Below are 144,179 nucleotides of genomic sequence, written 5' to 3'. Positions count from 1 at the left end.
GCAGAGGCACAAGTATATATGGTATATTTCAAGCCATACTGGAGAGATGAACTCCCTCGATCCTAATTCCTAATCCTCAAGCATATGACTCGGTCCCAGAGTGGGGTGTCCAGTCATTTCTCAATTAATTCTGGCCAGAGACTGAAGATGCCATTGTATAAACATGACTGCTACAGGCTAACAGTATGAGTATGTGGAAGTCTGAAGTAGGTGAGAGTAATTAAACACTTCATTACGAGTTGGGCAATACCCAAAGGCGTCTACTATATTACATGAAGAGAAGTTTTCTCTAAGAGTCTCCTTCTCAGGTACTTTACTCATTATAATTTTTAGGGCAACACCATTTCACCACTCAAAATCTGGTTTCCAAACATTTCTTAGGTCCTCCTGTTAATGGAGAAATGGTCACGCAACAAAGCCATCCTAGAAAGAACTGGATAAACTGGAAAAATTACAAACCTAAGTACCTGAGGTTCTGGAGACTGAAGCATGACAGGCAGATTCTGAAGCAGAGCCACAATGGGGAAAGCCATCAGACAGTTTGAGCCCCTTAGGTTTTTTGCAGTTTTGTTCTAAGGGAAGCCTCAGTCCCAGTGGCAATGGTGTGGTGTAGGGATGGTTCAAATACAAACAGAACCCCCGTGGCTTACCAGCTAAGGGATATAAGGCAAGAGGCACAGGACAACTGGAGTTTCCAGAGAGAAAGATGAGAATAGAAAGGAGCGAGCCAGAGAAAGAGGATCCCATTAACCTCAACCCAAGCCTCTGGCTGACCACTAAACCACATACTGAATGGGACAAATATGGTTTAAGGAACTGATCTGAGATCAAAGCTGCCATCCACCACAGACATGCCTGTTTGCACTTTGAGTCTTACCGCACTAATTGTCTGCTAAAACAAAGGCATCAACACTTCTTGGAGCAATATAACAAAATCCAAATTCTCCACAACATAATATTCTGAATGTTTGGGATACAGTCCAATATTATTCACACATAAATAGCCAGGAAAATGTGATCCAGTGTCAAGGGAAAAGACTTTAAACAGAAGCCAACACTGAGGTTAGCAGATGTTAGAATTATTAAAACAAGTTCTTTAAAGAAACAGTTATAATTATGCTCAATGACCTAAAGAGAATTACACCTGTAATGAATGAAAACATAAGGTATCTCTGCAAATACCGAAAATTAGAAATTCTAGAACTGAAAATGTTAATACTTGAAACAGAAAATCCACTGGATAGGGTTAAGAGAAACCGAGATAAAAGGGTCAGTAATTTTGAAAACGTATTATTAGAATGCATCCAATTTGAAGAAATAATATCCTGTACAACATACTTAATTTAAAAGAAAAAAAAAAGTAACTTTATGGTGGAGAAATTGGCAGACATCCCTTCCACCAAGTGGTAGAGTGAATATCACCATTAATAAGACCCAGTGACAACCTCTACCTCTTAACACGATACACTAGGGAGAGTGCAGCATCGCTTCTATGGTTTTCTTTCCGGAAATGAATAACCTAAATTTAATCATGAGGAAACATCAAACAAACAAAAGTTGGGAGGTAGCCTACTAAAAGTACTCTTCAAATGTGTCAAGGCATGAATGACAAAGACTGAGGTTTCTCCCAGAATAAGAGAGACTAAGGAGACATGGTAACTAACTGAAATGTGGGCCCCTGGATTGCATCGTGGTCCAGAAAGAGTACATCAGTAGAACGGTTGATCAAATTTGAATAAGCTCTGTAAATTAGCTGATAGTATCTTACCAATGTTAATATTGTGATTTTGCTAATTATATGTGGTTATGTATGTATTGTTAAGAAATCTGTTTTCACCAAATTTATAATTTCAATGCAATCCCAATCAGAATCCCAGCATGTTTTCGCAGAAGTTGACAAGCTGATTCTAAAATTTTTATGGAAATGCAAATGAACAAGAATAGCCAAAGCAATTTTTGAAGCGACAGAAAAAATTGGAGAACTTAAATGTTCTGATTTCATGACTTACTATAAATATACAGTAATTGAGAGAATGTAATAGTGCAGGAAAAAATAGACATATAGATAAATGGAAGAGAGTAGAGTCTAGAAATAGATCCAAACATAATGGGCAAAATGATTTTTTTTTAAGTATAAAGGGCCTTTCAGTGAGGAAGAGAAATGCCTTTTCCAAAATAATGTTGCAACAACTGGATATTTATATGGGAAAACAAGTAAACATTGATCTTTACCTAAAACCATACACAACACTTAACCCGAAAGCATCTCCAGACCTAAGTATCAAAACTAGAAAACTTCTAAAAGAAATAGTGGAAGAAAGTCTTTGTGTCTTTGAGATAGGGAAACCTATCATCGATAGAATGCAAAATGCTTGAACCATTTTTTCATATGGTAAGTTAAACTTAATCAAAATGAAAACAGGAAGCCCCAGAATGGGCATAACCAGTGAGCCACCCCACGTCAGACTTTTTCTTTTTTAAATTCTTTCCATCTTGAGATCTACTTTTCCAAAAACCCAATTTGATAGATGCTGCCAAAGTGTTTTGCTTATTAGTGACAAGAAGTAATGTTTCTGGAGCTAGGTTTACCTGCACATTATGATACTGTACACTGACAACTTCTTTTTAAGATTAATGTTTACAAAGTGTTCTTTACACTCAATACACAGAACATTCTCACTTAGGTGAAACCATATGGGAGTCATCTGCACTGAACATACAGAGACTGTTTGACTACTTAGCATGACCAACGAGCCTGCCTTGTGGTACAGATGAAAGTTCAAAAGCGAGGGCCAGAAAACATTCTCGAAAAAGGGAAGAAGGATGTCCTCCTCCCTGGAAAACCTAGGAATGCATCACTAAGTGATCTCAGCATGGTCTAAGTTAATGTTAGGAGACTGACAGTGTGAGTTAGGTCTTTATGCAGCTAGCACGTACTCTGAGGAGACTTCTGGCAAATGGCAACATATTAAACAGAATCTCCCATTACATCTCTGACACTCTCGAGACATTTTTTCAATTGTTTGGCTCAACAGCAACTCACAAAGTCTTTTGCACAAGCAATTTTTCAAAGCCTCGTAATGCTTGTAAACGTGTATTTAATTCCCATTTTTGATTCTCTTTATGTTAAGATACCGGAACACAGGAGTTTCTGTTTTTAAATAAACATAATTTGAATGTCACAGAATCTACTGAGTATTTCTTAAGGATTTTTCCCCCTTGCTTAAAAGCTTTACACTGTTTTCCTAAGAGCAAACCTATTCCTACATTAAAAGGTTCCAATTAGATATGAAACTCCAAACCCATGAATTTTGAGAGGGTTCTGAACTTGCCAAAACAATTTCTCGTTAGACTTGATACTTGGATTACACACTCCCACTGCATATTTTAAAAGCCTTTACTATAAAGGTTTCCTATAACAAAAGAGAGATGAAAAGATACTGTAATTATTCACGGAACATATTCAAGCCATCACTGCCGATGAAATATGATATCTATGACATTCTTCCACTGTAAATAAGGCAGTGATTCAGAGAAGTGTTATTAGCTACAGAAAACCCATTCTTATCCTTATTAACACATAAAACAATAGCTTTCATCTCCGGGTGCTCAGCCTCTCAGTCTAAAACATACTAAATCTCAACTCTTTGGGAATAAAATTTAAATTGCAGACCAGTTTCAGCTTTTCCTACTTTCAACTCAAGTGGGAACTTTGGGTGCCTTTCCTCTAACGACACAGCCAAGGCACTATCCCTCGCACCTGGACACAAGCCCATATTTTAAGCAGCCCGATGATGTTGGGCAGGTGGCCCGGGGCTGGGGAGCTGGGTTTGAGGAAGGTTGCCAATCCTGAGTGAGGGCCGACCTCGTCCACCTGGAAACTGTCCTAGAAGTTTCTTGTGAGGACTATGAGGCAGGGATGACTCTCATCTTTCAGTGTCGCGGAAAGCCACCTCAATTCTGAACTGGACACTGAACGCAGAAATTAGATCGAAGCATTCTCGGTACCTAAACACAGCTTGCAGTTTGCAGCCTGCAGAGCGAGGGCTCCCCTCAAATGCGTTGTGATAAGCCATCATCAAGACCGCATGTAAACCCACTCTGGGAATGACAGAAATGCTGGTACACGGACAAACACTTATTAGAGGAGTTCCCCCACTCTCTGCATGATGCATTCCAGAGGTGTCTGTCTTTGCCACGGGCAATGCTTTAGAAAAAGAGTTCTGCACGCATTGTATCTCTTGGTTTAATAAGGCCTCGAAGCTACCAGTGCAATGATTAAGGCTTTCAAAAGTGGCATGAGTAGCTTCAGTGCCCTGCGATCTCCTCCCTGATTTGATTACAATGAAACTCATATTAAAAAAAAAGGGGGGGGGGGCGGGAAGATGGCAAGCTGACCCAGCGGCCATTTCTTCTAAGCCAACAGAACCTGCGGCCATGCGTGAGTTTTCTTGCAACCGATGGTGTTATGCGTCATGGCCTCGTCGGACTTAGAAAACTTGCATCCATTTTAGCCTCTCGCTGAAAGCACACAGAACTGCTGAAGATAAAATTTCCAGGAATATATTAAAACAAAACTGCAAACTCAGCCAAATTTCCAGCACACTTGGAAAGCCTGTAAAACAGCAGGCCAATGTTAATACGCAGAGAGAGGAGAAGATAGTATAACTAAGTAGAAGCTGCTGTTTTAATGTCAAAGTTTTGAAAATTAGGGGAATGTTTCCATGAGTGCCAATTATCTTTTAGTGGCCACAATGAGTTCTTTCAACTTACCTTCGGGTTATTTTTAACACTGAAAATTAAGATCGCAATTTGCTGAGTGTATCAATTTTACTTTTTTACTAAAGCAAAGAACTAATTTGGTAAATAAGATTAGGGTTTCTGAGAAACTGCCATGTGTTCCAGTTTTAGAAAAAAAAAAAAAAAAATCCCCTAAATTGAGAAATACTGTAATAGTAGGTAACATGCAACATTTGACTACTGATATCAACAAGTAATTTGTGACTTGTCTGATAACTTTATGTCTTAATCTGGGCACTGAATTTATGTTAACTCATTTCTATCTACTCATCAACTCATTTCCAAATATTCTCATAACTCAAAAATACCTTCCTCAATTATCCCCACACCAGGTAAGTGGCCCAGCTCTTAGTTTCTCACCCTGTCACAGCTAAAACTGTAGGCTGTAGGTTCTTTGCATAAACTCACTGCTTTATTCAACTGATAGTGTTCTTGGCAAACAGTGGTTCTAGAAAAAATTTTTATTTAACAGATCCAGAAGCTTCATTCCTCACACAACTTATTTTGATATTAAGACTGAAAAAAAAAATTCTAAAGCAAAATATATTGAGTTATTCACGATAAGGATATATTATCAGTTTAATACGTATGACAACAGGCACAGCACATTTAACCCCTTTTATTTCTGTCTTGTGCCTTTCTTGAATGTTGTGGCAGGTTTTGTGTATATACATAAATTGCTCAACTAATCTGAGATGAGGAACTCTATCATTTTTTTTTTTTTCTCTAAAAGCCCAGACTAGAGCTAGATACTAATTCTTTTGAGCTGAACTAAAATCACATTGAGGAATTTGGGGTTTCCTTCATGAGCAATGGCCTTTGCCACTTAAATTAGGATCAATAGAACATATTGATCACTTGATTTGATATCCCATTTTTTAAAAGAAGAATTATTTTCATGAGATATTGAGCCTGAACCAAAGGAAAATTATCTATTAATTACCTATTTTTTGTGTTTAGGATTTAGTATCTTCACCTACCTAAGTAGTATTTCTGTATGATTAATAAGCTTTCAAAAAATGTTCCCAATACTAGAAAGAAAATTTTGGAGAAAAAGAAAAGGATCTTTCTTTATGAAACAAACAACATAGATTAAGAAAAAGGATTACTGTTTAATTCAAATTTTAAAGAATATTTGCACCACTCTATCGATGTTCTTTATGTTTAAGGGGTTAATGAAATTTAGGATATTTTAGGAAGCAGACATGGGAAATTTGGTTTTTCTGCACATAAGTAAATAAGTAAAATAATAAAATCTGTCCCAATCATGGGTGGATCTACTCATCTAGATGTCAGATTGTGTCAAATTGAAAACATTTCAACCAGGAATATTGAAATTACAAACAATGTCACATAGAATCAGTATTCATCTGGGAGTCTGAAGATCTGTGTTACAACCCTGGTCCCATCACTAACCAGTGGTTGAGTTTACAGTCTTTAATCTCTGGCCCATAATCTGTTGCTGTTACTGAGTTAGTTATCAGATCAGTTGATCTATCCTTAAAATTCTCTGATCTTTCAGAAGATGTCAACTGGGCTTGGTTACGGCCAAAGGTTATGTTTAAGATAGTGTCTTCCTTTCTTTATAACTATTATATTAGCTGATATAGCAAAGACATTTTGAGAGAATTTTGTCTGAAAGTAGATGTCACCCATCACCGACACCTATGTACACAAGTATGTGTGTTATGTGTTTGCATTTCATGTGTTATTTGTTTGTTTACTTTGTTTCTTCCTTTTTCTGCTTTTTAATATTTCTTGCTTTCAGAAACTTTCATGTTCCAGAAGAACCACATTTATATAAAAAGATTTTTTGGAGCATTATTGCCAACCTTGATTTGAAGCTGGAGTTTACAAAATCTTCACAGAGCCTATTTTAATGAGGTTTCCAGCTTTAATAAAAAGAGTGTGGTTGCTTAACTGAAATGACCTGCCAAAACTTTCCTAGGTTCATCCATGGTTACACTGAATATTAAAAATATTGAATAAAAGATTGAAGCAAGAGCATAAGCTTTCATCTAAAAGGCAGAGCGGCTGCTCCAATCCTTTATATTAAGAACAAATCGTCTCAGGGCATATGTAGAAACAACTAATAATTCTTATTAAGTAACATTATTTACTACAGGTACAATTTGTGGTGCTTAGCATTTTGCAAAATTGAACTTGCTTCAGTTTTGATTAAAAGTATTTATTCAGGCTCTGTAAATAAAAGAGCTCCAGTAAAAATGAGGAAGATTTTGTAAGCTGCTAAAACAAACTAGCTTTTGTTCTTGATTCTTATAAAATATGAAAACATATTTGTTTCCAGATGGAAGATAATTAACACAAAAATTTGCTTTATCCATAAATATGTTTCCTTCTTAAGTTTCAGTTAAGTTCATCAAAATATATAAATTCCCTTGAAGCAAATTAAAGTAATACTGGTATTGGAGAAAAATTAAATAAATAAGAACCAGTTATTTCCCTTCCTTTTATTCAAATCATGAGAAAGATGGGTATTATAAGTTGAGAAATTGTGTCTTTGTCATTCTCATTATTTCTTTGTGCAAGATGTTTGTTCCAATGAGGATCAGGCTGTCTATTGACAAAATTATGTGACAATCTGCATAATTATGTTGCATATATGTGAGACTAGTTATGAATGACTAGATTGTGGTTCAAAGTTAGAATGTCTTTATTTTAGAAAAGCCAACAGCTACAAAATGAATGGGACTGTTTGTGGCGGCAAAAATATGTCCCAACTGCAGCATTAGGCGGCCTGTTTCGAAAGGACTTAGGCCGAGTGGCGTTGTTTACCTCAGTCCATTAATGACAGGAGCTACATAAAAGAATCTGCATAAACACAACAGTATAAGTCACCACTAAGTATGGTGTAACTTAAATTATTTCTGTTCCAGTGCGTTTAAAGTGTCAATTAATTGCCTCCATTTCAAATGCACACCTTTTCCCCAATTATCAAATTAAAATTTGAGCTGAATCAATGAGCACAATGATAGTTTAATTATATTAAACCACATGAAATAAACAGTGAGGAAGTGTTTGTGCAGACGGGCACCTGAGTCTGTCACCTCCAGGCATAGCCAATGACAAGTGTCATTCTCTCGGTAAATAAAATTGCTTTATTTTACTGTCACTGTAGCATCCCTCCTTATAAAGACAGGAGAATGGGTTGAGATAGAGATTTGAGGAGAATTACAGAAGGAGAAATTGCAGACGCAGATGTATTTTTTTTTTCTAAGGGCACCAGGTGTTTTAAATGCCACCAGAAGGGTGCTCCAGGCAATTCCGTGCTGTCCAAGATAGCTTGGCATAGATTATCTGAAAGCTTTTGTGTCTTTCAGCTTTTGATTAAAGGCCAGTGTCAGGACTCCTCTGGGCTTTTGCTTGGTACAGTAAAGCCGAGGGATTTTTTTTTTAAGCTGCTGCCAAAAAGATGCCAGTTAGGATAATTACATTTCAATTTAAATTGGTAATTTTATGAAAATTTAAACCAGAATATGTGTCACCCAAATCTCCTCACTTTCATTCCTCCCAAACATGCATACACACACCCCTCTTGTTTTGGGGGAGACAATGACAGCAGTCCACCAGAACCTTCCCATGACCCAGAGATATGTGCCAGGAATTAAACAGATGAGAGAAAATTGAACAGAGCCTGTTTTCTCTGTCCAGATTTCTTTTCTAGCTTGGATTTATCGCTAGTGTACACTGGAACCATCCCAGGGCATCCCAGCTTCCAGTATCTTTTTCCCGTGGACCCCAGCAAAAGAAGCTTTAGACCATAACTGTAGTATTTAAGACATTGTTTTCCATTCACAGTCAAGCTTTGTATTTGTTAACAGGATGTAGAAAAGGGATCCAACCTACTTAGAGTCTCTCACCCTCTTGGTGAAAGGAGTGGGGACACAAGTGGCTAGATGAACCCTGAATTTTCTGTCTGCCACTTTCTTTTTCCAGGACACATACGCAAGCTTGGCAGCACCAACAAAGTGGAAGTAATGTTCCTTTGTTTAGAATGCAGTGTGTACGAACATTTACATAATAAAATACACACACAAATAACAGATGGTGAAGAGCCACTCATTTCGCCACATGTTGTAAGCACGATACCGTTCCTTGATGATCTCATTTCTCTTACTTCTGCCTACAGATGTCTACCAGCTATTTAACCTCGGGGGTTATTCAGATGGTTGAAAGGTTTGAAGAGAGGCACAAATCTGTCTACAGAATTTTCTTCTTCCGTCAGGTGTAAATGCCCTTTTCGGGTCGAATTATCAATCCACAAAAATGCTGTCCTCTGTCTAAAGAGCTGAATAATAAACTCCTTTCTCATGACACTTGTTGGGCAGATACTGCCTCCAAAACAGAACAATAAAGACTGCCAACATGTTGACTCGGAAGGAGGTCTTTCCCTCTAACCTTTTGTTCAGAGCAGAAAGTGGCTTATTAATAATTTTGGTTACTAAATCAATAGGCTTCTTTTATGGAAGTAAAGAAGGACCTTCTGAAATGAGTGGAAGTCTCCCAGATGCTGTTTGCTCACATGTCCTATCTGTAATTAGAGTTAAGCCTCAAATGTGTGGTAATAGAGATGTTGTATAGATTTAACTGCCACTTCCCTCCCTAATTTACACTTCGATAACACTTTTCTTCCCAAAAGCACAAATTACATTCCTTTTAATTAGCTCCCAATGTACTTTATTAAAGTACATTGAGAATGCACATTATTAACCTAATAATATATGAATGCACATCATGCAAAAGCACATAATCATTAATTAAATATTGCAACATGGAAGGAGACAGCATTAGCATACCCATTTTACAGAAATGAAAACGTGAAATTATTTGCACAATGACAGGTCTAGAATAACAATCCATGTTGATCTGTCTAGAATTCATTACTTCTAAGAGAATATGTCTTTGACTAAATTCTCTTATTATTTCTTACATAAAGTGAATTACAATGTTTAAGCTACAATTGTTAAAAAAAAAAAGAGGGTGATGCTTTTAATTCTTTAGTTTAAAGAAATATCATGTTTTGACAAGTCTATAGATATCTCACAATTTACCTGTGGGGTTCTGTAATAAGGACTTAATGTCAGCACCAATCTAAGCCAACAAATATGGATATTAAAAGCAGTCTGCCTAACATTCATCTCTTAAGGAAAGAACAATCAATTTTATTCAACATGGTTGAAAACAAACACTGTTATCCCTTGGAGAATATTAGAAAGTAATATTCAGAAAGCTGGGGTGCCTGGGTGGCTCAGTAAGTTAAGTGTCTGCGTTCAGCTTGGGTTATGATTCCCAGGGGCCTGGAGCTCCCCTATGAGGGTGCTGCTCAGCAGGGAGTCTGCTTCTCCCTCCCCCTCTGCACCACCCCCTCCTTGTGCTCTCTCATGCACTCTCTCTCTCTGTCCAATAAGTAAACAAAATCTTTAAGAAAATAATATTCGGAAATAAGCTTAGGAACTGGCTGGAATGTGAATGAAAACAATTAAAAAGATAAGAATAATTTTTGGAAAGGGAGGACAAAGAAGCAAAAGGAGAATTTATTTAGACATGTTCCTGAGCATTGACTAAAGGATATTTGATGACCAGTTAAATACAGGCATATTCCAGAATTAGCAAATGACTCATTAACAATTAGAAGAAAAAAGAATGGTTACAGAATAAGGAAGAAAAGACAGGAGAGTAGAGGAGAGCAGGAAAGAACAGACTGTAAGGTGGTCGGATGAGGAGACAAAAGGGCTTTCTACCAGACAAGGAATTTAGGCAAAGGAAGGAAAATGAGAGAGCAGTAAAATGAGAGCTTGTAAAAGCAGAAAAGGAAAAACAAAAGTTGATAATCTGACAGAAATTATTAGCCAGCAACAGATCTGAGAAGCACTGTAGTTCCCCCAAATCAACTGTGTACTCGTTTAATTGCGGCCCTTACAGAAAACACAAAACAAAAACAAAAACAAAACAAAAGAGAACAAAACTGTATTTCTGAGGATGGGTACTCTAGTTAAATGATTTCATTTGCTTATTTTGGGCACTTCCTTGCCGGCTGTCTTTTCCTGTATGGTAATGAGCAGGAGACACTCACACGGGAATCTGGGTCTTCTCCCATCTTCTTTCAATCCCTTGTTCTGTATAGTTCCATGTGCTTCTGTCACCAGTGCCTCTGTGTCCCATCCTTCCTTCTCTTACCTGGGTAGCCAACAATTGGGATAAAACAGTCATGGTGGACTGTTCCTTTGAGTTTACACCTAGGTCAAATCATCTTCAGCCTCTGACAAAAGAGATGAAAGAAATTCTGAGCTGTGACAGGGATATGCCAAATGTGAGATAAAATTCCAGTTCTCGGCTCTTGAATTTGTCTATGATACCCTCTTAGAAAATAAGTAAGGAGGGCCGCCTGGGTGGCTCAGTGGGTTAAAGCCTCTGCCTTTGGCTCCGGTCATGATCCCAGAGTCCTGGGATCGAGCCCCGCATCGGGCTCTCCGCTCAGCAGGGAGCCTGCTTTCCCCTCTCACTCTCTGCCTGCCTCTCTGCCTACTTGTGATCTCTGTCTGTCAAATAAATAAATAAAATCTTTAAAAAAGAAAAAGAAAAGAAAAGAAGTGAGGAAAGAGAGACTGCTGAGGCATGAACATAAAATGCAATAGGAATTAAGTAAATTCCAAATCACAGACTAGGCTCCCCCATTACGTTTGGAGCCATTCCAAATTACAGCTACAGCCAATCATTTTTTCCTTTCTGTGGGGTTCACAGAGATCCCCAGCAGGAGCAGAAATTGCCCACTAGTGTCTTCACAAAAACTTGACTGTCAGTATCCTTTGCCCAAGTCTGGGGCTTCTCTTTTCCACCTTCCTTTGTCATTGTCTGCTCCGTCCTCCTGATGTCACACTCAGAGAAAAGAAGTTCCATAGATGGTTGAGAGCCAACCATTATGCTAATTGCTTACATGTGTGTTAATTTATTTCCTCCTTTCAACAACGTCCCAGAATAGGCCTTCTTATTTCCAGTTAAGAGGGAATGGTAATAATACATGCAAGTCTGAGTTCAAGGAAAAGCCTGGGAAAAATCCTATAACCCTCCATCTTCCTCCTGCAAACCACCCTTCCTACACAAGTGCTTTTGGCATGGATATCCCCCACTGAAAATCCAAGGTAACTCATCAGTTTCCTTAAGATTGCTGTATTGAGAGCACTCTCCTGGACTGCCTTAAAATCCCAGGTCCCCACACCCACTGCACTCCAAACCTTCACTCAACTTAACATCTGGGTCATGATCTGCTGCCTCTCTAACTCCCTCCCCAGGCTCTTCTGTTGACTCGAATCTTCCCTGCTTCTTCTGAATTCCAAAAACATTTACTGTGTTTTCTGTACCATCCACTTTGGCTGTTTATTTTATAATAAAGAGCTTCAAGCTCTATTTCTAGCTTCAAGATAGAGATAGACTCTTCTTTTTTTTCTTAGGCGTTCCCAACACCTAAAACTAAAAAAATTTTGTTTCTTCACAGCTGTTATTTCTTGCCCATAAGATACAGTATTTGAATTACAAAATGAGGGTGTGGAATTTTCATAAGTGCGTGACTAAACTTAATATTTTCACATTGCATTGGTCTGTATGAAGATAAGAAGTTTTATTTAAATGACATAAACTAATGGCTAGTTATTGCCTGATGATAGGAACTATTCCATGTTCTAGATGATAGTTACACACATGAGTGTGCGTGCACATACACACACACACCAACACAAAGTTACACAACCCAAAATGTCAGGGGTTCCCTGAACAGAAATTTAAATAATAGCAATAGAATTGGATTGATTCTTTATACTGACACTTTATTTGTAGTTGATTTGAAACGAAGACTGCTTTGTTTTCACTCTTTCTTCCTGAAATACTTCTTAAAATATTTTCCTAATTTCTTTCCTTGATATCTTCTCCTGGTAGTATTCCTTTCCCATCATTTTTTTTCTTCTCTTTTTTTTTTAAGATTTTATTTTATTATTTATTTGAGAGAGATAGAGAGTACAAGTGAGGGGGGTGGGCAGAGGGAGAGGCAGACTGTCCGCTGAGCAGGGAGATGGACTCAGAGCTCCGTCCCAGGATCCTGAGATCATGACCTGAGCCATGCTTAACAGACTGAGCCACCCAGGCGCCCCTCCATCATTTTTCTCTCATTTAGCCTTCTCGAAACACTACTTAGTCTAAATTTCTGTAGCCCTGCTGGCAATTACACTGAAAAAGCAACATTGGAGATTGACTTAGAGCTCTGCTGTCCAGTCGCTTCTTAACAGAGCATTAATCCATGGTGATCACTACCCTTTATTTCTGATTCTATTTTTTTATGAAAATAGAATTATCTATGGGAAACTGTAGCTTTCTTCAATGTAGAGCCAAAGATAAAACTTTGAAATTCGGGCTGAACTGAATTTAAAAATGTATTTAGTACTTACTGCCTTGTCTTATTGCAAATATTGGTGGTCAGCCCCATTTTGAGACATATCCTCATGCAGAGACTTTAACTCTAAAGATATTATCAGAACCACGGAGTTCCTTTGTTTCCAAGCATGCATCTTGTGCTATGTATTTTTTTTTATTTCCTTTCCTAGATCAATTTTCTACACTTTTTCAGCTTTTCTTTTTTTTACCTTATTCTATGCCCAGATGATCCCTATAGATCACAGCATTCTGGCTCTTTTACTTTGTGCTTCCAGTTGGTTCAACTATGGGAGAAAAGGGAAATGAAAGGAGAGAGAAGTAGGAGTATTTATTCTCCTAGCTCCCTCCCTGTATGGCTGAGAGTAGCAGAGGCTGTGTTCCTCTAATTAAAAGGCATTTTTTAGCAGATGTACCTTGCCTAGAATTATCACTCTCATAGGCTTTCAATAACTGCTCCCTTTCCTCATCCTGTTCATCTCAGGAGTGGTGATAAAGTCTTCCCAATATTGCCTCATTTCTACTACCCCATTTTTAGTGTGTTATCTGCTTTCTTCTGGAACACTAATGGCTACTGTCTTTTTCTTAACATACTCAATTTTCTATTTCACAGCTCAAACTCAATAATTGAACCTTTATGGAGCAAATTAGTACTCAAAATAGAAAATTTTATAATAGGAAGAATAATTGTAATTAAAAAAAGAAAAACTCCTAACCTAAACTATAAGATCTATAACTATTATTCTCTCATTTCATCCTTCTGAGACTACGAAGAACCTTTCAGTGTTGTATTCTCTTATTTTAATCAAATAAACTGAGGTTTGCTTTAACAAAAAAAGGTAGAACGATCTTTAATGCTTGAAAATGTAAGCTGAAATTTTAATAGGTATATTTTATATTCACTTAAATAATCAAGTATTATAATTTTTCTTCTATTAAATAAACTTCTATTAAAAATGCTCCTCCCACACACCATAGCTATAAGTATGTGAAAGAAACAAAGCATCTCATAATTGCTATAAAGTTCCTGAAGCATTTCTTATACTAGCATCTTTAAAACTGAGAGTAAAATAATATTCAATATCTGAAATTTAACTTTCTCAAAAATACCTCACTATATTCCCACCTTTTTGTTCAAAACAACCAAACACAAAATAGTTGTCCTCGGGAAAGATGAATTACTTGCTCCCTTCATTATTAATGTCATATTAATGACCTACACAATTGCTCTTAAACTTTAAAGGGAGAATACCTAAAGAGAATCAGGTTTCCAAACAAATCTCTTGTGTGCCTCAGTTGTAAAACAGGTAGAATTCTTGGAACTAAATAGTCTGCATGGTTATTTTGTTGAGGACATACCTTTCAGCCCTTGAAATTTTTCTCATAGAATGAATACCAGTAGCATCACAGAAAAAACATTTTTCAAGGATTCACCTACATTTTTTCTTTTCATCAGAGAATAATGAAGAACAATGGAAATGTTTCATGACCACATAGACTTCTTTCAAGTCGTAGTGTTAACTGAAAATAAAATGTCCTTACCACATGGAGACAAGTATAAAATAGGAAAGAAAAATGAAGGAAACCCTTAAGCCTATGTTCCTCATGAGGTTTGTGTATTTGCCCATTATAACACAGCAGTGTAAGAAATATTTTAAAACACCATCACTTCCTTCTTCACTCTGTGGACTGGTTTTGTTTCCTGTAGGTTCACAGTTTGGCCTTCACAGTCCTATGTTTTGCCTTAAAGACTCACACCATACATGGTATAACCTTGCCCTCTTGTTTCTGAATAATCCCTGAGGTGGGGGTAGAGGGGACATCAACAGACAATACCCAGGGCATTTCTCTGCATGTTCCCTTCTCACATCACTTCCATGGTTTAGTCATAGTCTCTCTTATGACTACAATCTTGCTAGGCAAGGCTTTTTGTCTTTAATTCTTCCACCACTTCAGTAAGTTTCCTCTGAGCAGCAATGGCCTCCCACTGTGTGAGTCCCTGGGTACCTGAACATCTCCTTTTGGTTCCTTTTACCCTACTCTGTAAACAGCCTCCAGGATTTCATCAAAGTGAAACCCATTTTGATTCAGAATGCTGAATTTAACTTTGAATTCAGAATGTTGATACAGCCTCATTCTTTTAAATTGCAGTACTAGTACAACAGGAGATTTGCCCTCTTGACAAAAATTTTAAGTGCACAATACAGTTGTTAACTTTAAGTACACCATTGTATTGCAATCTCTAGAATTTACTCATCTTGCATAACTTAAACTTTTTATGCCCATCGAACAGCAGTTCCTCATTTCCCCCTACCCACAGACCCTGGCAACCACCATTCTACTCTGTTTTTAAGAGTTTGGCTATTTTAGATACTTCGTGTAATTGGAATCATATAGTATTTGTCCATCTGTATTTGGCTTATGCCACTTAGCACAATACCCTTTATTGTTATCAGTTATGGAAGGATTTCTTTGTTTTTTAAAGCTGAATGATATTCCACTGCAGGTATATACCACATTTTCTTTATCCATTCACTTGCTCATTCATGGGTATTTCGGTTGTTTCTATCTCTGAGCTATTACAAATAATGGTATAATGGACAATAGTTTACAGATACCTCTTCAATATCCTATTTGCAATTATTTTGACTATACACCCAGAAGTGGGATTGTTGGACTATATGGTAGTTCTATCTTTTTTGTTTTTTGAAGATTTTCTATAATGTTTTCTATAGTGACTATAATATTTTATATCCCTACCAACAGAGTACAAGGGTTCCAATTTCTCTACATCCTCACTAACATTTATTATCTTTTTTTTTACACTAGCCATCCTAACAGGTATGATATCTCATTGCAGTTTTGATTTGGATTTCTATGATGATTAACTTTAAAACAAAGTTACCTTCTTGTTATTAAGCTGTAAGTGTTCCCTATATATTTTGGATATTAATCCTTTATTAAATACATGGTTTTCAGATATTTTTTCATACTTCATAGGTTACCTTTTCCTTTTATTGATTGTTTATTTTTGCTATGCACAAGCTTTTTAGTTTGATGTAGTCCTACTTGTCTATTTTGGCTTTTGTGGCTTGTGCTTTTGGTGTAATATCTAAGACATTACTGCCAAGACCAATGTCATAAATCTTTTCCCCTATGCTTTCCTCTAGGAGTTTCACAGTTTTAATGATACATCTTCTTACGAACACTTTGCCTTATCTGTTCTAGATACTACTTAAGTTCATAGTCCCTGGCCACTATTCACAGAGGCTTAATGTGTTTTTTCTGCTGAGGAGTATTTCCAGGTGAAAGTGGAAATATGGTGGGTGATCAACTACTCTGGAAGTAGCAAGAAGTAGATTACTTTTTGGCAAAATGGATATCCCGATGTTCTTAAATTTCTCCTCTACGCCCATCAGATTCCCTTGCTCTTATTGCCTTGCTTTATTGCTGTGGTTAAAGTTTTAAAAGGATGCATTGTTTCATATAGCCAGCACAATATCTAACAGGTGCCAAAATGAATAGGGCAGCACTACAATAAAACCATAAAGGTTTTAGTGTCTGGAGAGTAGGTGTTCCGAGTAGAATTTCAAAAGTAGTGTTTGGTTTCTGCCTTCTTTTCTGTTCCTTTCTCATTGCCCTCACCCCCATTTCCAAGGAGTTCACACGTGAGATAGAAGAAGGTAAACAATCTGCATTTGGAAAGAAAATATATTAATGAGAAAATACAGCAAAGCCATGTTTGGGGAGCAGGAATAGAACAACATGGAGACAGAAAATGCATCCTAAGTCAGTCTGTACTAGTTGTCTTTAATTATGTCTTTTAATAGAAAAATGAAAGACTAGAGTCATTCAAATCTTTCTGGTCTCCTTTTTATCTCTAAATGGGTGAGATTAAGGGAGCCCACATAGCTGCATGTTACAGTTATGAGTCTACTGTAGACTTGTTACATACCCCATTAGACCTGTGCTGATGAGTAAACTCCCTTCCTCTGCCGCTGGGCTCAGAGCTCCCAGACAAGCTGACAAGACCTAAACTAAAGACACCTGGAATTAGCAGATCAGTGAACCAAGACACTGTTCAGTCCAGAGAATACTGAAGAAAAAAAAAAAAAAAAAAGGAAAAGGCAGGTCCCTAATATGACTTTTCTAGCAAATAAAATCGTTCTCCATGTTATCAACATACAATATCCTTCTTTCTGATTCGTAGCCTCTGCAATGTGCCAGAAGCCCCAAAGCTCTTTCTTTTAAATGATGTTTTAATTCACTCATCAATGCTTGCATTATCAATTACAGTTTGTTCTGTTTTCTGTACAGCATCTACAGCATTACCGACCCGTCAATTTTGAAAACACAGTAGTACAATTTTCATTCCATAGATTCGCGTAAGACTAATTAGGTCCTCCAAAGTATAAGAAGATCATACACTAAGAATATAGATATCCGTATCTAATACTAACGGAAGTAACATGTAATGTTTAAGAGTTCAGGTTCTGGTATCACTTTGCCTTTGTTTGAGTCCTGGCTCAACTACATATCAGGATTATGACCTTGAACAAATTCCTTAACTTTTCTGTGCATCAGTTTCATCACCTATAAAATTAAGATAATGGCAATACCTGCTTCAATGTGTCATTTTAAGTATCAAATTGGTTAGAACAGTGCCTGATAATATAAGTAGAGGAAAAAATCCTACAGAAGGCCTTAGACCAGTCTCCAAGGGACCTACTCCTATATGATAGTCTCCCTCCCAATAGGGACTAGAGTTTTAGCCTGATTTTGTCCAATGGTGTCCCCACTTTCATCTTTAGGGAAAATGTTAGGTATTTTGAACATGTTTGTCCTATCTGCACACACCTGCTAGGGCAACCCTAGATCATGGAACATAAGAATAAAGCTGGGGAGCTCATGGTCATGAAGGATATCCTGGCATCTTTCCTGATTTCCTATACCCATCCTCAAGGCCCTTATAAAAATATTTACAAATATACTTAAAAATAGCCATAAAATATATTACATACTAACATACCGCATGTATTTATAAATATATTTAAGTATTTATAGAATATTTATTCTCTAAAGGGACTTGTCCACTGAACAATCAGGGTTGCTATTTCCCAGTGTGGCATGCTTACTTCTGAGAGACTCAGGAAAAAACAGGCCCAAGGTAAGGACACGTTATGCAAATTGAGGTGATATTTCTCACTTTCCTCTTTCTTCTCCTCTAGCCCCATGAAGTTAGAAGAGGAAGAATTGAGGCTATTGTGCACTATTCATATTCTAACACTGCCTGATCTTGGGAAGGGATCAATTTGCAATGGACTGTATGAATTGAGAATGGAATAGTGAGGTGAGCTCAAAGAATTTGTCTTGGGAAGGATTCAATTTCATAGGTCCTATTGATTTGCTTAGGAGATATGAAACATGGTGAACCTGCAAATAGCTAGAAAATAGAGAGAAGCAGATCCAAATTGGGAGAAATAGTTTTTCCCAAGGGAAAATGTCTTAAAAATTGAGAAGCTGAAGATCATAAAGATTAAAAGTGAGTTCCATAACCTCAACAATGACATTTAAAGAGCAATACATAGAATACTCTGAGTATATTAGCTCAGAGAGTAATTTAGTTTCATTGTGTATTTCTAGAAGACTTTACACAAAATGTTTAATATTATGAGATTTGTAGACTATCCTGCATCACAGAAGACAAGGTAAATGAGAGAGAGAGAAATCAGATCTATGTTGGATGGAATTAAAATGCATGGGATGATACCCAAATTTAAATTGAGATAGAAACTGAAGGCTTTACGTTTGTGTGTGTGTGTGTGTGTGTGTGTGTCATATTGAGCATTGAACATACATTGCCTTTATGATAATAACTCTTTTTAAAATATCTAACAAAACATAAGATCATTTCCAAACCAAGTGGGAATAATTGCAGAAGTAAAATATAAAGCAAATATATGAATCTTGGAGTTGACTTAATTTCACTGGGTTCTTAGTAAACACTAAAATTTCTATCATGACCAGGGCTCAGTTTCACTGGTCCTTGCCGGACAGTATCAGCACTATTAGCTGGTATAAGCTGAGAGGAACACTTGATCTCTCAAAACAATGTCTTACCTAAATCACTGCAGATTATTCCAGAGCATCCAGCTGGAAATTGACCTAAATTAAATATAATTTGGACTCATTTACACTGGGATTTAATGTCAAACCAGGATAGCATATGAGCAAAATGCAATCACTTTTCTAAAATATAAGAAAGTATATTGAACCTTGAAAGTTGTGAAAAATGCTTTGTGGAGATATGGTTACATATCCCTCCAACCCATATAAAATAGCAAACCAAATGTCTGATCAAAATATAGGACTTTTGAAGTTCCATCATGCAAAGAAACAGCCTCTATTCCTTTGGTCTTCATATTTCCTTTCTCTTTGTACATAGCTACATAAATTGCTAGTGTGACCCTGACATCACTTCTCAAACTCCTATTGCAAGTTTGAATTCCCCTGTTGTGCCCTTTGTGTTACATTACTAATAGGCCTACCTACAAGAATGAAAGTGGGTTAGGTTTCTTTACAATTGGTACTCATCTACTAATTCCATCATTGCCCCAGCTGTAGAGCCAAGTGAAGGACTAGGCCAACCTTATCTAAAGGCATAGAAATTTTATCAAAGGCAGCATGACAGCCTGAGGTCAGTGAAGAATAAAGTTGTAGGGGAAACTGCATAGACTTTGAAGTACAACTACAAATTAAACAATGAAAAAAAAATGTTTTGTTGATTTCTTGGAAGCTGAAAGAAGGAATAAGGAAGAAAGGGGAGGGGAGAGATAGGAAGGGAAGTGTAGGGAAGGGAAGAGCAGAGAATGGAAATGAAGTGGAAGGGAGGGGAGAGAAGGGAAGATACCTCAGCTGTTACCATTGGGATATAAAAATACTACACTGGGATTTCTAGGTAAGATGATGATTTACTTGGAATTCAGAAACAGAAAAACCTAGACTCTAGGTTGTATCTGGCCACACTAGCTATGTGATATCTTTGATTATTTTCTTTTAGAGGATGATATATTTTATGGAGATTTTGTGTGACTTAAGTAAGTCAAATCTGAATAATGAGCTCTTCTTGTAATAGGTACTCCATGAGCACTAGTTCTCTTGCTTATTATAAAAGACTGGTTGGATGCATTCTGTGTATGTCCACTTCTTTAGATCATCGGATAATGAAAAGAAATTTATAATGTCTAGCTGGAAACCCATATAAATTTTAAACAGAAAATTGATTCAGGCAGTGTGATAAAAATCTTATGTTTAAAAATGGATAATTAAATGTGAGCAGAGAAAAAAATGAATAGACTACTAATGCACATATATTAAATTATGCCATTAAAACCTAAAATTCCCTCTAATTTTCTAACAACAATGTTTGTATCTGACATTATAAATTTTTAACATACATACAAAGAAATTGGGAGTTTTCATTTAAGTACAGACTTTTTTTCCAGTGTAAAATAAAAGTGAACATTAACAGGAGAGGAGGAAAAAGTTGCTATTTTTCTAAGAGAAACATGCCAGTCTAAGAAAAAAATATTATCAGGACCATCCTTAGAATATATAAAAGTAGAGAGATTACTGCTGGGTCCCTTTGTGAGGGATCCTTTGCTAGGGCTTGGCAGTGACACAGAGGATAAAAATGGAGAAGGGAAGAGTACATAGCTTCACCAAATGGTGCAAAAAGAATGAAGAAACTCTCAAAGACATCCAGATAGGCCAAAGTCTCCAATGCCCGTCACCACCAAAATTGCCACAGAGTAGAAATTTACACTTCTTCTTGGCCACACGTGTGTGGTTGGTTATTTCATTTTGTAATACAATATATTTTCAAGTATCTCTTTGATGTTCAAATACGAAAAAATAAGTTTTAATATGTTGAGCTCCTAAACACATTCTTGGCACTAAGCCATAATGCATTTAAAAAGAAAATAAGAAGATTCTCACTTTATAATCAATTACTCAGATATGCCCTAGCAGAGAGGACATGATCACCACCTGCCTAGATGCATATCATACCTCTATGAATTATCTCGTTATTAGAAGTAATAACATTGAGATATGTAACCAGATTACACGATATTGCCTTCATTTATACATAATTTTGCATATTTTATTTCTATGACAAAATAATATTTGTAACAAATTGCTTTTTAGATAGCTAAATGAATACCTTCTTGATGAAAATAATAAGTAGAATTGAAACCTTACATTCATCTTTCATGTTTGCTTTTTATACCAAATACTTGTTCAACAGATCAATTTAGTATGAAAGACCTAAGAAATGTTTTGCAACCATACAACACGATACTATAAGTATCAAGTTATAGAATAGGGTATAGTAAAGAATGGATTTCCAGGGTATCTATAATGATTGAATACTACACTCAAATGTTGACATTAGCCACCTGAGCTATTTGAAATACCTCAGGTGAGTAGAATTATTATCTCTCCAGTAAAGTATGAGAACACTTCTTCAATAAGGAAATGGAGAATATCCTAGAACATTTTTTTTTAATTTCTCAGGAAAACCCCAAAAAGAAACAACCGAGAACTAATAAGTGATGGTGTACAAGCAGGAAACAAGTTAGATAAAGAAATTGTGTTATTATAATTGAGACTTCTAAATTGTATAAAGAAGAATAAAATAATGGAAGGCTCATCCATGAATTATATATATTCAATGAGTCACTTAAGCCACTTGACATTCTTTTTTCATATGGACAGGAAGATACAGATATCTACTGTTTTTCTATGTGACAATCTTTGAGTTTCTTTAAAAAATATATTTATTTATTTACTTGACAGAGAGACAGTGAGAGAGGGAACACAAAGGGGATGGAGGGAAGGGGGGCGGGGGAGTGGGAGAGGGAGAAGCAGGCTCCCCACCGAGCAGGGAACCCCATGTAGGAGCTCAATCCCAGGACCCTGGGATCATGATTTGAGCTGAAGGCAGACACTTAATAACTGAGCCACCCAGGCACCCCCAAGTCTTTGAGTTTCAAAGGAGAAAATGTATGAAAGTACTTGACGAAACATGATTATCATTTGTTCTCACATTGTTTCTGTACCTTCACCTCTTCCTCTGTTATATAAAAAGTAGAACACTGAAATTCTCTAGTCTTACTTTCTTTTTCATACTTGATTTAGAAAAAAATCTTGTACTTATAAAGAAGCCAACCTTCCCTACTCACCTATTCCATGGAAAGAATTTTTCTGCTTACATGAAGCATTTAGTTTGAGACTTTCTAAAGGTCTTTAGGGAGGTCGTAAAGCTCAACATTTTAATGGCTCTAAGTCTGAGACTATTCACAAATGTCAACACCAGTTTGAGGGGCATTTTAGACAGGTCAGCTATGAGCATAATTTGACATTACGTAGCACTGTGAGATTGAGTGCAATTAGATCCTATAAGACTATAACTCTACCCACTGCTACATGCAGCCAGTGAGGGGCACCAGATATTCATAACAGATAACAGAATCTGGAGTAACCGTAAGTAGAGGAAATGGAATATGAAGCTCAAATTTCCTGAGAGCATTCTTTGGAACGACCTCTAAAAGCAGTCTTTAAGCTAAGGTACTTACCTCTTATAACCACTTCATGATGTAGGCATTCTAATCTCCATGTTACTAAAGATAAAAGCAAGATTCAAAAGGTAAAATAGTTTGCCCCAAGTTTGTAAAGAACAGTAAAGGGAGAATTTGAACCTATGTATAAATGTGTCTTAATTAAATTTATCTAGATTGAAAAATGTAGATGTATATAAATGAATTCTATAAATTGCATGATATTTCCCATTACAGATAGAGATTTAGATATAACTCAACTGAGAAAAGGTTTTTAAGATATCATACAATTTACACCTGGAAAAAATGGTAACTTTGAAAATCATATATGAAAGAGTTCTAATAGCCAATTAGCAATATTTAATTAAAATGTTATGAAGGAAATGCCTACTATAAATAAATACTAGAAATTATAATTATTTCTAATATCCAAGAAGAAAGAAGTTTTAAATCAAGACATTTTACCTGAGTTCCCTAAACTTTGTCACTTATTAAAATTTAAAATATTAAAAATTTCTACAAAACTTTGTGTTTCTAAAACTTTGGTTCTGAGAGTTTGCAGCTTTAGTCTTATACTGTCCATTATCCAAGAAAGGGCAATAATTATTTTTGCAAAGGCAAAAAATAGAATTGCTTTGAATAAAACATTTAAAAGTCACTTTTTTTCCTTTTCTGATTTCCTCCTAAATAACTTAAGGTAAGCAGTCAAGCTATAAAGAAAATGAGATTTTTATGCTTTTTAATGAAGTAATTAGGTATGTAGGCCACTGAGGATTAGACCTGACTTTCTCCCATGTGGTAGAAAGTTTACTTAACAGAAACCAATGGAAAACAATGCAAAAAGTTTCTTTTGATGGTTTCAAATATGGGCTTCATATGAAAATTCAGGCATGATTAAGTCTAAGAAGTAAAATAAAATTTGGATTTCCAGTCTGACATGTAAGGAACTTGGAAGTCGTCATTACATCCTAATAAAAAGTAAAAATGCTGAATAAAATGAAAAATGAACAACTCTTCTTAGATCCATCAGAGTGAGGTCACAGGGCTAATTGTTAACCATAAAACTGGAAGGATAGAGAGGCAGATACAGAGAATCACAACTTATCAAAGCAGAAACCCACCAGCAGAAACATCCATGGGAACCAGTGCAGCATAGGAAAACCTGAACTGTGATTGAATTGCTGGAGGCTCAGTATGGACAAATCTGAAAGTTAAAAACTCCAGGGGGACCCAGTCTTGGGCCAGGGGAAGGGAGGATCACACTTATGAGTTTTATCTCCAGAAGATATACTGGGTTCTCACAGTGAATACTAGAGAAAAATCTCCTCACATTTCAGGCTTAGCATCTCATATTTCAGGTGTATTTTCAGGAGAGGAAAAGTAATCATTTTTAAATACGCCAGAGCATTCTGGTTTTTATAACAAGGCCTGCTCTCAAGAGAAACTATTTTACCAGAGCTTAACCTACTAGAGTTTTATCAGAGCTTTACCAACCTGTGAGAGGGAAATACCCAACTCTAGCCCTTTCTGGCCATCCTGTCACAGTAAAGGCTGGAGGGTGGGGAGAAACCTAGAAGTACTTGTGAAGTTCACAGCTCATAAACAGATGCTCACCAAAAGACAGACCTGTTCACAGAACAATAGACTACTTCCCCTCCTCCACACCTTACCACATTATTAAAAGTTTTTTTTTTTTTAAATCAGAGTTCCTTTTACCAAATATACCATGTCTGACTTTCAACAAAAAAAAAACTACAAGGCATACCAAAAAGAAAAAAAAAAAAAATAGAAGAGATTGAATAAGAACCAGATTCAGATACAGCAGAGATGCTGGAATCATTGAGTGAGAATTTAAAATAATTATAATTAATATGTTAATGACTGTGACAGAGTAGACAACATACAAGAACAGATGGGTAATGTAAGAAAAGAGATGAAAATTCTAAAGCAGAATCAAAAAGAAGTGCTACAGATCAAAAACATTGTAAAAGAAATGAAGAATTCCTTCATTAATAGTCTGGACATAGCTTAAGAAAGGATTTCTGACCTTGAGAATATGTCAATAGAAAACTCAAACAAACAAACAAACAAAAAACAAAGAGAAAGAAGACTAAATAAATGGAACAGAATATAGAACTATGTAACAACTGCAAAAGGTATAACATATGGATAATGGGAATACGGGAGCAGAAGAAAGAAAAGAACAGAAGAAATATTTGAAGTAAGTGTGACTGAGAATTTCCTCCAAATTAATGTCACACACCAAACCATAGATCCAGAAAGCTCAGATAACACCAAGCAAAAAACTGCTCAAAAAGTCACATGTGGGTCTATCATAATCAAGTATCAGAAAATGAAAGGTAAAGAAAAAAATCTTGGAAGAAATAGGATCCAACAGTACATTAAAAGGATTATTCACCACGACCAAGTGGGATTTATTCCAGGGCTGCAAGGTTGGTTCAACATCCACAGATCAATCAATGTGATACAATACATTAATAAAAGAAAGAACAAGAACCATATGATACTCTCAATAGATGCTGGAAAAGCATTTGACAAAGTGCAGCATCGTTTCCTGATCAAAACCCTTCAAAGTGTAGGGATAGAAGGTACATACCTCAATATCATCAAAGCCATCTATGAAAAACCCACCAAGAATATCATTCTCAATGGGAAAAAACTGAGAGCTTTTCTGCTAAGGTCAGAAACACAGCAGGGATGTCCATTATCACCACTGCTATTCAACATAGTACTAGAAGTCCTAGCCTCAGCAATCAGACAACAAAAAGAAATCAAAGGCATCCAAATCAGCAAAGAAGAAGTCAAACTAGCACTCTTTGCAGATGATATGATATTATATGTGGAAAACCCAAAAGACTCCACTCCAAATCTGCTAGAACTTGTACAGGAATTCAGTAAAGTGTCAGGATATAAAATCAATGCACAGAAATCAGTTGCATTTCTCTACACCAACAACAAGACAGAAGAAAGAGAAATTAAGGAGTCAATCCCATTTACAGTTGCATCCAAAACCATAAGATACCTAGGAATAAACCTAACCAAAGAGGCAAAGGATCTATACTCAGAAAACTATAAAGTACTCATGAAAAAAATTGAGGAAAACACAAAGAAATGGAAAAATGTTCCATGCTCATGGACTGGAAGAACAAATATTGTGAAAATGTCTATGCTACCTAAATCAATCTACACATTTAATGCAGTCCTTATCAAAATACCACCCATTTTTTCCCAAGAAATGGAACAAATAATCCAAAAATTTATATGGAACCAGAAAAGACCTCGAATAGCCAAAGGAATATTGAAAAAGAAAGCCAAAGTCGGTGGCATCACAATTCCGGACTTCAAGCTCTATTACAAAGCTGTCATCATCAAGAGAGTATGGTACTGGCACAAAAACAGACACATAGATCAATGGAGCAGAGTAGAGAGCCCAGAAATAGACCCTCAACTCTACGGTCAACTAATCTTCGACAAAGCAAGAAAGAATGTCCAACGGAAAAAAGACAGCCTCTTCAACAAATGGTGTTGGGAAAACTGGACAGCCACATGCAGAAAAATGAAACTGGACTATTTCCTTATACCACACACAAAAATAGACTCAAAATGGATGAAGGACCTCAGTCTGAGAAAGGAATCCATCAAAATCCTTGAGGAAAACACAGGCAGCAACCTCTTCGACCTCAGCCGCAGCAACTTCTTCCTAGGAACATTGCCAAAGGCAAGGGAAGCAAGGGCAAAAATGAACTATTGGGACTTCATCAAGATCAAAAGCTTTTGCACAGCAAAGGAAACAGTCAACAAAACCAAAAGACAAACAGTCAACAAAACCGAAAGACAGAATGGGAGAAGATATTTGCAAATGACATATCAGATAAAGGGCTAGTATCCAAAATCTATACAGAACTGATCAAACTCAACACCCAAAGAACAAATAATCCAATCAAAAAATGGGCAGAGGACATGAACAGACATTTCTGCAAAGAAGACATCCAGATGGCCAACAGACATATGAAAAAGTGCTCCACATCACTCGGCATCAGGGAAATACAACCAAAATCACAGTGAGATATCACCTCACACCAGTCAGAATGGCTAAAACTAGCAAGTCAGGAAATGACAGATGCTGGTGAGGATGCGGAGAAAGGGGAACCCTCCTACACTATTGGTGGGAATGCAAGCTGGTGCAACCACTCTGGAAAACAGCATGGAGGTTCCTCAAAAAGTTGAAAATAGAGCTACCCTATGACCCAGCAATTGGACTACTGGGCATTTACCCTAAAGATACAAATGTAGTGATCCAAAGGGGCATGTGCACCCAAATGTTTATAGAAGCAATGTCCACAATAGCCAAACTATGGAAAGAACCTAGATGTCCATCAACAGATGAATGGATAAAGAAGATGTGGTATATATATATACAATGGAATACTATGCAGCCATCAAAAGAAATGAAATCTTGCCATTTGCCATGGTGTGGATGGAACTAGAGGGTATTATGCTTAGTGAAGTAAGTCAATCGGAGAAAGACAACTATCATATGATCTCCCTGATATGAGGAAGTGGAGATGCAATGTGGGGGCTTTGGGGGGTAGGAAAAGAATAAATGAAACAAGATGGGGTCGGAGGGGAGACAAACCAAAAGAGACTCTTAATCTCACAAAACAAACTGAGGGTTGCCAGGGATAGGGGGGTAGGGAGAGGGTGGTGGGGTTATGGACTTTGGGAAGGGTACGTGCTATGGTGAATGCTGTGAAGTGTGTAAACCTGGCGATTCACAGACTTGTACCCCTGGGGCTAATAATACATTATATGTTAATAAAAAATTTAAAAATTTTTAAAAAAGAAAAAAAATCTTGGAAGATATCAGAGGAAAAAATGAACCTTACCTAACAGAGAAGAGAGATAAGAGTTTTGTCTAATTTCTCCTCAAGAACATACAAGCAAGAGAGTGAAGTGAAATATTTAAAATGTTGACAGAAAAAAATGCACCAGCCTAGAAAATTGCATCCTATGAAATTAACCTTCAAAAGGGAAGGAAAAACTGATAACTCCCTTAGGCAAACAAAAATTGAGGGAATTTGTTGTTCATATACCCTCCTTCCAAGAATTGTTTTAAAAAAAAGTTATTTGGTAAGAAGGAAAATGATCCAAGTTAGAACTTCAGATCTACATAAAGAGGACCATTAGAGCAGGAATAAGTGAAGGTAAATAAAAACTTTTAATAATAGTAACAATGTATTTGAGGATTATAACTTATGTATAAGTAGAATGAATAACAACAATAATATAAGGAGGGAGGAAATTAGAAATACTTTTTCTAAGGCACTTGCCCTACCCATCAAGAGGTATGGTTTATTTGAAAGTGGACTTGGAATAGTTGTGTTTATTATAAACTCTAGGGCAATTCATAAAAAGTTTAAAAGAAAGTATAACTGGTATCCTAAGAAAGGAGGAAAATCAAGTATATTAAATGTTTAATTAAAATCACAAAAGAAAGAAAAAGTGAAAGACACAAATGGAAATAAAAAAAAAAACAAGAACGATGTAAAGAAACCAGTAACTAATATAATAAGTACTAATCCAACTATATCAATAATGACTTTAAATGTCAATGGTTCAGGGTGGATAAAAAATTAACCCCAACTATGTTATCTACAAAAGACTCACTTATAATATAAAGACACATAAATTAAAAGTAAAGAGATGGAGAAAGAAATACTATGAATGAATCTTTGCACACAAATTTGATAACCTAAATGAACCAGTTTCTTGAAAAACGCTTTCTGCCAACTCACGCAAGAAGAAATAGACAATTTGAATAGGAATATATCTATTAAAGAAATTGAACCAATAATTAATAACCTTCCCAAACAGAAAGCACCAGGCCCAGATGAGTTATTCTGGGTTTGGTGAATTCTACCAAACATCCAAGGAAGAAATTATAACAATTCCCTACAATATCTTTCAGAAGATAGAGGCAGAAGAAATACTCTCTAACTCATTTCTATGAAGACAGCATTATCCTAATAATAAAACCAGATAAAGACATTGCAAGGAAAAAGAAAAACAGAACAAAGAAGAAAAAAACTATGGGTCAATATCTGTCATAAACACAAATGCAAAAATCCTCAACAAACTATTAGTAAATCAAAACCAAAAAGTGTATAAAAAGAATTATACACCATGACTAAGCAGTATTTATACTGGGAATATAAGGTGGGTTCACCACATGAAAATCAATTAATATCATCCATCACAGTCACAGACTAAAGGGGAAAAATCACATATTCTTAGAAGATACACAAAAAACATTTAATAAAATCCAACACACATTCTGGATAAAAATTCTCAGCAAACTAGGAATGGAAGGAAATGTTCTCAACTTGACAAGGAACATCTTTTAAAAAGCTCACAGCTCACAGCATACTTACTAGTGAGAAACCAAAAGTTTTCCTACTAAGATCCGAAACAAGGCAAGGATATCCCATGTCACCACTTCTTTTTTCACCATCATACCAGAAGTCCTAGATCGTGCAATAAGACAAAAAAGTATACAGATTGGAAATGAAGAAATAAAATTGTCTTTGTTTTTAAATGACATAATTGTGTAGGTAAAAAAAAAAAAAATCAGACAAATGAAAACAAAACAAAAACCTCCTGGAACTAATAAGTAATTATAACAAAGTTGCCAGATACAAGGTTGATAAACAAGTAAACCACTTTCCTACATACCACCAATGAAAAAGTTAAATTTGAAATTAAAAACACAATACTATTTACATTAAAACCCCACAAAGGAAATACTCATGTATACATCTAACAAAATATATTCAAGATTCACATGAAGAAAACTACAAAACTCTGATAAAAGATATTAAAGAGGAACTAAATAAATAGAGAGATATTAAAAAGTCATGAAGAGGAAGGTTCAGTATTGCCAAGAAGATAGTTCTTCCCAACCTCGTCTTCAGATTTAGCAAAATCCCAATCAAAATCTCAGCAAGTTATTTTGTGGATATTGACAAACTGATTCTAAAATTTGTAAGTAGAGGCCAAAGACCCAGAAGAGTCAACACAACACTGAAGAAAAACAAAGTTGGAGGATTGACACTACCTGACTTCAAGACTTACTATTAAGCTATTATAATCAATACAGTGTGGTACTGATGAAAGAACAGAGATACAGATCAATATGAGAGAACAGAAATTCACACAAATATGGAAAACTGATCTTTGATAAAGGAACAAAGATAATACAATGGAGAAAAGACCGTTTTTTCCCACAAATAGTATTGGAACAACTAGACATCTGCATGCAGGAAAAAAAAAAAAAAGGCTCCAAGCCTTGTAACCTTCACAAAAATTAACTCAAAATGGATTATAGACATCACTATAAAATGTAAAACTCCTAGAAGATAAGAGAAAATCTAGATGACCTTGGGTTTTGTGATGACTCTTTAGATATAAGACCAAAGGCATGATTCATGAAAGAAATAACTGATAAGCTCCACTGCATTGAAATTAAAAACTTCTGCCCTGCGAAAGACACTTTCAAGAGAATTAGAAGACAAACCACGGTTTGGGAGAAAATATATGCAAAGATTTTCAAATATCTGATAAAGGACTAATCTAAAATACACAGAGAACTCGAAACACAACAAAAAGAAAATGAACAGCCTGCTTAAAACATGAGCAAAAGACTTAGGCAGAGACATCACCATAGAAGATATACAGATAACACATAAGCATATGAAAAATATGTTCAACATCGTATGTCATTAGGAATTGCAAATTAAACTAATCATGATATACCACTACACCTCTATTAGGCCAAGATCCAGAACATTGACAACACCAAATGTCCTTCAGTAGGTAAATGGATCAATAAACTGTGTAATTTCAGACATACAATGCTAAAAAGAAATTAATATACTGATCCATGAAAAGACATGAAGGCATCTTAAACACATATTACATATTAAGTGAAAGAAGCCAACCCAAAAAGGCTACATACTGTAAGGTTTAAACTATATGGCGTTCCAAAAAAGGCATAGCTATGGGGACAGTAAAAAGATAAGTGGTTTCCAGGGGCTAGTGGGGAGGGAGAAATGAATAGTCAGAGCACAGAAAATTTTTAGGGCAATGAAACTATTCTATATGGTATTATAATGATGGATCTTCAATCATCTGTCAAAACCCATAGAATATACAACATCAAGAGTGAACCATAATGTAAAATACGGATTTGGGGTAATAATGTGTCACTGTGATGGAGCGCCTGGGTGGCTCAGTGGGTTAAAGCCGCTGCCTTCGGCTCAGGTCATGATCCCAGCGTCCTAGGATCGATCGAGCATCGGGCTCTCTGCTCAGCAGGGAGCCTGCTTCCTCCCTTCTCTCTCTGCCTGCCTCCCTGCCTACTTGTGATCTGTCTGTCAAATAAATAAATAAAATCTTTAAAAAAAATAATAATGTGTCACTGTGGGTTAATCAATTATCATAAATGTACCACTGTGCAGAGTGGAGAGAGTGGTGGAGGCAATGCAGATATGGGGGCAGGATGTATATGGGAATTCTCTGTCCCTTTCACTGAGCCTTGTCACAAATCATCACAAATCATCACAAACATCTAAAAATGTTCTAAAATATAAAGTCTATTTTTAAAAGAATCTGTATAAAATGATTCTGCTAAATAAGGGAAAAATTCAGTCTAGGGACAGATATGAAGAGACAACTCAAGTAGAACCTCTACAGCAGGGTGAGCCTTAGAAAGCTGAGACGAGAGGAAACAGATTAAGCTTGACATGAAGCAAACACAGCATGTGGGGTTGTTCTCTTCAAAACATGTAAGTATGACGAGCCCACCAAACTCTGTACATAACTGTCGTAGTTACCAACTAGAAGACTGTCTTCCACAGTCTTAGTAAAGAAAATACAAATCAGCCTTTTAAATTAAAAACATGGAAGTAGAGCAAATTCATAAATGGCAGAATGACTATGAAGAAAAGCTCTCCAGATATCTCTGTATCACACAGATGTCTAAATGTGGATGAACATCCCCAATGTTTGACTCTTGTTCACCTTCCATAATTGTTTCTCTGGTCCTCTGAGGGCTCTGGTTTTGTTGTTCTTTCTATTCTTAAGGAAATTTTGAGTACAATTTCATATCATGGAGCTATTTTGAAAATAAGGAGCGATTCCATCAGATGATCCCTTTTAAAAATATTTTTTCTTTGGGGTGCCTGGGTGACTCAGGTCATGATCCTGGAGTCCTGGGATCCAGTCCCACGTCAGGCTCCCTGCTCCACTGGGAGTCTGCTTCTCCCTCTCCCTCTGCCCCTCTCCCTGCTTATTCTCTCTCTCAAATAAATAAAGAAATCCTTAAAAATATTTATTCTTAAACTTTATCATATCTTTATAAAAATTACTTGTTTTTCAAACAAGTTCTGATACTGCAATATCATGAAAAGCTATTCAAATATAGAAACTTTGAAGCATGGAAGTATTCTCATTATGTTACTTTTGCAATAAGATAACAGTATTTATTCATAAGGTGATATACTCCTAGATAGCCTATAAAGTAAACTCAGAAGACACATAAAAATTAGATTGCACAGGGGTGCCTAGGTGGCACAGTCAGCTAAGCGTCTGCCTCTTGGCTTCAACTCAGGTCATGATCTCAGGACCCTGGGATCAAGCCCCTTGCAGAGCCCATGGTAGGTCTCGGCACTCAGCAGGGAGCCTGCTTGAGATTCTCTCTCCCTCCCCCTCCACCCCTCCCCCTAAGCTCTTTCCTCTCTAAAATAAATACATAAGTCTTTAAAAAATTAGATTGTGCAGTAAAAGGCAAAAATTTAGTTTACATCAAGGAAAGGGAAAAATGTAAATAGGCTTTGTGAAGCTGTAATAAACCATATAGAAATATAATTGAAAATGATCTTTTTTACATGTCCTTCCCATTAATGACTCTGTCCTCCTCTTTTCTGTTATTGACCTTCATTTATCTTTTTCTATGTTATTCCGTCCTCAAAACATGGCTCAAAACTTAACACCTCAGAGAATTTTCTTCTTATTCTTTTCTGACATTTATCATTCTTTTACTTGGCATCTCACTCTGTAATTTACTCTTTGTATGGATGTTTAACAATAATTTTCTCTGCACACATGCATGTTTTCACCTGAGTGTTAGCCAGAGAACTTACCAGAGGACTATTTCTAACTTATTGCCATACCTCTGGTAACGGGGCTCCAACACAAAGGAAAACTTCAGTAAACATAGCTGAGCCACTGGTGGTCGTAACAACAACTTTAATTATTAGAATAAAAACATAGTTGGCACTAGTAGATGACATGAGGGTTTAACAAAAGCTTCCAGATACACTCACTCATATGCCTATTATTTTATAATATATAGTTTGCTGTAGTTTATCTATTGACAATTAAAGTGTATAATAATAATTTGTATTTAACCTTTCAAAGTGTGAGGCTTCTTGTCCATTTAGGTATGAACATATCCTGGGAATTCATAACATTTCAAACTGGCAATTTATCATTTGGAAGGTTGCTCAGCACTTCCATTACTCTTTTCTTGCTTAAAATATGCCTCGTATATATACCATCCTACTCCCATTCTGTTTTCTAGTCTCAGACTTTTCTGTCTTCTATTGTTGGGTAACTATAATGAAAGACTTCAATTTTTAAAAGTTCAAACTGGAAAAAGTAAAAAAATATATAAAAAAAAGAAGACAAAAAGGCTCAGACTGGAGCTATACTGTAAATCCACACATTCTATCTCTTTACTCCTACTGTGCTTCAGACAGTTAATAGAAGAGTGAGTGGAGAAAGCAGGAAAAGCACCACATTTGTCGAGGTCTCAACAGTGGTCATCTAAATGGAAGACGTAGGATAGGTTTACCTAAAGGCAAGAGCAGGCATTGGACGAGGAAAACAAAACCAGATTGGGTATAGTTGGAGAAAATATTTTCTAAAATTAACCTAAAGGTATCCTATAATTATTAATGTCATGGAATCCAGAACTAGAAGTAATATAACAGGAACATTTTTTTTTAATGGCCCTCAGTTAAATGGGATAGAAAATTCTTAAAATGTCCGTCTTTGGCTCACACTGAGAACTATAATTTTTAAAACTCTTCTTTTAAAAAAATTACTAAGGGAGATAAAGAGAGTAATGTTTATACATAGTTCAATACAGCATCTGAATAAATGTTTTATTGATGTTCAAAGTTAGATCCAGAGGCTAGTTTATAATGTTGATTTAGAGTTGAATTCCTTATTGTAAAAAAGTAAAAGAAACGTTGTGTGACACCATATTTTTTAACACCAGACCCCCTCAACCAGTAAAGGCTGTGTATTTGGAAGAGGAAGAAAGGACAGAGAAGGAATTTAGGTCTCAGAAGAAAAAAGTCTGAACTATTTTAAAGAATAGTAATGTCCAATATTCACATTATTCTCAAATTTTTATTATTTGAATAGTTAATATTTACATTTCAAAATTCAAAAGATACTACCTATTTTATTGTTGCTTTTTACATAAATGATAGAATACAATCTCTATTTACACTAAATTGATTATTTAATAACAAATGCTGGAGTTCTTCATCTATCAGTATAACAAAGAAAAAAATTTTCCCTTATTCTTTTAAATGGCTTTTTGAATATGTGTAATATTTTTACTCTACCCTCTGCGAATGGACTTTACATTGTGTTAAGTCTTTTGACCCTTGCAAAAAGTTATTTACTGAATAGCTTGGTACATATATAATTTCGCCTAGAAATACACTTAGGCACAGCATAAAGCCCTAGAAGTGGAATTGCTACATCAAAACTTATGCACATTTTAAATTTTGCTAGATATTGAAAAGCTATCCTTCTAAGGAATTATACCAATTTAAACCTTCACAAATAATATATGAAAATTCTTGTTTTTTACATTTTTGCCAGCATAGTGGATGATTAAGATTTTGGGTATTTGCCAAACTTCTAAATGCAAATAGCACAACAGAATAGTTCTAATTTGTAATTATCCTCTGACAAGTGTTATTGAGAATGTTTTCATGTTTAAAAATCATTTGCGATTTCTTTTCTGCTCACATCTTTTGCTCATTTTTTTTCTTGGTTATTGGAATTCTTCTTGATTTGCAACAGCATTATCAATGAGTTCAAATATCCTTCCTCAATTTTTAATGTCTTTTGACTTTCTTTTGGGTGGTCATTGCTAAGCAGAACTTTTTATGGGAACTGAAATCCATTTATTTATTTTTTTGCTTTGAAAACCATCTACATTTCATCATTTTTTAAAAACTCTTTTCCCCATGGACTGAGTGGGTGATGGATATTGATAGCACTTGATGTAATAAGCATTGGGTGTTATATGCAACTGACGAATCATTAAATTCTTTTTTAAAATTATTTTTATTAACATATAATGTATTATTTGCCCCTGGGGTACAGGTCTGTGAATCATCAGACTTACACATTTCACAGCACTCACCATAGCACATGCCCTCCCCAATGTCCATAACCCAAACACCCTTTCCCTACCTCCCCACCTCCCAGCAACCCTCAGTTTGTTTTGTGAGATAAGAGTCTCTTATGGTTTGTCTCCCTCCTGATCCCATTCTACCCCTGAAACTAACAACACACTATGTGTTAAACTAAATTGAATTTAAATAATTTTTTTTAAAAGGAAGGCACTTATGATGAGCACTGGGTGTTATATGTAAGGGATGAATTACTAATAATAAATAAGTAAATAAACAAAATCCCATTTTTTCCTAGAATTTTTATGGTTTCCTTTAATAAACCTAAATATTTCAGTCTGGAGTTAATTTGGAGCAAGATATAAGGCTTAACACCAACATAATTTTTTTTTCAGGATTGCTACCTTGTTATCCCAATACCGATTTTTGATTACCCAATTTCTACTAATTAGAAATGACAGTTTGTCATATATTAATTTCTCAAATGAATATAGGCCTATTTTTAAACTTTATATTCCTTTCCATTGTCATATATCTATTCCAAAGCCCTGCCTCCAATATCAGTGTGTGAAAGAAGTGTTTTTATCGCATTGGTCTTTTTATCTCCATTTTCCAATTCACTTTTTCTCTTTTTTTTTGCCATATAAACTTTATAATAAAAGTTTCAAATTTCTAATATTTTTATTGGGATTGTTTTAGATTTAGAGACTAATTTATTTTATGTATTTTTTTTATGGTCCTCCACTGCATTTGTTTAAGACACATCTTACATTCCAAAGTACCATCTTAAAGTTCTTTTTATATACATCATGCATATTTCTTGTTATTCCCGGGTATTATATTTTATTTAGTGGTTAACTTAAGCATGGAATTTTCTTCTGTTATAGCCTCTAACTAGTGTATTATATATATGATGGTTATTGATATCTGCATATTAGTTTTATATTCAGACACATTTCTGAATTCTTTAAATCTGTACTTGTTTAGTTGTTTTTTCAAGATTCTCCAAGTATAAATATTGAAGTCAACAAATAATATAATAATATAATAATTTTACATTCTCTTCAAAAATATTATATTTGTATTATTGTTACCTTTTCTATTTGCATTGGCTAGTACTTATGGGGTGTGGATGCCCTTTCAAAGCAAAAACAACACCCAGAAGTCATTAAAAATATAACTGATAAATTCCAATTCCTAAAAAAGGTTAGGATAGCAAAACTACCATAAAAAAGTCACAAGACAGATTTAAAAATAATAATAATTTTTTTGAGCTCATTAAAGAGCACTTACAAATCAAGAAGCCCAATAACCAGGTGGAGGACGTTGTGAGTATGTAGTCCACAGAAAAGAAAATTACTCTAAATATGAAAAATGCTCAACATCACTTTTCACTTGATAATAGCAAATTAAAACTCTCCTACAACTCCTAACCTAGCAGTTTGGCATTCTTTTAATAAGGATGTAGAAAAACAAGTACTTTCACATATCGCTAGTAAAGGTTAAGGAACAGCCATAATATCAAGTTTGTTTTTCCTTTAATTAATATGGGAACAATTCTATATTTTAGGTTGAAGTAGATATATTTTGCCACTTTATAACATTCATCTACTACATTTTATTGAGAGTTTCTATTTAAAATGGGTGTTGAATTTTATCACATACCTTGTCAGCACACTTGCTGATTATCTAGTATTAATAATACTAGATCATTCAAGGTTCAAGCTTATAGAGTTTATTTCCTGCTTGCTGAGACCTATAAAATTAGAAAATTCATTTTTCCCGGGGCACCTGGGTGGCTCAGTGGGTTAAAGCCTCTGCCTTCGGCTCAAGTCGTGATCCCAGGGTCCTGGGATCAAGTCCCACATCAGGCTCTCTGCTTCATCAGGAGCCTGCTTCCTCCTCTCTCTCCACCTGCCTCTCTGCCTACTTGTGATCTCTATCTGTCAAGTAAATAAATAAAATCTTAAAAAAAAAAAAAAGAAAAGAAAATTCATTTTTCCCCTGGCCTTCCTCACTGAAGTGGTCCTTTGCCTTTCTATACTTGCCATTCCTCACCCCCACTTTCACATAACTAGTACATTTTTAGCAAAAATGTGCCACTACAATCACTTCTGTCCTGATGAAGCCCAGAGTCCAAATAGTGAAACTCTTGACACAGAAGTTCCTGAATGTAAAGTACCTGGTGAGTAAGGTGCAGCTTCCCCACATACATCAATGTCAGTAAACCCATATAGTAAAATACATCCATGTGAAGCATCATAATCTGTGTTTGACTGTCTTCAAAGTTTCAGCGCCCCTATATTGAGAGGTTGATTTTCTTTGCTGACCTTTAGGTTTTGTTCATTTGTTTGTTTTTAGTATGAAAAGCTTCCCCATTCCTCTGATGTGGAAGGGAAAACATGAGAATATCAGCTAGAGAACTTTCTGTTATATAATAATCACTCTCATGATTTGTAGCAGAGCTTATTAGAGAAGAGTAAAAACATTTGCAGTGGCAGATTATGAGTAATAAAGAGCTAAATTTAAAATAGGCTTAATATTACTGTCTTCCAATGAATATACTATTTATGTGCAACATAACCCATCAAAGCTTCATTTATTCCTGAACAATTCCTAACTGGCATTACAAATAACCAAAGGGTTGGCTCTTTCTCTATTAACAAGATGCTACTGAACAACCTTTAGAAAAAGCTTTAGATAAACTTATCTATATTTTAGTTTATAGGTGATGCAACCAGTTCAAATGGTAGAAACAGTATATTCATATAAAAATCATTGTAATACATCATCTACTGATTTGTTAAGAGGTCTCAGCTTTCTTAAACTGAAAGAAAGTAATTCCTTGTGGTTTATCTTGCTTTTAGGGTCTCTATTTTCCGGATTTAAGTCATCCATCACCATGTCCATTTTAAAAGTAGAGGCTTTTAAAGGGTCTCATGATATATGTCTAATACTAATATTTAGAATAAAAGTAGGAATGTAATCTCATTTATCTAGTTTATTGTTTTATAACTGCACAGTGTATGAGATTCCAGTAAAACCTAATTATAACTTCTGTTCTAATTTTCAAAACCTTTCTAACATGAGGTATAACCTGACTTTATCCAAGCCAGGTGATAAAACACATTGGCTAGACCAGAATTCCCTTCAAGCGCTGCACACCCTGTTTTCACACTGCTTTCAAAGGTATATTGTTGTGTTTACAAAGACCTAGTATGTAAGAACAGAACTAATTACGGTGTCTGTGATTAAAGCTGCAGAATTATAAGCAAGAACCCTAAAAAAACCAGAACCCTAAAAAAAAACTCCTTCATAGGAATTTGCAGTACATATTTGTTAGATTTTATAAGTTACATGTTTGAGAATATTTTTACCTTGTAACAAAAAGAACCACTATTCTATATGAACTAGATTGATTAAATAATTTCCTAGTTACAACAGTAGAATTTTAAAAAGAGTTTTGTGGCTTTAAATGGTGATCCTTTTTTTTTTTTTTAAGATTTTATTTATTTAATTGACAGAGAAAGAGAGAGAGACTACAAGCGGCAGGCAGAGGGAAAGAGAATCAGACTCCCCAGTGAGTAGGGACTTTGATATAGGGCTCAATCCCAGGACCTCGGGATCACGACCTGAGCCGAAGGCAGACGTTTAACCAACTGAGCCACCCAAACACCCTAGATGGTGAGCCTTTAAAAAGAGACTCTAATTCACAAAATATGGCAAAGACACAACTAGGTTTAATGCTATCCCCATGCCTCCTGAGATTCACTAGTGAAGTAAGGAAAGGTATAGCATAAGAATAGAGCTAAGGGTTATAGTAATATCTCACCACCCCAGGCAGGGAAATGCAAACTTCAATGACAGAGAAGCCTGGTGGCCATCGTCTCCAAAGTCATAGCTTCAAAAAGCTAAATCATTTGATACACAGACCTAGAAGAGATCAGACTTCATCATATCCCATCAGGGATTTAGTTCTTTAGAACAAAGGTATAGAAATAAATACCTAACTAAAAATAACAGCCAAACCAAGAAAAAAAAATTATCTTCATCTTTATGTCAAGTATAAAATAAACAAAGCTGTACTTTTTGGTATCAACACTAATATGGATCATTTGATTTAACTGAGGAATCTGCCTCACTGGATGCTTAATTTTCAAGTTTAGAAGCAAAAATAAACCCTCACTGCCCAGATAAAGCACTCTGCAATATTCGAAGATGAGTTATGGCAAAGGTATTGCCAATGGAGTAAAGGGTAAAGAACAGAAAAAATATATGCTCCCCAAACCATTCTTTGATTTGTCTTATTTTTTTTGCTACAGTTTGCTACAAGTTTCAAATCTATATCTTAAATCCATAATTGTTTTTATAATGCAAACGAGTATATTAAGATCTCTTGAAATAAAAGTTACAAAATTCTCACTAGTTTATATAGTGCATGGACACATGTTTAGCTGCCTTTTATCCTAAAGATGACCATGTTGTGTGCAGATGTCATGTTTACTGTGCCTGTTCCAAACTAGCTGTCAAGTTATTCTGAAACGTCCAGTAAGTAAATTTGTAATAAGTGCATTTTTTCATGTTCACATGCTTAATTGTATACACCAAATAACTTGTAATAGTTGTCCTAATTTGACCTGGAAATATATAGCATCTTGATCCATGCTCTTTTCATTGAGCATTTATTTTTACTAGTGGCATGTCAAGGACACAAAAGTTCCTTCTCACAGAAACAAAAACCACATCCAGATGGTCAAAGTCTCTTCCAGGAGAGTATGGTTAACAGAAACACAGAACAACCAAAAAAAAAAAAAATAAGTCTATGCTTCATCAAAAGAAACCATCTAACAAATAATCAAAATATGTCTGGGGGAATCAACATATCCTACCTGATATGTCTTTCCCCTCTTCCTGGTGTTAGGCCAGCTTTTTGGCTGTTAGAAGTACCAGGTTCCTTGTTTCCAAAGAGCCGCCTGTGTTGGCCTGTCTTTCAGACTCTCATGTTGCAAAATCTGAAATTCTGTTGCAATAAACACCAGATTTCAAAGGAAAAGCAATGGAAATTGTGCAGAGATGAAACTTCATTTTTATAGCAACAGTCAGCAGTAGCATGATTATGTGTCTAAACAATGCCTCCTCTTCCAATATAATATATGAGACTGAGAAAGACAGACCTGTAGTTTATTAGTGGAGAGGCAGGCACTGATTTTGAGGGTGCATTTAGAAAAACATATTTAGTCTTGGGAGAAACAAAGGGTTGTCTTTTCCATAAACACAATAAATGTATCCTTTGAATTCCTCCTGAAGGAACCATATGCAAACAGATAACTTTAGAACTGCGTTCTTCTAGAGTAATGCTCAGCCAAATGCAGTTGAAAAGTAATTGGGCAAAATAAGGGCAAGCCTGACACAAACATAACAATATGCTGCACAAGATAACAATTTTAAAAATATAAGTCAAACAAGAGCACAGTATTTTGGGAATCATTGTTTTTCTCTTGATGCTCATTCAGTTCAAAATTAGGAATGATGACCTCAAATAATGGTACCTTGTGAATTAGTTTTCTTGGTCTTTATTCAAGGACATCTTCATTAACATTCTAATATCTGTAACTTTCAAGGCGTGGCACATAATGTTTAAAGAAGACTAAGGAATTAAAATACCAAAAATTCATAAAAATGCTCATAAACAGTTGATAAAACCAGTAAAAATAGGCCCAGGGCACCAAGGAAACGGACACAGTGCTTGAGATAGAACACACTTGACATCTCAACTCACTAACTTTTCTCTAGGTCTCTATTCATTCCTTCTCGACTTTACAAGGTCAGGGCTCCCAGGACCATAATTACCATAGAAGTGAAAGCTCTCAGATAACCATCATCACAGAAAGGTAGAGCTTAAAGAGTAATCATTTCAGTCCACCTATGTTTCAGATGAGGATGCTGAAGTTTCAACAGGTTAAGTGATTTGCTCCAAAGTGATGGCTGCCCTGTGTCAATACGGGAAATAAAATCCAGGTTAATAATGCTTAATTATCAGGTAAGTGTGCCTTTTCTAGCACACTACAATTAAACTTTCTAGACTAAAGATTTCTTTAAAAGTCTACAGTAAGATAGGCTAGAGTAGGCAATTTGGCAAAATTTAAAATAACTTTATGACAAATGATGCAGATAAATCAAACACCTAACTGAATCAAGGTTGAATTATATAAAAAAAGGTTTATCCGGGTGACTGGCTGATGCTGGCATTCAGCACAGGTGAATTGATTGTGGAATATGATTCCTATAAAAAATGATCTTGGGGCATCTCATAATAGTTGCTCTGGAGACAACCCATTCTCAAAAAGTGGTTGGTAAAGATACCATGTGGATTTGATCTATTTTCCCTCAGTTTTTCTTTTCTACACTACCTGCCATGAATTAACTATTAGTGACTTTTGGGGATGATAATGTTAGTTTTATTTTGTCTGTTTTCCTAATCCTCAAGAAATTGGCAAACGGGGACACTGGGTGGCTTAGATGGTTGAATAACTGCCTTCAGCCCCGCTCATTATCTCGGGCTCCCTCCTGGGAGTGGAGGTATGCTTTTCCCTCTACCTTAGCAGCTCCCCCTGCTTGTGCACACTCTCTCTCCCAAATAAATAAGTAAAATAAAGCCAAAAAAAAAAAAAGTGAAAATTGTTCTCTTCTACCTTTTTATCCAAATGAAGATCCTTTTTAAAAATTTCATAGTTGTTTGTCATGCTTGCTTTGGTTAATCTCATCACAGAATTACCATTAATGTGAGAAGGTAAAAAGGAGTGTTCTGGTGGGTCACTTAAAACCCTTCTATTGCAGAATGTTCATCCTGGAGCTTTCAGAGAGGCAGTGCAATCTGGGGGTTATTAAGGGCCTTGACCCTGGCTTTCATATGAAATAGCTACATATCCATTTTCATCCCTGATCCTTGATTACCTCATCACTAATGTGGGAATTATAATAGTACCTGTCACATTAGCCTGTTCTAAGTATTACATGTTGTAATACATGTACCACAACTGACAGAGTTAAGAGTAAGCCCTCGATGAATGTTAGATTTTATTTTGTTTTCAGTATATTATTACAAAAGTGAGTATGTTTAGTTAACATCCATCACAACATATAGAGAATAGAGAAGTTTTTTCTCATGATGATAAATTTTATTTCTTGCAACTTTCAAATATGCAATACAGTATTATTAACTGTAGTTGCCATGTTAGCCCCGTGACTTAATTATTTTATAACTGGAAGATTGTACCTTTTGACTCCACCTACTAGAAAAGACATATGCACCTCTATGCTTATTGTACCTTTATTTGCAACAGCCAAGATATGAAAGTAACCCAAATGTCCATAGATAGGTGAATGGATTAAGAAAACATACATAATGGAATATTATTCAGCCATTAAAAAGAATAAAATCTTGCCATCCATGTTGTTACATGGATGAACATAGAGGTTAATTATGCTAAGTGAAATAAGTCAGAGAAAGGGACCATATGATTTCACTAATATGTGAAATATATAAAAACAAACAAAAAACCACACACTCTTAAATACAGAGGACAAACTGGTGGTCACCAGTAGGGAAGTGGTTGTGGGGGGATGGGCAAAATAGATGAAAGAGATTAAGAGGTACAAACTTCCAGTTATGAAATAAGTAAGTCACAAAACTAAAAAGTACAGCATAGGGAATACGGTCAATAATATTGTAGTAACACTGTATGGTGACAGAAGGTGATTACGCTTATCATGGTGAGCACTGAAAAATATATAGAATTGTCAAATCATTATGCTATACACCTGAAATTTAAAAAATAAATAAATACATAAATATATTTAAGGGGCGCCTGGGTGGCTCATTTGGTTGAACAACTTCCTTCAGCTCAGGTCATGATGCTGGAGTCCTAGGATTGAGTCCCTCATCGGGTTCTGTGCTTGGCAGGGAATCTGCTTCTCCCTCTGACCTTTCCCCTCTCATGCTTGCTCCCTCTCATCCTCTCTCTCTCTCAAATAAATAAATAAAATCTTTAAAAACATATAGATAGAGAGATTGATATTTAAATTTGGTAGCATTAAAAAAAAAATGCAACCCATAAGTGAAGAGAACAGATTGGTAGTTGTCAGAGACTAGGAGCAGGGGGGTGGGCAAAAAAAGCTTTTTTGAGTCCAACATCACCATTCATTTTACTGATCTAGTAAGAGATAATGCGGTGTTACAGTGCCTGCTAACTTCCAAGGCTGCTGTCTAACAACCATGGTCCAGTGTAAACCTTAGGAGAGTATCACTCATTTTCCTTTTAGCCTTTTAGAACAGAGTTCCTCTGGATTTCATTTCCTTTTAGATAAATCACATTATTTTTTAACACTCTTGCATTGTTTCCACCAGAACGCCTCAGATCCATCAGTGATTTATTCCTATCATGTGCAAGAAGAAAGTAGATCACAAAGGTTAAGAAACTTTTACATATAAAATGAGTTACTGAAAATTCTTCTAACAAGAAGCAGAAATTTGCTACAAACATATTTTTAAAATTTAATATGCTCTATTAATGAAATTAAAATTTCCAAACAATTTAAATTCTATAGAAATGAATAGATTTAGTCCTGATTTCATTTGGGGGATAGACTTAACTTATTTATAATTGATGCGGTCTTTGACTTATGTAGGTTTCCTTTTTTTTTTTTTTTTTTTACTTTGTTTTCTTTCTTTTTTGGGAAACATAACTTTACAGAAAGGATTGTAACTTTTTTTCAGTTTCAAAGTATATTTAAAATTCTAAAAGCTTTAGAATATTAGCAATAGATTTCATTTCACAGTCAATGAACAAATGAGAATTTCACAGTTACTTTGATGTTTAGGGTTTATTTTCTGGCTAGGATATTAGCGGTAAGTTGAATGTTTGCCCTATATGGTTAGTTCTTTCCTAACTGTTTTATTTTCATTCTATTCACTCATATTAAAATAAAGCCACTTTTCAATAGTAGAAAGTGCTAATACTATAGTGCGAATTGTGATAATATTCTTGTGTTAATACCCTACCTTATTTTCAGGCCCCAAGAAAGAATTCATGCACATTTATTCAATACTGAAATGTAGCATACATCTCGAGGGGAAAGAGAGTTTTATTTTTCTTAACCTTCAATCTCTAAATGAGAAAGGGGGCGGGGGGAGAGGCATTTTTCCCTAGCAGAGTACACTCCAGAAACAAATATGCTACATCTGTTTTAGCTGGCATGGATGGGGCCCTACAGGGTAATGCATTGCTTTAGATTTCAAAACTGACAGTCTTTAGACTAGTAATCCTCCATGTTGCAACGCAGCGACCTCCACACACAGAGATTTTATTTTCCAGCAACGTTTACTTAGGATTTTTTACTGGATGAATTGAGCTTGCAAGTTTATGAACTCTATTGAAGCAATTATCTCCCCAACTCAGAAGGAGCTGTTGGAATTCTTCACGTCAGTACCATACAGCCAGCAGGTTCCCTCACCACAGACCGTCACAGAAGGCATTTCTTGGGGCTTATTTGGAAGGCAGTTTTACGCTAAATTCCATTTCTTCGATACTTTGCAACTTCTTCAAGAGCTTTCATTAGCCTTAATGTGGAGTTTAGAGCAATTTATCTATTCTTCGAGAGATTGATGTAAGAGAGGAAGTGTTCCTGGGATATTTGGTGATGGGATAATATCAAATTAGTCCATGATAAAATATGGTTAAAGCCCAGCATTTGAAATTGAAGAGCCCTATGAAAGCATTAAATTCAGATATTTAGATGCTGAACAATAATACACAGGGAATATTTTACATCTACAAAGGATCTCCTTCCTCAACCCCCTTTCTCTATATCATCCATTCCCCAAACACAAACATGCACACACTCTTTTGAAGTATGTGAAGGTGAAATCATAGCAGGCATGCCTCACAGTCTATGCCTGTGGGCATGATTTTAAACAGAAACCTTGAGGGGGTTTATTTCTGTTAAAATGCATAGACAGAACCATGGTTGGTATTTTTTTTTTTAATCTTCAGCACAAAAACTCAATAAAAACAGAATCAATACATATTTATACATACGTACAAATATATACAGGAGCTAAAAATATAAAGATATATTTATGCTACTGGCAGAGATGGGCAATTAAACAATGTGCAATTGGGTGTGTAAAACTCAGGTCCAGTCAACAGATGTGAGTGTATTTGAGGGTAAAGCTGCCAGCTCGTGCTATAAGATAATATGCTTATACTCAGAAAATTCATCTTACACGAAAGAAAGAAAAGTGTGCTTTCTTTGTTCTATTTCAAAGGAGATTGGTTTTTAGTATGGTTTTCACTGCAGAAGAAAAAGCAATAATGATCTAATTGCTGGAAAACATGCATACAACATGAGACTTGGGAATCTGAGTTCTTGAAAGCCATATCCAGAGATTTTCTCTAATACCTTTATTTTCTGAGAATCTTTCCCCAGGGGAACAAAATAGTTCCACAGCCTTTATCTCATTAATCCTCACATGATCATTGTTAGGGAGTCAGGCAGGCTAGGACTTCTGTAGATTCCACTGGTGAAACAGACAGACAATGGCTGCTAGAGTGACTTGATTGAAATTATAGAACAAGTCGGGGGCACAGCTGGTGAAAAGATCGGGGTCTGCTGTTTGCCAGAGCTTTCTTTTACCCGACAGAACATATTGCCTAAAGCTGAGAATCCCACAGTGTCCTTGATTACGTATTTTCAAATTATAGTTCACTTTAGAGAGTCCTATTAAAAATCAGATATGGCAGCCAGCCTGGAAATCATTTAGAAAACCCCAGGTTTCAAGCAAGTGGGAGATTTAAGAAGAGCTGGAGCGATGGGATGTCTAGAGCATAGATGGGGATGGGGTGTCTCACTGGCTAGCTACTGGTTCTTACACCATGGAGGGCATCACGCTTGGTGCTATGCTGGTTTGTCGAAAACTACAGAAGGTATTCACCATGCACGCATGCAAGTATGCATGTATGTATTTACTTTTAAAAGTGGCTTCTTGTGCAGGTTTCATTTCCACTTATAAGATGCTGGAGAAGACAGATTAAGAATAGTAAGATCTATAGCTATTACAGAAGCCCAAGGGCAGCTTGAAATGAACTCCCTCATAAAGTGGAGGGAAGGGCTTCTCTCCTGGGAGAGATTCAGGAGGCTCCCTCTTGTCTCACTAAGATTTTTTTTAAGACATAGTCTAGTAGGGATAGACTTTTCCCTCATGAATTATTGATACTCTAAAGCAATTTTAATTGTTTTTCCTTTCAGTGCTATATAGTGAAACCCAATAATGATTCTCACTGCAATATTAGCATATATTTTAAGCGTGCCATAATACCAAGGGAAAGCATCTAATTTTCCTGAAACAATATGCTTCTTTAACTTCGAGAAATATGATTTAAATTAGTAATAAAGATGAGAAGTAATCTAACTTAGGTTATGAAATTGCTTCCTGTGCTGAAATATTCTGTAGGAAAATAAGAAAAAAATGCACTTAATGTAAGATTTAATTTAATCATTGAAAAGCATGATTAAACATTGAAATGTGGGATTTGTAGATATAAATTTCACTACAATATGGCAGTCTTTTCTTGGTCACAAATATAAAAATATTAAAAAATTTTAGAATATATAGAAATTTGAAACATTAAATATTTATTTAACTATTAGTAAATGCATTAATATTTATTTAGTGTTGTTTATTAATTTTTATTAAACTGAGTGTTAAATATCTTAATATTTTTAAAACTAATACCATTTTTCTAATAGGAACAGAGCTTAAAAACACTGTAAGTAAATATTCTTTAATAAAGCAGTTTTCAAACTTATGACCTTAAGACCAATTTAAATTAATAAAAACTATTGAGGACCCCCAAAATACATACCTATTGATATTTACTATACTAGAAATTAAAACTGAGAAAATCTTGAGATGTTTACTAATCAAAATAAAAATAAACGTTGCATGTTGACATGAACACATTTTTAGGAAAAAGTGTGCTCTTTTACAAAAATACACATAATTGAGAAGGGTGATATTGTTTTACTTTTTTGAACCTATCTTTATTATCTACCTTAATTGTCTGGCTGTATTCACATATCTGGTTTTGGTTTCAATCTGTTATGAAGTCATACACAATGTAGCCTCTGGAACACTACCATAAATTCATAAGAGAATGAGAGTGAAAATGGCAAATAACATGTTGGTATTACTGTGGAATGAGTCTTGACCTCATGGATCCTGGGCAAAAGTCTCACGGGCCCCTAGATCACACTTTGAAGTCAGCTGAAGAAAAGAACTCCAGGATGGGGCGTTTCTATTTCAGATGTTATCATCAGCCAGATTTTTCTCTTTGGGCTGAATGTTCTGGTCTAAAATGATGCTGTTAGATCAGATTATCCCTGAGGTTACTTCTATCCTCTCATTGTCCTCAAAAAATTGTTTTCATCATGTTAGTCCATATCCACAAATATATTTTCATATCTGAGATTACAGTTACGATTTTTTAATTTAAATTCAATGAACCAACATATAGGACATCATTAGTTTTTGATGTACATTAGTTTTTGATTGACTCATTGGCTGCATATAACACCCAGTGCTACATGATTAAGGTAAAAAAAAAGAAGCCTATAGGTAAGTACTGATCTGTTAAATACTAGTCATCATTTCTTCATGAATGCTTACTTAGATTCTGCTGTAGACACAGCTTGTTTTTTTGGAGAAATGAGGTAATCCTCAGGAATTGGACGACTCTCACTCCCCCTGTACTTGTATCCTGAATAACAGAGCCCTCTCCGGAATTAAATATGTTTGCACACAAATCACAGCTTTCCTATTTAGTAGTTGTGTGGTATTGGTCAAGTAACATAACCTCTTTAAGTTCCATGCCTATCAACTGTTAAAAGCTGAGTAGCTGGTGGGAATGCAAAATGGTACCGCCACTTTGGAAGACAGTTTGGTGATAGCTTACAGAACTAAACATACCCTTACCACAAGACCCAGCAATTGTATTTCTTGGTAGCTGAAAACATGTCCACACAAAAACCTGCACATAGATGTTTATATCAGCTTTATTCATAATTGCCAAAACTTGGAAGCAACCGAAATGTCCTTCAGTAGGTGAACAGATAAACAAACTGTAGTACATCTAGACAGTAAAATGTTACCACCCAAGCCATGACAGGAACTATAAATGTATATCACTTAGTGATAGAGCAAAAGGATGCAAACTGTATTTCCAATTATATCACATTCTGGAAAAGGCAAAATTATGGAGACAGTGAAAAGATCGGAGGTTGCTGGAGGTTGGGAGCAGTGAAGGATAAATGGGCAAAGCACAGAGGATTTTTTGGGCAGTAGAAATATTCTTTTTGGTACTATACTGATGGATACAGGTCATTATACATTTATCCAAACCCACAGAATGTACAACAGGAAGAATGAACCATAGTGCAAACTATGGACCTTGCATGATTATGGTGTGTCAATGAGGCTCATCAATTGTAACAAAGGTACCACTCTAGTGGAGGGTGTTGATAAAGGAGAAGACTACAGGGGTTGGAGGCACGAGGAATATGGAAAATCTCTGGACCTTCCTCTCAATTTTACTGTGAGCATAAAAGTACTCTAAAGAATAAAATCTTGGGGCACCTGGGTGGCTCAGTGGGTTAAGCCTCTGCCTTCAGCTCAGGTCATGATCTCAGGGTCCTGGGATCGAGTCCCGCATTGGGCTTTCTGCTCGGCGGAGAGCCTGCTTCCTCCTCTCTCTCTCTCTGCCTGCCTCTGCCTGCTTGTGATCTCTCTCTGTCAAATAAAATCTTAAAAAAAAAAAAAAAAGAATAAAATCTTAACGAATTATTTTTTAAATTAAAAAAAGTAATAATAGTTCCATCTTACATGATTTTTGTAAGAATTACATGGATAATCCACATAAAACACTTAGCAGAGCGTAGCACCCACCAAAAACTAAGCACCTAACAATTATAATGCTATTTTTGCAAAAATTTCTGCCCATATACCCTCTACTACTATTGTTTAGCATATGATTATTTTCCATTTTAATGCTTCAGATAACTCTTTTTTCCAACCATGAAAAAAAAGCACAGAAATATATACATTCACACTGTCAAGGAATAACCATACAATATTTTGATGTGTACTTCTACTCTTTATTATTTTGTGTTTCTATTTATTTTAAACAGTATTTTATTATATTATTATATTATATTATATTATATTATATATTATATTATATATATTATATATATATATAATATATATAATATATATAATATATATAATATAATATATTATATAATATATTATATTATATTATATTATTATATATAATATATATTATTATATAATAATATAAATAATATTATTATTTTGTATTTCTATTTATTTTAAACAGTATTTTATTATACGTATTTCATAGTCTGCTTCTCCTTCTTAATATGTTATCAACAATTTTCCATGCTAAATAATTCTACTATAATGAGATTTTTACACTCTTAATTGAATGATATCATTAGGATATTCACAATTTACTCAACTTCTTTCCAGCTTAGGAAGGTAAATCATTCCTTTTTGTTTTTCACTATTGTGATAAACGTCATTGTAGACTGATCCTAGTACATATTTCTCATCTCCCATAGAATCTCTTTGAGTATGTCAGTGTCTTTTTTTTTTTTTAAGATTTTATTTATTTATTTGACAGAGATCACAGGTAGGCAGAGAGGCAGGCAGAGAGGGGGGGGAGGCAGGCTCCCCGCTAAGCAGAGAGCCCGATGTGGGGCTTGATCCCAGGACCCTGGGATCATGACCTGAGCCAAAGGCAGAGGCTTTAACCCACTGAGCCACCCAGGCGCCCCGAGTATGTCAGTGTCTTAAATGAAAATATAGGAGCTTCCAAATACTTGACCTTCTGAGGGTTTCTGTCAAACTATTTCCTAGGGCTCAGTTTTAAGTCTCATTGTGGTCTCTCCTTAAACTCTCTCTTTGAATGATCTCATCTATTCTGTTAGCTATTAACTCTTCCAAATTTATACATCCAGCTCTGAACTTTCTCCTGAGATCCAGACTCATATATCCATCTCCCTACTTGGTATCTCTATTTGGATGTATCACAAGCATTTAAAATGTAACTGAGTTTTCATCTCCTGTATCCCTTAAATCTTTTCCTTCTTCATTTTCCCTTCCCATGAATAACAGCAAAAATTTCCTGTTAATTTGCTAAAGTCAAGAATATGGGAACCATTTTCGGTTCCTACTTTTCTCCACCTTTCTATAAGCATCTATCCTTAAATCGCTAAATGCTATCACTTCTGTATGTTGTTTCTTATTACTAAGAAAAGCTTCTCTGTCATCGTTACAGAAGGAAGGGCTTTAGTTTCAAACCCAAGGTCCAAAATTGTACTTTGTTGACCAAATCTCATTTTATTTTGGAAGTTTTCTTAAAAGTTTATAGAATATAAAAACCTCATTTTTATGTAATATAGGAATATCTAATTAAAATGGTCTTATTGTTGGGGCGCCTGGTTGGCTCAGTCAAGAGCATGCAACTCTTGACCTCAGAATTGTGAGTTCAAGCCCCATGTTGGGTGTAGAGATTACTTAAAAATAAAATCTTAAAACACACTCACACATTTCTATTGTCAAAGAATGGAAACGTTTATAAATACTTAAAGAAATAGAAACAGATTTGGCATGGTTTAGAGAGCAAGGGGTCTTGCTTTGATTTCAACATTTATTTGAAGCAGCCTGAAAAGTGTGTTGACATAAGAAGGTAGATGGAATGGGGATGATCTGTTGGCTTATGTGAAGCTTCATGATCTTCTGTTAAGATACCTGTAAAAGTCTATACTTTTTTTTTTATATGGAAAAAAATAAGTAGAATTTAGCCATAAATTTCACCCCACAACTCGCTAGTTTACACAGTCTCATCCAGTCTCAATACCCAAGGTTTAATGTTAAGAAAAATGACACATTCTGGAGGGAACAAAAGTTCCCTAGCATGATCAAAAGTGTGATAAGATTCTTTCATCGTATGTTAAGTACTTCCTGAGAAAACAAATTGGTATACCTTTGCTTCCTCAGGAAGAGATTAATAAATTATATGATTTCTTAAATTTAAAGGAGATAAGTAAAAACCTGGATATTTATGCTTTAAATACGCTGTCCCTTAAAGAAAAAGAATCCTCTGTATGTTCAGGAAAAAACAAACTGTGATGCTAAAGGTTGATTTCTAGACAACTTTTTTTTCTTTTTTTTTTTTTAAATTAGAGATCACAAGTAGGCAGAGAGGCAGGCAGAGAGAGAGGGGGGAAACAGGCTCCCCACTGAGCAGAAAGCCCGATACAGGGCTCGATCCCCAGACCCTGGGATCATGACCTGAGCTGAAGGCAGAGGCTTTAATCCACTGAGCCACCCAGGCGCCCCTAGACAACTTTTAAATAACCATTAAGCTAAGGGCACCTGGGTGGCTCAGTTGTTAAGAGGCTGCCTTCAGCTCAGGTCATGGTCCCAGGGTTCTGGGACCGAGCCCCACATCGGGCTCCCCGGGGAGCCTGCTTATCCCTTTCCCACACCCCCTGCTTGTGTTCCCTCTCTTGCTATGTCTCTCTCTGTCAAATAAATAAATAAAATCTTTAAAAAATAAGTAAGTAAATAAATAACCATTAGGCTAATAACTAATAATCATTAAATAAATAATTTCAAAGTTTCTTTGAAATATTTAATATTTGCTAAATAAATATGGAGGGATTGTAAGTATCCTCAGTTTTGTAATATTCCTTTTAATATAGGTAACTCTTTCACCGAGTTCGATTAGCTTGTTAATTTTGGTTTTGTGCATCTTCTTTTAGATCTTTTCACAGTCAGTAATATAGTCTATTAGTTAGCTATTAATGGATTACAAACCACCTCAAAAATTAGTAGTTTCAAACAACAATAATTTTATTATTTAATTTGAAATAAGGGACTAGCTGAGCAGTTGTTTTGTTTGTTTGGTTTTGGGTTTTTTTGTTTTTGGGGGTCTTCTGGGAATTTGTTTTTTTGTTTTGTTTTGGTTTTGTTTTATATGGACTCTCAGTTAAAGCTGAATGGTCTCAGATGGCCTCAGCCAGTTGGCTCAACAATGTTACCTGGGGTGATGGAGATGATTTGGTTATCACCATCCAACAGAGTAACCTGGGCTTGGTCACATGGTGTTAATTGCAAAGGTTCAACCACAGCAGTAGGATCAAGTTCCAATATTCAAGTCCTTTAGAGCTTTGGCTTCTGTCCTATTTGTTAACATCTCATTGGCTAAAGCAAGTCACATTACCAAGCCCAGATTCAAGAGATGGATTCAAGAAATAAACTCTAGAGGCACCTGGGTGCCTCAATTGATTAAGCATCCAACTCTTGGTTTTGGTTCAGGTCATGATCTCAGGATTCTGGGATTGAGCCCCTTCCCCTACTCATGCTCTCTAATTCTAAAATTAAAAAGAATTGGGACGCCTGGGTGGCTCAGTGGGTTAAGCCGCTGCCTTCGGCTCAGGCCATGATCCCAGAGTCCTGGGATCGAGTCCCGCATCGGGCTCCTTGCTCAGTGGGGAGCCTGCTTCTCTCTCTGCCTCTGCCTGCCTCTCTGCCTGCTTGTGCTCTGACAAATAAATAAAAACAAAATCTTAAAAAAAAAAAAAAAAAATAAAATAAAATTAAAAAGAATTAAGAAAAAAAGAAATAAACTCAACCTCCTGATGGGAGGACAAATAAAATTAAATTGTAGAGATATGTTAAACAGATGAAACATTTGCAACAATTTTTATAATCTACCACAATTTTTATAATCAACAATTTTTATAATCTTTCTGACCACAAATTATTCTTCCTATGTGTAAAATATGTTCATCCTTCACAAATGCCAAAAGTCACTCCCATTTGGGGCATCTGGCTTGAAGTCCAGGTTCTCATGATCTGCCTCTAGCCTAGATACGGATGTGGCTTAATGGGTGCATGTGTTCTTCACCCAAACGACTGTGAACTAAAAACATAAATTGTCTGCTGCCAATTAACCTAATATGAAAGAGTGAGATGGGAGCAAAATAACCACAACAGTTGCCTCTAATAAAAAAATGAGAGGAATGGGAGGCACAGGGCAGTCATTCATTTGTACCAATTCTGAAATGCATACAGTCACACATTAAAAGGTTCCCCTAATCTGGGTCTGGGAATGTTCCTGTGATTAGAGTCCACCTCTGCTTGAGAGTAATTTTTCTTGTTCACTATTCTCCAAGTCTCTTGACTCCACCTCTGGATTTCTGTATCTTTACACAAGAAATGGTCATGATTCTCATTCTGATTTTTTTAAAAGATGTTATTTATTTATTTGTGAGGGAGAGAGAGAGAGCTCACACAAGCAGGGGGAGTGGCAAGCAGAGGGAGAAGCAGGCTCTCTGCTGAACAAGGACCCAGATGCGGGACTCCATCCCAGAACTCTGGGATCATGACCTGAGCTGATGGCAGATGCTTAATGGACTGTGCCACCCAGGCATCCTCTCATTATGATTTCTAGCCATAGAATGTTACGCTCCTAGAAATTGTACTTTTTGAATTATTGCAATCACTTTTAGCCCAAACTTGCAACTCTTTTTTTTTAGTATAATCATCTGAAAAACTTCATGGGTTACCCATGAACCTCATTCACAGCTCTGTGTCATTACCAAAATTCTCTACTCCTAAAATTTACATCTAATTCTTTTCAAGACAGATCTCTCTGCTTTTTCCCTGTCAGGCTGCTGTGGAAGAAAAATGCCCTCAGAAGTATTAAGAGTATATTGTATTTCCCTAAGGTCTCTTTTGTCTAACTTAAACCTTTTAGAAATTATTACAAAGAGTCTTCTACTCATACCTTTGATTTTATCTTTACATTTAAGGCTATTACCTACTTTGTGAATTTTTAGCAGCTTGAGAGACTGAAGACAGAACACAATTTTGTTTTTTAACTAGCAAATCCTGATTTGACTTTTCATTTCTTCTAAATTCTTATAAACAAAACTATTCATTTTTTAACTCATCTCGCTTTCCATATTTTACTAAGTTCAACTAAAAGAAGTCAATGACATTTTTAGCATTCTGTCCAAAAATGTCCTTAAATAGATCCACAAGTTCTTTGGGCACATTTTTTATCATCCAAGCTCCTGCAGATGAAAGTGTTGCCAAATGTCCCACTATGACCTAACCTTGTTCACCATTTTTCCAGCCTTTACAAAAAGTTGCCTCCATCCATGGTCTGAATTCAAAGACATTATCATTTATTTTAGGTTTTATTTCAGGTACCAGTTTTTGTATCAGTTAGCTTTTGCTATGTGAAATAAAAATTTGCTTTAAAAGATAAACATTTGGTATTTTTTTATGATTCTGTAGTTTGCCTGGCCTGTTCTTCTTCTCTGGGCTAGCTGTCTAGTGCTAGACGTTTTTACATAAACTAAGTCACATATCTGGCAGTTGGTTTGATATTATGCGCTAGGGTGATAGGGATAACTTAGGCACGTGTCTCCTATCATCCAGCACATCAACATGGACTCATTCAGTTGTGGCAGAATACCCAAAGACAGCCAGAGAAATTCCAGTGCAATGTTTTTACAGCCTCATCTTATGTCACCTTTGATCATATCCATTTGCTGAAAGCAAGTCAGATGACCAAGTCCATATTCAAGATTTGGAAAAATGGATACCAACTCTTAATGGAGAGAGCTCTAAAGTCACATTACTAAAGGCAGGGTTCATAAAGGAGTAAAAGAATTTCTGGGCATTTTCACATTCTATCACAGCCAGCCTATTTTGTGTAACACCTGAATATAGTTTTATATGACAAATATAGTCATTTAGAGCTTGCTAAATTTCCTTTGCTAGGTTTATGGGAAAGATTATTATTATTTTAATGTTATTTAAGGTTATAGGAATATAAACGTATGTATTAAACTAAGTTGAATTATAATATCGATGTCCTTTAAAAGGCCTCTTCTTGTGAATGGGAGACTGTGGCAAATTATGTGAATTAACTTACTACACTTACTCTATCTTAATAAAATTGTAAAATTGATCTCTTTGACACATATTTGATATCAATTTTGATTGTGTTGCTCTGAAGGATCAATTTAAATGTAATTTCTAAAAATAAATAAATAAATATAACTTCCACTATCCTTAATTGACTTTAAGACTTTGAGTTAAGGGGCACCTGCATGGTGGCATAGTGGGTTAAGTGTCAGACTCTTGGTTCGACTCAGGCCATGATCTCATGAATCGTAGGAACAAGCCCCATTTCAGGCTCTGGGCTCATCTGAGAGTCTGCTTGACATTCTCTCTCTCTGCCCCTCCCCTCACCCGTGTGGACATGTTCTCTCTCTGTCTTGCAAATAAATCAGTCTTTAAAAAAGAAAAAAGACTGGGTTAGTCTTAATGAATGAGTAATCCTTATAATTAAAGTAGAAAGTCCAACATATTATATGTACCCTCTTATGCTGATAAGTTAGTATTTTAAAACTAGTAGTGAAAGCCTTATATGGACTTTTATTCAAATCATTAAAGATTTGTTACAATAAAAAGTAGAAGACTGTTAATTCAAAATTAGTCTTGAAGGATTTAATCTTTAAAAAAAAAAAAGATAATAAATTATTCTCTGTAGTCTACCCAGGGAACAGAGTTTCCTTAACTCAACAGAATTCTCTCACCTGAGATCTTGTTAAGTCTTCTCATCAGTCTTGAAAAAAATTTGATAATAAACAATAAAAGTTTCTTACCTCTGAAAGAACCAAAGTTACTTTATTATGTTATCTGCAGCTATTATATTTTAGTATATTGTCACTCTGATTAACAAATTAACAGTAATAAAGACTATAATAATTTACCTATAACTTATGCTCATATCTTGATTATAATGACTAACGTCCTCTCATTAATCTTTTTGATATTGCCTTTCCCAAACTGAGAATTATAAAACTGTTTAGATGTCTTTTAAACCTTCACCCTCCTGTGGAACAGTGACTTTTTTTTTTTCACTTTCTAAGAGAGAAGTGGCTAGAAATAATTAGGTAGCTTTGGTATTCTCTATATGTTAATTAGATCGACACCATTGTGTGAGAGAGAGGCACTCTATTTGTCACACTAACAGTACAGGAAGAGCTGTCAAATCAAAAAGGAGCTGAGCCTCGTCTGGGTCAATTATGTACAAGTAAGATATTATTAATATGAACATGTTTCCACAATCACACATGCTTTCAGGATGAATTGAAGCATTCTCGTGTTCTTATGCAAAGCCTGGCATAGGTTACTAGAACAAATTGATTCTTTAAAGATTTTGTTTCTACATTTATAATACCCTTCTCAGCTGGTGGCACATATAACACACATTTTACTAGACGGCACAGAGGCTCTGCAGGTTTTTCAATGCCATCAGTGTTCATAATGTGTTTGCATACTCAGGGTAATCATTCTCCTGATTCTCTCTGAGGAATTTTGAATTTTGCCCAAATAGACAATTCTAGTCTCGTTAGTTCTCCTATTTTTGTGACTTTTATGAAATGAATCAAGTCCATCGTATCATCTTATCTTCATATTGAAGATAAGACATATTGATGTCTTATCATCATCAAGTGGTCCCTGCTACCTCCCTCCATATACACACTGACCTAAATGGCATGCTATATAAAGTGTAGAAAAGAAACTGTGGGTTGTGTTTTTTTTTTTTTTAATATTTATTTATTTCAGAGAGAGAGAGAGACCCTGAGCAGGAGGGGCAGAGGGAGAAGGAGAGAGGGAATCCCAAGCAGACTGTGCACTGAGCACGGAGCCTGCAGTGAGGCTCCCTCTCACAACCATGAGAGCATGACCTGAGCCTAAACCAGAAGTCACATGCTTAACCAACTGCACCATCTAGGCATCCCAAGAAACTGTTTTTTAGAGGAAGCATCAAAAGAATGATTGTCTCAGTAAAAGATTGTATTAGCTGTTGTTAACACCTCATACTGAAATAGATAGATTTATGTTTACAGTGCTTCCAGCATATAAGCCAACAGCTGCCAAAGAGCATCAGAGAACTCCACTGGGATTTCCAAAACACCTCTGGTCCAGGAGCTGATGACTTCCTGCAAGCAGATTGCTAGCTCAAGTTCTGATGTGACAAAAATTAATTAGGCAAGACTAAATAAAACTGGTAAGGGGAGTCTAATTAGTATTTTCTCATTGAAAACTTGATGGCATTGTTTATAATGGTCCACATTCTGGTGGTCATACAGAAAAAAAATACTTTTTTTCTTTTTCACCTATATCTAAGCTTCTTTTTAGTGAAATAAATTTGCATAAGCTGGAATGAAACACTTTTCTCGTTGTAACTTCTTCTAACTGGCCACTAAGAATTCAAAAGAAGGATAGGAGCACCTGGGTGGCTCAGTTGATTAAGCATCTGAGTCCTGATTTCGGCTCAGGTCATGATCTCAGGGTTGTGAGACTGTGAGCAGTGTCAGGCTCCGCACTGGCCTTAAGATTCTGTCTTGCCTCCTGCCCCTCCTCGGGAAGAAGAGGAAGGAGGAGGAGGAGGGGGAGGAGGAGGAGGAGTGGGAGAGAAGGAGGAGAAGAATTCAAGAAAGATAATCTATAAAAAATCCCAATATAGACTAAAACCTTATAAAGGATGATATGTGTAGAATAAATAATATGTATGGTATTGTATAATAATAATACATAGAGTTTTGTCTAGAAAACGTCAGAATGATGTTCAAGGCATTCAAAATGCCTTTACTGAATTTCTTTATCTTTTCATGGTATGATAAGGCTATTTGTATAACTGCATTTCTACATACCTACTTCTTACCAAGTTGGAATTGAATAAACAAAATACATAAGAAGGATCACGTTTAAAGGCAAATCTTACTTAATTAGTTGTAGCAAGTCCACAATTAAATAACAAGGACTGTTGCTGATCAGCTGACCTTGAGATGAGGAGATTTTCCTGTATTCTCTGAGTGGGCCCAATGCAATCACATGTGAGAGAAAGAAGAGTGCAAGTCAGAGAGATATCTGAAGATGCTATCCTACTGGCTTTGAAATGGAAGCAGCAGCCATAGGCAAGGAATACAGGGGGTCCCTAGAAACTGGAAAAGGCAAGGAAATAGATTTTCCTGAAGAGATTCCAGAAAGAATCACAGCCTTCCTGATAACTTGATTTTAGTCCAGTGAAACTCATTTCAGACTTCTGATTTCAAGAACTATTAAGATAATAAATGTGCATTGTTTTAAGAATTTGTGATAATTTTTTACAGCAGCTATAGAATACTAATACACTCCCATATTTCTAACAGCCATTACAATAAAAGCCAAACTCCTTTCCCATGTTCTCATGTCCTAAAAGGAATTGCATCAACAAGTTTCTCCTTCCTCGCTCATGTCTTCTTGACACTCTTCTCTTTGGTAGGTCTACTCAAGCAACACTGACACTCTCTCGTTTCTTTAGACTTGACAGGTTCTTCTACCGGAGGGCCTTTACACTTGCTACTCTGTGGTCCAGAGGGCTCATTTCCCTCCTCTTGGTCACACAGGTTCTTTCTCATTTTTCACGTTGAGTCGCCTTCACCATAAGACCTCTGTGACTACCCCATTAAGATAAATCTCTCACATACACACATACATACACACACACTTGCACAGTTCTCCCTGAACCTTGTCATCCCTTTACTGCGTTCACCATTATTTGATGCCATCTTCTTTGTTAGTTCACCTTTATCTCTCACCCTCACTTGAACATAAGCTCCGCAAAATTGAAGACAAACTTGTTCTCTGTTGAATCCCTAAGACCTAAAATAGAACCCTACACACGTGGAAACTCTGTAATTACCGAACGAGATAAGTAGAGTGTTTCACCAATCCTAAATGACTTGCAGTTCCCAAAATACTGTGTTTCCTCTTGTGTCTGTGCCTTTGGAACACGCTATTCACTTTTTCGGGTCTCATTGCTTGTCTAAACAATTCCAACACAGTCTTTACACTTAATTTAAATATGACCTTTGGGAAGCTTTTGCTGACCAGAGGTCTTCAGTCCTGTTTTGGTTACCTATTGCTGCGTAACAAACCCTAATTCATTACTTCTCAAGGGTCTTGGTTTTAATAGGCTCGGCTGGGTGGTTCTTTGCTGCATGTGCAGTCATTCGCTCAGCAGCATTCAGCTTGGAGGCCTGGGTGGTTGGCCCGGGACTAAAAGGACAAATGAAGCCTTACTCAAATGTCTAGTGATTTGGCCCATTTTTACGTGGCCACTCAATGTGACTAGCAAGGGCTTTCTAATAGCAGTGTGGTTTCAGGCTAAACTTTTTTATGTGGCTGCTGGTTTCAAGAGAGAACATGAATGATACTGGACCTCTTAAAGTCTAGACTCAGAATGGAATTGGTGAGGCGGATAGAGACCCCCAGGCTTCACCCCTTCCTGTCCGCTGCTCGCTGCTCTCCATTGCTCCTGCTGAGGGGGAAGAAAAGACCAAATGGCCGACCTGGTTGGTTAAGAAAAGGAAACAAGTGTCCGGGATGACTTGGCGCTCTCCTGAGATGCTTCCGTATAGATTATACTTCTACATAAAGGAGGCCAATCAGCCCTGAGAAACCCCGAGAAACGTCCTGTTACCATCCCCCATCACCTGTAACCATAAAACTCACTCCTAACCCTGCCAGGTGCTCAGTCTTTGGGAAATGATCCCACTGAGCCCGCGGGCGAAAATAAAGCTGTGTTCTCCCAGACTTCTGTGTGCCGCTTGGGTTTCCTCGGTCGCTTCAGATTTTCCCCAACATTGTCATCATGACGTTTCTGCCACATTCTGTTGGCCACGGCAAGTAACAAATCCAGCCCAAATTTATAAGGAGGTGTGATGGTTAATTTTATGTGACAACTTGGAAGAGGCCACAGGATGCCTAGAAATTTGATCAAATATTATTTTGGATGTTTTTGTAAGTGTATGCTTAGATGAGATTAACACCTAAATGAGTAAAGCAGATTACTCTTCCTAATAAGATGAGCCCCATCCAATCAGTTGAAAGTCTGAATAAAACAAAAAGGGTCACTCGCTTATGAGTAAGAACAGGTTCTCCCTACCTGACAGCCTTTGAAATGGAACATCAACCTTTTTTCCTGCTCTCAGACTCAAACTGAAACATCAGCTTTCCCTGGGTCTGGAGCTTACTAACCCTCACAACAGAACTAAACTATTAGCTCTCCAGCTCGCTGATTCACTGTGCTGATCTTGACTTGCCAGATACCATATTCACATGAGCCAATTCCTTATAATAAATTTCTTTAGTGAGACTGGTTACTCTACTCAAGCAACACTAACATTCTCTCTTTGTTTTGAATTTGCCAAGTGTTTCTACCTGAGGGCCTTTGCATTTGCCATTCCTTTGTCTAGAGTGCTCATTTCCCTACGGTTTTTCAGACAGGCTCTTTCTCATTCTTCAAATCGCCTCTAAGTGGGATTGTTCAAGTGGCCTTTAAAATAAACAAATATCTGGGGCGCCTGGGTGGCTCGGTCAGTTAAGCGTCTGCCTTAGGCTCAGGTCATGATCCCAGGGTCCAAGGCTCAAGTCCCACATTGGGCTCCCTACTCAGCAGGAAGCCTGCTTCTCCCTCTCTCTCTGCTGCTCCCCCTGCTTTGCTCTCTTGTTCTGTCAAATAAATAAAACTTAAAAAAAAATTCTTAGTGAGTAGATAGATAGGTAGATAGATAGAATAGGTAGATAGGTAGATAAGTAGATAGATAGAATGTATGTATATTTCTCTGTATATACAGGATGGGAAAAGATACTCTACCTCTTGAAAGATGAACACCAAGTATATGCAAGGAAGGAAGAAATTGGTAGTAGTCATCTTTGGAGATCATGTAAAATGATTTGCTCTTTCCTTTGAATTTGTTCTTCCATTCTGCCCTTCACTACATGCCCTTAGAATTTAATTGTCCATCTTTTCTACTGGGCTTTTAGCACATTAAAGTAGGAATTGTGTCTCATGTATCACTATGTTCTTAGCACCTTCCCTCAATATAGTATTTAATAATACTTAATGGGTAAGGGAATGATTGAATGAAAAATGTACCCTGTATTCATGAACTTTTTACTGAGTTTTAATAAGCTTTATTAATTCCTTCATCTTAACTTCTACTGAGTTACCTTATATTCTCCCTGACAAATACACTATTCTCTAAAACAGCATCACCTTCAAAATCTCCAAATAATCCAGAACAATATGGAACCAATGTTATACAATCATTGTTTGCAGTATCTGTCCTTTATTTAAGCAAAAAGATAACCCAGTTCTAACTAACACTATCCCATAGAATTAATGAGACAAATTTGAAATTACGAAATTATTTTTATACTTAGAAACTCCAAAAATCACATTCTCTAAGCAAATATAATTTAAAAATCTAACTTAATAACAAATTTCCTCATACAGATTTTGTTTTCAGTGTGATCTTTTTCATATCTGGAAATAATAAATATTCCAGAGCTCAGAACTCTTCTGTGGTATAAAGATCTGTATGCATACTTCTTTGAAAGATTTTGGCTGGTCTAACATCCCTGCTTCCTACTTCACTGTCTTGCCTTACCACTCTTCATGAGCTGCATTTCTAACAAAGAAAAGACAATTTCAGAGCTTTGGAAGGGCCTAAACTTGGCTTTATCAAGGACAATACTGGCAACTTTCCAGAAACCTGGAGGCCATGGCTCATCTGCAAATCATGTACATATATTTGCATGAATTTTATTTTGATTAGTAGCCTCAACCCATGATGGTACTCAGGATGAATGAAGCATTTTACATATATGAATAAATGAAGATGATTTAGTAGTCTGACTGCTCGTGGCTGTGTTTTCCCTATTCCTCTAACTCTAACTCTCCTCATCCATCCCCTTCTTGTTATTCCTTCTCTTTAAATCTAGAGTGGGTGTTGCTTTTCTATTTTTAACATACTGATTCTATACAGGTGATAAGAAAGAAGTTTTCCCTGCTTTTGTGTTTTATTGACCCATTTAACCTCAATCTACTCTGCTCCAGAATTTCTGCAAAGTTCTTTCTCTTAACTGGCATAAACTGTCATTTTGGGGGGGCTGAGTCAGTGGAGTGTACAAGGCTACTGTGCAATTTTGTTTTGACAGGCTTGTCCTTCAAATACTCCATAAACTGAAATACAACTTCAGGCACAAAGATATTAAAAGTAATATATAAAGGTGCTAAAAGTAGAGACAAAGGAGAATCACCACTCTATTAATAGCTTTATATTTTCCCTAAACTTCAAAATCCCCCTAAATGTAACTCTGTGTGTGTATGTGTATGTGTGTGTGTCTGTGTCTGTGTGTGTCTGTGTGTGTGTGTTTGACCTGTAGTAGGGTAAGTTGGTGGAGAATAACACAAAAGGTCATGAGTTGATCAAGATAAAGGATACTAAGGAGATGATGACATATGATGTCTGCTTTCAGAAAAAGGAGGGGAGGGGCACCTGGGTGGCTCCGTGGGTTAAGGCCTCTGCCTTCAGCTCAGGTCATGATCCCAGGGTCCTGGGATTGAGCCCCGCATCAGGCTCTCTGCTCAGCGGGGAGACTGCTTCCTTCTCTCTCTCTCTGCCTGCCTCTCTGCCTACTTGTGATCTCTGTCTGTCAAATAAATAAATTAAAAATCTTAGGAAAAAAAAAAAAAAAAAAAGGGAGGGAGAAAGACCAATGCAGAACTCTAATCTAGTTAGATCTAATTCTAGATTTAGGGACAATCTTTTTTCTTACCTTGCTGTTTCATTTTGTGTTCTTTTTTTTCCTATTCTTTTGTTTCTTGTTTTATTTTCCTACACTCTAACACACTCAATTCCTTTCTAGTGTTTCAGTGTAGGCAGGTCTCCTATGAGCAATAATATATGCATTTTTACATTAGTTATTACCGAGTAGGGTCTAGTTTACTTATGAGAAATAATAATTATTTACTCCTATGTTTGGAGCAACAGAAAACATATGAAATTATTTCAGAGTATAAGTAATATCTTCCATTTATAAGTTATCGGGGATGACAATATAGTCCTAACTATTTAAGGTTTAAAATCTATAAATTTTACAGAGAACTAAGTTAATGTTATAAGGTAACAGAAATATTATTAGAAGGAGTACTTGAATTCACCTTAAAATGAATTTGGGGGTTGAACCAGTTAGGGTTTGATCAAAGAAGAACCACACAGAATAAGGAATTTATTATAAGGATTAGGTATTACACAATTATGAGAGCTGGTGAGGAAGCCCATGAAAAATCCCATCCCCTGTATCAGATGTTGTACCTGAAGTCACTACTGGTTGTCAGGGCCTGCAGTCAGGAAGGAAAGCTGCACTGGAGAGAGTGGGATAGAGTCAGGATAAACTGGAACCCATTCAGATGAACAGGAATGCACACAGGTAAAGGAGACCTCACATCTAGTTTTCACAGCCTCCGACCTGGCGTAAGGAACCCACAGAACAACCTGGTGCTGTCTGCAGAGTCGCTCAAGTACTCGGCTCCAGACTTCGGAAATACTAAAGCAGAAGATCCAACAGGACCTGGGATGGGGTGGGGATGGGGGTGGACAGCAGTTGTCAGCCTGGGGCTGCTACACATCAACAAGATGAGCTAGCGGATTCACAGCAACATAGGAAAGCTGCAGTAGCGTCTGGGACCCCACACTGACTTTTAGAAAGTAGAGTCCGTGATTTGCTTCCACCTTCTAAATCTCTATGCAAATTTCTCTTGTGGCCCACAGGAACCTGGGACCATACCTGAAGGACATTTAGAGAAGTGTAGTTCCAGCTTCCATCTAAGAGGAAGCAGAAAAAAAGACACCACAACCTCTTAAACACTTCCGTAAGTATCAGTGATATTATGTGTAAATAATTTACAACGTGCCTGGCACTTAACAACAGCTCAATAAGTGTTAACTGTCATTATTATATCATCATTGCCATCAGTTTATCTTATCTAGATTTAGTTTTAAATTGTGGTTATCTAAATTTTTGTTCATGTATTTTTCACGTTTTTTTCCCTTGATTTTGAGTTCTTAATGATAAAGATCATGTTGTATTCTTTTGTGATATGTAGAGTACTAAGCACAGAATTCTGTAGTTACCGCATAACCTTAAATTGTCATATTTAATACATTTGGCTTGTGGTATTAGGAATATTAGGAGAATGTTTAGATAGGGACAGAAAAAATGATTTGTGTATTAGTGATCTTAAACTAAAATACATGATCCATATATGCTTCTATTCTGTTCATGGCCATATCCTTAGTGTCCAGGGCAGTACTTGGTCCAAAGCAAGGACTAAATAAACATCTGTTGAATAAATGAAGATGTATGGGGTTTTGGAAAGTTTGAGGCATAAACTGGAAACCCACACCTTGAATAACTGAATCGTTTTTAGGGGCACAAGAAATTCCTGCCCTATTCCTCCTCAATACCCAGGTCCTGATGTTACAGTATATATATATATATATATATATATATATATATATATATATATTTTTTAAATTTTATGTATTTATTTGACAGACAGAGATCACAAGTAGGCAGAGAGGCAGGCGGGGGGGGGGGGGAAGCAGGCTCCCTGCCGAGCAGAGAGCCTGATGCGGGGCTCTTGATCCCAGGACCCTGAGACCATGACCTAAGCCAAAGGCAGAGGCTTTAACCCCCTGAGCCACCCAGGCGGCCCTGACGTTACAGTATATTTACACATAGGTTGAAATTGTAGTTGCTTCCCTCTGAAGGCTTACAACCTTTATAGGTATATAGACACATATGCACATACATAGACACAAAAGCAAAATGTTTAATTACATACCATTATATGGATAAAATAGATATAAATTGTAATTTTAACATTACACCATGACAATTTATAACAAGTGAGTGGCATGTGGTATCTGATTTAGAGAGCAGAGATTCCCAAGCCTAGGGATTTAAGAGTAAGATTCAAGAAAGTATTTGAAGCCAAGAAGAAGCAGCAGAAAATTCCTTGGAGGTAGGGGGAAAAAAAAAAAAAGGAGGTGGAAATTGTCATAGTTCCAGAAGAACGGGTTAACTACTGAAGCAGAGTTTTGCACTAAAAAATAGTCAATATTCTTCACATTTAAATACGCTCAGTGTCATCATGTGAGCAAAGAGTGCCCAGAAATGACTACAGTCCTGTGTGTGGCATATCATGTGTTCTGCCTGCCGCTTCTTAGCTCTAAGTCTGCACTCAGGTGTCATGTGCACCCAAAGGGCCAAACACAGTCAGCAGAACATGCCGAAATGACACATATTGTGTCTAGCCCTGCAGCCAAATTTATTAGAATGCCAGACTGTAGATAACACAAAGGTCCAGCAAACCTCCTTCCCAGAATAAAAACAGTAAACTCTCAAGATTGGAACAAATTAAAGGACTGTGTTGTCAATCCATAGGAGGTTTGTGGAAAAATAGATGTGTATTTTACAAAACTTCTAAGCCTTTAGGTTAATTTATGTTATTTTGCTCTTACTCAACTTTAACTCATTTTAAAACAATGGAAAATAAGAAGGGAAAGGGATTGTTTATCCTTTCTTATCTTCTTTTTAGATATGTGTCACCAATTTGATTCTTATTTTGAACTCTTGTGATCATCATGAGCAGTGAGGAAAACTTACAATACAGTGTTCTGTACTGTGTCCTGATTATAACATAGAATGATTCATAATAGCGATCTATTATGATAGAAACCATTGTCTAAAAATTCAGTACCCAAAGCCTCAACCCGAGAAAATACAATTAGATTGCCTAAGGATAAAGCAAAATTAAATGAGACCTGGTTTGAACTTAGACATCTATTGGATGTCTTGAATCCCACTGTTGGCCAGTAGACAATCAATATGGGAATGAAATACGGGGATGTACATAAAACAGAATCAGACTGCACTATCAAAAATTTCCTGAGCCAGATCTGGATCCTCAAGTAGGTGGGTATTTGCTGTGTAATCTGCCTCCCTTGTATGGCTTTCCCTCAAGACAACTTTTTAAACCAAACTATGAAACATGAATAATGTCATTTATTTTGGATATTGGTTGATTTACATTTAATTAATGATCTTAAACTGAAGGGAAAATATGTGTAGAGATAATCATATTTTAGGATTTCTCTCCTATCTAGAATCCATGGGCATGCAGAAAACATAATCTCAAACTGTTCCAGTACAATGAAAATCTGCTCATACAGTGGATAAAATTACCTCCCTTAGGACTTACATCCTCTTGAAAGTAAATGAGAAGCCAGAATCAAGGAATGTCAAATCTAAAAGAAAATTTAGTGGTCATCTAGACTTCATTTTATTTTTTTAAGTTTTTATTCAAATTCCAGTCAGTTTACAGTGTAAGATTAGTTTCAGGTGTACAATGTAGTAATACAACACTTCCATACAACACCCAGTGAACATCACAAGTGCACCCTTTAATCTCCATCACCTATTTAACCCATTCCCCACCCCACCTCCCCTCTGGTAACCATCAGTTTGTTCTCTTTGGTTAAGAATCTGTTTCTTGGTTTGCCTCTCTCTCTCTTTTCTTTTCCCTTTGCTCATGTGTTTCTTAAATTCCACAAATGAGTGAAATCATACGGTATTTGTCTTTCTCTGACTGACTTATTTTGCTTAACTTAATAATCTCTAGTTCTATCCCTGTCATTGCAAATGGCAAAATTTCATTCTTTTGTATGGCTGAATAATATCCCATTGTGTGTGTGTGTGTGTGTGTGTGTGTGTGTATGTGTGTGTGTGTGTGTGTGTGTGTGTTTGCGCGCGCGCATGCGCACACACACACGCGCATACACATATCATATCCTCCTCATCCACCCATCAGTTTGGGTTGTTTTCATAATTTGACTGCTATAGATAATGCTGCTATAAACATGGGAGTGTATGTATTTCTTTGAATCAGTGTTTTTGTATTCTTTGGGTCAATACCTACTGGTGCAACTGCTGGACCATAAAAGTAGTTGTATTTTTACCTTTTTGAGGAAACTCCATACTGTTTTCTGGGAGGCTGCACCAGTTTGCATTCTCACCAGCAGTGCAAGAGGGTTCTCTTTTTTTCACATCCTTCCCAGAACCTGTTGTTTCTTGTGCTGTTGATTTTAGCCATTCTGACAGGTGTGAGGTGATATCCCATTGTAGTTTTGATTTGTATTTCCCCGATGATGAGTGATGTTGAGCATCTTTTCATATGTCTGCTGGTCATCAATATGTCTTCTTTGGAAAAGCGTCTATTCGCATCTTCTGCCCATTTTTTAATTGGATTATTTGGGTTTTGGGTGTTGAATTGTATAAATTCTTCATATATTTTGGATAGTAACTGCTTATTAGATATGTCATTTGCAAATATCTTCTTCCATTCCATAGGTTGCCTTTTAGTTTTGCTGATTGCTTCCATCACCCTGCAGAAGCTTTATATTTTGATGAAGTCCCAAGAGCCTATTTTTTATTTTGTTTTCCTCGACTCAAGAGACGAATCTGGAAAGAAGTTGCTAACACAGACTGCCTGTGTCTCACATTTAGGTCTTTAATCCATTTTGAATTAATTTCTGTGTATCATGTCAAAAGTGGTCCAGTTTCATTCTTTTGAATGTTGTTGTCCACTTTTCCCAACATCATTTGTTGAAGAGATTATCTTTTTTTTTTTTTCCCCATTAGATGCTCCTTCTTGTTTTGTTGAAGATTAACTGACCATACAGTTTCATTTTAGAAATGAATAAACTAAGGACCTACAAAGTTCAGAGAGCTGCCCTGGGTCACACAGGCCATGAGGAGCAAAGGAAGAGCAAGATTCCTTAGGAATCCCAGGAGAGTAATTTTTCCAGTAGACCTCAAATGCTGGAATAAGGAGCCGTTCAGTTTGAAATAGGCCCTTTTGGTGGGAGTTACTGGAAGTTGGGCAGTTTGTGAAGACTAGACCAATGACAAAAGTGAATTTCTTTTAAAAAGTAGCATTTCTTTCTTATTCTTTTTTCATGACTTTTCTCCCCCTACATATTGTGTTCAATATGACTACAAGTTATTCAATGGGAAGACTTTCCAGTTCCCTGGGTGGGAAGTAAAGTCAGATGCACATACCCCCCAAACTAGGTTGATATATATTTGGCAGCTAGAGGATTTTAGAAAGATAGGAAGGCATAGGGGCACCTAGGTGGCTCAGTGGGTTAAAGCCTCTGCCTTCGGCTCAGGTCATGGTCTCGGGGTCCTGGGATTGAGCCCTGCATTCAAGCTCCCTGCTCAGCAGGGACCCTGCTTCCTCCTCTCTCCCTGCCTGCCTCTCTGACTACTTGTAATTTCTGTCTATCAAATAAATAAATAAAATCTTTAAAGAAAAAAAAAAAGAAAGATAGGAAAGCATAAATCAATTTCTCCTGCAATCTAATCCATTTGTTTTTTTTTTTATACTGTTGAGTTTTTGCTCTGCTAAACCCTCATCATAAAAGCTTTCACTAAGCAAAAGTGAAAGTTGTGTTTTCTTTAGCTTTAGCTTCTCTTTCCCTTGTCCTATCACTTGGTCTATAAATATAGTCTAAAAACCACTGAAAATGATTTCACTCTTCAATCAGTTATGCTACACTGAGTAACCATTTATAAACCTCCTTGTGTAAGTTTTTCTCTAAACTGTGTGTTAAAAATAGAAGTGTTGGGTGAAAAGTTAAGATCAATTTAATTATGGTTAAAATATCTATAAAAGTTTAACCTATTTATACTTCCATCAACTGTGTATGAGAGTACTTGTCAACCCACCAGACATTCACAATTTCACATTAACGCTGTATAATTTCCACCATGAATCGTTGACCTATTTTCCTTTATTTCATGACATCTAATTCTTTCTCATATCTTTTGCCCATTTTTCTAAATGTCTATCATAAAGGATTAATTAAATATATTACTCTGTAGACATTTAATAAAATAATAGGCAGTCATTACTAAAAGTCAGACAATTCTACGTGACCTAGTATGAGAAAACCTCCAATATATATTGTTAAATTTTTAAAAAGATGTCAAATGGGCAAAATGGGTGAAGGGGAATGGTCATCTATATGTCAGGTTTCCAGGTTTCCAGTTATGGAATGAATAAGTAACAGGGATAAAAGGTATGGCATAGAGAATATAGTCAATGGTATTATAATTAATTACATTGAATGGTGGCTGATGGTAGATACATTTTTGGTGAGCATGGCATAGTACAGACTTGTCAAATCACTAGGTTGTATACCTGAAACTGACATAAAATTGTGTATCAACTATACTTCAATTTTTAAAAATGAAAAAATAGGGGGCCAATAGTGTATATAACATGCTAACATTAATTTTCTCAGAAAGATATATACATCCGTACTTGTACATGTAGAGAATAGCTCAGGAATGATACATAGAAAACAAGAAAACAAGGTTACTTCTGAGAAGGTGTATGATGGACTTACAGACAGGTTAAGGAGAACAACTTTCTTTTATACAATAGTCATTTGGTAACTTTTTTTTTTGTTTTTACTATACATATGTGTTAGCAATTTAAATCAAAAAATAGTAATGTCTGAAAACTGAAAAAAAAATAACATATTACATGGAAATAGTAAGAAGTAAGGCAGGGTGAAATCAAAAAGCTGTCAGTGAATCCTTCCCCAAACAGCCATGGGAAGCTGAACACACCATTGTTGGTTTTAACTGTCAATGAACAGCCAGAGGGCAACATGATCAAGACCTGCTGTGTTGGCATCTACCTCCTTGGGTGACTGGTAATTCCATTTTTTCCTGGTAGACTCTCCCTCTCCCTTGAAGGAACCCTGAGGCACAGAAGTAGCACAAAGAGTTTTTGGAAGGACAGTTAGTAGTGAGTCTTCCTCAGAGAGGCAAAATACAAAACAAAAACAAACAAAACCTAACTCACAGGTAATAATTTTTATCACTGAGTTCCTAGAAATCATGTAACACTCTGGATTATATTCTCCATAAGAAAACATCATAATTGGAATATGAATTATTTATTTTTATATTTTTATAACAACAGAAATAAATAAGACTTACAAAGAATTTCAAACCATGAATGAGAAATTAAATCTATAATCCCACTTTACAGATAAACCAAAATGTTAGTATTTTGATTTTTTAATAGAAATGCATATATTGCATATTTTATATGCTCTGTATATTTTTAAATTTTTAAAAAAATTTACACATACATAATTTATATTTATATAAATATGATATATGTTATATATATAAAATATATATATTTAATATATTTACTGCATTTATTTTTACATACTTGGGATAGTGCTTTTTAAAAACATTTCTATAAATAGATTAAATGAGTTATCTCAAGAATAATTTCGGAGGAAGCAAAATTTATATTGATGTCCAAAGTATTTAGGATTATTCTATTCTCTGTAAGTGTGATTATTGAGTTTTCTTGTCTTGGACATTGTTCGGCAAGTTTTGATATTAGGTTATACTAGCTTTGTAAAAACAATTACTGGTGTGTGTGTGTGTGTGTGTGTGTGTGTGTGTGTGTATAAAGCAATTTAAAGGGTACTGCAACTAAAGTTTGAATATAATTTTATACAACACTGTCTGGGCCCAGAACCTTTTGTGGAGGTAGTTGACAGATTTTAAAACTTCTCCCATCTCCCAAGGTTATTGTTATATTTAGTCATCTATTCCTCCTTGTCTTCATTTTAATTATACATATTTACCCACAAACTATCCAATTCAAGGAAATTGTCAAATGTGTATTTTTAATCTCCTCTTCAATTTTCATAAATGCCCTCTGATTTTCAAAATTTGTGGGGAGTGGTGTTGAATTGCTTTCATTATTTTTTTTACCTGATTGCAACTGTATATTTAACTGACTTTTTTTTAGAACCAACTCTTGAAGTTGCTTACTTACAATTAACAACTTACTTAGACTTAGAATTCTACTCTTTGATGTTTCTGATGATTCTGTTATCTTTATCACTCACTTCTTCCTAAGTATTAATTTTCCAAATTCATGAGTTGGACGCTTATTTATGTTCCTTCTTTTATTTTTAAATAATGAAGGCAGTTAGAAATAGATTGCATTTTTGATGCATACCAAATGTTATTTCATAAAACAAGGATATATTATATAATCTCTGAAGCCTTTAAAACATTTACAACTTAAAAATTATACTTGAAGGCACATAAAAATGTAGTAGCCATATTGATTACAGAAAAATGTCCTAAGTGCTATAAACATATGGAAAGTATAAATCCTAACACTAGTAAATTTGACCATATAAAATGAATATAGCAAAGATAAATAATAAGGTAATGAATTATCAGAAATTTTACCTTCTAAGACTTTAGAAGAACATTTGGAGATAAACTTTACCATAGCAAACAAAGTTCTTTACTATATCCATTAATAGTGGATATAGATAATTTCTTCAATAACAACAAAAAATATCACTGGAGGTGATTTTCTACCTCCCATCCCCACACTTCTTACTGCACAATGTTAATTCAGCTTTGAAAATAAAAATAATGATATAAAGGTGACTTGACAATTGTGATTGAATGAATAAATCACCAATGCTCCCCTTTGTTGAAATATAACTATGAAGATTTTAATAAAACTATTGGCTATAAACTGTCAACTCATCATGTAAAGCTGGAGCCAAGAGCAGCAGTATGAAGTTATGTTTATTTGTTGGAAGGCATTCAACATAATCCACTCAGGTTTTAATGAGCAAATAAATAAAGGTGGCAAAAATTTAACTACAGGATTTTATTTGGTAATATTAAATAATCAGATTAACCAAATGGGTCATTGCAAGAGCTAATTTGTACTGTTGCTATTTATATACATACATTTTGTATCTACTTTCTTAACTGGACTGAGAGCATATAAACTACTGAGTTTCTCCTCTATGAGCAGCCATTTTCAAAATACATTTTAAAGGAATACCTTTTCTTCTGGGTATGAAATGGACGGGAAGCAAAATTTAACATAAAATAAGAGAACTTCTGATAAAAATACATAGATTAAGTTGGATCCTCTTAATTTTTCATTCTTTTTTTTTTTTTTTAAGATTTTGTTTATTTATTCGACAGAGAGAAACACGGCGAGAGAGGTAACACAGCAGAGGGAGTGGGAGAGGGAGAACCAGTCTCCCCGTGAAGCAGGGAGCCTGATGCGGGGCTCGATCCCAGGGTTAATGACTGAGCCACCCAGGCACCTCAACTTTTCCTTCTTTTAAGCAAGCATTGATTCTTGTAAGTTGATAGAAAAATTTGAAGAACAACCTATTTTTAGTCAAAGAATCACAATTTTATCTTATAATATTCCTGAGATTAGGAAATGCGTACTGCCATAATATGTAATATTAGAGGAAATACAAACATTAATAGTCTTTTCTTAGCTTTTTCTGTTCCTACCCTCAGGATTAAAAGAAATTTATTAAAAGCTGTTTACACTAATCTCAAGACCTGGACAGTATTACAGAAATGCATATAATGGACAAGCAATCATTAAATGCCAAAGCAGTTGTTTGCTATTTTTACTCAGAATTTTTAAAACATCTAAATCATCAAATGTGAAACAAGAATGTTATTTAAATCAGGAGGGAGTGTCATTTCTTTCTAATGCCCTTGTCAAACAATTACTCTAAAATAGTACAACATGTAATTCTGAAATGCCATAGATTAATAAGAGACATTCAAATCCTGCAATGCAATTCGGTTTTTGCTTCCAGTCATGACTTCCTTTTCCATGGCCTTTGGTTTAGTTTCTTAACTCATATATGTGCAAATTGACAAATTTTCTTAGATACTAAAAATAAAAATAAATGCATAGGACAATAAAGGAAGTGGGAAAGAATTACACACAGTTACCCATGTACACTTAGTTTATATACAAACTGTTTGAATTATAATTTTTTTACTAAATTTCAGAGAAGTGTGGGATCTACAGACTAGAAACTAAACCCTACCAAGAATTTTTCTCATAACAGGTAGAAGATGTGGTAAGTAGGGTAGAGGACAAATGGTTGTTCGGCACAGCACAAAGTATAATGTTGACACACACACGCTAACTGCAGCTATCTGAGGTGTGATAACTAGTGAAGTAAATTCAAGAAAAAAGTTATCTTTAATCTTCTAACAAATCTTCAAAACCATTAGAAAGGAACTGAAATTCACACTGTAAGTCTACATGTTCATTTTGTTTAAAAACAATGTTTTGTAGGGATTTTAAAACAGAATTTTTTTTTCTAATTTTAGATTTTATTTTTTATTTATTTATTTGACAGACAGAGATCACAAGCAGGCAGAGAAGCAGGCAGAGAGACGGAGAGGAGGAAGTAGGCTCCCTGTCAAGCAGAGAGTCCCATGCGGGACTCGATCCCAAGACCCTGAGATCAGGACCTGAGCTGAAGGCAGAGGCTTAATCCACTGAGCCACCCAGGCATCCCTAAAACAGAAATTTTTACAGTAACATCTAAACCTTATTATTAGAATTTCTAGTATTGTCCAAAGAAGATCAAGTTTCTGATCTGACCACTACCATAAAAGAAACTCACTTTAATGGAATCTTTGATGTCTTCCTCTTCTTAATATCCTTTAGTGAATTCCTCTGCAAAAAATAAAATAAAATCTTTCTCCGAGGGTTTCAGAGGGGAGGGAGTTGGAGGGATGAGTTAGACCAGTAATGGGTATTGAGGAGGGTATGTATTGCAATGAGCACTGGGTGTTATATGCAAACAATGAATTATGGAACACTCATCAAAAACTAATGAAATACTGTGTGGTAACTAACATAACATAATTAAAAAAAAAAAAAGAAGAAGAAGAAAATCTAAATGGTTAATCTCAGTTTTAAAGTCCTCACCTCAACATTTCCAAACTTGTATCACTCCAAATGTGTCTGCCCAACACTAACCTTTGCTCCCAACCAAGGCCATCTGGTATTCCCAGCCTCCATGGCATTGCTTCCTCTCTGACACCAGCTGGTCACTAACTACCATGGAAATTGGATAAGAGCAATCGGAATGTTAGGAGCCGAAGCTGTCTGACTTTTAACTCTGGGTAACTAGTAGGTTAGCGGTACCTTTAACAGATACACAGTTCACAAAAAGTAAAAGCATGCTGGGGAACATAATATCATCAATTTTACAAGTACCATCTTGGGGTATTCCTGCAATATCCAGCAAGAGGTGCATGACAGACAAGTGTAAACACAGTACTCAAGTCAGGATGTACCTCTGGGTGTCATCCCCTTATAGATAATGGTTGAAGTCAATGAGCATATAAAAACAAAGAGTGAAGGAGAGAAATTTGGTAAAATGTGTATAAACTCTCCTGAGAGTGTGGGGGCACCTGGGTGGCTCAGTGGGTTAAAGCCTCTGCCTTCGGCTCAGGTCGTGATCCCAGGGTCCTGGGATCGAGCCCCACATCGGGCTCTCTGCTCTGCGGGGAGCCTGCTTCCTCCTCTCTCTCTCTCTGCCTGCCTCTCTGCCTGCTTGTGATCTCTGTCTGTCAAATAAATAAATAAAATCTTAAAAAAAAAAAAATCTCCTGAGAGTAAGAGTTGATAGGAAAAAAACAATTAAACAGAAGGAACAGAAGACTGAAGAAATGAAATTTTCTAGAATGCAGACGCAATCAAGGTACAGTTGAGGAGGTTAATTTTTTATTTATTTATTTATTTTTTTAGTATATGTGCTGCCGAAGCGAGCACGAGGAGGTAATGTTGAAGGAATATATCATTTGGAGTATTACCCTCAGATCCAGGCAGGCAGGGGCCCTCACACCACTGAGAGCCCTTTGAACTACAAGCACATTCACACAACACTGAGATAAAGAAGACACAGCAACTCCTTCTCTCAGGATTCTCTAAACATGAGATCAGTGCCCCCAAACATTGGCTTTAATAACCCCAGCTCATTTCTGATTATGGCTCTATGTACTCTAAAAAAAGGCAACTGAATTCCAGTGATGTCAAAGTCTATGGGTTGTGCTACCACCAAAAATGGGATGGGATGTTGGGAGGATCTGAGTGACAGAAGAGCTTAGGAAAGGAAAAATCAGACAAATCTATTGACTTTTCAAATCTTTCCACTCAGATCTCATGAAAACAATAAATTCTTACATTACAAAATGTGCTTTCAAAGTGATGCCAAATATCCATTTTCTTCTTCATTACACTTTGTATGAGATACTTATAAATTAGTGCTGTATTTGTAGAAGTTCTAATAGTAATTAAGCAACATCTGACAATATTTCACAATTTATACTTTTAAATTTACATATAAGTAGGTATAAAACTAATATGCTTGAACAGTAATATTAATTTTCACATTTACAGCTAGACAATGAATTCTAAAATGATTAAGTTGCATTTTTATAAAAAATTTTAGAATTTAAATTTTCCAAATATAAAAACAAAATTATTAGATTTAAATATTTTTTTCCTTAAAATGTTCAGACTTATTAACTTATAACCTTCTCTTCACAGTCAATAGACTTCACAGTCAAAAGAATAAAAATATATTTAACTTATATGAAAAATAATTTTAATTTTTTATTCTTTTATTGATTTTTAATACTTTTATTAAGATATATTCAAATTTTATAGATTTTGTACATAATTTCATTTAATTTTTTATCTCTTTGATATTGGGAATGAGTACAAGTTGATATCTTGATAGAAATATAAAACAGAAAAGCAGAACTTTAAAAAGATAAAAATACTAAAAGAAAAAAGAAACAGAAAATCTTCAGAAGAGGATTACTCAAATTCTTTTTTTTAATTTTTCTTATTTATTTATTAGACACAGAGAGAGAGATCACAAGTAGGCAGAGAGGCAGGCAGAGAGAGAGAGGAGGAAGCAGCTCCCCGCTAAGCAGAGAGCCCGATGCGGGGCTGGATCCCAGGATCCTGAGATCATGACTTGAGCCGAAGGCAGAGGCTTTAACCCACTAAGCCACCCAGGTGCCCTGGATTACTCAAATTCTTAAAAATAAGAAATTTAAAAAAAAAAAAAAAGCTGACTCCTGCAGAGCATGATTTACATAAAGCTTATAAAAAGAACATTACAAAATTTTTATTTTAAAAAGTTATCATTACTGATCCCAACAATGGGAACAAGCAATATCTTTATTCTTAATCAAATTCACTGGGACAGGTTAAGCAAAATTGCTGCAACTTCGAACCATTTAATAAAGATTTCATTACTGATCAAAACAACAAGATTGAGAAAAAGAATTTTCATATCAGATGTGCATCAAATGCAACTCTGGCCTGTTATTTAGAAGATAACAGAAATTAAATTCATAAAAACAAGAAACTGAGAAAGGAAAAATAAAACCTCTAGTTATTATGCTTATTAGATTATGATTCTGGAAAACACCTATCTCATCACTCTCATTGTATGAAAATGGTTCTGGTTAAACATGATCTGACTCAAATTAAAATCTGATGAACAGATTTTTGGAGGAACAAAGTAGAAAATTTATTATTTTATCAGACACCAACATTATTTCAAATGAAGAAAGGAAATACATAAGTTGAATGTTCTATTTCAGGTTGTTGTTACATGTTTTGCAAGCCATTTTTGAGATTCATTTTGGCTGAAATTGTTACTGGAAACACTTTAGTTTTCCATTAGAATACAAAACTTCACTTACATAGAAAAAAGCACATGCTCAATTACAAGAACTAATATAAAAGGGGCTAAAAAATAGCAAATGATCAATAGTGTTAGACAAATATAAATGTAAATTATACTATGATGTTCTTAAAGAACATGTTATTTGGCCAATAATTAACCAATCCTAATGATTCTTTTCAAAGCACAATGATTACAGAAAATAACAGAAATCTGGTTTAGTACAAATTATGTCAAAATTGGTGTTAAAATAGCCAAACATGTACAATATATTTCTTTAAATATTATTATCACTTAGAGGAATCAAAATCAGATGATTAACTTAGTGGATAATAAAGTGAGAGAAGAAATTTTACACAAAATTAAAAGTAAGTACTATTTACCAGTTCAACCAGATTGCTCGGGAAAATAAGAACCCAAGCTGAAAATGACATTTATTATGTGTATCACAAAATTATCAGGGAAGAAAACAAGGAGGTTGAAATTAACGAGTATTTTAATGTTTTTGCACTTGTTATTTTTAAAAGTACACATTTTTATTTAAATGAAGAACTGAAAAAACAGCTGGCTTTTTAAAGCCTTGAATAAAAAGATTATGGAGGACAACACTATGAAAATGTCACTAGAATGACTGATTAAGAAAGAGGCTTTACAACCTAGCATGTTTGGCTGATAATCCTGAAACATTCTTATGACATGTGTAGCACATAGTTTGAATTTGTTATCAGAACACCTCAAGTGGACTCAAAGAAATGAAATACTTTGGAAGAATTTGAAATTTAAATGGGCTATTTTCTTCATTTGGCTAGAAATGTAATGTCTTGAAGAAAGGTATCAATTTTACAAACATTCTTGGAGGCATTAAAAGAATGCTAAGTACTGTTAAAAATATCCAAAATTGGGGTACCTGGGTGGCTCAGTGGGTTAAAGCCTTTGCCTTCGGCTCAGGTAGTGATCCCAGGATCCTGAAATCAGCCCCGCATCGGGCTCTCAGTTCAGCAGGGAGCCTGCTTCCCTTCCTCTCTCTGCCTGCCTCTCTTGTCTACTTGTAATCTCTGTCAAATAAATAAATAAAATCTTTAAAAAAAATCCAAAATTAAAATTGCAATGAAAAAGTAAGCAAAACAGCCAAAGAACTTCAAGCTAAAGGAAAATTTGGTCTTTCATTAAAAGATGCAAGAATGTTGAACTTGCATAACTCAAAATTATTTGATATTAACTGTTGAAAGCTATTAATATTTTCTTAAAAATTACAAAAACAAATGTATATGTTTATTTCACTTTTAAAAGGATTAAAATTTACATTTTTAAAGGTTTATAGAGAATGTTCTTCCATACCAAAAGAAATTGCCTATGAAATATATAATAAAAGTGTTTTCCAATATAATGTAACTAGAATAAGGAAATTTTTTTTGCATGACTATATAGGAAATAAGATAGATAGATAATCCCAAAACCGATGTTAATAGAGACTAATTTCTAGCCATTACAGATCAAATTATAGTCCCAAATTTGCTGTCTTCTGAATTCTTCATAATATCCCAGCACAAAAGGTTTAAAAGAAAAAAAATTTAGTAAATATTCCATCAATCTAGTTATTACTTTAAGAGATGATGGAAAGCATTATATAAATGATACAGATTTATATGAGGAAATTAAAATACGGTAGTATCTGAAATAATAAGTTGTTTGTTGTGATCTCATAATGTTTTAAGACAGGGAAACTGAAGGGACCCCATGAAAGGAAGCCATTTCTTTCTCTTTGCTCCTTTCCTGCTTCTATTTTTTCTAGGATCTGCACCATCCCCCTCTTTACAAATGTCTTAAGGTATGTACTCCTTGTAAAGGTCAAGGAATTAATGATTTTGTTAGAGTCTTCCAGCATAATAAATGACATCTAAGGTATGACCGGGTGAGGTTGTCATGAACTCATGAATGCTCTCCAAGATCACTGACTCCAAACATCTTGATACCAAGATCCCCGGCTCCAGGGCATAAGTGATTTATAGATGACATCTGAGCACTTGTCCTTGTCCAACCAGTTCCTGAATGCCTGAAAAGACACATAACACTAGACCACCATCCTCAATAAAAACTCCAGACCCCCAAACGAAGACAAGACTCATGTTCCTTTTCCTTTCTGAGTCTCCCAGGTGCTCTGTCAGTATCTGCTCTTTATCTTCCATAAACTCTGCTCTTCCTTCCTCTCACATTTGATTTCCATCCTCCATAAAGCCAAGGACCCTCTTGGCTGGACCTGTGGGACACACTCTGGGTCCTCAGACATGGACTGCCTGTATCATCTCATCATAATATAAAAAATTTATAGTTTATTTCTCCATCTTAGTTTTAAGAATTTGTTGACCATTCTATTAGCTACTAACTCAACAAAATAAAGCTCCTCCAAATTAAAATAACATTAATCAGAAAAAATTATTTTGGCATTGATGTTAATACAACATAAGTTACTTGAAATAACTAGTGAATTTCCTAAAAAGGTGTGAAAATTAATTTTATGCATGAAATTTATGATTTATGAATTATCTTGATTTTATTCTCATCCAAACATCACTGCCCAACAACAAAACATGCAAATAAGTACAGTATTTAAATTCATTCATCTTTGGTATTTTGCCAACTTTCAGTCATAAAATACCACAGATATGCACATTTATTATTTTGTTATGAAGGTATATTTGTCAAGATAAAAGAATAAACTGTATTTTATTTAATTTTTAGCTCTATATATGTATGTGTGTATATGTATATAACTTTTATCTTTTTAATAATTAGACTCATGGCATGTGGGCCTCCATTTGTACTATTCCCCAGAGTTGAAAATGGGTCTTTTTAGGATTTATTTTGTTTTTTTCAGAGTCTCAAAATGTTAATAGAAGGCCAAATCACTGGTTTCCCTTAAAAAAAAAGTTATTTGCATTCTGAACTGAGAACTAAGTCAGATTGAAAAAATGAAAGAAGACATTTGTGCTCTAGGTAGAGTAAGACTAGAAGACTGACCTTGACCTTGCCCATAAAAGCCAGGTGGCTTCTTATATACACTTTTTTTGGAGGGAGGGGAGGTTTCTCCAAGTATGTTCATCTGGATCCCAATAGAAAATACATTTAAATTAGGGTTAATTCAAGGAAGGTTAACAGAAAACTACTTTCAAAAGTGAGGATTATATAACAAATGACAAGAACGCAGTACCTCAGGGAGGAGTTCTTAATATACCTAGGCTCAAAGGGCTACCTTGAAAGGAAAAAGTTTCACTAGGTAGAAACCACCCAAATGAACCCACAGGACTAAATCCAGGGGAATAAGTAGAACTCAATTCTCTTTCTTTCTTCCCTCATATTTTTGGTGAGACTCTCACCGGATGAAAACAATCATAAACCAGAGGGCAAGAGAGCCCCTTGATATAATCCATATAGATTATCTTCTCAGGACATAGATTAGGGTAAAGAAGGACAGAGAGCAGATCTAGTGGGTGAAAAAAGAAGTTACCTGGTATAGTATATCTTTTCTCCCCCTAGAGTCCATTCTTATTCTCCATCTATTTGAATTTATATTCTCCACATAGGAGACATACAAATACCACCAGGTACCATATTATCGTGGTGATATTAATTTGGCCATATGCCCAACTTAAAACCTAAAATATTAACTAAAACTCAAATTCTTCATTTAAAAAATGAAAGAAAATAAGTGGAGGGGTAATTTAACATTAAAATAGCTGCCACATTCTGCTTCTATAGCTGACTCTGACTTCTGTAGCTGAGTTAGTACACATAACTGTTTACCTCACAATCTATTCCATGTTCCCTTACACTGTCAGCAACTCAGCTCAGACCACTCTTGACACTTACTGTCACAGATTGAGTACTCCTAAAAAAAAAAAAAAAAAAGCTCTGAGATCATGATTTATGTGCAGAAAGTTTATTTGGACATGCTCAACATCAACCGTTATGAAGTGAAGAAGCAGAACTGGGTGGAGGAAGAGTCTGAACAGTGACACAGTCTCAACAAGGACCATAGCTGATTCCATAGTTGACTTCAGAGCAGGGATGGTTCTTTAGAGATGCTCTATATTGTGGCATTGGGGCAGACCTTAATGCCTCTGTATGACCAACTATTGAACTGAGCTGTCTCTAGGAAGAGGGCATGACTTTAGGTAGATAGAATCCCTTCAGCTAAAACAAAGTCTTGGACAAGAACTCAACTGAGAACAATCGGTTGCCAAGTCTCCCAGGAGCAGAAGCAATGAACATTTCAGTCTTAGAGGATATTCATTGGATCATGACCTCTATACAGCCATACTTTCAGGACCACCTTGGGAGCCACTGACTACTTAAAACTGATGTTGATATAACAATTAGATCTACCAGTAAACCAGGTTCATTCTTTTTCCTTCTGCATGGTAAAGAAAAAAGCAAGTACCATGTTCAATTGATTCATCCATTGTGCTGTTTACTATGTCTACCAAAGTAGCTTGGCTTGGGTTTAGTCTATTACATACTGCCTTCATTTTATAAAGTAATGCTGCTGTTCATATCCAAATTTTATAGTTGGGCTGATTCCGGATAACATACAGCTAACTCATCTTGGACAATCTGATTCACATAATCACAGGATTTTACAAGGCCAAGCATCTACTTTCTACCACAGTCCAGTGACAAACTAGAAACAGTTGATAGAAGAATATGGAGGGTATTGCATCACTCCTAAACTGTAGCTGCCTGAGCTGTGATTTCTCTTGAGTTTGGAAGAGTCTCATACGATATTGTGTCTGTCACAAACACTTGAAAAAAAATCATTGGGTACGTTAGGTTATTAGTGCCAAATTATAAAATGGCTTAACCCTAAACCAGCCTTATTTCAGAGCTCTTTATAACTCAAGACATGAATCAACACTAGTATCTTTACTGGTCTGGATAAGTAAACAGGTTAAAAGAAAGAAGATGATGTAGAATACATGGCCTCCCAAATCCAAAAAGATCCACCAAGCTGTTTCTTTTTCACTAGGTTGGGTGGAAAAATTTGTTTCATTGTTTAGAAGAGTTATCTTACCATGAACCCCTAAAAATTTCACTGATATGGCATACCACTGAACTTTTTCAGCATTTATCTCCGTTCTCTGGCACACATATAGCTTACTCAACATTTATGGTGCTTATTATTTTTTATTCACAATTTTCAATTAGCACAATGTGTTTAATGTAAAGAATTGAGATGATTTTCCACACCCAGCTCACACCCCAGACTGAATCTAAATCTGCATTTTAAGGATTCCCAGGTGATTCACATGTACATTAAAATTTGAGAAGCACTGCCCCAGACTATACCATGTAGATTTGACACAGCCTTGAGATAAAACAGGATAAGTAGCTTTTGTCCTACTACGGAAATACCCCATTTCCATCCTATCCTTCCCCACTATGGTCCTTATCTTGGTGTGAAATAATTAGGAAGGTCAAGTATTTCATTGATGTTTACAATCAAGCCCTGTTGGTCTCCAGAATTACATCCCCTATGAATTCAAGAGATGAAGGATTCCTTCAAAACCGCCAAAAGGCCTTCTGGATCTCCACAGGGTTCATAATCATCTGTTCATAGCTGACATTTTCACTTTTCCTATACATACATCCCTAAAGCTATAAATTGAATCCAAGAAATCAATTGTATAATCACTACCATTGCCATCACTACTAAGTGCCACAGCCACTTGATCTCCCTCTATCTATGCTTCATCTAATGATTTGATTTAATTATAATGCCGTGCTATGCCATGGACAACCCAGGCCTCATCTCATTTGGCAAAGAGCTATTACCCTGTGATTTTTACATATATGAATGATTCCATTTTAGAATTCCATTTGAGAATCTTTTTCCTGGAGCTCTTTGCTGAAACAATTACTCTATTAGTCAAGACCAAATATGGTTAATCTACCCTCAATATGGTTCCAGTAAGGAATACTCTAACTAGGATATTTTGAAAAAGGGAAACCACAAGGGGACACTGCATTACCCCAGGCCAAGTAACAGTGGACTGTGAACATGTCTGGGCAGGAAAAAGGAGGGTGGTAGAGTTATTATTAGAAGCCAGAAGTGGAGAGTGTTATAGAAAAGACCATCTTTTTTTTTTTTTTTTTTTTTAGATTTTTTTATTTATTTGAGAGACAGAAATCACAAGTAGGCAGAGAAGCAGGCAGAGAGAGAGGAGGAAGCAGGCTCCCTGCTGAGCAGAGAGCCAGATGCGGGGCTCGATCCCAGGACCCTGGGATCACAACCCAAGCCGAAGGCAGAGGCTTAATCCACTGAGCCACCCAGGTGCCCCAGAAAAGACCATCTTGAAAGAATTAGTAACTTTCAGTTAAGTGTCACAGAAAGCATATAAGCATTATAGGCACAGGATGGAATAATATTCTGACCCCTTAATTGTCCTGCCCTCTTATTTACTTTTAGGGCTTTTCTACTGGCCAGATACAAGGAGCCAATGGACAAAGGACCCATTAATGCATATTATTTAAATCAGTCATTTGGGGCGAATAATCAGGTGCAAAAAAATAGAAAATACATCTTGCGGGAAAACATAACTACGCAGCACATCACAAGTCAATATCTCGGATACAATGAGAGATGTAAGTGCCGAGAGTAGGAGAGGCATAAGTCCTCAGCAGAATATTTTCTGCTGGAAGGCAAATTACCACAGGAAGGGAAGGGAAATTATAATCAGAAATTCACTTGATGAAAAAAGAAGTAAGAACCAATATGTTCATTAGATTAATTTAAAGATTATTAACACCAAGTTATAATAAACTGATGTATTCATCTTCACTACAGTGACATTCTTCATTTCATTTTTTAAAATAAGATTTTGAATTTTGCACATGTCTTCAAGGATCTCATAGTGAAGTGAAAAAACAGTGAAGGATAATATAATTCACCATAAGTGCTATGTCAGACGTAAACACAAAGTATATCAGACCTCAAATAAAGGCACTTACATAGACTAATGAATCCAGGGAGTTTCCTGGTAAGGATTATCTGGGTAGGGTATTAAGGATTAGTAGCTGTTAACTAGGAAAGAAGAATGGGAAGTATTTTGAGCAGAAACAACACCGTGTGCAAAGGTAGTACGGACTACAAGGAAAATTTCAAATTGTAATCTATCATGTCTAGGATGTGTGTGTAATCAGTGTGACAAGGGATGTTCATGTAGCCAGGAACAAAATCAAGCCAAGGCTTTACATGCTAAGAAATTTATACTTTACCCTGGCATTAATTGGGGAGCTATAGAAAAAATGTAAAGCTTGGGAATAGTCTGAATCCTGAAAGAAATCCACCCACTAAATAGCTACTCTTTCTCCTAGGGAGTGTTAAAGACATTCGGGCAAATCCTTGTGCTGCTTCAGGCTCTACTTTTTTAGAATTAAAGCTAATGATTGCCCTTCTCTTTCTATGTTCTCCTTTCTGACAGTGGTTAACTAACTTGTTAAATTTAATTTTCTGTTATAATCAATTTCCAAATCTTCTGAAGTAACCTTAACTGAAAATGGATATCCAGGATCTCCTCAGTCATATATTTATGTATTTCTTCCCATGGAGTCAGTTACTTACATGGTAGCACACCTTTGTCAGTCAACCCAAGAACACATTTCACAGATTTTATTTTTAGGTAATATCTTTCGGGTTTAGGAATTAATTGCTCTTATTCTCAGGTATTGGTTAAAATTAAATGAAGAATTCAGAACATTAGATCAGCTCTTTAGGAAGCTTATCTCTGAATGGAAGAAAATATTTTTATATTCTTAGTAGATCATACATTAAAATATCAGAATTATGAATATATACATTATAGATAGACATTATTAGTTGGATGGATAGATATAAGGATATACAGAGATTGAGCCTGACTGCTTCCAAACGGGAAGGAATTTATAGAAGGCTGAGACTGATCACTATAAGCAAGAAAATGAATATATGAAGAAACAAGTTCCCAAAATAAAAAAATTAATTTTGTAAATAAATGAGAGAAAAGCCAGGGCAAGAAAAAAAAATCTCTATATATCTTTCTCTAAGAAATAAAAACCAGACATAGCAAGTGAAGATGAATAGCACTTCTAAGATATCATGCAGAACAGAGAAATTTCTCACAACAGCTTTTATTTTTTTTTTTAAGTTTTATTTATTTATTTTGGTGAGGCAGAGGGAAAGGGAGCAGGAGAGGATGTCAAACAAGGAGACTCCTGGGTGAGTGCTGAGCGGATCTCCGGATCTCCGGACCCTCAGATCACTGCCTGAACAGAAATTAAGAGTTGGGTGGTTAACCCACCGACCCACCCAGGTCGCAACAGCTTTGTCTGTTGCCTATCTCAATCAACAGCCTTATCTGAGCCTATCTCGATAAAATGGGAGAATAAGGTTATGCTACTAGATAATCTTATTATCTGAATAATGAAGGTAACAGCAAAATAGGAGTACTTAGGTATATAGAAACATGTTAGTTCAGAATATAAGAATCTAATAATAATTAAAGTATTATTGACCAAAAGTGAAAAGGCTGACTAAAATTAAATAGAAAACCTATTGAATGCAGCTACATTCAACCTGTAGCTAATTTTCTCTAGCAAGCTGTAATAGTACAAAGCTAAACTAGAAAAAGGAGATAAATTAATTAGCCTAGTGTGTAAGGTTAGAAAAGAAAATTTTAAAGACATTTTTAAAAACAAATTTTATTATCTTTTAATTATAAAACAACAACAAGCAACTAACTTTCAGTCTGAGGTCTTACACTGGGGAAATAAAATTTGTAATTTATAGGATAATACAGCAACAATTCAGTTAAGGAATGAAGTACTATATACATCATTGTCTTTTATGTTCAAAGATAGTTATTAATACAGTTGTTACCCAGGAAGAGTGGTAAAAATGAAAGCTACAACTGATAGGGTCACAGGCTTTTTCTCCCTCTTTAATAACAGAAGTGATATTCTGTGAGGGACAATGCTTTTACAGAATAATACCAGATTGTTTCCACAACTATGTTCTTCAAAATGGGTGTCTTCATTGAATATCAATATTCCTGTGTTATGAACGGAATCATTTTCTCATGAAATTCATATTGTGAAGCTCTAATGTCCAGTATTTCAGAATATGATTATATATATCATATATATGATTATATATATATATGAAATATATATATATATATATTTCAGATTATGATTATGTGGAGATGGGGCCTTGAAAGAGGTAATTAAGTTAAAATCAGGGCAGTAGGGTGGGCCTTCATCCAATCTGACCAGGGTCCTTATAAGAGGGAAAATTTGGACACACAAAGAGATACCAGTGATGATGCACACAGAAGAAAAATCATGTGAGGACACAGCAAAAAGATGGCCATCTGCAAGCTGAGAAGATAGGCCTCAGAAGAAACCAAACATTTGAAACCTTGATTTTGGACTTCTATTCATAACAGAAGAAAACAAATTTCTATTGTTTAAGCCACCTAGTTAGTGGTATTTGGTTATGGCAACCCAAGCAATTAATACAGATTTTGGTACTGAGAAGTGGGGTGCTACTGTAAGAAACATTGAAAAATGCAGAAGTGGCTTTAAAACAGAGTAAAGGGTCAAGGTTGGAAGAATTTTGAGGTGCACGTGAGAAAAGCCACAATTACTTTAAAATGAGATTGTTGGTAAAAATATAAAACATGCTTCTGGTCAAGTCCTTCAAATGGAAATAAGGAACATGTTATTGGACTGATGGAAGGGCAATTCCTATCAGAAAGAATTTGTCTGAATTGTGTTCTAGTTTTTGTGGAAGATAGAATTTGTGCACAATGACATCCAATGTTTAGCTGAGGTGATTTCTAAGCAAAATATTGAAGGTATGGGCTGATTTCTCCTCATGGTTTGTAGTAAAATACAAAAAAGAGATAAACTGAAGGAATTATTAAACAAAAAGTGTGCAGAATTTGAAGCTTTGAAAAATCCTCAACCTATCCATGCTGCAAAAAATGAAAAACTATATTCTGAAGAGAATACCAAGGGTGTGGCTGAACAATCACTTGATAAAGAGATTATGGGTATGACTTACATGTGTGAGTCATATGTATAAATCATATATAACTCATACATGGTTGTATCTAAGGACATCTCAGCAGAAGGGAATAGACATGGGGTTCTACCAGTAGAAACACCACCAGCTTGGACTAAAGAACAGAAAGGAAATGAAACAAAGGAAAACTGTCAGAACAGAAAAGACAGGAAAACAGAGTTATCTGGCTGTGAACATACATTATCCTTAAAGAAAAGGGAAGAATGAAGGTAATGCAGAGATCAGTAGGGTGCCACTACCACCACAGCTATAGAAGATACAGGCCCACAGGACAAGGTGGTCTCTGCCTTGGTTTCAGTAGGGCAGGACTGTTGCCCAGAGCTGACTACACAATACCACCACAACAGGGCACCCAGAAGATGAGAACACCATCTTGTGAGTCTGGAGGACAGAGCACTGAACCAAAGAGGATTATCTCAAGCCTTAAAAACTAAAGGAATTTCCCCTGCTAGTTGTTAGGCTTACTTGAGACCTGTGACTAGATTCTTCTTGCCAATTTCCCCATTTTGGAATGGGAATGTCTATCCTATGCCTGTCACATGTTTGTGTTTTGTAAGAACATAATACTATATGTGTACTATGGTTTTACTGGATACAAGTTCGCAGCTGGAGATGAATTTTACCTTGGGATAAGTTACCCATACCTGATTCAGTCACAGCTGAGAAATCAATTTTAGGAATTTCCAATTCTTTATAATGGGCTATGAGAAAGCTTGCACGACCTTTGCCCTTTGGAGAGATGCATTATCTTTATTACACTGGACAACAAAGAAAACTGTTCTCTGCTCTACAGAAATGATGCTTTCTCTATCTTGTAAGGCTGTTTCATTATCTAAACCACCTGAAAAAATCTTAAAAAACTGAAATGCCTCGGGGCGCCTGGGTGACTCAGTGGGTTGAAGCCTCTGCCTTCAGCTCAGGTCATGATCCCGGGGTCCTGGGATGGAGCCCCGCATCGGGCTCTCTTCTCAGCGGGGAGCCTGCTTCCTCTTCTCTCTCTGCCTGCCTCTCTGCCTACTTGTGGTCTCTGTCTGTCAAATAAATAGATAGAAATCCTTAAAAAAAAAAAAATTTCACAGGTCAATAATCCACCCACTGTTCAAAATTCTGAATATATCAGTTTAAAAAAAAAAAAAACTGAAATGCCTCTACTTGCAAGATGTGCATAAATGACACACCCATGGAGAATTCTCTCCTAACAACAATTAGTAGAAAAGTTTTCTGACTCTTGTTCTGCACACTTGAATTCGTGCTATCATGCTTGTTTCTTTAGGTCCTTCCTGGAGAATTCCTCTTCATCAAAGCTATTTGTGAAAGTACACAAAAATTAGCCCTCCTTTTCAAAGTCTTATGTCATGAAATCATACCTGGTTTTCCTCTGAAGCTTTAGCATTTGCCTCCCTGTAGCTGTATTTACTAAAGTAATTATAATCCAAAGCATAAGGTAAGTGCTGTACGAGTGGTACAAATTGTGACGAAAGAACCACAAAAGGAAAAAGTAATAATAATTTACGTGGAAAGGATCTGGAATGTCCTCTCAGAAAACAGGGTTTAAAGAAGGTCTGAAAGAACAGTTGAGGCATGACAATCAAAATTTCATTGCTTGGGAAAGAATTACATGAGCAAAGAAAGCAGGGTGTAGGTAGCAAGGTGGATACTTGGAACAGGAGAGAACACATCTGCAAGGTTAGGTCAAAGCAATAGGATATGAACATACTTTTTCATATTGTTTTGTGATTCAAATTCTGTTACTGCTAAAATGTCTGGGACATATTGTGTGTACATTATGCAGAACAAGAAGGAAAAGGCAGAGTCAGCAAAAAGAAGTCCACGATAGCCTGCTGTGACAAAGCAAATGAGAAGCTTGTTTGACAAAAATAGACTCTACAGTCCAGTGCCTGTTCCTGATGTTGACAGAGGCAGAGGAGATGCGCATAATATAGAGCATTTATCAAGGTGATGTCAAAGGATGGTGGTTCCCATCTGGGAACTTGGTCTCGGATTATGATTTACAAAGGGCAAAGAAAGACTTCTGAATGTGTAGGTCATTGCAAAAAAAAAAAAAAAAATCTATCATTTAAATTTATCATAATGGAATTTCTTAAATTTTTCACAAAATTTGAAAGCTATCCTAAAAAGTAGATGATTTGATATTATATATAAAAATTTTTGAAGGCAGTTGCGGTAAAAAATATCTTCCGGTTTCACCAGCCTATGACAAGTATGTAACGATTTCACTAATTTTGTAGTTTGTCATAGAAAATCTAGTCATATAATTTTTAACAGTATTGCAAGTTACATATTAATATTTAATTCCCTTCTTTTATATCTGCATGGTTATCTTAAATCATTTCCATATGCAGTAGCTATATGTCTCCATCCTAAACTTGAGTGCTCAAGAAATAGTACTTTCTTTTCTGCAAGTCAATGTTATTTCTGATTCCAAGTCCCTTTCCCTTCAGATACTCAGCCTTTCTCCCATCCTTCAGGCCATTCTATAGTTCTGGTATCTTGATTCGGCACCAAGGCATTCAGCAATCACTTCTCTTCATAGACAAGTCCTTATTCCTGACTACATGGCTGCTCTAGGACCATCGGTTCTCTTCAGCTCCCATGCCGTGATTGGGACCCAGTCACTTTGAAAGGTAGTCTTTGGTTCTTTTTACTAGAATCACCACATAGTTTTCTTTTTCTCACTTCATTAGTGCCATAATTGTATAACTCTGTGAGAAAACTGTGTCTTCAAAATGCTCTAGCTCACTCCCTCCCTTCTTTCCTGTGGTACCTCACCTGTGCTATGGCGTGAGTCCCTGGCTTCTGAGCTGGAGAGGAATATTTAGTTAGCATAACCGGCATGTTTCACAAAGCTGACACTAAGGAAACAGTCCAGAGCATTGCAAGACTAGTAAAACACAGGCAAATTGAAGAAAAAAGTAAATCTATTCAGAATAATAGGTGTTCAGGTTCTACTGTTAGATAAAGAAGGTACAAATATTAAAGGGGACAAAGCTGGAGCAAATCTGAGGTACTCACGTGAACATAACGGTTTTTACATAGAAATAGATACAGATACATGTATAAGTGCATTTGTGTGTCACCCTATAGGTAATGAACACACATTGGTTCCCAGACGGGGGTTTCTAAATCCATTCTCCAATTAAAAAACAACAACAAAATGTTTCCAGGGGTTTAGCTAGGAAAATGTAAGATTAACCTAAAACATTCTGTTATGACAGAATAAAAGGGAGCTTATTGAAGGGTTGGTAGGAACATTTTAAAAGAATGGAGAAGTTGAGGGTGCCTGGGTGGCTCAGTGCATTAAACCTCTGCCTTCACCTCAGGTCATCATCTCAGGGTCCTCTGATTGAGTCCCACGTTGGGCTCTCTGCTCAGCAGGGAGTCTGCTTCCCTCTCCCCCTCTGCCTGCCTCTCGTCCTACTTGTGATTTTTTCTCCCTCTCTGTCAAACAAATAAATAAAATCTTAAAAAAAAAAAAAAGGCATAGAGAAGTTGAACTTAAGATGGCCCCACTGACTAACCCTGGGAAAAAATTAATATCAAAATAAAGTGATAGTAATTTATTGTAGCCCATTGAAAATTTTAAAAAATGGAAGAGAAATATGTACCTAATAGTAGAATGGCAACTAACAATTATAGAAGGTATAGTGAAATTAGAAAATCACCATTCCATGATCATCATCATAAGAAGCAATTCAGGAAAGAATCATCAATGGATGCTAAAATCAGTAGATCAATGTTTGATGCAAAACAGGATATTTACATAGTCACAAAGTACCCTCCCACAAAATATTTTTTTATTTATCTATAAGTAAAAGATATTTATTAAGCTTAGAAAGGAAAAATTGGGCAGACACAATTTTAAACAAGTGGTAAAAACTAATCTTACTAACTGTAGGACAAACTGTATGCCCTCCAATAAGACAGACTAAGAAGAAGACTATATTACTTTTGTGGTACTCTCAAATTGCACAGCTGGAAACAAATTATAAGAAAACATCATTGAGAGGCGTCTGGGTGGCTCAGCCCTTAAGTGTCTGCCTTTGACTCAGGTTATGATCCCTGCTCAGCAGGAAGTCTGCTTCTTCCTCTCCCACTCCCCCTGCTTGTGTTCCCTTTCTCACTGTCTCTCTCTCTCTCTGTGTCAAATAAATAAATAAAATCTTTAAAAAAAAGAAAGAAAGAAGACATCATACATCTTAAGAAAAAAAAGTCAAGGCCATAAAAGATAAAGAAAGATTAAAAGAGTCTAAACACACATGGCCTCTAAATGCAATGTGTCATCTGAATTGGTTTATGGACCAGAAAATAAATGAACAGAAAGAAAAAAAATTATTTTGCTGGATAAAGGGAATTATCAGAAAAACTGGTAAAATTTATATGCATGAAGATTAGATGATAGTATTGTATTCTGGTTAATTTCCTTATTTTATTGGGTACATTAGAGTTATGAAGGACAGTGCCCTTGCTTTTAGGAAACACTGAAAATTTGGGGAATCTAGGTCATTGTATCTTCAACTTATTCACAAATGGCTCAAGACAGAAAGAAACAGAGAAGGAAATGTAAAGGGCTAAAAAATGTGGAATACAGGTAAAGGTTTGTGTTAGGCAGGATTAGTCAGAGAAAAAAGAACCAATAGCTTATAAATAGATACATAAGAGGAGATTTATTATGGAAATCGGCTCACAAAATTATGGAGGCTGAGCTGTGCCATTTGCAAACTGGAGCACCAAGAAAACCAGTGGGATAATTCAGCTCAAGTCTGAAGGACTAAGACTAAATTCTATCCCTGAAACTAATATTACACTGTATGTTAACTAACTGGAACTTAAATAAAAATCTTGAAGAAGAAAAAAAAAAAATGAAGGCCCAAGAACCAGAGGAACCGGTAATGCAGCTCTTGGTCCTCGTTCAAAGTCCTAAGAACTAGGCACTCTGACATCCAAAGTGGGAGTAAATGGATGTCCCAGCCCAACAACAGAGAGAGTGAGAGTTTACCCTTCTTCCACTTTTTTGTTCTTTTCAAGCACTCACCAGCTTAGGTGGTAGATATTTTAGTACAGGCAGATCTCTTTACTCAGTCCATTGATTCAAATGCTAATCTCTTCCAGAAATACCCTCATAGACACACCCAGAAATAATGTTTACCAGCTATCTGGGCACTTCTTAGCCCAGGCAACTTGACACGTAAAGTTGACCTTTATAAGGTTGTACCAAAATTCTCTGTACTGTTCATGAGGATTTTCTGAAATTTTTAAAAATTAATTTAAAAGTAGAAGTTAATGCCAGATACTGCTATTGCTCGATCTTGAAACCCAAACTCTCTTTTACCTCCTTACTGTTCTTCTTAATTTTCCTAAGGGCTTACAGGTTTGGAAAACACATGCCAGGAAACACTGCAGACAACTTTTACTTTCTACCCTTCCATACAGTTCTTCTCACAAGAGGCATGTTGTCACATTAAGAATACTTTCTACTGGGGCACCTGGGTGGCTCAGTGGATTAAGCCTCTGCCTTTGGCTGAGGTCACGATCTCAGGGTTCTGGGATGGAGCCCTGCACTGGGCTCTCTGCTCAGCAGGGAGCCTGCTTGCCCCTCTCTCTGCATACCTCTCTGCCTACTTGTGATCTCGGTCATATAAATAAATAAAATCTTTAAAAAAAATACTTCATATTATCTTTGCCATTATATAAAACAAGTATATAATTCTGAAAAATCTATAGAACACAAGTACTGGGCTATAATATTTTGTAGTTAGAAAGTTAAGGTATAATGAAAAATAACTTAGAAGAATGCTTAATGAGCAAGTGTTAAAGTCAGTATTTGAAGATAAATCCAACGTCAAATAATAACAATACAGGATAAACTTCAGAGTAAAGAAAAAAATCAGAAATTTTATTAAAATTAAATAAATAAAATTAAAATTTTATTATTAAAATTTCACTGGTCAGAGTTCTGAATTTTGACATGACCATGCAAGAACAATTATTTTCCGACATACTGAACAGTTAGATCGCTCCTGTAGGCACAGTAATGTGCATTATGAAGCTAAACATATGCTCCCTTTCAGCTGAGGTCACTGAATAAACAAGACAGTTTTTGGCTCACTCTGTTACTATATATGTTGCTGCTGCTGATGAAGTCACCCCAGGTTATTCAGCATTACTTTCTTTTCATATGAAATAACAAGCACTGATTTTTCATTTCTGGACTCCAGCATTTGGTTGATGCTAGTGATGCAGCATCACTAAGGCAATCCCACACATTCAAGCTTTCTGCAGGGACGCCTGGGTGGCTCAGCTGATTAAGCAGCTGCTTTCCGCTCAGTTCACGATCCCAGCATCCTGGAATCGAGTCCCACATCGGGCTCCTTGCTCGGCAGGGAGCCTGCTTCTCCCTCTGCCTCCGTCTGCCAGTGCTCACTCACTCTCTCTCTCTCTGACAAATAAATAAATACAATCTTTTTTTTTTTTTTTTTAAAAGCTTTCTGCAATACCCTGGATGCCTTCAGATTATTTCCAGAAGCATGTTTAAAATAACAGCCTTCACAGACAAGCAATTCTGGAATAGCTGAGTAAACTTCAAAATTTGATTCCTTTTTATAGACATAAAAACAGTGGATAAACTGTCAAAATCAGCTTTTTCAGAAATCTAGAAATTCACCAAATGCTTACAATAATTCAGGGAGCATATATCAAGAAAAAAAGCTGAATCTTGGTTAAGAACAGTGGTGAGTTTTGTGCCACTTTCACTTACCCTATTCCCAGTCTTCTTTCCCCAGTTCCATGAAAACCTTGGAAATCAGCAAGCCTCTCAAACATGGTAGCTGTGAAAAACAGTAGATTAACAATCAATGGGGTAGGTGCAGACGGAGTTTGGAGTCTCCCCCGAAGCTGCATCATCAGAGAACTTTCAGTAATTGACCTATCAGGTAATTCCCTGAAAAGTCCTGTAACCGTTCCTCAGAACAACGTGCTGCTTAAAATATAACCTATGAAAACTTTTACTAGTTACCAAGCATGCTTAGATATAGCTTTAAGAAAAACATGTACTGGCAACAGGCCTCTGGGGGAGAGGACGATAGACGTCGATAGACGTCCTTGAGGCTCAGCAGCTGGGGATGCCCTGCTCGCTCAGGGCAGAACGCCACCTGCTTCATTTTTCCATTATCTCCCCTTCCCCAGAGCATCAGCAGTTAGTCAGAAATCCTTTAGTTTGGGCTTGCCCACTACAGGTCATGGACTACGTGACCAGACATATTTTGCCTTTCTTCTTATGTACCTACAAACAAGACTCATGGTCAATGTGTAATCTACTCTGGCTTCTTTGTTGGTTCTTACCCACTTTCTAATAAGTATGAGACTGAGGAGTTGTTTGGGGCAACAGTCTTTTCTACTGTCATCCCCTGCTCCCATTCTCTTGCAGCTGACTTGTTCATGCCTTTCTTCTCCCATGTGCCATCAGGAGGCAGCAAGTCCTATTCACAGGGTTTCTCTTCATCTGACTATACTAGGAGCCCCCTCAGTGTGAAAAGCACTTTCTCCAGGGCATTTCTTTAAAAACAAAACCGGAAAGAAAAGAAAAAAAGGAAGAGGAGAGGAGAGGAAAGAAAAAGAAAAAAGAAAAGAAAAGAAAGGAAAGGAAAAGAAAAGAAAAGAGAAAAGAAATGAAATCTTGGGCAATTATATAACATTACAGCTGCCTGAAGCAGCAATACCAATTAGGTATTGCTAACCTACCAACAACTGACCAAAAACCATGAAAGAAAAATACAGGCAATTAGGTAATTAAAAGTAATAAAAAGACATTCAAATTGAAAGGAAAGAAGTAAAACTATATGTACAGATAATATGATCTTGTATGAAAAAAAAGAAAATCCTAAGGAATTTACACACGTGCTGTGTACTCATGCCCATGCGCACGCGCGCACACACACACACACACACATGCTGTTAGAACTAATAAATGAGTTCAGATAAGTTTCGGGATCAATATACAAACAGCAATTGCATTCCTATACACTAACAATGAATACTCAAGACATGAAATTAAGAAAACATTTCCATTTACAATAGAATCAAAAAGAACAAAGTACTTAGAAATAACTTTAACAAAGGACATACAAGACTTATACACTGAAACCACAAAACATTGTTGAAGTAAAAGATCTAAATAAATGGGAAGACATCAGAACTGGAAGACTTGATAGTGTTAAGATGATCATACTCCTCAAACTGATCTACAGATTCAATACAATACCTATCAAAGTCTCAATCATTTTTTTACAGAAACTGAGAAGCTAATTCTCAAATTCAGATGGAAATGCAACAGGTCTAGAATAGGTAAAACAATTTAAAAAAAAGAAACTTGGAGCACTCATTCTTCCTGGTTTGAACTTATTACAAAATTAGAATAAGCAGGACAGTGTGGTACTGGCATAAATACCTAAAATATATATAATGTGTTTGTATATATATAATATATATGATTTGGGAAACAAAAGCAGAAGAAAAATTATTACATTTCCTTACTATTTACAGCCCATTGACAAGTCCTTGAAATAGGCGGAATGACATTCCTCTAGAGACTCACCTGCCTTGATGTTAATACTTTGCTAAGGGCAAAAGGCAATCTTAGCCCACCAGGATCCTATAAGTCTACTTTCATGTATAAAAATTCCTTTGGAAACTTCCTTTATCTCTACCCCCACAGATACATGTTGGCAATCATCCCTCAAGCATAAGACCCACTGATCTATATCTGAAGGGTCTCATGACTAAGGTTTTATTAGACAGTAATAAACGACCTTTTCCCAACAATACCTTGCCCCTCAAGGTCCTGGAAATCTTGCTACCAAAATTCCTTAGAAACTTGGGCTATCCCTAACCCCCTCCCAACTTGAAAATATATAATGGCCCACTCCTCATGACCCCAGGACCCCTCTTTCTGCCCACAGGTCCTGTTCCCTTGCTTTAATAAAACTACCTTTTTGCACTGAAGATGTCTCAAGAATTCTTTCTTGGCCATCGGCTTTGAATGCTAAGGTCGTTCCTACATTAATATATATAAACAAAATACATAAATACATAATATAAGTAAAATATATAAAAGGAATAAGGTTGAGAATCCAGAAATAAACCTATTTTGTTAGGTTCAACAATTTACATTTATTGTCAATTGATTTGTAACATAGGTACCGCAACAATTTAATGAGGAAAGTATATTTTCAGTCATTGATGCTAGGATAACTGGATATCCATATAGAAAAGTTAGAATATCTCACAAGACACACAAAATTAAACTCAATATGGATTATACACTCAATATAGGAGTTAAAACTATGAAACATAGAAATATATCTTTTTTACCTTGTATTAAGCAATGGGTTCTTATATATGACTTCAAAAGTATAAGCGATATCAAAATTAAAAATTTATGTGCCTCTTCAGATTACTAACTAGTTCCTAAAAAAAAATTATGTGCCTCAGAAAACATCTTTTAATTTTCTTAATTTTTAATTTATTATTTATTGAAATATATTTGATATGAACACTGTGTAAATTTAAGGTATACAACATGTTAATTTGTTGCATTTATATATTGTAGTATGACTGCCATTATAGTGATAATCAGCACCTCTATCACATCACATAATTATCATCTCTTTTCAGTGGCTGGAATAATTAAGATTGAGTCTCTTAGCAAGTTTGATGATTATAATACAATATTATTGATGTCAAAGAACATCATCAATAAAGTAAAAGACATTCCATGAAATGTGGGAAAATATTTGCAAATCATGTACCTGCTAAAGAACCTGCACCCAGAATATACAAAAAACACTTAATTCAACAATACAGAGACAAATGACCCAATTAGAATAATGGGCAAAGGATCTGGATAGATCATTCCCCCAAGAATGAATACAAATACCCAATAAACACATCAAAAGATGCTCAACATCACTTATCACTATTGAAATGCAAATATAAACCACAATGAGCTGCCACTTTACACCTACAAGGGTGGCTAAAAAAGACAGTGAGCACTGGTAAGATGTGAAGAAATCAGAACTCTCCTACATTGCTGGTGGAAACAAAATGGCAGCCACTTCAGAACACATTTTGGCAGCTTTTCAAAATGTTAATGGAGAATTACCATATGACCAGCAATTCTGCTTCTAGGTATAAACCTATGAAAAATGAAAATGTGTCCACACAAAAACCTGTAAACAAATGTTCATAGCATCATTAAGCATAATGGCCCAGGAGTGAAAACAACCAAGTATTTCCCAGCTGATAACGCATAAACAAAATGTGCTGTACCCATACAATGGAATATTATTTCTTATTTCTTTTAAATGAAGTATTGATTCATGTTGCAACATAAACCTTGAAAACATTATGCTAAAATGAAGTCAGTGATGAAAGGCCATTTATTATATGACTCTATTCATATGAAATGTCCAGAGTGGCAAATCTGTGCAGACAAAGAGCAGATTAGGGGTTGCCTGGATCCAGAGGGAAGGCTGGAGGGCTGGAGAATGACAGCTAAGGGGTGCAGGGTTTCTTGCTGGGGTAATGAAAATGTTCTAAAATCGACTTTGGCGATTGTTGCACAAGTCAGCTACTATACTAGAACCCACTGAAGTATACACTCTAAGTGGGTGAATGACATGATAGATGAATTATATCTCAATAAGGCTGTTAAAAAAGAAAATTAAAAAAAAATTGTAGCCCTTGCTTACATTTTTATTTCTAATGCTTTTTAAATGAATATGCAACCTCAAAAGATCCCTTGAGAAAATTCTGCTCTTAAATCTTAGATCTGGAAATGTGGCCTGGAACAGTGTAATTGGATTTCAAAGTAACAAAATCATCTTAGAATTTCTCTCTGTAGCTCTGCTCTCCTTACCTATATGCCAATTTTAGCATCAGTCCTAGAAAAGACTAATAAGTGGATCCTTACTGCAGGTAACATGTAAGAAACATTGACAATTTTCCCATTTCACAAGCAAGTTCTAGCCATTGTACTCTGTGGGCAACTCTTGGTTATGTGTTGCTATATTGGTAATGTTAACTACAATGCATACTGTAAGGTTTTCTTTGTTTAAGCAGGATTTTTTAAAAAATCACTGAGGTATAATTCACATACAACAGTGGATTCTTTTCAGATTTACAACATAATTATTTGGCATTTGTATATTTTGTGAAATGATCACCACAGTAAGTCATCGGTTGTCATATATAATTACAGAACTTTCTTTTCCTTGTGATGGGAAGTTTTTGCTCTCTTAACAACTTTCAAATATGCAATAGTTTATTAACTATAGTCACAATGCTGTACATTACATCCTCATGACATTTATTTTAAACAGAATGTTTTTGCCTTTTGACTCCCTTTACCCATTTCACTCACTCCTCATCTCCCACCTCCAGCAACCACCAATCTGCTTTCACTATCTATGAGCTTTTTTTTTTCCACATATAAGTGATATCATGTGAAATTTGTCTTTCAGTTACTTCACTCAGCATAATGCCCTCAACATCTATTCATGTTGCTGGAAGTGGCAAGATTTATTCTTTTTTATGACTGAATAATATTCTATCTTACAAACATATACCCCCTTTTCTTTACCTGTCCATCCATCAATGAACACTTAGGTTGTTTTTATATCTTGCCTATTATAAATAATCCTGCAATAAACATGGGGATGCATATATTCTTTTCAAGTTGTGCTTTCATTTTCTTCAGATAAATGCCCGAAGTGGAATTCCTGATCATATGGTAATTCTTTTTTTAATTTTTTGAGGAAATCCTATACTGTTTTCCACATGGCTGTGCCAATTTTACATTCCCACCAACAGTGCAGGAGGGTTCCCTTCACTCTACATCCTCACCAGCTTTTGTTATTTCTTACCTTTTTGATAACAGCCATTCTAACAGGTATGAGGTAATAACTCACTGTAGTTTTGATTTGCATTTCCCTGATGTTTAGAGATATTGAGCATCTTTTCATGCATCTGCTGGCTTTTTGTTAAGTCTTCTTTGGAAAAAGATCCTCTGCTTATTTTTTAATCAAAAAAAAAATTTTTTTTTTTTTTTGCAGTTGAGTTGTAGTTGTAGTGTTTTAGATATTAACTCCTCATCAGATAGATGATTTGCAAATACTTTCTCCCATTTGTAGGTTAACCTTTTTATTTTGTTGATGGTTTTCCTCACTGTGCAGGAGCTTTTTAGTTTGATATGGCTCTACTTGTTTTTTTGTTTTGTTTTTTGCCACTTTTGTTTTTTGAGTCAGCAAAAGTCCGTATGTCAAGGAGTTTATCACCTATGTTTTCTTCTAGGAGTTTTATGATTTCAGATCTTATATTCAAATCTTTAATATGTTTAGAGTTAATTTTCACAAATAGTGTAAGATAGTAGTCCAGTTTCATTCTTTTGCATGTGCCTATCCTGTTTTCCCAACATCCTTTATTGAAGAGACTGTCCTTTCCCCATTGCATGTTCTTGTCTCCTTTGTTGTAAATTAAATGACCATATAGTGTGGATTTGCTTCTGGGATCTCTATTCTGTTCCATGATCTGTATGTCTCTTTTTAGGACAATGCCATACTGTTTTGATTACTACAGCTCTGTGGTAGAGTATGAAATCAAGGAGTGTCATGCCTCCAGTTTTGTTCTTTCTTAAGATTGCTTTGACTACTTGGGGCCTTTTGTGCATCCATACAAATTTTAGGATTGTTTGTTCTATTTCTATAAAAAAACATACCATTGGAATTTTGGTAAGTATTACACTGAATCTGTAAGTTGCTTTGAGTAGAAGGGAGATTTCAACAACTGTGATTCTTCCAATCCATGAGCATGAAATATCTTTCCATTTATTTGTATCTTATTTAATTTCTCTCATTGGTGTCTTACAGTCTTCAGTGTATAGGTCTTTCACATCCTTGTTTAAATTTATTCCTATGTATTTTTTGATGTAATTGTAAATGAGATTTTTTTTCATTTGTTTTCTGATACTTCACTATGAATGTACAGATATGCAATATATTTCTGTATATTGATTTATATCTGCAACTTTACTGAATTATTTGCTGGTTGCAACATGTTTGGGGCAGAGTCTTTAGAGTTTTGTATATATATGTCATTGTATATAGTCACAAATTTACTTCTTTTCCAATTTAGATAACTTTTAATTCTTTTTCGTTCCTAACTCCTGTGACTAGGACTTCCAATTCTATGTTAATTAAAAGTGGTGAGAGTGGGCATTATTGTTTTGTTTCTGATATTAAAATGAAAGCCTTTAGCTTTTCACCATTGAATATGACGTTAGCTGTGGCTTGTCATAAGTGGCCTTTATTACATTGAGGTATATTCCCTCCATACCCATTCTTTGAAAGTTTTTATCACAAATGGTTATTGTCAACCTTTTTTTTTTTTTCTGCAGCTATTGAAGTGATCATATAATTTTTATCCTTCATTTTGCAAATGTGGTGTATCACATTGATTGACATGCACATATTTAACCATCCTTGTATCCCTGGAATAAAAACCACTTGATTACTGTGTATGATCTTTTTAACGTATATTTGAATTCAGTTTGCTAACATTTTGTTGAAGATTTTTTCATCTAGATTCATCAGGGATACTGACCTGTAATTTTCTTTTCTTCTGGTGTCCTTGTCTGGTTTTGGTACCAGGGTAATGCTGGCCTTGTAAAATAAGTTTAGAAGTGTTCTCTCCTCTACTTCTTGGAAGAGTTTGAGAAGGATTGGTATTAATTCTTCTTTGAATGCTTGGTAGAATTCACCAGTGAAGCTCTCTGGTCCTGGACTTTTGTCTGTTGGGAGGATTTTGATTACTGATTCCATCTTCTTACTAGTAATTGGTCTATTCAGATTTTCTCTTTCTTCATGATTCAGTCTGAGAAAACTCTAGGAATTTACCCATTTTTTCCAGGTTAACCAATTTGTTGGCACATATTTATAATATGTAAAGAACATCTGAAAAGTCATTGAGGGGTACCTGGGTGGCTCAGTGGGTTAAGCCTCTGCCTTTGGCTCAGGTCATGATCTCAGGGTCCTGGGGTCCAGCCCCACATCAGGCTCTCTGCTCAGTAGGGAGCCTACTTCCCCCTCTCTCTCTGCCTGCTGCTCTGCCTACTTGCGATCTCTGTCTCTGTCAAATAAATAAATAAAATCTTTTTTAAAAGTCATTGAAAAATAACTTTCTCAACTTACAATAGGGTTATATCCTGATAATCCTACCATAAGTTGAAAATATTGTAAGTTGAAAATGCATTTAATAAACTTTATCTTCCAAACATCATAGCTTAGCCAAAACTATTTGATGTGCTCAGAACAATAACAACAGCCTACAGTCAGGTAAAATCATCTAACACAAAGCCCATTTTATGATAAACTATTTAATATCTCATGTTATTTTATTGAATACTGTACTGAAAGTGAGAAACATAATAGTTGTATGGGTACAGACTATTGTTTACCCTCATGATCATGTGGCTGATGGGGAGCTGTAGCTTGCTGCCACTGCCCAGCATCATGAGAGTGTCATACTGCATATTGCTAGCTTGGTAAAATAACAAATTTAAAATTCAAAGGATAATTTCTATTGAATGCATGTTGCTTTTGCATCACGGTAAAGTCAAAATATCATAAGCCAAACCCTAGTAAGTTGAGGACCCTCTGTACCTCTATTATGTCATGTAGCTTGTCTTTGACTTAAGGTCAGTTATCTGCTTATATTATGGTAGGTAACAGTTACTCTATGAACATATAATTAGTGAGTATGAACACACACATAAATCTTCATACTTGCTATACCATCAGTGACAAAATTCATGATACTTTCTATAAAGCTTTTCCATTCTGGAAATGTATTTTCAATCACACTCAATGTAATGTAAACTGTGAAAGACTCAGAAATACCTAAGCAATGAGAAAAGTAGAAGCACAGAATTAGTCATTATTTCATTCTGCTGTTGAATTCAAACTCTTGATTGAATGTTTAGTCTCCATATATTCACATCTAGAAGGAATTATCTTCTTAAACTATTTGTTTAGAAGCTATTGTCTTGAGGTTTAATTAGTGAGAACAAAGTATGTTTTGGTTGGATACTCTGTTTATAATTCATTTTCACAAGATGTGAAAATTTAACAAGAAATTTTTCTTGAAAAAGTCATGTTCCAATTAATGTCCTAACTGTAAGTAGTTTCAAATTTAAAATATTAAAGTAGTTTAATGCTGTAAATGCTAGTCCCTTACTTTACTTACTTGAAGTTCTCAATCACTTTATGTGCCATCAATTAGTGATGTATTTTAACTTTAAAATAATATCTATACTTTTCAATGATTAATGGATTTTCAACATAGAAAAAATTTAAGGTTATTTTCCACTCCAACTGATATCTAGAATATTCTATCCATCTAAAATGCATATTCAGATGTCAAAAATAAAATCAAATGATATATCTGCTTATGTTCCTGAAATTAACTGAATGTGATGATAACCTTTGTGAGCAAATCAACTGAAGATGAAAAAAATGACATGGTATTAAGCATTCACTATTTGGCTTCACAAATACTGAAACTGAACCCAAGGCTGGAGAAAGATTAGTGGCCAGTCACTGAGACCAAAGTTGAACTTAAGCGCACATGAAGAAGGCACCTACAAAGCCAAAGTAAAAGCATGTCACTCAACATTCTTTGAAAACTTGCCAGGCATTAGAGAGGCCATCCAGACATTCCAGAGAATGTGTGAACTTTACAGTTTGCCTGAAACAAATACACATACACAAAGAAAGGTATTCTTAATGTTCTTTCCTTGAGGTAGCCAACATCATTAATATTTATTTTCTTGCAAAGCCGCAAAAACTTGCAAATAGCATCTGCTTTCTCTTACAAATCTACTTTTAAGAGACAACAATATATGCAAACTGTGACAATTCTTCAAATAAATGTCTTTATTTAAAAGAAAAAAATCTCAAATTGTGACAGAGGCTTTTCAAACTAGTCTGTTCCATTTCTCCATTAATTGCCTTTTTTATTGTATTTCACTCAGGTAATACCATTGACTGGTTCATATCAACTGAACTATTAAAACAGATATCTGCAGAATGCAACCTGGATGTGGCACTCTTTACATTCACATTGAACATGTAGGGAAATTCAGAACTGTTAGTTTAGGTTTCCAAAGAGAAGGTGAAATATGTGAATCAATGTGATTTACGTGGTTTGGAACGTATTTTGGAGAAGATATTTATTCTGTGTCTTTTGTACACCTTAAGATGTTAGACGCCAAATACTCCTCTCCTTTTCTAACCATGTTCACTTTATACCCACATCTCTCTCTGCAGTACGCAGCATTTCTACTGACATCAAAGCAAGTTCTAAACTCTGATGCATTCTTCAGTCTGGGGATGGAGAGGCAGCTTTCAATAGAACTCCTTTCCCATAGGTTTCATCATAAACATATTTTATTTCAAAGTCAGTCAATATTTAAGGCAAGGAGAGAAAAATTCCCAGAGTAAACTACATCCTAAACTATCTAAACCATGAAAGTGAACACACACGGAATAGATCTATTTAAGTGTTTTGTCAATATCAGCTTTAGTATTGCCACTGGGCTTTATAAAAATTTTAGGACTTAAGTTTTGTTTTGTTTTTTTAACAGAAGCTTTGGAGCTAAATTTAAGTTATTGTTATCCATCTGAGAGTGAACGTATTTTTTAAAGTCTGAGTTATCATTTGACAAGAGTTTAAGAGCTATAAGTAGCTCCTCTAAGGATGTCCATGCAGATTTTTGCATTCTCCTTTTTGAACTCCCCACAAGATATATCCATTGTATTTTATTGCCGACCAAAATTCTTCCTGAGCTGCCTTAATCATATTTCCTTTGGCATGGAACAGCCCTGAAAAGGATATGGGATGAATAAAAAAACATTCATGAGTTTTTACAAAGTAAACCCGTGGGTTTGTTTTAAAAACAAACACTAAATGTTGTTTCAGGAAAGTCTTGCCATTTCGGTAGAAGTTGTAAAGGAAAAATTTTTAACATCACTATCACATATTGGGTTTATAGCGCCCTCTCCAAACATAGCCTTTCTTGTTTTCTCCTTTTAAGGAAAAAGATGCATATGTGTGTGTGTGTGTAAATATACACAAATGTTTAAGTGTATGTTTAAAATAATATTCACTTAACAAAAAGAAGCACGAAACACAAACACTGAACAAATGTATATCAATTAAATCAGAGTTTAGAAAAATAGTTCCCAAGGCTTTCAAAGCTCTAAAAAAAAAATCTTAACATTATGGAAAACAAGATTAGCTCCACACTGTCCCATCAAGTTTCTTAGCAAAGCATAGTGAAATAAGTTACATAAAAAGAGGGAAAGTGTGGGAATGGGTCAGCTTGGGGAAGCTAGTAGGCAATTTTATCACATAGTTAAGTATTCAGGAACTATCAATTAATTTACCAGAAAATAATGTCTTATAATAGAAGGCCAACTAAAATAATCACTTACCAGTTCTTATGAACTAGAATGGCCATGAACTAGATAGAGTTTAGAACTTTTCCTCACACAAAAGGTTTCTTCTGGAATTTTGCATTCTTACTATTTTTTACTAAATCTACATGATAGCACTTGAGTTTTCTCCTCCAAGATATGTTTTCTGATTCTTAGCCCCTTTCTGGCTGTCCCTCTACCACCCAGTATTTACCTTCATCATTGTATTTCTCAACCTGTAATTTTTGGTTTAACTGTTTTTTCCACTAGGCTACAAGTATGTTGAAAGCATAGGTATGTCTCCTCCATTTTTGTATATCCAGTGCATAAACCACAGTAGTGACTCATTCAGAGTTTTTGAATGAATGCCATGAGTAGCAATGTCTGGGAAAGATGAAGCACATAGAAACTACCACTGATCATGTGCTTATCTTGACCTAGCCCTCTGCTAGACAGTTAAGTAATTTACTCATTTATTTCTCACATCAACACAGTAAAGTGGCTATTTTATGTATGGATACACTCAAATTTTAAGAGATTGAGTAGCATGATCTGGTCTTCAACAAGAAGTTATAAACTCTGCATTTTAAATCCAACAATTCTCTTTTTTTTTATTTTGTTTTTTCAGTGTTCCAAGATTCATTGTTAATGCACCACACCCAGTGCTCCATGCAATATGTGCCCTCCATAATACCCACCACCAGGCTCGCCCAACTTCCTACCCTCCGCCCCTTCAAAACCATCGGATTGTTCTTCAGAGTCCATAGTCTCTCATGGTTCAACTCCCTCTCCAATTTCCCTTAACTCCCTTCTCCTCTCCATCTCCCCATGTCCTCCATGTTATTTCTTATGCTCCACAAATAAGTGAAACCATATGATAATTGACTCTCTGCTTGACTTATTTCACTCAGCATAATCTCTTCCAGTCCCGTCCATGTTGCTACAAAAGTTGGGTATTCATCCTTTCTGATGGAGGCATAATACTCCATAGTGTATATGGACCACATCTTCCTTATCCATTCTTCCATTGAAGGGCATCTTGGTTCTTTCCACAGTTTGGTGACCATGGCCATTGCTCCTATGAACATCGGGGTACAGATGGCCCTTTCTTTTCACTACATCTGTATCTTCGGGGTAAATACCCAGTAGTGCAATTGCAGGGTCATAGGGAAGCTCTATTTTTAACTTCTTAAGGAATCTCCACACTGTTTTCCAAAGTGGCTGCACCAACTTGCATTCCCACCAACAGTGTAAGAAGGTTCCCCTTTCTCCACATCCTCTCCAACACACGTTGTTTACTGTCTTGTTAATTTTGGCCATCCTAACTGGTGTAAGGTGGTATCTCAATGTGGTCTTGATTTGAATCTCCCTGATGGCTAATGATGATGAACATTTTTTCATGTGTCTGTTAGCCATTTGTATGTCTTCTTTGGGGAAGTGATTATCTGATTATCTGACGTGATTATCTGTTCCTTGAGTGTTGAGTTTGAAGAGTTCTTTATAGATCTTGGATATCAGCCTTTTGTCTGTAGTGTCATTTGCAAATATCTTCTCCCATTCTGTGGGTTGCCCTTTGTTTTGTTGACTGTTTCCTTTGCTGTGCAAAAGCTTTTGATCTTGATGAAGTCCCAAAAGTTCATTTTCGCTTTTGTTTCCTTTGCCTTTGGAGACATGTCTTAAAAGAATTTGCAGTGGCCAATGTTGAAGAGGTTACTGCCTATGCTCTCCTCTAGTATTTTGATAGATTCCTGACTCATGTTCAGGTCTTTTATCCATTTTTTAGTTTAACTTTGTGTATGGTGTAAGAGAACAGTCGAGTTTCATTCTTCTATACATAGCTGACCAATTTTCCCAGCAGCATTCACTTAAGAGACTGTCTTTTTTCCACTGTAAATCCAACAATTCTTGATTCCAAAGATTCCTGCTTTCTTCCTGAACCCTGCTGCTTCCAAGGAGTAGACTTGAACTTAGAAAGTAAATTATTCAGGAAAAAAGTAAGGTTCCATGGAGACTGCCCAGAAATAGTTTTACATTCTTAATCTTCATGCTGCTGTTTCTTGTTTACCCCTGTGTCATCAGAGACTACATTTTTAAATACTTCCCACCTTTTGATGTAGGATAATTTCTTTGACTCAAGCTTAGATTCCCTTCTCTTTGAAAGTTTCATCAGAAGTCCATCCTCCTACTAATTTCAAAAGGACTCTGGAGCAGAAGGTTGACTAATCATAGGACTCATTTCATGGTACATTATCAGCATTGGCCCACACAAACCCACACTTGTTTTATTTATCATTCCATTATATTCCCACAACCCAGGCTCTTCCCCCTCTACCACAGGCAAACATTCTAATGCGTTTAACATGGTTATGTTGGTATGTGTTTTTTAAAAATGCTTCTTTCTTGTATACACATATTTTTAATTTATATAAATTATGTTTTGTTGTACATCATATTCTTTTTATTTTTTTGTAAACACTACAATTTAAAAATACATCTTTATTGGCATGTATATATTTAACACATTGCTCCACAGTCTGCATCAAATTTTCTACCAGAACCACCTGGAAACATTCAGCCTTACCACCTTCTCCTATTTGTCAAAGCATATGGAAAACAAATAAATGGAAGGCAAATCAATTCAGAGTCACCTAATCTTTCACCAATGGACATTAAAGTAAGGTATATAGAATACGTTAAACTATACTGTTTAAGGTATATAGAATAAATTAAACTATACTGCTCAGAACATTCACATGTTCATATTCAGGTATTTTGTGGGGTTATTACTTGATATGAAACATATAGGATGAGGTAAAGAAATTAAAAAGAATCTGGGATAATAAAATGATATGAATTAAAGATGGGTTATGGAGTGGCTATTAGAACAAAAATAAAAGAATTTTTTTTAACTCACTGATGAATAGTAGCATTTATTTGAAGACAAGGAAGTATCATCATTTAAACAAGTCTTATAGATTTTTCTTTACAATCTCCTTAATTTCATCCTCCTTCAAAAATAAGTTTATGGAGAACTAACTTTGAGACAGTCATTTTATTTTTTTTTAAGATTTTATTTATTGATTTGACAGAGAGAGACATCACAAGTAGGCAGAGCAGCAGGCAGAGAGAGATGGGGAAGCAGGCTCCACGCTGAACAGAGAGCCTGATATGGGGCTTGATCCTAGGACCCTGAGATCATGACCTGAGCCAAAGGCAGAGGTTTAACTCACTGAGCCACCCAGGTGCCCCTCGTTTTAATTTCAACAACCCAACAAATTTGAAGTCATTACCCTAATTTATTAATAAAGAAGCTAAGATATTGAGGAATAGGCAAAAAGATGTTGAGTTAAGGCAAGGGAGGAAAGAAATGATTCAAGCCTCGAGTTGGACGAGCATAGGCTTTGGTCAGAAATACTTGGCTCAAATCTCAACCCTGCTACTTAACTATTCTCTGACATTTTGTAAGTTACCTGCACTCTCTGCCTTAGCTCCTTATCTGTACAATGAAGTTATTGATGCCTACCTAAGTAGCTATTAGAAACGAAACATGGAGAGTATCCAGAACTGTGTCCACCATAACCTGGTACATATGTATGTAGGCATTTCCTCACTCTCACTAAACTCACACATTTCGTTGAAAGTGGCATTAGAACAAACATTTTGGGGGGATAAATTCAGAACTTGTCCCAGGAAAATAGTTCTATCTTTAATTAATCAACATGTGATATACTTCAAAAGCACCTGTGTCTAATCTGTTTTGTGTCTTTATTTGCCTTGTTCTTCCTTTCCAATACTAAATGACAACAGTAGTCTTCCTCTACTAGCAGAGCAATCTTCCTTCTTGTCTTTTGCCTGGATCATATTAGTCATTTTCCCAAGAAAGCACCATATTTAAAATCCTTCACAACCTGGACTCCAACTACTTTTCAAATTCATCTGTTTCTATTACCTGGGCTATAGCTTGGGAAAGGTCTGGTCTTTATTCTGCCTTCATTTTTACTTACCAATTGCCTTGCCCCCAAATAGCAATCTCCCTGCTTCTTCATTTCAAATCTTCATCTATCCCTCAAGGCTCCTAAAGTCTTTACTTCCTTGTAACTTGATGTGTGTAGGACATCATTTTTTTTCCTCTTCTCATATGGCATTTATATAGGACTTCAAATTGTAGGTATTTATATTAATTCATTCTCCACGGTTAATTAAAGCTTATTGAAAACAGGAACTGTCTTACCCATTTCTTGTCAGCTGTTACACCTCATATGTGAGAAGTTACACAGAGTTGGTGCTTAGCCAATATTAGTTGGACATAATTAAATTAAGAGCCTGAAGGTTTTCATTCATGGGCTGCTGGAACTGTGTTTGTGAAACCACTTTAATCTTCCAGGTGACTTCTATAAAAGCAAAAGTAACTTTCAAGAAAATGATAAAGAACAACTGATGAATAAAAGAGTTAAACTTTGAGGAAGCAGTGACAGCATTCATTTGCTTCACCAGCCAAGACAGACTCAACAATGCAATCAAGAGCTATTGAAGTGAGCTGGGATCCTTGGTGAAACAACATTGCATAATATCTCACAGTGGCTCTAAGTCACCACGGTGCAGTGGGTTAAAGCATTTTCCACTTGGAATCCAAGGCAACTTAAAAGGGTTATTGATTTTTTTCCTCTACTTATAAATGAGACTCACATATTAGGAGTGAGAACTGCAGACACAACATAATGACCTTTCTACTTGGCTTCTTTTTCCTAACATAAACAGAATCACTTTCAGTGGTTAAGAGGATATTAAGCAGTAAATCTTGTAATTATGTGTGTGACGGTCTGTACCTTGAGAGCAAAAGTTAGCAGTCACATTTTTAATTTTTAAAATCTCAGTTCTGTTCACTTAGCATTAGAAATCTCAACATCTCATTGTGCGTTGCTCTCCCTGCATTGGTGTTGAAAAGCCCTATGTTTGTTCACGCCTCAGCACTAATACACAAGTTCAGCTTGAAACAACCAGTTTATTGAAGACATAAGACCTTGCATGACCTTGTTCTAGATGTAAGATTTAAAATAAACTTATTGATTCCTGCCATGTTATCTTAAGAGAAATATTCTAAAATATGAAACAGTGGGGGAGCCCTTATTAAAGCTATCCCAAAACAAGAGCTAAGAGGTTGATAGCTATTAAAATCAGATTTGTTTTGTACCTGTTGGATTTTGCTGTCATAATTTAATTAGGGACTTTCTGAAAACAAGTTGAGCTTTATGGGTTTCCATTTTTTTGGTCTAGTTCCTTTCTCAGAGATTTCACTCTTTGGGGGTGACATATTTAAATCATTTCCGTTTTGTTTCAGGAGGTTCGTTCTTTGTTTGGGTTTTTTGTTGTTTTTGTTGTTGTTTCCTTTCCTGGGTATTCAGTGAAATCTATTATCCCCTATAACACTAGAATGGCACCATACTCGTGTGTGGCTGGCCATCCACACCTACCTCGCTACATGTGATCACAGACATTTTTATGATTTTAAAGGTCCTAGGTAGATACTTAATCTATCTAAACATAGTCCCCACTCCCCAACATACACATGCATTGCCTGTTTTTATGTCTACAATTCTCCCCTTGAAAATCTATTCAGTTCAGCTTGTTCAGCAACAAATACGTGTTTCACAGATTAATAAGAGCCATTCTATTAAACATCAGAGTGACAAAGATAACAATGTTCTGCAATTTAACCAGCACTAATTGTGCACCAAGCACAGTGCTGCATGTTTTATATCTATATATTCTCTCATTTCATCCTTACAACATCACAATGCAGTAAGTTTTATAACCCTCATTTTCCATAGGAAGAAAGTGAGGTTCACAGAGTTAAGTACTTAGCTGAGGTCACAGAGCTAATCAGTGCCAAAATGAACAAATTTTTCTGATTCCAAAGGTTAGGGTCTACCTGAATAAGAAAGTCCTCTGGGTGATTGAGAGGGAGAAAATGGAAGTAATTCTTAAGAGTTGGGGAAAAAAGCTTTCCATTTTGGCAAGGATTCCATTTTTTAAGATAAAAAAATAGGTTCAGAGAATGTTTTTAACTTTCTAAGCTTATAAATCTAATGTGTCAGTTATCCATTTGTAATGTCCCCGCCACACATCTGCGCTTCACTGCCTGCTCGCCATAAAAATAGACCCTGTGTGTTAGTTTGCAAGGGCTGCCATAACACAGTACCACAAACTGGGTTAAACCACAGAAATTTATTTTCTATTTATTTATTTTCTCGTAATTCTGGAGGCTAGGAGTCTGAGATTGGGTCTCTGCAGAGTAGGTTTCATTCTAAGGCCTCTCTCCTTGGCTTGTAGATGCTCATCTTCTCCCATTGCCTTCAAGTCTTCTTTTGTTCATGTCTGTATCCTAGCCTCCTCTTCTCATAAGAACACCAGAAATGGTGGATTACGGCCCACCCTAATGACTCATTTAACCTTAAAGATCTATTTAAGGACCCTATCTTCTTGGGGCGCCTGGGTGGCTCAGTGGGTTAAGCCTCTGCCTTCAGCTCAGGTCATGGTCTCAGGGTCCTGGGATCGAGCCCCGCATTGGGCTCTCTGCTCAACAGGGAGCCTGCTTCCCCCTCTCTCTCTGCCTGCCTCTCTGCCTACTTATGATCTCTGTCTGTCAAATAAATAAAATCTTTAAAAAAAAAAAAAAAAGGGACCCCATCTTCAAACACAATCGATTCTGAGGGACTAAGGGTTCGAACGTCAAAAGATGAATTTGGGAAAGCACAACTCCACTCATAGCCCCCTGTACATACATCTTCTTTGCAGCCTGTATGGCAGGAAGCTATTTCAGTAAGAGGTGCTGATGGCACACTGCAAGGGAGGGCTTTCTTCTCCCAGTTCTCATGGGCTCCTCCAAACCGGCTCCTGGAGCATAGGCCTCACAGCTTCTGCCCTACTAGACTCATGCAGCATGTGCAGTTTTTATAGCACATACTTCCGCCAGCACCTACCGGGCAACAGCACTTGGCAATTCCTGATGGACAGCTTCTTCTCTGGGGGCTTGTTAGTGAGGAGTCATGGGTATGAAGCTGCTGTGAACAGTTTCTCCATCATCCTCTCAGATGGCTTCCCAGCAGAATGCTGCTAACCCAGTGCTTCTGGGGGGGAAGGTCGTTGAAAAGAAGTGACTGCCAGGTGACCCCTGAACTGGACCTGGGCAATCAGAGGCTCCTCATCCCCCTTCCTGTTGTTGGAATAGGAGTTCTACTTGCCTTTTCTACTCCCAGAGGCTGTTCAAGGATGCACAATTATGTGGTATTGAGGACATCTGCTTGATATATCTGACTGAACCCAGATAAGGCCTCTTTATAAGCTTTTAATATTTGGCAGGGGAGTGCAGGGATATTGGTCATGTTGTCACTCAAGACAAGTCACCTATGTAAGTTCCTTTTTTTTTCTTTTTTTAATCAAAACTGCCACCTACCAACCTGGAGTGACCTGCCTCTTTCTTCAGTCTGTCCTTGCCCAGCAGTAGAGGGGCCAGTTTCAGATTACACTAGGGAGGCCCCCAAGAGGGTTGTGAACCAACAACTTCCCCATAAAAGGCTCTGGCAGGCACTCCCAAAGAGCAGCTTCACAGAGGCTTCTAAGGTGTAGCATATCCTCAGGGTGGGTTCCCACAGCACCCTACAGAATGGCTTCCTAGCAAACACTGCGCACATGGTAATTCCCTGTGCCTGGCTTCCTCTGGAATCCATCCAGAACACTCCTGGATAGCCCTGCAGCCTCAACCAACATCTGCTGGCCAGTAAGCCAGGGCTGTACTATCTCCAATGAAGCTGGGATCTCAGTCCTGGGGTAGGAGGGTCTTTGAGATGTTTTCCTTCCTTGGGTATTCTTTCTTATCCTTATGGATGTGGCTGCTTCCTATACATGCGATTCCTCTATTCTTTTCAGTATTTTACTCCTCAGTAGTCAATCTCCTGTTATTTCAATTCCTGTGAATAATTCTTTTAATTAATTGTCAAATCATTTTGTGATTTCTGACTCCTGGTTATACCCGAACTGTTAAAACTGGTAAATGGTAGACCCAGTAGTCAGATAATCCTACAAGAAAGAAAAATGCATACGTGCTCTAAAGATTGTCAAGGAATCTGTAAAACTGTCATTCTTTTCATAGGGTAAGATCATCTATCTAGAACATCTCATTATGTCCCAAATAAACATAGAAAACTTAGAGGAAAAATAGCAATCTATTCTTACAACAAGTTTGTAAAGAATCTAAGAAGTAATCTATCATAGCACACATAAAACCGCTTCATAAGAATTTTAAATAAAAGATAAAAAATATGACATCAATATGTGGAGAAATATATGTTTATTAATGTCCCTAATAAACATTGTAAGGAATCCAATACTCTATGATTTAAATTCAATAAAATTCCATATGGAATCTCAGAAGAATTTTAGGGGAATTTGGAAAAATTATGTTGAAATAAAAAATAATATTGGCAAATTGCATAATCTTTGAAAACTAAAACAAGGACATATTTTAAAATATACTGATAACTAAAATCCAAAGTAATTAAAGTAATATGATATTGTAGAACAGATAAGCAGACCACTAAAATAGAATAGAGAGGTCAGAAATAAAACTATTTATGTGGGGCACCTGGGTGGCTCAGTGAGTTAAGCCTCTGCCTTCGGTTCAGGTCATGATCTCAGGGTCCTGGGACCGAGCCCCGCATTGGGCTCTCTGCTTGGTAGGCAGCCTGCTTCCTCCTCTCTCTCTCTGCCTGCCTCTCTGCCTACTTGTGATCTCTGTCTGTCAAATAAATAAATAAATAAATAAAAATCTTAAAAAGAAAAAAAAAACTATGTATGTATAAGAAACTGATACATGGTAAAAGTAAACCAGAAAGCAAGAATAGAATACATTTTTATGTAGATAACTGCAGGAGAGCTGGCACACTCAAAGGAGAAAATAAAACTGAACTCCTGCCTTATACTATGAATAAAAATTCAGAAGAATTATTGAGCTACATATAAAAGGTAAATTTATAGACCCAATAGATGAAAATATAGTAGAACACCTTTGTGACCTATGACTGAAGAAAGACTTCAAGAAGCAAAAATGAGGGACGCCTGGGTGGCTCAGTTGGTTAGGCGGCTGCCTTCAGCTCAGGTCATGATCCCAGCGTCCTGGGATGGAGTCCCACATCGGGCTCCTTGCTCGGCGGGGAGCCTGCTTCTCCATCTGCCTCTGCCTACAACTCTGTCTGCTTGTGCTCGCTCGCCCTCTCTCTCTAACAAATAAATAAATTAAAAAGAAAAATAAATTTAAAAAAATAAAAAAATAAAAAAAGAAGCAAAAATGATAAAGAAAGCATGATTTGACTGTATTGAAATTTAAATTTTCTATTCAAAAAAGGCCATTATAGATGAAGTTAAATACACAGATTATAGGCTGGGGAAAATATTTGCAGTATCTATAACTGATAATGGGTTAATAGCTGAAATATACCCAGAGCTCCTGAAAAACAAACAAAAATGATTTTAAAAAACCCAATAGAAATTACAAACAAGGGATATAAACAGACAATTCATAAAAGGAGATGTCCAAGCTTATTACAAAAAACTCCAAATCACTAATAAAGATTAAAATTAAAATAAAAGAACATTAACATGCCACTTCATATCTATCAAAATGGCAACAATTAGAAACCTAATTAACACTCTGGTAATACCAAGTATCCTCAAGGATATGAGAAGATGGGAATTTTTATGCACAACAGGTGGGAATATAAAATGACAATTATTGTCAAAAGCAATCTGTTTTTTTTTATTAATTATGTTTTCAAACTATGATACAATGATCTCATTCTTAGCTAAATATAAAAATTGTTGTACAAGTTTATTAAGAGGACATATACAAATATTTTCACCTAGAAATTGTTTGCATCAATAGGAAATTAGAGCTAAACTAATTGTTTATTTCTAAGGAAATCACTAATTAAATTATGTCAGATGCATACTTGAAAACATCATGCAACAGGTAGAAGCAACACATCCAGCAACACACAGAGATCTTAAAATTATAGACTTGAATGAAATATAGTAAAAACTGAATGATATTGTACATATACCATTTATGAAAATTTAAAAAGCATTATCAGAATATATATGAAACTTGTTAGCAGCTATGGCCTCAGTTGTCAAACTGTGGAAAGAACCAAGAAGCCCTTCAATGGACGAATGGATAAAGAAGATATGGTCCATATATACAATGGAGTATTATGCCTCCATCAGAAAGGATGAATACCCAACTTTTGTATCAACATGGGTGGGACTGGAAGAGATTATGCTGAGTGAAATAAGTCAAGAAGAGAGAGTCAATTATTGTATGGTTTCACTTACCTCTGGGGCATAAGGAATAATAACATGGAGGACATTGGGAGATGGAGAGGAGAAGTGAGTTGGGGGAAATCGGAAGGGGAAACAAACCATGAAAGACTGTGGATTCTGAGAAACAAACTGAGGGTTTAGGAGGAGGTGGATGAGCCTGGTGGTGGGTATTGTGGAAGGCACGTATTGCATGGAGTACTGGGTGTGGTGCACAAACAATGAATTTTGGATCACTGGAAAAAAAATAATAAAATTGAAAAAAAAAGAATATATATGAAACTTGTGAAAATGAATGCCTTTAAAACACTGTAATCAAACAGTATGGTACCAGCATAAAGACAAATAAACCATTGGAATCAAATAGAGAATCCAGAAGTAAACACCTATATATGTAATCAAATGATCTTCGAAAAAGATTCCAAGACTGCTCAATAGGAAAGGACAGTCAACAAATGGTATTGGGAAAATTGAATATCCTTATGCAGAAGAATGAAGTCAAACCTTTATTTTATACTATACACAAAAATTAACTCAAAACAGATTAAAGACTTAAATGCAAGACCTAAAAATATAACTCCTAAAAGGAATAAAAAAAAAAAGGAAAGAAAAATTTCATGACATTGGATTTGACAATGGTTTTGCAACAAAAGCAAAAATAGACAAATGAGACTATATGCAACTTAAAATTTTATACACCAGAGGACACTACTAACAGAGTAAAAAAGCAATCTATGGAATGGGAGAAGTTATTTGGAAATCATATATCTGATAAGGAGTTAATCTATATAATATATAAAGAAGTCCTACAACTCAACAACAACAAAAATCAAATAACCCAGTTTAAATATGGGAAAAGGATGTTTCTCCAAAGATGGTATACAAATGGCCAAAAAGCACATGAAAAGATGTTTAATATCATTGATAATTAGAGAAATGCAAATGAAAACCACAATGAGATAACACCTCACACCTATTAGGATGGCTACTAGATAGACAGATAGATAGATCGATGGACAGATAGAAACTATCAAGTGTTGGGGACATGGAAAAGCTGGAACCCTTTGTACTACTGATGGGATTGTAAAATAGTGCAACTGCTACAGAAAATAGTATGGAGATTTGGCAAAATTAAAAACAAAACTACCATATGAACCAGCAATCCCACTTCTGGGTATATATTCAAAAATAAATAAATCAGGGTATCAAGAAGGTATTTGCATGACTATGTTCACAGCAGCACTATTCAAAGTAACTAAGAAGAAAAAGCAATCCAAATGTCCAGCAGTGGATGAATGGACAAACAAAATGCAGTATATACATGTGATGGGATATTATTCAGGCTTTGAATCGAAGAAAATCCTGTCACATGCTACAACATGGGTAAGACTTGAAGATATTATGTTAAGTGAAATAAGCCAGTCACAAAACACAAAAACTGTATGATTCCACTTATATAAGTTACCTAAAGTAATCAAATTCATAGGGGGAAAAAAGAAACAAAAAACAGAAAGTAGAACAGTAGTTACCAGGAGGTGGAGAGAGGGGCATAGGGAAGTTATAATTTAATGAGTAACAAGTTTCAAATTTGCAAGATGAAAGTCCTGGAGATCCATTACATAACCATGTGGCTATACTTAACACTACTGAACTGTACATTTAAAAAATGGTCACGATTTTGGGGGGTGCCTGGGTGGCTCAGTTGGTTGAGCACCTGACTCTTGGTTTTGGCTCAGGTCATGATCTCAGGGTCCTGGGATGGAGCCCTGCATGCAGCAGCAGTGGTGGACTCTGGGCTCAGTGGGGAGTCTGCTGGGGGGGTCTCTCTCTTCCTCTGCCCCTCCCATCATACACACATGTTCTCATGTTTTCTTGCTCTCTCTCTCTCAAATAAATAAATCTTTTTTAAAAAATGGTCACAATGGTAAATTTTATGTTCTGTTTTTTTTACTACAATAAAAAGGGAGGGCAGAGCACAGAAACACAATGAAAGAAAGACATAAATACTAAAAAGCAGTTCCTTGCACAAATAATGATGAATGGTTATAAGCTTAGAATGTAACTACTTTCTCTACAAAAATTTCCTGAAAACAGTGTAATTAAATAAGATAAAACAAAAACAAAGTCTACAGGAATGAATATGATCACCTAGAGAGAGATTTTTAACCACAATGAGAAAGGGAGTAGGGAAGGAATAGCCACCAAAGGGACTGACAAGAAATGAAAAAAAAAAAAAGTAGAAGGAAAATTGTGGATGTATGACATAGACTCCTAAGGAATAGGAGTTAGCAAAACTCTAGCCTGTGAGTTAAATCTTTTTCCACTTCCTGCCTCCAAACTTTCACCCTGCTTGTTTTTGCACAACCCCAAAGCTAAGAATAGTTTTCATGCTATAAGAACAAAGTTGAACAGCTGTAACAAGAGACTGTATTTCAGGCAAAGCCTAAAATATTTATTATCTGGCCCTTTACAGAAAAAGTTGATGATCCCACAAAAAAAGAATGATTTTAAGAAAGGAACTGGTGAGCTATATCAAATGCTAATGTGAGATGGGATAAAATGAGGACAAAAATATGACCACTGTCTATCTGGGATCCTATGTCTATTGAATGTGAGTGTTATTTCACTAAATTTCAGGTATGTAAAAATCTAACCTCTTTCTCCCTAAAACTGAATTTCACCAGCTCTTGAGCTACTATTCTCAAATTCAAGACATAATCAGTCACATTTCCATTGTGTCTTACAGAGATTCTTTTGAGAAAATATTCAATCCATATTAGAATCCTCAGATTCTCCCCACCTAGGGGTGATTTAAGCTGCAAACAGATCACTTATCATTCTAAAATTGAGGAGAAAGACTACCTGGACCACAACAATTCTCTCTCCTCCACTGATACATACTCCTCACAGAATTTCGGAAAAGAATGTTCCGGACCACAAAAGGATTTGTCTGATACTAGTAACTATTCCATACATCCTTAACGCTAGCTATTAATATCATCTGATCAACTCATCTTCTTCTGATTCTATTCCTACTACCAACTTTCTAATTGTCTTCGGTTTGCATGTGATTTGCCTTTCAAGAGAGTATACCAACTACTGAACTCTGATCTCTCTTCCAATTTTTATTATAAATTTTAAAATTAACATTTTTACAGTTTCATTTATATGACTTTAGCCAGTTAAGCCCAAGTACCCTCTAATTTTTACATGTATTGACTCTCGTATTTCTAAGATAGACCCACACCCTGAATTGCAATGGCTACATGGAAATTCTACCACTTTAGAAACATACAGCTGTCTCATCCCTTACCTTCAAAATGTAACAAATAGCATAACACATATTTGTTCCATTGTAATATAAAGAAGTTAGAGGCAGAAGATATATCTAAGCAAAGTAAATATATTAAGACTAATTTCCTTGTCACATACTCTGAACATAGGTAAAATTGCATTGCACAACACAGTAAGAGTAATGCAACTATTATGTCTAAAAAAAAAAAACAAAAAATTCATTGGGGCACCTCGATGGCTCAGTCAGTTAAGCATTTGACTCTTGGTTTTGGCTCAGGTCATGATCTCAGAGTTGTGAGATCAAGCCCCACATCATGCTTTGAGCTGAGCATGGAGCCTGCTTGAGACTCTCACTCTCCCTCTGGGCTGCTGTCCCCAATTTGCACTCTCTCTTTCTCTCTAAACAACAAAAAATTATTATATGTATTTGTATTTTATAATTGGCCATTATAGAAGAAAACATCTAGAAATCTGGTGACCTAATGAGACATATTTCACTTTTTTTGTCACTCTTAGTATTGAAAAATGACAAAAACAATATATTTCCAAAAGGATAACTGTTTTACTTGAATATATTGTCCATGTTGCATTAATGTTTAAATAATGTTAACAGGCAAACATTATCATACCCTCTACAAAATATCAAACATTTCGTTTCCTTTAATCAATTTATTTTATTAAAAAAAGAAAAATTATTTTTGTAATTCCAACCTCCATTGCCTCTTTTTCTTCCTAATTCCCATGACATCTTCAAGGGCATGTTTTCATTAAGGCTTCCCACACATTAGTTTTATTTTAATTTTTGTGAAATTTTAAAACATATATATAAATAAATATCAGGCATGCTTTTGTTATTTCTATATTTTGAAGCCTACAAATGTAGTTTGAAATAACAAACTGCCAGAGACTTCAGGGAAAACAGATAACATACATTGAGTTGTTTTTCATCAGTCATATTGACATGATGTACATATGCTCAGAAGGACATAGCAGCATCCTGATAAATAAATCAGGAAAAAGTGGTAAAAGTTTAATAAAACAGTTAATGAAAATACTTTTTCACCTATTCAAAGACTGATTAGGGGCCCCCAGGGTGGCTCAGTTTGTTAAGGCCAACTCTTGGTTTTGGCTCAGGTCATGATCTCAGGGTCATAAGATCAAGCCCCATATCAGGCTCTGCGCTTAGTGGGGAGTCTGCTTGAAGACTCCACTCCTTTCCCTACTCGCTACCTCTCAAATAAATAAATATTTAATAAAAATAAAGAAAAAAAAGGAACACTTATTGCCTCCAGAGATGTTAGTATAGTACTTGAAGAAAGAAATAAGAACATTTTGTTTAGTGAGTGGTGAAGACCGGACCAGGGTTGTATTCTGCTTGTGTGACCTATTAGATAATCTGAAATAATACAAAGATAATACAAATACAAATAATACAAAGATAATAAAATCACATCTGTTATACTTTCATATGAGAAAATATAATTTTTATCCTCAGGAAATTTTGGAATTTGGAATAAAATTTGGAATAAAAAATATTAAATTTCATAATTTAAGTAAATCTATACACTTTATCTTTCTCCTCTTTGTCAATAAATCTACATGTATCAGCAAACTTAAAGGAGTGCTGAGAAATAAGAAACAGATGAAAGCTATACAAAGAAAAAAACTGTCTCCTGTCTAATTTTGAAGAAAAAATATTCACCTCAAAGATCAAATGTGGTAATGGGAGACAGTATTATTTTAGAATTTGCTAGATAAGCCAGGGGTATTGCATAAGGGTATTTACATCATAGGACCAATAAAACTCATGTTCTCAGATTCAGTCAGCAATTAGCCCTGCAAATTTGAAGTACAAGCTTAGGGTAAATAAAAATACATACACAAGGGGTGCCGGGGTGGCTCAGTGGGTTAAGCCTCTGCCTTCGGCTTGGGTCATGATCAAGCCGGCTTGGGTCCTGGGATCAAGCCCCGCATCGGGCTCTCTGCTCAGTAGGGAGTCTGCTTCCCCCTCTCTCTCTGCCTGCCTCTCTGCCTACTTCTGATCTCTCTCTCTGTCAGGTAAATAAATAAAATCTTTAAAAAAAAATACATACACACAAAGTTATGCCACACTATGGTAAGGTAAAATTTAATCAACAAATAATGGTTGTTACATGGCTGGAATTTCCTCCATTTAGTTCCCAAACTAATTACTCAAATCTCAAATGACCAGTTTAAAATGAGAGAGCTAAATGCTCCATCTAGGTGTGTCATGAACTGCAGACCCATCATGCTGAAAACTGGATTCACTATACATTCATTTAAAAATTATTTTGAGAAGATATTATGGTCGAGGCAATATGTCTTTTCCCCTTCCTATTTTCTATTGTCTCATTAAGAAACCACAAATCACAGGACAGTAGACAGGCTAAATACTTCTACTATTATATATTACTATATATACCAAAGTTAACTATTTTATCACACACTTCTATATATTCTTTATAATTATGGACATTATTCAGCAAATGATTGCACAAAATAGCCTGTTAACATGGCCTGGTGCCTTCAGTCCTTCCTATGCCTTCTTGTTTCAAAAGCTTCCCATATCAGTATGGTACAATTCCACAGGTCTCTGCAGAATCTCTACACTCACTCTCCATTAGTGCTAGGATTTTTATTGACAATAGAACCAAATAGACATAACTATCACTCCTGGAAAGAGCAGACTTTTTTTTCCCCATCATAATAAATTTCTTTATAGATTTTTTTATTTGTCAGACAGAGATCACAAGTAGGCAGAGAGGCAGGCAGAGAGAGAGGAAGGGAAGCAGGCTCCCTGCCGAGCAGAGAGCCCCATGCGGGGCTCAATCCCAAGACCCTGGGATCATGACCCGAGCCGAAGGCAGAGGCTTTAACCCACTGAGCCACCCAGGCACCCCTAAATTTTTTGTATGGTTGAAGATACACTGGAAAATCATTGCTTTACTAGGGTATATACCTCCATGAATAGTAAGGATATTTTAAAACTTCGGTATATACCCAATAGTAATAGAATAAAAGATATGTTAACTAATGATTTCAAAGCATAATTTCTAAGTAGGGCTCTTTTGTGCATTTCTTACCACTACGACCCAGCTGTTACAACTTCCTGACTCTGAACAAGCACATACACAAATTGCGTGAATCACATTTTTTACTGGAACCTGAGAAGATTTTTGCTCTATTTAAGGTCTATAATACTTTACATATATAATTACATGATGTGCTCCTTCTCTAGCTTAGTTTTCTAACACTTTACCTCAGGGTAAATTATAACAGTAAATATTTACAATATCCTGACTAAGATTTTAGAGAACTAAAACATCAGAAAAAGAAAATATTAGACCTGTATCTTAGTCTACTCAAACTGCTATAACAAAATACCTTGGACCAGGAGGCTTAGCAACGGACATTTATTTCTCATAGGTTTAGAGTCTGAGGGTCTCAGATTCAGCTGCCAGCAGATGAAATTCCTGGAGAGGGCCCTCTACCTTGGTTGTGGGTGACCCTACATGGCAGTGACAGCTCTGGTGTCATTTCCCCCTTCACAAGGGCACTAATCCCATCATGAAAGGTTCAGCATATGAATTTTAGAAGACATAATTCAGTCCACAGCAGTCTGTTTGTAGTATTCACATGACCTTTTTCAAAACCAATTTAATATTATTGAATGATTTTTTTAAATTGTCATATTTAACAAGGCAAAGTTTATTATAAACCTATTTTTCCCCTTTACAAATCATTTTCAATAAGAAATTTAAAATACTAAGAAATCTATCAACACAGATCAAAATATTGGCAAAAATAATAATCTGAAAATATTTGTTATGTTTATTTTATAACAAGTGCCCTTTCTTTTGTAAATATATTAAGAACCAGAGGAATTAATTTTGTATATTATAAATTGGTTTTATCCATCCCTAATGATAGTATTGCTAACTTGTAACTACTCATGTAAGACATGCTGCCAATAGTAAAAGAGAAATGCCCCAAATAGAAATATTATATTATTCAGAATAAGCTAGGCTGAAGTAGTAAATGCACCCTAAATTTTAGCAGCTGAAGAAAATTTGAAGTAAGGAGTGGGTGAAGGGCTAGGGAGGTGTGCACATTTGCATTTTGCCTGTTCAGAAGGGAAACTGCATGGTTGAGGTGACCAGGGACTGACCATTTCAATCTGCTTGGTAAATCCACTGTGCTGACTGCAAGACTTGTGTGTTTATGGACACCACTTTCCAGAGTTTTCTATCCAGCTTTCACCAAGGTCTCCTCTCTGTGAAGAATTCCATCACAAAGAATCAATGGCTCTTAACATCCAGCAGGGAATATGCTTAACACCTAGCAACGAACTGGTATCTGGTGTGGAAAAGATGGCCAAGAACTCAAGGAGGCAGTATTGGAGCCAATGATAGAAGAATACTTAAATTTGATCAGATGAGAAGATGGCTTATTGGTGGATGGCCTGCATGGTCTTGGAGCATGGTGCTACTATGGCTTAGGAATATATAATGAAATTGGAACCATTGAAAAGGCTATAATTTGTCCTTGGTATGTTAAGGATAGAAATCATTCTAAGTATACATACTTAGCAGGAAGTACTGATTTTACAGCTTTGTCCACCATGGAGGTGAAAAGAACTCTTCTCATGGACTTCATGATGAGAGACTCTTGGACGACAACCAGTACAACCTTTGCAGCCATAACTGGAGCTGGAATGTGGGTACAACCACTATAATATGACCAGAGCCCAAGACCCAAAGCAACTTAACTAGTTACCATATTCTAATGTGAAGGGTGTCATAGCGGTTCCTCTCACAAATATTGGTGGGGGAGAGCTCTTCTCATCAGAGCTGCATAGTACACAGTGGGAATCAGAAGAGGCCCCTCCACAGTGGCCACATGCACACTCAGTGGAAAATTTCTGAACATGGGAACATCCCTGCAAGTGGGCCTTGGTCTCATCGTCACATCTCACTAGGATCTATGCTTTGTCCACCTACCACTGTGGCTGGTTCCACTCTATTCTGTGGCAGTTTATGGTGGATTAGTTATTTTCAGTGTGTTCCTTCTAAATAAGCAAAAATTAATCAAGCATGCAGAAATAGTATCAATATATAAAGTTCAAAAATATGATCCCATCAATTCAGTGCTGGGAATCTATATGGATATGTTAAATATATTTTTGTGAGTTGCCAGTATTCTAGCAACTCACAATAGGAAGCAATAGGAAAAGTGAAGTGACTCAGCTTTTGACTCTTCCAAATAAGCAAATACATTCCCAATTTTTGTGTTTGGGTAATTCTAAAATGCTTTATGAATATGAAAACTATGGTTAGTGTTGTGAGAATTTAACATTTATCTATTTTAAAATTTATTTGGTTAAGCGAAAATTAGCAAGCTTGTGTTTACCTGTATATTTTTGAAATGCAAAATATTAACAAGTAATGTCATAAGTGAAGTAGAGGTTTGGTAAAGGGACCAGAGAGAAGTAAAGGTTACCTGTAGTCCTTCTATGAATACTTAGCGTTTGTGTAACTGCTGAGCCAGTATGAAGGATCTCGCTATTTGGAAACAGATCACTGCTGTTCTTGTTTTTTGGTTGTTTTTTTTTTAAGATTTTATTTATTTGAGAGAGAGAGAGAGAGAGATCACAAGTAAGCAGAGGTAAGCAGAGCAGCAGGCAGAGAGAGAGAGAAAGAGATGGAAGCAGGCTCCCTGCTGAGCAGAGAGCCCAATATGGGGCTCGATCCCAGGACCCTGAGATCATGACCTGAGCCAAAGGCAGAGGCTTAAATCACTGAACTACCCAGGTGCCCCAGATCGCTGCTGTTTTTATAATCATTTGCTGAACTTATCAAAACCATTGAGCATAAAAGAAAGACAGGAGTGATTCATCCTCCCACTCTTCCTTCTCTGTGCTATCTTTGTAACATAGATGTGGGTCATGTTTGGCTTCTCATTATTTGACACTATTAGGACAGTCCAGAATGTTAATCATACAGAGAATTCCCAATATATAAAACACACACATATATATAGTGTGTGTGTGTGTGTGCACGCGCATGTGTGTGTATTTGAATGTAAGTTTCACTTTTAAATCTTTTAGAACAAAATATCCTTAAAACTCTTATCAAGACTGAATACTCAAAGCATGAAAATAGTTGCATTTTTAACTCTACAAACACTATGTTCATAATTACTGATTTTTTACATATTTACTGAAATGTTTAATAGAATACATGCTTGCCTTTCTTATCTCTTCAAGCTTTGAAGGTTTTATCAGGAAAGCCTGTTGGTGGCTTACACTTGAGATTATGAAAGCAGTTTTTCCTCCTAAGACTTAGTTTCTTGGGTTCCCTCTCAGACTAAGCACTAAAAAAGGAAGGCAAAGCTGATCTTTCTTCATGAATTATATCAATAAAAAATGTAACAGGCAAAATACTTCATTAGAGTTTCCCCTAGCAGAATTTTCCTTCTCTCCTGCATATACCATTAGATTGTGTTTATATTTTCTAATAAAGATACCATATCCAACAAAAGAATTGAGAGTGGAGTATCATTTGTTTATTTATTGCATCATAATCTGTCATGATCAATTTGTGTTTAGAGGGCCCACAGAGGCAAATTAAATAGGGATATGATGTTACCAACCCCTCTCTCCATAGTCCTTTAAATCTTTCATGGTGGCACTAAACTGGGAAGTTCCTCTGGGCTTGTACTGTTGCTTCTGAATTTCTGTTTTTGCTGGGAATGAGGAAGCGGACCAAGGGGCATCCCATGAGGCTTCCTACAATAATGGCCTCTTATTTCACAGGTCAGGAAATGAATTTTTGAGTCTGGTCACAAAACATACACTCAATGGCTAGGGAAGTACTCTCAGAGTAGATACATGGACCATGTGATTCATCATGAAACTGACTTGGATTAGTGTTCGTGGACTCCATAAGCCCCTACCTTATCCAGAAGATCAAAATGGCATTCTGGGTCATCTGGTAACCATGTAACCTCAGATCTTTATCCAAACTCTGCTCACAGTCTAGGTGTTTCTTTTCCCCAGAATTGTTACCTTGGTAAATAAACAGCTACCTAGGAAAAACCTGAATTTCTTTCACAAACTATGTGCTGATACTGCAAAGATCTTTCTCAGTACAATCTGACCTCTTTTCGAGCAATGGGTAGTGGGTGTGTGAACTTCTATCTGAAAACTGAGTGATGCACTATAATTTTTCCAACGCAGGGTCTAACTTCAGACTTTTGCTTGTCAGATATTGTATTTCTGTTTTTGTCACTGCTGTTGTTACTATAACCCGGATAGTACTATATTGGGTTAATCGTCTATCATGTACTGTGGGCACCATAATCTATTAGCTATGCCCGGAAATCACTGTGGAACAAAACACCCTGATTGTTTTCCTCTAGCATCCAGAGTCTTTGTCAGCACAGAAAATCTGGGAAAATCTGGATATTCAATACTCTCAATTCTGTGGCCTATTTTCAGTAATTATATCTAATTTGTCTCTGCAAGTTATGTGCTTCAAGCTGGTGTCTAGCCTCAATGATTCCCTTTATTCTCTTGATTCTAGGGAACCCAATCTCATGGCATCCTCTTGTACTCCTCACACCAACCTACAGATAGTAACTACCACTGAGATCCTCCAAGACGCCGACATATTCCTCACTGTACATTTCTTATTGTCTCAGTAAAGGGAATGTCCTCTAGGACCTCCTGGGAAACAGTTCTCTGGTTCTGGGGTTCTCTGGTCTGATAGAGCAAAACCATTCAGATATTCTCATTTTCCTGAGCTTTCTAGCCCCTTTCCTTACTCCTATGTCAAAGCAATCCCAGTATCTCCATCTTATTGCTGTGGATCATTGTTATTTCCAAACTACGAGGAGCCATACCAGAGGTATATCTAAACAGGTTAGACTTACCAAAACATTAAAACATGACCCCATGTCACTAGGTTTTTCCCAACCCAGGCTTATAATTTATCCCTTGAATTCTAATATCCTCAAGATCCTACATACTTTCCTCTGGTTCCTGACAGCATATGTTAGCCAAATCTTATGATTCTTCTTGTTTGTGAACTGTTCCCTCCCACAGAAAGAATTTTTCTTTTCTTTTTTTTAAGATTTTTTAAAGATTTTATTGATTGATTGATTGATTGATTGATTTCAGAGAGACAGAAAGAGAGAGACAGCATGCACGTGAGTGGGGGGAGGAACATAGGAAGAGAGGGGAGAAAAAGAGAATCTCCGGCAGACTCTGTACTGAGCATGGAACCCAACACAGGGCCCAATCCCACAACCCTGAGATCATGACCTGAGCTGAAATCAAGAGTTGGACACTTAACAAAATGAGCCATCCAGTGCCCCAAGAATTTTATTTTCTAGCTCAGGCCATGTTGAACTCGTCATAATGTAGGGTGAAGGAAATGGGGATTGGCAAGAGAAGTTATAGACTACCAAGCATCGTGTTTTAAGTTACTGGTCTTGGTTGAGGCTTTTACAGGTTCTCCAAACAAGAAGAGCCTTTTCTCTAGTATGCAGATTCTTTGCTAGTACAGTGAATTTAGGGAAATCTGGCCACATTTGCCAGCCCACAGTCTCCAACCTAAGTCTCAGGCTTATAGTTCCTTTTATGAAGATCTTGTCTCTGACACAGGAAACTGTTAAGTCTGTACATCCTTTATTGGTCTGTTACACTTATAATTAGATGATGGACCTCATTTCCAGAATAATATTCTTTGAAAATTTAGGTGAAAATGTCCTCAGAAGCTGCCAATATAGTACCTCTGATTTTGATACTTTACCTTGAATTAATCAATACCTAAAATGAACCAGTCATTTTCTTTTCTCAGTGCACTGAAAGCAGTTTACTATAGGCAGACAACTCCGCAATCCTTAACATTTTCATTATCCATTTCCATTCAAATGCAATAGTTATGCTATAACCCAACACCTTCTCTTCCTTCATACCTTCATTTACCTTCTTCACGTGAGTGTAATGATTATTTTTGTGTCAACTTGACTGGGTCATGATGCCTAGATATGTGGTCAAACATTCTTCTAGATATTTCTATGAGAGTGTTTTTGGATGAAATTAACATTTAAATTGATGGACCTTGAATAAAGACAGTTGCCCCACATAGTGTCAGTGAGCCTCAACCAATAAGAGCAAAAGACTGGCCTCTCAAAAGCAAAAAGAAGTTCCATCAGCAGACAGCGTTTGGACTTGAACTGCAACCCTAGACCTTCCTAGCTCTCTAGCTGACAACTTTGGGCCTAAACTTCTTGGATCCTCAGTATGCAAGCCCACCCTGCACATTTTGAACTGGACCATTTCAGTGATGTCAGAAAGAAGAATAGGAGACCCCTTAGTTCTAGATTCCCACTGCCTCCACCAACAGAAACATTGATTGGTTAGGCAACTATCCATGAATAAGAATATCTTTGTGAAAATTATAAAACTCAGGGCAAGGTTACAACACACCAGTGTAGTAAAAATAAATCAGAAACCACATTAAAATGGGTAAAAGGAATATTTTATCCATATCACCTATCCCTTAAGTCACCATGGCACACCAGCTAGTAACAAATAAAAGGAACAGGACTTCTAGATGCTAGCAGGTGTGTCTCTTGGCACTAGTCCCTTAACCTCCACCAGTGGCTTTACAAGCCTGTGTAACTGCTGCCCCACTAGGTCTATACCAGTTTTCCCAACCAGAAAATCAAGATCAAGATCTTGATTTTGATCTTGAGCTCTGCCAACCACCCTGCCCAATGAAAGAAGCTATCTGGAGTCTCTGTACTACTAGAGAGCCCTGCCAGCAACCCTGCAACTAAGAAGCCCCCTCAACTAGCCCTACCCAATCACAAAGCCCTGTTATTGACCTCAAGATCACATAACCCTACTTATTGGCTCTGCCAACCATGCAGTCCCTAAAGAGCCTGGCCCAACTACAAAAGCTTTACCTGACCCAGGGGCGCTGCCTATCAGCCCTACCAAGGAGCCTCATCAGTAGCCTTGCCCCACTTTGGAACCCCACCAGTATGACTGTGGAGCACTGCTTCTGATCCTGCCCAACTGACAAAACCCCATCAATAGTTTCACTATACTGTGGATCTCTGCCAATGGCTTTGCCTAGCTGCAAATCCTCTCTATCCAGCCCCTCCTCACTGTGGGGCCCCAGCAGCAGGTGTGCCTGACCATGTAACACTGATGCTTGGTCTCTTTTGACCATGGACCCTGGCAACAGATCCTACACAACTTTCGAATCCAGCAGCAGGTCCCATTTACCTGCCCATGGTCCCCCATAAGAGATTCCAGGTGACTACAGATACCACAACTAGCTCATCTAGAATCCTACACTGGCTTTATAGGCTAAAGCCAGCCTATAAAGACCAGAAATAGTGACCATATCTTCAAAAGTACAGATATCGATACAAGGATCATGAATAACCAGGGAAACACACCACCAAAGGTAACTAATAAAGCTTCAGTCATTAACCTTAAATGGATGGCGATATATAAACTACTTAACATCAAAAAGAAGCTCTGTGAACTACAAGAGAACACAGATAGACAACTGAATGAAATCAGGAATGCAATACATGAACAAAATGAGGAGATCAACAAATAAACAGAAGCCATAAAAACAAAGAGAAATTCTAGAACTGAAGAATACAGTGATTGAACTGGGAAATTCATTATAGAGCTACAACATTGAACTCAATCACATAGAAGAAAGAATTAGTGAACTCTAAGTCATTTGAAATTATCTGGTTAGAAGAGCAAAAATAAAGGATGAAAAGAATGACAATAGTCTGCAAAATCTATAAGATATCATCAAAAGAAACAATATATACATTATGGGAGTCCATGGAAGTAGTAGAAAAGGACAGAAAGACTTTTCAAAGAAATAATGGCTAAAAACTCCCAAATCTGTAGAGGGAAATGGACAACTAGATTCAAAAAGCCCAAAACTTTTCAAATGGGTTGAGCCTGAAGAGGTCTATGCCAAAATACATTATAATCAAATTATCAAAAAATCAAAGATAAAGAGAAAATTCTGAAAACAAGAAAAGTGACTCATTACATTCAAGAGAATCCCCATGAGACTATTAGCAGATCTCTCAGGAGAAATCTTGCAGACAAGGAAAGAGTAGGATGATATGTTTAAAGAACTGAAGGGGAAAAAAATACCAACCAAGAATACTATACACAGCATAACTGTCCTTCAGAAATGAAGGAGAGAGAAAGATCTTCCCAGATAAACAAAAACTGAGGGAATTTTCCAGCACTAGACCTACCTTCCAAGAAGCAACATTGCCAGTCCCCATAATCATATGAGCCAATTCCTCGAAATAAATCTCTATATGCATACCTACATCCTATTTGTTATTTCTTTGGGGAATCCTGACTAATACATATGAGACTACTTTTACGGTACTACAGGACAGAAGATATCTCCATCCTCTTAAGACCAGGAATAGGATTATTATTAGCTTTTTAACAGCAAATGATCTCACTCTAAAATCCCATCCAGAATGTGTGCTTTGAAAGGCCACTCCCAGAACCAGCTGTATTATCAGGGATTCTCCACAAATCACAGTGTGGACAGAGGTGTGTGCACAAATAATTTATTTGTGAAGTAAGCTCAGGAAATAGGAGTTAAGTACAGGGGTTGTAAAAGAGGAGAGTAGGTAAAGTTGAACAATGGATTTGGCTACTTCAAGCAACTTACTGTTGTTTCTTGCCATACCATCTGACAAGTCTTATGAAATGAGTCATTGAGGCACTGACTCCCAACCCCTGTTGGCTAAAAAGTGGTCCTATGGGATTGGAATACCCACACATCCATGTTCCATACACGTCAGTGCTGGATGGGTTCTCTGTAGCATCAGTAAGCTTTGGCACGGGAAGGCAGAATTAAGCACATGGCTGAAATAAAATGCTTTCAGGTATTATCTGCATGAGGTTAGTGGAAACCTGCACAAGAATGGATTGTCAGAGCAGTGGCTGGAGTCAAATGCAGAGCTGAGATGTTTTAAAGTACTATATACAAAATAAGTCTATACAGATTGTAAACTTCCAGAGACCTAAAAGAGAATCAACTAAAAACGTCTTAAAATGGGAACATGTACTAAGAGGTAGGATAGGAATAAGGAGGAAGAATTTCTTCTGAGACTTCACAGAAACCTTTACATGCCTCTCTCAGAAAAAATACATTTATTCCACTTTATTGTAATTATTGTCTTGTCTGTATCTCTCACTAGATTGTGAATGCTGATCTCCTTTGGGATAGAGATGTGTGATCTTAATGTGTGTAGCACAGAGCAAAGAATTAACGTTGAAAGCGGGATTAGTTAATTATTTTTATGGCTGAGTAGCATTCCATTGTGTGGAGATATATTTATATATATAAATATATACACGGATAAAGAAGATGTGAGATATATTTATATATAATCTTCTTTATCCGTTCATTAGTCACTGGACACTTGGGCTGTTTCCACAATTTGGCTATTGTAGATAATGCTGCTATAAACATAAGGGTTCATGTATTCCTATGAATTTGTATTTTAGTATTTAGTATTAGCATGTATTCCTATGAATTAGTATTCTTTGGGTAAATATGTAGTAATGCAATTGCTGGATTGGAAGGTAGTTCTATTTTTAACTTTCTGAGGAACCACCATACTGTTTTTCAGGGTAGCTGTGCCAGTTTGCTACCAACAGTGTAAGGGTATTCCCCTTTCTCCATATCCTTGCCAACACCTGTTGTTTCTTGTATTGTTGATTTTGGTCATTCAGACAGGTGTGAAGTGATATCTCATTGTAGTTTTGATTTGTATTTCCCTGATGATCAGTGATGGAACTAGAGAGAATCATGCTAAGAGAAAGAAGACAGAGAAAGAAAAATACCATATAATTTCACTCACATACAGAATTTAAGAAACAAACAAGCAGGGGCATCTGGGTGGCTCAGTGGGTTAAAGCCTCTGCCTTCAGCTCAGGTCATGATCCCAGGGTCCTGGGATCAAGCCCCACATCGGGCTCTTTGCTCAGGAGGGCACCTGCTTCCCAACCCCCACTCTCTCTGCCTGCCTCTCTGCCTACTTGTGATCTCTGTCTGTCAAATAAGTAAATAAAATCTTAAAAAAAAAAAAAAAAAGAAAGAAAGAAAGAAACAAGCAAAGAGGGGAGAAAAAGAAAGAGGGGCAAACCAAGAAACAGACTCAACTATAGAGAACAAACTGATGGTTACCAGAGGGGAGGTGGTATAGGGAGAGGGTTAAATAGGTGATGGGGATTAAGGAGGGCAGTTGTGATGAGCACCAGGTATTATATGGAGTATTGAATCACTGACTATATTTTGTATACCTGAAACTAATATTATGCTGTATGTTAACTGGAATTTAAATAAAAACTTAAAAATAAATTTAAAAATTTTTAAGTCAGATGCTTTATAAACATCAGTTTCTAATCCTAATGCCTAGTTTATATTCATCTTCATACTAAGCTATGCTATTTTTCAGGATAATTAGAGTTAAATTCTTTTCTTTCTTATATTTGTGTAGATGGCTGCTTTAATTCTGAAACTACATAATTACAGTTTCCTTAATACTTATGTAAAGTTAACTTTAATATTTTTACTCCACTTATTTAAAATTCATGTTCATAGAAGTTTTCTTTGTAACTGCTATAATATTGACTCATTTTTATATATTTTATATTGACTCATAATTCCCTCCTCTGATCATCCTCATCATGTTTAGTACCAACATATTAGAATTTTGATCTTACTCCCATAATATCTGAAAAGCATCTACTTTAGAATTTTATTTTATAAATATTTTCAATACTCAAAGAACAGCACTGAAACCTCAACAAAGATTCCACTATCCCAGTGGGAATAAATTTCTACTTTACAAGCTAGAGCTATCTGAATCAAAGTAATTTTCTATGCATGTCCCTTCATAAGTAAATACATTATTTTTACATTGCTCTACCAATATTAGAGAAAATACTTGAACTCTGCTACCTTAACATTACTCTAGACCAGAAACCAGAGAAAATATCAGCAGCTCTGTTTAAATCTCCTTCAAAGAAGTTTGGATCAGGTCTCACACTGTGTCTGAAAGTAGATATTTATAAATTGCTTTGAATTATATGACACCTTTCTTCTCCCAAGGAGCTTATTCTGATAGTATTTATTCTGTGGCATTTCAAATAATTGATTTGTTTCGGTGTGCATGTCCAGAGGCCCCAAGGACATGGCCATGTTTTTCACAGACCTAATAAGTAAAATTAACTTGGGGCAAAAACCAATGAAGGCACGCTAATGCAATCTGGTGGGAGGAACAAAGACTCAGCATGTTATATGTCATTCATCTTAGGGACTGTTTTCCTGTGTGCTGCAAAAATATAGAAGATATATAAGTTATTGAATTTTCTATTTCTATTCCTGGCCCTATGCTGACTCAGTAACTGACCATGGGCAAAAAGTCTCTAAACTTTTTGCAGCTGCAACATATTTATTTAATAGAAATTATGTTATTGGCCAGTTGTGTTTTAACACCATTACCTGCCAGACATTACAGTGATGGATGAGATTATATTGTATATTACTTTAAATTTCTTAGATGGTGAGAAGTAGCAAATCATAGCTCCTATCTCTTAGAGGACAAAAGAGACCGCCTGCTGCTGTTCCACTCTGGGTCCACCTTAATGTTACTTGACCCATGAAAATTCCTTGGATTCTGTAATAAACCTTTGCCTCAAGAGAACTTTATAATATCGTCCAAGTTAAGGCACCAATGATCAAAGATCTAATCTAATAGAAACTGGAACAGAAAATGGTGCTAAAACTTCCAGTTTTTAATAAATACATGTTGTAAGATATTAACACTGTTCCCTGAGTTTATAATGTAACTATTTTCTATTCTCTTCCATGATACAACTCTAATATATAGTCCTGTTGGTTAAATTAGACTTGTATGAAACACTGTAACCTTAAAAAAAAAAAAGCAAGCACTTTTCAGAAATCAGCATTTATGTTTTCACTCTAAATCTAGAGTCCATTTTTACCCTCAACAAAGTATTTGCTTTCTTTCATTTTAAACAGATGTCAAAAGTTCATACACCTCCTAGAAGTACATTTCTTAGCATTATTTTACGTCCAACCTATCAATGTCAGAATTAGAGAACAAGAGTAAAGGAGTATAACATGCATATATACATTTTTTTTTGTATAAGTTAATGGTGCCTCAACTCACTTGAAATGAAACTAATATATTAACATAAAATGTTATCTACTATTCTAGGTAAAATCTTAACATGAAAAAAAAACAGAATTTAAAAAAGTCCTTCTTTTTTAACATAGTCCATTTTATTTTCTTTTTTTCCCCTATCAATAGTTAACAGTTCGATGGGATTTTAACCAAGAGCTAGATTTTGATCTCATATTTCTAACACATTCTGCCAGTGGAGGCAATAGATTTAATGTTGCCCTCCAGTTCAATTCAATCCTTCCTTCTACTCATATACCCTATACCAAAGTAAGTTCTGTCTATCTTACAGGTTCATGTGCCTGAACCAGCTCTACAGCTAAGGAAATACCTCCCTTGCTAAGGCTTCTTTCAAATGCATAGGTTTGAAAGGAAATGTATATTGGATTCATTTCTGAAAAGTTCACTGTGTCCAGTTACAAAGATAAAGATTATATAAGATTCTTCAAATTGTTCTGTGTTAATTAACTGTTTTATTTTCTTTAACAACCTTAATATTAGTATTATATATGATTATAGATTATAGATTTTAGATTTTAAGGGGAAACAATTGTTCTACTTATATTTTTCTCCAGTAATATTCAACTATAAAGTGAAGATACTACATATGTGGTGAGTTGGATTTGACTGTGCTACTGTCTCCTAAAAAATGTAAAATAGAAAAAAAAAAGACTTCAAATGAGTTGAAGTATACACAATAGTATTAAAAATGACTGGTCACCTGATACTTTCTAAATCTGAACCCACCTGAATCAGATGTCTCATTATGTCTAGGGTAGGAATAGCATTTAAAAACTGATCCGGGGTTTTTTTTTAATTTTTTAAAATTAACCTATAATGTATTATTTGTTTCGGGGTACAGGTCTGTGATTCATCGGTCTTATATAATATCTAGTCCTCATTACAGCACATACCCTCCCCAATGTCCATCAGCCAGTTATCCCATCCCTTTTCTCCTTCCCCTGTTTTTACTTCTGCCTCCATCTTTACTCCACTGTTACAGAAAAATGACCTCTGAGACAAGGGAAAAAAACAAGGTAAGCCCTAAGATTGTCTCATTTTGCTATTTAGGGAAATTTCCAGACTACAGCACAGGGAAGGGGGACAGCTACACAACAGAGGACACCAGAAGTCTGCAGAGGGCTCCCTTTGAGCCTTCATCATGAGCATGAGCATACAGAGTGGAAAGCTTCCTAAAATATGGGGCACTGGGTGGAGTCGTTAGAAGGATATTCCTTTAAGCTACACCAAGAAAGGATCAACTCATTTTGAAGCAACTTAATGCTTCCCAGAATAAAATCCAAAAATATTAAAAGGAATGCAAAAACTGTAGCACACCACATATAAAACTCACTATGTGATATCCAATTAAAAAAAAAAGTAGCAAAGTAGCACAGAAAAAAATCAATCAGATGCAGAAATGATACACATTAGAAAGTAGACAAGATGTTAAAACAGCCACTGTAAGTATGCTCTATGTATCCAGAAAAGTAGATAAAAGTGGGCATAATAAGGAGAGACATGGAAAAAAAATTTTCTAATTAAAAACTAATAAAATATCTAAAGATGAAAAATACAACAAAATACACATTTTTTTGAACACTTACCAAAATATTTTGGGTCATAAAACAAGTCTCAATGAATAGAAAAGATTTCAAAACATAAAAACTATGACGTCTGATGATAATTAGATTAGAAATCAGTAACAGAAAAATATATGGAAAATCCAGAAAATTTTTTTAAACAAAACAACATGCTTGTAAATAATCAAGAAGAAATCAAAAAGGAAATTAGGATGTATATGAACTAAATAAAAATGAAAACACAACATGTCAAAGTTTGTGAAAAGCGAGTTAAATGTTCATAGAGGGACAATTAAAGCTTTACATGCTTATGTAAGAAAAACAGAAGAGTCTGAAATCAATATACTAAGCTTCTAAAACAAGAAATTAGAGAAAGAAGCACAAATAATATTCAAAGCAAGCAGAAGAAAGTAAATTAAGAGCATATATCAGTGAAAGAATAAAGTTATATATACATATGAGTATATAGAGAGAGACAGAGACAGAGAGACAGGGAAGAGAATGAGACAGAGAAAAAGAGAAACAAAGAAAATCAATGAAAGCAAAAGCAGGTTATTTGAGAATATAGATAAAATTGATAAACTTTTGGACAGAAAAAGGAAAGAAGAAACATATTACCAATATCATAAATAGGAAAAAGAGACTCACTACAGATGCTATAGACATATATTATGAAAAATTATAATTATTTCAATAACTTAGATGAAATGAACAAAATTCCTTTAAAGAAAAAAACTACCAAAGCTCATTCAAGAAGAAATAGACAAACAGAATAGCTCTATATCTATTTTATTTTGGGTTTTCTTATTTGTTTATTTTTTTTAGAGAGAGTGTGCATGCACACACAAGTGGGGGGGACAGGCAAAGGGAGAGAGAGAATCCCAAGCAGACTCCAAGCCCAGTGCAGAGCCTGAGGTGGGGCCCAATCTAATGATCCTGATCATGACCTGAGCTGAAATTAAGAGTCAGATGCTTAATAGACTGAGCCACCCAGGTGTCCCTTTTCTATTTTAAAAACTGAATTTGTACTTAAGAATTTTCACAATAAGTAAACTCCAGGCAAAGTAAGACTTCACTGGTGAATTCTACCAAATATTTAAGGAAAAATAACACCAACTGATATTTCAGCTCATTCTGAGGCCAGTGTTACTCCGATAATAAGAGCCCAAAAAAATCAAAACAAAACTATATATTAATGACCCTCATGAACACAGATGAAAAATTCTTAATCTCATTTTATAAAATGGCATTCAAATATATATATAAAGGATTATACATCATGGTTAAGTGGGATTTATCTCAGAAATGAAAGTTTTATTTAACATTTGAAGATTAAATAAGACATATTAAATAAGACAGAATTAAATAGAAGTATCATATGGTATTCTCAATAGAGCAAAAAAAAAAGCATTTGATAAAATTCAATATCCATTTATGATTGTAAAACTTAGTAAACTAGGAATAGATTGAATAATTGTTTCCTAATCACTGGAACCTGTCAATGGTATTATATATGGCAAGAGGACTTTGCAGGTATGAGTAGGTCAACGATCTTGAAATGAGATTATCTTGAATTACCTACATGAGCCCTAAATGCAACCATGAATGCCAAAATAAGAAGGAAGCAATTTGGAGATTCTAGTATAGAAGAAAGGAGGTTTTTGTGATGATCTCAGAATCTAAAGAATCTATGTCATGGGTTTTAGAAATGGAGGAAACAGCCATAAGCCAAAGAATGCAAGGAATGGAACTCTAGAAGCTAGAAAAGGCAAGAAAATTGATTCTCCCCTAGAGCTTCTGGACATGGATGATACCTTGGTTCTGGCCCAGTATAACTGATTTCAGACTTCTGGCCCTCATAACTGTTAGAAAATAAATTTGTGTTGCATAAGCCACCAAGTTTGTAATAATACGTTATAGGAGTCTTAAGAAACTAATACAGAAAAGAACTTCCTCAACTAAATAAAAGGCATCTAAGAAAAATCAACAACTGGGGTCCCTGGGTGGCTCAGTTGGTTAAGCGTCTGCCTTTAGCTCTGATCATGATCCCAGGGTCCTAGGATTGAGCCCCACCTATGGCTCCCTGCTCAGTGGGGAGACTGCTTCTCCTTCTCCCTCTGCCCCCCAGTTTGTGTTCTCTCTCACTCTCCATTTCAAATAAATAAAATCTTAAAAAAAAAAAAAGACAAATCAATAATTAACGTCATAGCTAATGATGAAAGACTAACTACTTTTCTCTTAAGACTGGAAACAAAACCAGGTTGTTCATTCTTACCATTTCAATGCAACATTATACTATAGGCACTAAATACAGGCTTCAACAAAGGAAAAGGTAAAAACTATGATAGAAAAAGAACTAACACTATTTACAAAAGTCAAGTAGGTTTAGATAGAAAATCTTAGATAATTTTTTAAAAAGCTACTATAATTAATACATAAGTGTAGGAAAATCACAAATCAACCTCAATATATAAAAATTAAAATCTGTAACAAAAAATCCTAGAAAATTAAATGGGAAAAATACCATTTACAAGAGTATCAAAAATATTAAATGATTCAAAATAAGTTTGACAAAGATGTAGACTATTTGTACACTAAAATCTATAGAATATTTACAGAACTAAAGAAGACTTACAAAAGTGGAGAGAATAGAGCATGCTCAGAAATCAGAAGATTAAATGTAAAGTGTAAATTCTTCCTAGACTGACCTGTTTAAAAATATATATATATTCTTAGCTGGAGGGCAGCACAAAAACAAATTGAAAGCTGGATTTGACCTGTAGGCTATAGCATAGTTCCCAAACTCTTGCTATAGAGTCAGTGAATCCCAGTGAAAATCTCAGCATGCTTTATTATGGAAATTTATATGGAAATACAAAAGTCCCAACATGGCTACAGTTTTAAATAGAAGAACAAAGTTGAAAGACTTATACAACCCTATTTGAAGACTTATTTTCAAACTCTAATAATCAAGTTAGTATGTGATTAGTGTAAAGCTAGATATATAGATCCTTGGAACTATAAAGGAAGTCCTCAGAAAGACCCATGCATATATGGTCAGTTGATTTCAACAAAGTTGCCAAGGCAATTCCACAGAGATAGGATAATCTTTTAACAAATAGTGCTGTAACAATTTGTATATACATTTGGAGTGAGGGGGAAAAAAAAAAGCAAGAGCCCTTAGCTTGGGAAAAAAATTAAGAGTAAATCTTGGGTTAGGCAAAGATTCCTAAATAAAACATAAAAATCATGAACTATAAAAAAAAATCAATAAAATACTGAATTTCATCAAAATGTAGAACCTATGTTCTTTGTTTAAGACACTGTTAAGGAAATGGAAGGACAAGCCATAACCAGAGAAAATACATTTGCAAAGCATATACCTGGGAAAGAACTTTCATCTGGAACAAGAATCAGCAAAATAAGGCCCATTGGCTAAGTGTGACTTGCCACTTGTTTTTGCGATAAAGTGTTATTGAGACACAGCCATATTCATCCATTTAGGTCTTATATGTTGTTTTCATGATAAAGACCAGAGTTGAAATTGTTGCAACAAAAATCATATGGCCCATAAAGACTAAAATATTCACTCTCTGGACCTTTAAAGAAAATGTTTGTCAATCCCTGATCTAGAATATATAAAAAGAAAACTGGTGTAGCATACCAAGACAAACTTCCAGTTTTCAAAAATGAGAAAACATTTGAACAGGAACTTCACAAATGAACATATATGAATGGCAAATAAACATGAAAACCTGTTCAACATCCTTAGTGATTAGAGAAATGCAAATTAAAACCATGATGAGATACTGTTATATAACCACTAGAGTGGCTAAAATTAAAGGTCATTCATACCAACTAAGCAAGTGGGGAGGGAGCAAACAGAATCCTCAAACATTGCTGGCGGGAATGTAGGATGATACTATCATCTCTGATAATTTGGTAATTTCTTAAAAAGCTAAACATACACATGCTATACAACTCAGTCATTCTTCTCCTAAAGAAATAAAATACGTCCATTCAAAGACATGTCTGTGAATACACATAACAGTTTAAAGTTATAACTAGAAATAACACAAATGTCTATCAGCAGCTGGATGCATAAACATATTGTGATATGCATTCAATGAAATACTACTCAGCAATAAGAAGTACATGCAAATCAATTATGAGACAAAAACCCAATTTTCAAAAATGGAAAAATGGATGAATTTCATATTTATGCTGAGTGAAGTTAGATAATAAAAAGTACATCTATATTGTATATTTTTTATATAAAATTCTGGAAAATGGAAAATCTAAAATAATGGAAAGCAGATTAGTGGGCATATGGGATGCAGAGAGGGGAAATCAAGGAAAGATTACAAAGGGGCATGAAGAACTTTTGAGTGATAGAAATGTTCATTTATCATGCCTGTTGTAACGGTTTCATGATTATACACCACATGCTGAAACTCATCAAATTTTACCCTTAAAAATGCCACTTTGTTATACATCAATTTCAGCTCAATAAAGCCATACAAAAATGGAAACTTTTCTGGAATAGTATTTCCATAGCCACAATTTCTCCATAGATATGATTTCTGGAGTGTTACTTGTAAGGGAAAAACAATTATAGTGACATTTGGCGTACCTATTCTAATTATTGTCTGAGAAGCAGCAGCTTTGGCACTAACTGAGAGCTTGTCAGAAACACTGAATTGTTTCACTAGCCCAGCCATCACCCCAGAGACTGTGATCAGAATATGCATTTTGAAAAAGTCTCCAGGTAACTTACATGCACAGTAAAGTTGAAGAAACACCATACAGGAGACAGCAGTTTTGGTTCACTTGAAAAGTAAAAATCAATACAAGTGGCCCTCATTAGGGATGTTACTTAAAAGATGCCTATATCATGATGCTGTGGGTATTAATAGATAATTCTAAAACACCCTTTGATTCTTATCCCACAGTCACATGTCATTGCCTATTTTCTCCTGGGGCTGCCGCTACTTTTCACACATGTATTTTCTTCTAGTATCCCTCTCTTTGTATTTTCCCCATATGTAAGCATAAATCTCATTTTTTTTTAAGTTAGCTGCATGCCCAGTGTGAAGCCCAACACAGGGCTTGAACTCACAACCCTGAGATCAAGACCTGGGCTGAGATCAAGAGTTGGATGCTTAACCAACTGAACCACCTAGGCGCCCCATAAATGTTCATATTATTTTAGGCAACGTTAAGTGTTTGTAATGTCTTTAAAATTATATTGGGCTCCCTTGCCTCCATTCCTATCCAGGACTCCTGTGCATTGTGGTAAAGTGGGACAAAGAATGGTTTCAGGGAGTTAAGTCTCCTGCCTTGAGTCAAAATCTCTGAAATGAATTCCAGAAATTGACAGAAATAAACAAAGAGAAAAAACTTAACCATGTAAACAACTGTCCATTTAATTCTTTAAAAAAAAAAAAGTATAGTAAAATAAGTACAACTCAAGGAGATGAGATAGAATAAAGACTTGAGGGCGCCTGGGTGGCTCAGTTGGTTAAGCAACTGCCTTCGGCTCTGGTCATGATGCTGGAGTCCCGGAATCGAGTCCCATGTCAGGCTCCCAGCTCCACCGGGAGTCTGCTTCTCCGTCTGACCTTCTCCCTTCTCATGCTCTCTCTCACTCTCTCTCTCTCAAATAAATAAGAAAAAAAAAAATCTAAAAAAATAAAAAGAAAAAGAAAGAAAGATTTGAAAAGAAACTCATAGTATAAAGCAAGTGTACTGAGGAAAGAACACACACTAAGGAAAATAGCACCTTACTTTATGCAACTTTTTAAAGATTTTAGTGTGCTTTCACATCTATTATTTCATTTAATCTTTTGTATAAATCTATGCTATAAGAAGTCAAGTGTTATTATCACCATTTTCCAAGCAGTTATATTATTTATCCAGCCTCACTCAGCTGGAGGTTCAAAGCCTGTTGTTTCAACCTCCAGCTTACCAGCCCATATTGCATGTATGAAATATCCTTGCAAGAGACACTAAAGATCTCTTTCAAGTTTCACATATAAGCGGTTCAGTTAAAGACTAAAACAAACACTCTGGGGCATTACTCTCATGATGAGCCAAAATCTGAAAGAGTTTGATATTAAAATCAAAATTGCCTTTGAGTTACAAAAGCACATAAACACAACTTTATCTCCAAAACTCTGGACTGTCTTTTCACCTTAAATGAAATAACAGGCATTTTGTTTAAAATAAGAAAAAAAAAAAAAAAAAAAAAAACCTCTGGCTAAGGTTTTTTTTTTTTTAAATCTGGAGAGGTTTTTTTCCATCAAGTAGTTAATTCTAGTGAGTTCCAGATGTCATATTTCAAAAGGCACTGTTCTCAGACTTCTTTCTACTAACCAAAGAAATTCCCCTTCTTTAGGTAAATTTACTATATTTCTACTACCTTTTATTCTGGAATCAACCATCTACCATATCCTTTTTTTCCTTTTCTTTTTTTAAATGACGGTTCTCCTTGATTTTTTATTAAAGGACTTGACAGAAATAGATAAAAATGACACCTAGAAAAGAACATTTCTGCTCCTGGGAGTCATCAGATTTCAAACTTAAACTTGGAAAAGTATCTGAAGCAAGCCAAAATGAGCACAGAGCAAGCACAGAGACCAATGTTCCTTTTTCTTCTTCTTTTTTATTTTGAGGGAAGGACATTATTTTGTTTTGTTTTGTTTTGTTTTGTTTTACATTTGGTCAGCTGGCACACTGCTCAGTTAATTTGAGATTTTTTCTCCCTTTCTCATTTCAGTTACTTTAGATGTGTCCTACATTAGCTTTTCTTTAAGTCTTGAAGGGAGTTGGCCTCCATTCCCTGATTAGAACAATAGTTTCTCTCGGTTGACAGTGCCAGCTACATATATTATCTGTCCTGTTCCCAGCAGGAACATTCCAGTGACGGCTTAGAAAAATTAGTCACGTGGATTTTTAGATTGGGGAGGGGGAGGCTAGCTTCGGTTGTCATCTTTGTGAGAAACATGAACTGTTTCTCTCTTTCATGTCTCCCATTTACCTATTTCAGACTTTTATAGATGCTACACTTTTTCCTCATGACAGTCAAGAATGAACCCATCTTTGGAATCCTCCAAGAACTGGAGGCACATTTAGCCTGTTAATGCTTTTTTCTTGGCCCAATTCCACCTGGGCTAATTACATTCTGTTCAAAGAAAAAAAAAAAAAAAAACCCTTTGAATTTTCATTTGGAGATGAAAAAGATTGTTTTTCAACCTCCTCTTCTGAGCTTTAAAACTCTACCCTCAAAAGCCCAGCATGGATCCATCCAAAGTTGCCTAAGGACAATTCCCAGGGTGTGGGAGAATCCAAAAAAACACAGCCATTCCCAGAGGATAAAGTGGCCATCCTCACACCCAGCCTTCAGAGAAAAATATATGATTATCTGGCTGCAGAGGGTTGCCCTTTGCTTTAAAAGACATACTTCTTTATCAAGGGATAGTGATGACATACTTGAGGATCCATACCAAATACCATCCAAGAGAGACAGGAATTCCCTGGAAACACATTGTCTGTTTCTTTTTTGAAAATGAAAAGCACTGCAAAGCAATCCAAAAGCCAAATTCCTACAGTTCAAACCTCTTCTCTGATGCTACATGTTGCATGGTCCAAATATGTGTAGCATTCTATAGACATTCATTGAAATATAATATATCTCTTACCATGTCTCTTTTTTGCTACAATCTTTATAACAAGGGCTCTTCACTTTTATTTCAATTGAATGAGACAATGTGACATTTGCCCTTGGTATTTTAGCTTTATTTCAGAAATTTCTAAAACACTTGTCTCTGCAAGATTTCCTTGAAGTTAAGGCACAGGAAAGTGCTGTAGGCTCTGCTGACTCGACATTTACACATTTTTCTTCTGATGAAATATTTGTTTGCTTTAAAACTAAATGATGTAATGCACCTAAAACAATATAGAATTATACTAATTATGGTCTAAGTTGACAGATTTAGATGGAATCATACTTTATGTCTGTTCTTGTAGTATATATAGTCATTATCTATCAAGTATTCACACGTAGTTTGGGAATTTTCACACCAGTTGTCAAAACTCCAAACCAACAACTTAAAAAAAAAAAAAAGAAAAAAGAAAACTTCAAAAGACTTACATGTTTTGTTTAGTTTATATAGTACCATCAAGAAGGGATCATGAACAAATTCATTTTGCTAGAATGACTAGAAAGTTCCCATAATTAGGCACTGAGAAAGGGAAAGAAGGTACATCTTTTTTTTTTTAATTAAGTTTTTTAACTTTAATTCCAGCATAGTTAACATTCAGTGACATATTAGTGTCAGGTGTACAATACAGTGATTCAACAGTCCTATACTTTATACAGTGTTCATCATGGCGGAGGTACATCTTAATTTTAAGATTCATAGGAGGGCTAAAAATAGGTTCGTGGGAGGTTTACTGTTGGTGTCACTACTTTTACATTTTCTATTACAAGTTTTGTGTAAATGTAAACTCATGTTTGTTTTTGTCTCATAAGTAGCCTTAATAGATAGGAATGAATCACAATAGTAGATTTTCTTTCTTATAAATGTCTATAGTATATATCTTCCCCAGAGATCAATGATGATAAGAAATTAGGGAATATAGTTTTAAGTGAAGAGAAAGATGGGAGACACGGAGAAATCTCCCAATTTTCAGTTAACAATAAATTTTCTTATATCAAAAAAAACCACAAGTTGCAAAAAAAAAAAAAATCTTACTAAGCTCAGTGAGAGGGTAGAAAAGTGGTAGATGAAGGGCTTCTGGGTGGCTCAGTGGGTTAAGCTCTG

General features: G+C 35.9%; 1 pseudogene across 1 annotated transcript; it reads left to right on the top strand.

Moving 5' to 3' along the window:
• The first annotated feature begins 46,311 nt into the window (after positions 1-46,311).
• Positions 46,312-123,704, top strand: LOC308356386 (growth hormone-inducible transmembrane protein-like; annotated as a pseudogene). The gene is made up of 2 exons: positions 46,312-46,385; positions 122,687-123,704. The product of its transcript is annotated as a growth hormone-inducible transmembrane protein-like (transcript).
• The last annotated feature ends 20,475 nt before the right edge of the window (positions 123,705-144,179 follow it).

The sequence above is a fragment of the Martes martes genome (assembly GCF_963455335.1).
Source record: "Martes martes genome assembly, chromosome: 1".
Lineage (NCBI taxonomy): Eukaryota > Metazoa > Chordata > Mammalia > Carnivora > Mustelidae > Martes > Martes martes.
This window is presented reverse-complemented; position numbering and strand designations above follow the sequence as displayed.